Raw genomic sequence first — 140,678 nt, 5'->3', positions numbered from 1 at the left:
GAGGTAGGGGTTCGAGCCCAGACACCACACTTATTCACCTTAAAAAAAAATGTGAATGCATTTAAGTTTACTATTTATCCTTCAAAAAAGAAGTTTATTACCTGTACTAACCTGATTTAAGGATTTTATTTAATTGGATATATTCCGTGCACAACCTACTTCAAATCTATAATAATTTGGAAACTTTTATGGTACATTCATAATTTTGAGTGTACCGGTATTCTTGTTTCACAAAATATATAAATTAAATATCACTTTAATGAAATAAAAAGGTATTTGTCAATATTTATATTTTAGAAAACATTATTTCATAAGAAAAAACCATCATTTCATTGTTTATAAGGATCGTATTACAAAATTTACATTTTGTCATAAAAAATAATCAATATTCATTGTTATGAGTAATAAAAATTCTTAAAAATTAAATTTTATTTCGTCGAAACTTTTAGTATATAAAATTTAATTATCTTAGTTGTCAATGATAGAAAATAATTATTTTTCTTCAAAAAAACAACTCATTTATTATTAATTTTACGACTTAGTGTACCGATACACCCAAATTTATTGGGTGTACCATAGAATTTGCCTAATAATTTAGGGTTCATTTGTTTTTTGAGGAAAAGGGTTCATTTGTTTATAGATTAAAAAATTTATAATTTTTAAAATGATTTTTATGAGAATTTAATTAAAAATATTAAAACTCATTTTCAACTCAATTGAACCATCAATCAATCAATAGTATTAATTCAAAACACTAGGCGTGATTTTCATTCATAGGGGTGAATAAAATTGTTCAATCGAACCGAATTGAACCAAAAAAATAGAATCGTTACTAACAGCTCTGGAACTGAACTGAAGCAGTTTGGTTCAGTTTAGTTTGGTTCGGAACAGATCGATTTAGTTCAAAATAGTTCGGTTTAGTTTTAAAAGTTCTATAATTTGATTTTGGTTGGCTTTTTATATTTATTTCAATGGTACCAATAATAACAATTCGATTCAGTTCGAAACAGTTTAGTTCAGTTTAAAACAGTTTAGTTCGGTTTGAAATGCAGACACTTCGGTTTAGCTATTTTGAATTAAGTAAACAATTCAGTTTGGTTTGGTTTGGTTCAGTTCTCATCCCGAACTGAACCATCCCCACCTCTAATTACTTTAAACAAATATATTCCTATGAAAATGTTGTTATTTGCTTGGAGACTTCTTAACAAAAGGATTCCCATAGAGGATAATTTGTTTCGTCGTGGTGCAGCTCTTCAGACTCATCGTTGTGCTCGGGTGATTGCGGGAAGGATGAATCAATTAATTGTCTTCTCATTGGGTGTGATTTTTATGGTAGCATTTGACATCTTTTTCATCGATGTTGGGGAATTTCAAAGGCAATCTCACTTGATGTTGGTGAGCATGCTCTTTAATTTGGTGGTTCTCACACTTTCAATCAGGATATATCTCTTTGGGGTTTGAGGTGGTTAGCTAATACTCCTTCCATCTTTATATGTAAGTCCCCTTTATATTTTTCACATTTTTTTAAGAAAAGTTGTTAGTGTAATTGATGTGTCTGTTTTGTGTATTAATATTACCAAATTGCCCTTTATTTTATGTGTATTAAATTTGACTTTTCATATTTCAAGACAAGTTAATAATATTAATTAATTAAGGGTATGTTTATTAAAAAATGCATTGAAAAGAGATTTATATTTAAGGACAAAAATAAAATCAAATAGATGCTTAGATATAGGGACGAGGGAGTATATGCATATTGTGGAAGAAGCGCAACGCTCGAATCTTTAGTGATAAAATTTAACTCTAGAGCAATTGTTTGATAGTTTAAAACTTCATTCCGAACGGTAGCTAAAAATGTATAAACTGTTATGTTTTCGGTCTTACGATGATGTAACGTTTTATTTCTCTTGTTATGCTAGTTCACTAACTTTTTCTGTTTTGTATCCAACAATATCCTTTTATTTTAACGGATTTTTAGAAAAATTAATTACTATCTTAATTCGATTTGAACCTATTGAAGAAGGGGGGGGGTTTGGGAATTAGTAGTTGTTTATTTATGCATAGTGACGTGGCACCACGTGGATTATGAATAAAGAAAAAGAAAGAAGGGAAGGCATTGCCTCCGTGGAAGTGGGAACCACCCACCAGTAGATTAATCACGGACTGAACTAAGTTAAGGTGCAAGTATCAAGCAGGATATACCATTAAGATTTGATAATGACGTCCTTGCTGACGTCTTTTATTACGAATAAGTATCTTTTCAGAAAAAGTAGACAAAGCAAAAAGATACAAAATACAGTATTAAAAGTCACTTTAGGGGTGCACGTCTCTATGCTTTGCTATGCTATTGCTACGTATTTGTGTGCATTATTTCCAAATTTCTAAATTCATTGATATTCATTCATATAAACAAAAAGTTAAATCTAATCCACAAAAAATAAAGATTATTTTATTTCATTTTTATATAGATTATACTATAGACTATACCTCCCTCAGTATTGACTTGACACTGCTACATAGTTATTGACTATACTATTGAGTAAGAAGAGTAGAAAGGTCGTAGAAGAAGGAAGGGCCATTATTTGAGAATGAACGGGCAAAGAGGCGAAAGAGCACCTCTTTTGGAGGCTGAGCGCGGTGGTGTAAGTCAATTTCTTTCTTTCTTTCTTTCTTTCTTTCTTTAGATTATGCATGTTTGTACTTGTTTAAGGCTACTCTATTAGTACTAGTATTGTTCTCTGAAACTTTAGTCCCCACCCCCAATTCATTCATGTTTATTGGTTATTATGCATTTATTATTATTATTACAATACAAAAACGTCCAAAATTATTTTGTACCCTGCATTTATCCTTGTACACTTGTTTACTACTCTATTCGTTGTTTTCTTATATTATAGGGAAGGGGTAAGAAACGCGACGATTCCACTGCAGATCAAGTATCAGACCTTGAACATGGTGATGGAGTACCGGTAATCATATCATACCATACCTCCTTATTGGACCATTATTATTATTTATTATCAAGGACAATTGTTAACTTTATTATGTATTCAAATTTCAGGCTGCACATGTGGGATTCTTTAGAGTCTTTTCACTTGTAAGTAACCACCGGCTTAGTTGTTTCATTTATGTATTGCTGCCATTAAGATTGTTAAAGTTAATTCTTTTTTCTGTTTTGTAAAATAATCACAGGCAAAGCCTGAGGCTGGAAAATTGGTCATTGCTACGGTGGCTCTGTTGATTGCAGCCACATCAAGTACCTTAGTTGTATGCATCATTCACTCTTTTTCTCTCCTACACACACACACACACTGCAGTTATGTCAATATAGCTTTTTATCAAGTTAAAGTTGCTTTCTAATGAACATGAAATATATTTGCTTCTGCAGCAAAAATTTGGTGGGAAGATAATTGACATTGTCTCGGGGGATATCAAAACTCCTGAGGAGAAAGACGCAGCATTAGAGGCTGTCAAGAATACCATACTTGAAATCTTTCTCATTGTTGTTATCGGGTAAGTATGATCCTTGCGATCACCTTTACTTTTCAACTCATCTTGTAGTTTTATCTTATAATGATCTCAAATGGTTTACTGAGTAATCTGAGTTTTACAGTTCTGTTTGCTCGGCACTTCGAGCCTGGCTTTTTTATTCTGCCAGTGAAAGGGTTGTTGCACGGCTAAGGAAGAATTTGTTCAGTCACCTTGTAAACCAGGTAATTTGTCTGTTTTTCTTCAATTATGTTACTTTTGATAACTTGGAGAGTAGAAAATTTTAAATTCTGTAGCTTTTAATTAGTAATGACCCTCTTTCCCACGTTAAATGCTTGTTTGTTAATTCACGGATGATGGTTTTTCAGGAAATAGCTTTCTTTGATGTTACTCGGACTGGGGAACTTTTAAGTAGGCTATCTGAAGATACACAGATCATTAAGAATGCTGCAACTACCAACCTCTCAGAGGCCTTGAGAAACTTGTCAACTGCATTTATTGGTCTCAGCTTCATGTTTGCAACATCATGGAAGTTAACATGTGAGTAAAATGTGCAGCACCTACACACCCATTGGCCATCAGGGCATACTAACCATTGGACCAATCAAATTCATGAAAATTAATTATATATTTTTAATAATTAACAGGATATTAAGTAAGATTAGAATCATAAACTCAAAAAATCTAATTAGATGAGATTTCAATTGAGCAAAATGACACAAAACTACATGTCCTACAAGTTAAAAATATTTAATAAGAAATACTAAATAATAACAATCCTTATGTGGACCGTGCATGTGAGATTTTATTCACATTTTTATTCTTGATTGAATAAAAAAATCGATCTGATTTGTCACCGTTGGTTTTTATTGTTTTTAAATTGGTTGAAAAGGTTCTCTTATTGTCAGGTTTTAAACTGGACAAATTGACAAGTTTTTTGAGGGATTTCATCTGGTTTTTTAATCTAAGATTTATCCTAACGTGTGTTCTCTCTCTTGACAATATCTTATAGTATTGGCTTTGGCTGTTGTACCTGTTATTTCTGTCGCTGTTCGTCAATTTGGTCGTTTCCTGCGTGAACTCTCTCATAAAACTCAAGCTGCAGCTGCAGTAGCTTCTTCAATTGCTGAGGTATGTCTCTCCCATTAAACAGATTAGAATAGCTTCAAGTATTTTTCATAGGCGAAGATATGCTAACCGATTTAAATTTTGTCTGCGTTGCTTAGGAATCCTTTGGTGCAATAAGAACGGTTAGATCTTTTGCTCAGGAAGATTATGAAATAGAACGCTACTCTGAGAAAGTTAACGAGACTCGATCACTTGGACTTAAACAAGCTGTGAGTTAGTCATTCATATTTTGATACACATGCTAATGTTCAATTTTATTGCCCTTACAACATTTAATCTTGTCTACTTTGTTATACAGAAAGTTGTTGGACTCTTCTCTGGAGGTCTTAATGCAGCATCTACACTTTCAGTTATTGTAGTTGTTATATATGGAGCTAATTTGACGATCAAGGGTTCCATGACCTCGGGTGATCTTACATCATTCATTCTTTATAGTCTCTCAGGTATTTTCCTTTCTATTTTTTCCTTTTCCAAGCTAAAGAGTCCTTGTCCATAATTGAAAGTATGTTAAGTTGCTAGTTGTTTTTCTTGTTTATTTAATGCAGTTGTGATTTGATCTGTTGTATTCGAATTCGAGCTGCCAGTTTTCTACTTATGTTTACTCAATTACTTTGCCTTGCAGTTGGATCTTCTATATCTGGTTTGTCAGGATTGTATACTGTAGTTATGAAAGCTGCCGGCGCTAGCAGAAGGGTATTTCAACTGTTGGATCGTGCCTCATCGATGCCTAAGGCAGGAGATAAATGTCCTCTGGGGTTAGTTACATAAATTTCCTACAGTATTTTCTTAAGTGAATTTCAGAATTTAAATATACCCCTTTTTAGCTTAAAACATTTTTGATTTAAGAAAGGTGATCTCTTAAAATGATAAGTGATATTAAATGTCTATTATTGTAGTGATCATGATGGGGAAGTGGAACTAAATGATGTATGGTTTTCCTATCCATCACGCCCTAATCATATGGTGCTCAAGGTAGCTCTTTCCTTCTAGTTTTATGTTCTAGTGATATAACTTTAGCGGTAATAATTAAAACGAAGGATAATCTCTGCTCTTTTCTAGGGCATTAATATAAAACTGCAACCTGGCTCAAAGGTTGCTCTTGTTGGTCCAAGCGGTGGCGGAAAGGTTAGTTCATATTTTCTTGTGATCATCTTCTCTTACTTTTTCCTTTGTTCCACTGTTTATTTTGGCAGCTCATCATTCCAAAGGTTATGATAAAAAAATGCTTTAATAGAAGCGTAGAAAAAGAAAAGTATAGTAAAGTGAATGCGAATAACATCATGTGCATTAATTAACTCGGTTCTTGTTCTTGTTTGTGCAGACTACAATCGCAAACTTAATTGAAAGATTTTATGACCCAACTAAGGGAAATATTCTCGTGAATGGTGTTCCTCTGGTAGAGATATCACACAAACATTTACACAGAAAGGTATTTTATTTTTTTTATTTTAATATGTAGTTCTTTAAATAGTTTTGTATTTCTATTTATTGCCAAACACTGCAAGTCTGTAACCATCAATTAATATTTCTATGATATGTGTATGATCTCAATATAAATTTAACCCTCCACAATCTAATTTATTTTTGTGATTTCGATAACTAAAGTGGTTTGCTCCCATATTTGCAGATCAGCATAGTTAGTCAGGAGCCTACACTCTTCAATTGTTCCATAGAGGAGAACATAGCTTATGGATTTGATGGCAAAATTGAGGACGCTGATATTGAAAATGCAGCTGTAATATTTCTTGTCTTCTTTCACTAACGAGACAACATCTCTCTCCCATCTTTCATTTGTTCATGATTGGTATGTAATTGAATGCAGAAAATGGCCAACGCGCACGAATTTATATCAAATTTCCCAGAAAAATACAAGACCTTTGTTGGAGAACGAGGCATAAGGCTTTCCGGAGGACAGAAACAAAGAATAGCAATTGCTAGAGCATTGCTTATGGACCCGAAAATTCTCTTACTTGATGAAGCCACCAGTGCCTTAGATGCTGAAAGCGAATACTTAGTGCAGGTGAGTTAACACATTTGTTTGCATGAGTTTATTTTTCCAGCTTCACGAACATGTGAAATTTTCCTATCACTGTTTTGCGCAATAAGCTAAAAGATGCAATGAACATGGTGCAGGATGCTATGGATTCAATCATGAAGGGAAGGACAGTTCTAGTCATTGCTCATAGGTTATCAACTGTTAAAACTGCTAATACTGTTGCAGTTGTTTCTGATGGTCAAATTGTTGAGAGTGGCACTCATGACGAGCTTCTCGAGAAGAATGGTGTTTATACTGCATTAGTCAAGAGACAACTACAGACAACAAAAACCGAAATCTAATCTATGCCTAGCCAAGAATGGTGTTTATACTGCATTAGTCAGGAGACAACTACAGCAAAAACCAAAATCTAATCTATGCCTCGTGAATTCCGGATAACCGTTGCCAGTTACCACAGTACTTTTGAGAACACTCTAGTTTGCTCGCAGACCACAGAGGGGAGGTGGCACTTTATACTTCGACACAAGTTCTAAGTTAAAATTTTTGCTCCTTATATTGAGCATTATGTTTATCTAAACTTAATTTGAGCAAGTTTGCTTGGGAAATTTAAAGTTAGCTTTGCATGCTAGTCAGATAAATCAAAATGCTGCAAGATAAATGAAGTTGCTTGAATCAAATGTAACTTGGGACCAGTTTGGAGTGAGTTATTTGAGCTCATTTACGGACACAAGTTTGTGAGACTGTTCGGGAGAACTTATGAAAACAACTTATGACAATTTAAAAAAAAAAAAAAAAAGTAGCTTATTTTCATAATTCTCTAATATAGTTTATAATAAGCATTTGTATTATAAGCTGCAAATAAGCAGTTTATCCATACAGACCCTAAATATCTTTGCAACCATCATTTAAGATGTACTTACAAGACTAATCTCACAATGTTTCAATCTAGAGTATACTGAATTTCAAAACTAATCAATATTTTTTGGATTAAAGTTCCTCTCGACTTCTTTAAGAAATAGAGAGCTTATCTCTTTTAAGTGTATGAAGTGTATTTACATGGAGGATATTAGCTGATATATAGTGCTTGTTTGGAAGAAAAAAACCAAGTTTGGGGGATTTGCAAGACAAAATTACCGTGATTTTTAGGAGTCCATCTTTGCTCCATTTAGGTTTGCTCCATTTACCATCATGGATGTGTGACATGTGACAAAATAGAAAATCAAGGGTTGGGATTAAAATGGTTGGGAAAAGCCTTGTTTTATCCAAAAACCAAGGCTACACGTGGGGGTGGACAAAAATAACCAAAAACCAATTCAAACCGGTTAACCAAACCGAACCATATCAAAATTAACCGAACCATTTAACCAATTCTCGAACCGAACCATTATTTTGATAACAATTCACTGACCGAACTGAACCGTTAGTAACCACAATTATCCGAATTTAACCGAACCATTAACCTTTCTATTTAAAACAGTTTATTTTAAAAAACAGCTTATTCAAAACAATTTATTTTAAAACAACTTATTTTATGCAAAACAACGTATTTTAAAAAACAACTTATTTAAAAAAAAAGCTTATTATAAAAACAGCTTATTCAAAACAGCTTATTTATGCAAAACAACTTATTTTAAAAAACAACTTATTTAAAAAAATAGTTTATTCAAAACAACTTATTTTATGCAAAACAGCTTATTTTAAAAAACAACTTATTCAAAACAGCTTATTTAAAAAGAAAAAAAAAACAGCTTATTATAAAAGATTTCTCTGATTCTGATCCATTCATTTTGGGCAATCTTGGTAGAAGAAAACATTACTCTGGCGGTTATAAAAAAATTTAAAAAGAAAAAGTGAATTGCACAAACAATGATGATAATTGATAAGATATCCTGTAGTAGTGAAATTATTCAAGGAACACATTTATTTTTATAAAATAAGTTGTTTTGTATAAAATAAATTGTTTTGAATAAACAGCTAATAAGTTGTTTTGTAAAAATAAGCTGTTTTTTAAAATAAGTTATTTTAAAATTAGCTGTTTTAAAATTAGCTATTTTAAATAAGTTGTTTTGAATAAGTTACTTTGCCTTGGTTTTTGATAAAACAATGCTTTTTCCATCCATTTTAATCTCAACCCTTGATTTTCTATTTTGCCACATGTCACATGATGGTAAATGAGATAAATTGAGCAAATTTAAATGGAGCAAAGATAAGCTCGATTTTTAAAACCTAGCAATTGGAGCTTTTGAGTAAACGTGGGTTGCTGCCGTGCTTTTACAGAAAACGTGGGAAGAAAAACTATGAACCAAATAAGCTAATAGTAGTATTCTCGAATAATTAAGAAACCCAATAAACGTAATCCAAATTTCGTTTGTGTGTTCTTCTTCTTATCTTATTCATTTTTAGATTATACTTTTGTCACTTCTCATATTTCATTTAAGAATGTCAACTTCGAATGTAAACGAAAATTCTCGCAGGAACTTCCGAATTTCAGATCCTATCCACATGGATCTGTTGCGATGTGTGCTATTTGAACAACCATTTATCTCGGGGGCGTTTGTTTTGAGGATACACAAATTATTTCCAGGAATAACATACACGGGAATGAAAATACGAAAATTTGATTCCTGGGTATTTGCTAAAAAAAGTGTTTGCAAATAACTTGACATTCCTGGGAAAATTGGAAGTTACAATTTTTTTTTTTTTTTAATCTATGGAGAATATCATGGAAATGCACATTCTCATCTCTTTATTGGGAATAAATTCATGGGAATAATGGAAGTTATGGGAAGTTACTTCATTTCCGGGAACCTTAATGCTCAGGAATATTTTTTTCTCAACCTTATAACAAACATGGGTATAATGATTCCCTAGCCATGCATTCCGGGAATGTCGTTCTTAACCTTGAAACAAACACTCCCTCATAATTTTTGGGACAACCATGAGTTTACAAACAATAGAGAGTGAAAGTAAAAAATAATGTGAGTATAAAAGATAAAGGGTGTGTTTGGTAAAATTAAGCTATAAGCTAGCTGATGGCTGAAAAGCTAGCTTATAGCTGATGGCTAATAGTTAAAAAGTTAGCTGATTCAAAATTAAATTGTTTGGTAAAATCAACTTTTTAAGTAATTAATAGGAATAAAATGACATAAAAGTACATGTATGTTTAATTTGTATAAGTTATATATATAAACATTTTTTTCACAAAAAAATGTATAAACATTTTTCACTAATATACACACGCGCGCGCATGTGGGTAGTGCAGAATAATACGTGGGTAGTTTACTTTTTTTAGGCTAAAATATGTTTTTAGTCCCTGCAAATATAGCGAGTTTAGGTTTTGTTCCCTGGTAAAAATTTTTTTTGAATTATATCCTTGCAAAAGTTTTTGTTTTTTTAAATGGTCCCTAGACCCACTTTTTTGCTGATTTATCACATTTCTGCCTACGTGGCAGTTGCTGACTGTGTTAAGTTGCCCACCTTCACATGACAATTATATCATTTAACATATTTTAAAATCATTTTAAAAATCAAATAACATATTTTTTGAATTTAAAAAAACCAATTAATTTTAATTAAAAAAAACTGCAGAAAGGGGGCAATTTTAATTTAATTTCAAACAACATTCATCTTTATCAACAAATTCATTCATGTTCATCCCCAAATTTTAATTCAAAGATCTGAATCTACAATCTCAAACACACAGGTTCATCTTCCTCAAAACCACACCCATGAAAATGAATCTCACAAAAACACTCATCTCTTGTATAACTCCAAATCTGCACACCATATCAAACCCAGTACTACTAAAAGCCTTTCTTCTTCATGCTAAACTCAAATCCACAAGCAAAGTTAACAAGCACATGAAAGCAAAGTTAAAATCCCAAACCAACATTTTGTTATTGCAACACAAAGCTAGCACAACAACAGGGAAAATTCATCACCAAGTTCATCCCAAAACCAAAATCTAAAAGGGGGGAAAATTAGGTTTTATATTTTTCCCATTTCTTCCTCTTCTTCGATCCACATCTTCAATCCATCCTCAATCTTCTTCATTCATCTGCCAATCTTCTACATCTTATTTTTTTTTTTCATTCATCCACCATTTTAATTGCATTGTAGTTTATGTTTATGGTGAATGCGAGTTTGACATCCTCGACTTCAACAACAACGACACGAACGACGAGCCCATGTGAGTTGGAGAAGGAGAAACAGGTCGGCAAGGCCATTAATTTAGGGTTTGGGATTCAGTTTCGATAGCCACGAAGATTGCTTTGGTGTTTATCTTAGTGTTGTTGTTTGTTTCTAAGTTGCAAGATGTGCTGTTTTTATGTTAATGGAAGGTGACACATGAAGAAATGGTGTGAGTATAAGTGGATGGATGAGGGTGAAGGAAAAAATGGTGAAGATGTTGAAACATGTAGTTGTTGTGGAAGAAGAAGAAAAGGGTTGGAGAAGAAGAAGAGATGAAGAGAAAGATGCTGATTCTTTAATTTTTAATTTATTTAAACCTTTTTTTAATTTTGAAAACCAAATTTAATTTTAATTAAAATGATTTTTAAATATTTAAAATAAGGCAATTGCCATTTGTATGTCACATGTACATTTTTGCATAGTCAGCAGCTGACACATAAGTAAAAATGTGATAAATCAGCAAAAAAGTGGGTCCAAGGACCGTTTTAAAAAACAAAATTTTTTGCAGGGATGTAATTCAATTTTTTTTTTACCAGGGACCAAAACCCAAACTCGCTATATTTGCAGGGACCAAAAGCATATATTAGCCTACTTGGCTAGTTTTTTGTTTATAAAAAAATAATATTAGAGGTTAAAAATGGAAGAAAATGCAAAAAATTAAAAGCTGTAAGTTCAAAAGTTACTTGAAAGCTTATCAAAAACGCTATAAGCTAATGAAAAAAGTTTTTTGTCAAACACATCGCATTCTATTAAAACAAACTTATAAGCTAGTCTAACAAACCATAAGCTAGCTTATTTATGTTACCAAACACAATCAAAGTTGTCACAAAATAGTTGTACAAATATTATTTCTTCTTTTTTATTCGGATGAACTCAAAAATTAATATAACGCAAATAATTGTACTCCCCGCTAATGTTTTTGAAATGTCTTCTTGTCTTGACCTAACACGACATTTGTTATTCTTAACACAAACACATCTTATCAAGTTATTTTCGTTGGTTAACTTTCATTTATTTTATGAAATTTCTTTGACAAATGATAGTTACGGTCATTTTGTGAACATTTTGGGATGATAGTATTTTGTCTTGAAAAACAAAACCTAACAATTACCAAAAAAAGAATTAGTAAAATTCACTTTTGATATTTTATTTTGGGTTAATAGTGATTTTCACCCATGTAATATATGTCATTTTCGGTTTGATTTGCACCCTCGTAAAAATTTTATTTTCCAGAAAACATCCATAATAGGCCATTTTCAGAATTTTTTCAAGAAATTTTGGTTTTTGAATGGCCTATTAAGGCTGTTTTCCGAAAAATAAAAATTTTACGAGGGTACAAATCAAATCGAAAATTTTATAGGGACGAAAACCGGAAATGACATATATTACAGGGGTGAAAAACACTATTAGCCCTTTTATTTTCACCAAAAATACAATTTTGCATGACATGTCGTCGTAATATTATTATTATTATTATTATTATTTTGGTCTAGTAGCCTAGTGGTTATAACTCACGCAATTAAATGTGGAGGAGTGAGGTGTCCGGGGTTAGAACCCCGGCCCCTGCATATATTATTATTATTTTTAATAAAAAGTTTACGTGAGTTAAACTTCGATCCATGACTGAAGATTGAGATAGACCTCAAAACTTAAAGAAAGCTATAAGTGTACATACATATCATCCATCAACGAAATCATTACCTCAACGGTTGGTTGTGCCACTGAATAACTTGCAATAAATACATCCATAATTGTTATATTGGAATTAGATCATCTAGATTTCAAATTTAATATTTTAGATTTTTTTAGTAAAAATTCTATATTTTAAATTTATAAAATTGATATTCACATGAATAAAGTTAGCAATCTACCAAAAAAAAAAAAGTTAGCAACATATTTTTAACACACATTCAATACAACCATTTAAAATTTATTAATTTTATTTCATATGAATCTACTAAATTTACATGCAATCCATGAGCTTTAACCACCCAAAAAATGTGTTATTAGTTGTCATCTTGATGCTTGAAAATTTGACCACATTACAATCTAAATTCCTAAAAAGCAGTTGAAAATAACCACTTTTTTCTGTTAAAAATAAAAAATCACTTTTTACTTCCTTCCAACACTTCAGCTTATGATCAAACAGTGAACACAAAAATGCAGAGCTTAGTTCGCCGGTTCACGGCGGTAACACGCCATCACAACAACCACCACCACCTTCAACCCAACCTCACCTTCAACCCTCACCGTATCTCCCACACTCGTCCTTCAACTCACATCGCCCAACCTTCCAATCTAAATCACCACATTCCTTCACCTTCCTCCGCCATTCACTCATGGCGTTTCCTTTCCACCAAAATTCGTTCCTCTTTCTCCCAACCAATGATCGTTCGAAGGAACTATCTCTCGAGTGTCAAAAGCATCATTGATCGTAGATTTCCCAGAGTTCATTTTCATCGACAGAACTACATTTCAAATTGGAATAATAATTCGTATCGGAGTGGTTGGTAATTTTCCGTCAGATTCTCTATACCCGTTCATTTGTTTACAATCTGAATTTATTCAATCTCAATTTTGTGATTATAATTTGGACTGAGATTTAGTTTAGGGTTTATGAGGGTTTTGCTTCTATATTTATCTTCATCTGTTATTTATCACCTGGATTTTACCAAATTTGAAATCTTTTTACTTACTAATTCTTATGCTTATCAGTAATCACTATTTATTTACTACAGATAAAACCCTGATTTTTATTAACAGCATCTTTAAACCCAGGGGTGGATCCAGACATTTGGTACATGTGGGGCTAAAATCTGACAAACATTTGCGGGTTGCTACTGACAAAAGCAAAGCTAACCTCAAAAGCTTATGAATCGTAGCAAATATGTCTCACTTGTTTGTTTAATTTCCACAAGTTTTGCACAAGGTTGTTTACTTGTTGTTCTTATTCTTAACATATTGTGTTTTATTTATAAAGGGTAATAATTATTTTGGTCCCTGAATGTGTAAGGAGTGACCATAATAGTCCCTCAATGTTTCGAAATTTTAAATAGTCCTTGATTGTGTGCACTTTGTTAGTCAAAATAGTCTCTAATATTAAAATAATTTGTTAATATTGTCATTTTAGTCCTTCAATATACTTACTTATTGTCACTTCAAAAACTATTTTGACTAATAAAGTGCAAAATCAGAGACTATTTTAAAATTTTAATACATTGAAAGACTGTTGTGACTATTAATTACACATTCAGGACCCAGATAACTGTTATGCCTATTTATAATTAAAAAAATATGGAAGTTCCATGTGGGGCTTTAGCCACATGGACTGTGAATGGATCCGCCCCTGTTTAGACCTATGAATCATTGACACAAACACGGACTCGACACTCACATGTTGAGACCGGTAGTAATTTAAGAAAATGACATAATTGAACGTAATCACATGTGTCATGTCGGACACCAGACATGCCTTCGATCGGAAGTTTATGTGCTATAGAGGTTTAGGCTTTTACGTGTTATATGGGATTTCAATAATATAATTTGTCCTTTTTGCAGGAAATCGTGGCTAAACAGGCTAACACCAAATGACTTGGTTCTGGGGTTGGTTGTAGCTAATGTTGCTGTTTTTTTATTTTGGAAGATAGCGACTCAAGATTTTATGCTAAATAACTTTACAGTGAGTTTCTTGATTTATAAATTTTATTCAACTTACTTGTACTTGTAGATATATTTGCCCGACATTTGCTTTATATGTAACACCCACCTGTTATATGGGTTTATCAAATGTTTCTTAGGAAAGTTGTCGATACAATTGTATAATTTGTATTATTGCAGGTGTATGATCTATTACTATTATCTTTGGAGATGTATAAGTGTTCTTACCTTATTTTTACTGAGGATAGAAAGATAAAATATAGCTCTTTCATGCTATAAACAATTCCGAACAGCCAGCGCATCCTAATATTTTATAGATTAGTGTAGATTACATCAAAGTAGTAATTGTCTCTGGATTGGCACTTTACCAGCTGTTGAAGGATGAAATTGATAAATGTGTTGTTTTGATGTTTTTGCCTGCGTGTATTTAACTTCATCTAGAGTGCTGATTCATTTATTTTCTGTTTACAGATCTCTTTGGACAATATTAAGAATGGACGCTTGCACACTTTGATCACCAATGCATTCAGTCATGTAGATGCCTGGCATTTAATGTCCAACATGCTTGGACTCTACTTCTTTGGATCAAGTGTGCGGATTCTTGTTCTCATTTTTTTATCTTAAGTTCTCTCTCATATGTTCACTTTTTTCTCCTGTACCTTTTCCTTTTCATATTATAACTTCTTGATATCCTTGTTACTAGGTGTTAGATTTAGGAAGAAAACCAGCTTATATGTGGAATTTCAGTTTGTAGTTTAAGCAGTATCTACTAATTGTTGGGACTTTTAATACTACGCAATTTGAAGACTGTGATTTTACCACGTCCACTAGCCATCCCCTCATTTCTCGTATTACTGATATTTGTTCTTTTTCTCAAATTTTGTAGTTAATGTAATGTCTTTTTCATTTATTTGCCTTACTTTTTGGTACACACAGTAATAGATTTAATTATTCGATAGTGACATGTAACTTGACTTGTTAAGAACATCTGTTTGTGTAACCAGTTATTTGTACAATTAGCTTCATTAATACTTAACTCTTTCCAATTGGGCTTTGAGCAGATTGCAAGTAAATTTGGACCTGAATTTCTGCTGAAGCTATATCTTGCTGGCGCAATCGGTGGTTCTGTTTTCTATCTTGGGCATCAATCCTACAAGTCTCTTACATCAAAGGTCTAGTGATGATTAGAAAGGACACTGCCTTTCTGCCAATTCTAAAACTTTCTTTTAAAAAAAATTCTGGGTGAAATAAAGGAACAAAATCTTGATTTTAAGCCTTCACCAGATGCTAGAAAAAATTGTAATTAATATGCTAATTGATTCTTCAGCCTCAAACCTTTGATATATGGATTTCTCGATTTTACTTTCATTTTGCTTTAAAGTTTGAAAGCAATTTTTTTGTTGACAAATGTATGGTTTAGTATAGAATGATAATAAACATTTTGTAGCTAAGGTGCCTAGTGTATATTTTGTTAACATATAAGCAAAAGTTAATATTTATACTCTTGGTTTGAACTTATAATCTTTTGATCGAAATACTTTGAAAGATGTGAAAAATCATCAACATTTTATTTGACTTTTAACATTTCTCTGCATCTTGTTTGCAACAGGGCTATGGAGCTATCAAGGCTTCAAAGGACTTAGCATTGGTGAGCTTATAGTAACTATTCTATTACTGGTTTCCCTTCTTTAGGGAGTATATGAGGCGTTATGTAATTACTGATGTTCTTGGTTTCACTTGTTAATTATGATTTATGAGCAATGTGTTTTGAGGGAATGATTTCTACTTTTATTCTGTATTAATTTCCTTGAAGACCCTTCTATTCAGAAATCAAATTGAATAGGATGTTGCCTCATAAATTTCATTTAAGGTTTAAAATTATGTTTCTAGTACCTCTATGGAACACAATTGTGTAAATAAGTTTCATGGCCTGTGGGTATCAATCAACTATATGCTGACTATTTGTCTCCAACAAGTTCGCCAAGTCGCAGAAATGTCAATATTTGTTAGTCTGCTTTTAAATAAAATACAAAAAATTTCTTCTATGAAATTATAGTTAGGTTATCAAGTTTTTTTTTTTTAGCTCAGACCGTTATTATCAAGTTTTTTTTGTATAGTCATTGAATGATTACTTTCATTTATCACTTATGGCATTAGTTAAACTCATTTTAAATTAACCTGAACTTTCCAATGATTAGGGAGCAAGTGGAGCTGTGAATGCAGTTATGCTGCTGGACATATTCCTCAATCCAAGAGCAACTATATACTTGGACTTTTTTATACCAGTTCCTGCGGCGTTGCTGGTAAGCTGTTATCTACCTTGTGATAAGTCAAAAACTGAAATTTGCAAGTCGAATACTGACATATCCTTTTCTCGTGTGTTATAAAATTATGGCGAATCAAGGGGATCTTTTTGATCGGGAAAGATATGCTGAGGATAATAGAGGTATGATGGACCCTGTCGATCTTATATATATATATTATGAAGTATGTACTCCGAACACGGACACCTGACACGACACTGATATGGACACGTCGACACCGCTAATGTAAAAAATATAGACACCGACACAATTACATATATGTTAATTCATTTAAAGACTGTCTAAAATGAAAATTAAAATACATATATAAACATCCAACTTGAGCAATTTATGTCATTAGAAAATGTTCTACAACAAGATATTATTTGACCTTTATTTATTCATCTACTATCAAAAAAGCTAAAAATGATATAATCAACTATAATGTCTATAAACCCTTATTAATCAACATTTCTCAAAAACATATGTAACTCTTGTATCTATGGTGTGCGGAAGCAAGAGAGAAAAAAAAATTGTTTTAGATATTTGTTTGAGTTGTCCGACACGACTCGTATGAGTGTTATACAGGTGTCGGACATCGATCGTAGGAGTGTCGACGTAAAGAAAAAAACAATTATTTAGGACACCGGTTTGACACGTGTCGTACGGGTGTCATAGGAGTGTAGTGTCGGACACCGACGCATGTTGGGCACCGCGACACGCCTAGTACTAGAGGCGTCCGTGCTTACATTATCATGTTTACCTATTTTGCGTAGCATTTTCCATCTCAAGTAGCTTAGTTGTTCGAGAAGGATCACCAAGCTCGTAGTCATAACTAATGCTATGATATCACCATAATTTCTACAAATTTCTGAGATTTAGTAATACTAAAATCATCAAATTGATGCAATCTAGTAGGTCTGTCCATTGTTATGAAATTTCTGTACAAATCACTAGTCTTTTTCTGATCATCTTGATGCTTTAAGCCCGTAGAAAGATGGTGAAAGTGAAACAGATGACCTTTTTTTTTTAGGCAGAGAATTTATTAGTTTGTTTTTCTTGTCCCTTATTTTTCCTTTTAATAAAAAAAAAAACAGCTACTTACCAGGGAAAAACAACAGCTAGAATACCGTTTTCTTACACAACATGTTCCTTCTCAAAAACCAAGCATTAACATTTGGCTAACATTATAAATAAATGTTGGTTTTCAAATTGTAGGGAGACAGTACGATATCAGGATCCGCGCACTTGGGGGGCATGGCAGTTGCAGCCATAGCATGGTCAAGAGTTCGGAAAGGAAGATTTTAAATCCTTTTTCAGACCTCCGCAAAACAAGTTTTTTACTTTGTTAATTATGATGCTATAATCTATCATTTTTAATTAGCAACTATAAATTAGGTGAAGTTATTGGGTTAGAAGTTATTAAAAAATAGTTATTCTGTCAAAAAGAAGTTATTGTGTTAGATTTGAATTAGCAACGCATCTACTTCATATGAACATACTAGTGCTCACTGTATCAACGTAGTTGGGATTACCCTACTCTATTTCAATTCTTTTGCATGCCATTTTATTTAAAAAAAAATGCACATACTAGTTTAAAAAAGTCAGTTTTTTCTTTTTGGTTTAAATTGTACTATGTGTATCCATAATATTAAACCATATACTAGAGGTCGAAGTTTGTGTCATGAAACTTACACTCACTCACCATAAATATGTTCTGATACATGTTCTGTTCGACATCAAGCTCAATCTTATTGTTTTGTTTAAATTTTAAAGGATATGTTGTGAATGTTTAAGTGCAACTTTTTTTTATTGCAATGTTTAAGTGCAATTTTATGTCAAAACATTTTTTTAATTAAGAAACTCCTTAAAACCAGTCAAATTGCCGATTTAAGATTAGTTGAATTTTTATTTTTATCAAAAGAAAAAAACTAAAAAAAAAAAAATTAAAAAAAAAAAACTACAACAAGAAATTGAGTTTTCATAGCATTAGCTACATAATATCTAGATAAAGGAGACGAATGCAATGGTTCTAAAAGTGAGAATGTGATGAAATAGAATAAATGGATAATTGCAATTGATTATTCATATATGAGAACCAAATTAGAGTTGTGTTCTTGGCACATAAAAGAAGAAAGGAAAAAGATAGAAGAAGAATGAGTCATAAGACTAGCCATTAACTAGCGAGTACCAAAGGGTAAAGAGCAGTGACTTCATCAATATTCTTCATAACCATTATTGATAATCTTTCCCCTATTTATGCACAACCAAACCTTCCTTGATCTTAGAATCACTAGTTACATGTCTATTTGCCTCAACAAATTATATTATGCCAAGTGTAATTACTTCTATGTCCAATTTGAATCATAACAAAAGACAAGTAGGGATGATGTTAAGCTCATGAGCTTACTACTCTATAGGGGATATAATAAACAATCAGGGTCTCTGAAAGATGGATATGTTGCACAATATTCTTCCTAGTGATCTTTTCCATCACTTTGGAGCATTAATGTTTCCCTCTTTGCAAGCATAAGCCACTGGGGGTGTTCAAACTCGAATCAAATTTAAAGTAGAACTGCAAGCGTTAATGTTTGTCATATTTATATTAAATTATAATTACTATTAATATTTTGATTTCTCATAAATATCTCAACAAACTACATACATTACTTTGAACTTATTAACTAAATATTTGGTTTCAATATTGAATAATTTATAATGGACCCGTTTGTTTTGGATTTTTTTGAAAAAAAAAAATATTGTTAACCAAAAACATGGTTTTTATTTTTATTTTTGTAGTGTTTGTTTCAGTTTTTAAAAAAAAAAATCTATTTTTTCCTTAAAAAAAATTTCATTTTAAATTTTAATCTTGAAATTTAACAAGTTTATGTACTCAAGAAAATTCTTGGTGAAGGTTAAATAAATAAGATTAGAATGTCTTATGCAATTATTTTATCAAGGAACATAATGTTCTGGATAATTATATAGTTGGAAAATGATAAAACAATATAATTAAGTGTGGAATGTCTTGGTAATTAAGCAATTGTTTTATCGAGGACCATAATGTTCTGGATAACAATTATATGGTTGATTTAGAAGAAGAATGATAAAACAATGTTGATGATTAATTAAAGACTAGAGTGCTCTATATAAATATTAAACAGTTATATTTAATTAGGTCCAGATTGTTTTGGATAGGTTATTATCAAATATTATGATCGTGATAGTGTGTGAGTAGTGTTTAAAGAAAATAATAAAAGAGTAAGGGTAAGAAGATAACACAAGGGATTTATCAGATACATCCAAAGCACGTGGCTACTTCCAGTCCTCGCACTTCGTATGAGATTATCCACTATGGTATCCAACTATCAGAAACTTTTGAATAGCACTATATGTCCTTGATCACACCAGATCAATCTGTTACACTCAGCACTCTGTATTATCAACATCAGCATGCTTCTATAATTCTTTCTCAGACTATTGTAATGAATAGAGTTAAGAATAAAATAAAATTTGTATGATGAGTGGGTTTTGGATCAAAGATGTTTCTCAACTCATGTTTGAGATTCTGATGAACAAACTCAAATGATTATAATGATCTAAAGATATAGAGCAGTGGTTTGGAGTTTGGAGTTTGATGTTTGTGAAGAGTTTATGTTTAGTGAAGATTTCACTCAATATGAATATTTTTGGTTTTCAAACTCTTGCTTTGATCCTTCAATTCATCTTGTATTTAAAGATGTTGAGATGTTTGGCGACCAAGTGTTAAAAGAGTTGTTGGACAGTGAAATCCAGTTGTCATAAACTCCTCTTGATTTTTCTTTTCTTCTATAAATAAAGAGCATATTGTCCATAATGTTCTTTTACACATCCAGAATATTCTGGATGTAAAGGCACTTGTGTATTCTGGATGTCCTTTGATGATGTCATGTTAATTTTCCACGTGCTCTAAACTTTCATAAAATATGTTCATGAATGGACTTGCTTTCTTTTCCTTAATTAATCGAAAATCCCATTAAAAGCTCGTGACAAATTTTCTTTATTTTGCAAAGTGTCCATGTCTCATTTATGTCATGCTATCCTTTTACGTTCATGATAAAATGTCTTTTGGTGAGACAACATGAATGTCTTGATTTTAATTTTAATGATTCAAAAGTTGAATAATCTTGTAAAACTAAATTTCGCCTATATGCTGATTTGACTTTTGATGTAAATGTTTTATTTGCTTTGTGATACCAGAATGAGGATTACAAGATGAGATAAATTTAAAATGTGTGTAATATTTAAAACATCAAATGAGGATTTTTTTTTTCTTCTACAACAAATGTCCACTAATTTAAAGTGATAAAAATATCAATTTGTTTTATATGCGTGTACTCGCTAAGTTATCCACTTTGTGTCCATTGTGGATTTTATCCGAATATATCATGCATAAAGTTTTTTATCATCCTTAATTGTTGCCACTATTATTGTTTTTCTTCTTAATACAAGCGGATAGACGGACATTAATTTTTTCTTCTATCCGCTTTTCTACTATGACTAATTTTCTATAAAAAGATATTTCAATTTTGACATATATGATGAAATATTTTTTTATGAATAAGATTAAAATAATAGTGTTCAATATTATTTCTATTGTAACGAGGTTGTTCTTATTTCAATGGGACTTTGCTATTTTTTGCAATTAATAATTTAACAGATATTATAAAAAGATAAAGTAGTAAATAAAATAGTTTAGATCAAAGGTAAAGATGAAAGAAATAACCAAGTACAAGATGTAGATTATATTCATTTGATATTATATATATTCATTAAAAAAATCTTTTATTTTAAGGACAAAAAAATGTAGGTGTGTTTCCTTACATACTTTTCGTATGGTTCTTCATATAGAATTAACCTTTTATGGTTATAACAAACTTTGATAAAATTTTGGTAGATTTGAGGAATCATAGGAGTTATAAGTAATTTATTTTATGTGAAAGCCCACACGAAAAGCATTTAAGAAATACACATAAATTTTATCCTTTTTTTTTTTTTTTTAAAGGATCCTTGTTTTAAATCTAGCAAAAAACCTAGGTGCATTTTCTTAGTTGATTTTTGTATGATTCCTAAATAAACTGCTCATGATTTTTTTTATATCCACGTTTTTTTTCAAAGTTTGTTACAACAAAAAAGTATTTTTAGCAAAAAATCATACGAAAAGTACATGAGAAAGTTCGCGTAAATTTTGTCCTTGATTATAATTATTTATTTGTTTCTTGGTTTTCTCCCTCATTAAATTTTATTTTACCTTATAGCGTCCCTTTGCTTGTTTGGGGATTGGTTGATTTGCTCTTTTTGTTTTCCTTTTCTGTTTTGATCGGAACTTTGTTTTGTTTCCTTTGACACTTCTTGTGCTAGGATACAAAAATTTTGTTTATATATCTCATTTTGGCTTGTTCAAAAAAAAAAAATTAACATAGCTTTTGCAAATTTAATAGATAATAGTGACCAAAAAAATTAATAGATAATTCATTCATTTTTTAAATAATATTTTTAAAAATAAATTGATAGAGAAAATTTTAGATTGTTACAATTTGCTCAAAATCATGGGCAAATTTGCCCAATACGATTAAGCACGATACTATTAAGCAAATTTGTCAACAAAAAATACTATTAAGCACACATTGGTTAACCTATAAAACTTACAATTTGCTCAAAATATTGGGCAAATTTGCCCAATACGATTAAGCACAATACTATTAAGCAAATTGTGATTAACGGTGCTTATACAATTTGCCTGTGATTAGCAGTGTTTATATAGCTTGCTTGTGTATAAATATTTTTCTATTATCTTGGCAAGAAAATCTCAATAAAATTGGAGGCTTGATTGCTTCAAATGAAATTCGAATCATAGTGTTGATACGGTTAGTTAGTTTAGCCAAAATTGCTTGGGAAGAATCATCGAAAAACAAAGAGATTCGTCTATCACAAACTAACTAAATTATGAATCACTAAAAAGAAAATATCTAAACCTAGAAAATGACAAAACAGTCAATAACAGAACACTACAAAAATAGAGAAATAGCAAAAAGTTTAATATTTTTTTTTTTATCAATGATGACCGTATGCAGTGTCAATCAACTCTGGTATGAAGGAGGAAGAAGACATCACATTCTTCAACTTCCACACACAATCCATCACCATCACATGGAGGAAGAAGATATGAAACAAAAAGTAACCAGTAGCATTAACAAGAAATAACAAAACGAACCAACTCTCACATAGCACCATTAGAATCGGTGTCATAGTTACAATAATCATCATTAGCAACATCATTAGAGGACAATGTCTCAGTTTTATCACGAACCAACTCTCCGTGGTCAATCCACTCCTCAGCCTCATCAAGAAAATAGTCAGATGTTGTTTTCTTTACTTCTTTCTTGATATTTTTCCTCTTCTTAGTGGTTGACTTCTTCTTAACAACAACATCAGTGTAAAAACTTAGGAAGATATGAGAAATATTTATAAATTCATTGTGTGTTTCAAGTACAAGGCCCAAAACATTCATTAATAACACAATGACAAATAATGTTCTTAAAAAATAACTTGATCTCAAAAAACTGCCTTCTTCAATTGCTTGAATGTATTCTTTACCATACACAAATAAGTCGACAACAAACAAAGCAACCTCTTATAAACGAGTCTTGAGGGAAAACAACAATTTTATTTATATCCTCATAGCAAGTTGGACCTTTGAATATAATGAGTGTCATCCTCAAATAGAAAGGTTCATTTGTACTACGGAGAACCTGAATTAGTCAACCTATAGTAATCCTTATCTTTCTTGGTCTTCAAGTTCTGGTTTTTTTGACATACAAAGACTTAGATACAAACTGACCATAAGTTCAAAATATATTTAGACATTTCTTTTAAACAAATATTTAACAGACATGACTCACTTTTATAACTTTATTTTAAAATTATATCTAGATTCTTTATAATGTTTTAAACATTTCTTCAAAAAAATACTTAAAAAATTTAAAATTTGAAGGATTTCGTTTCAACTGGTAAAACCGTTTGCTTGCAAGAAAAATTTGTAAGAACTAAAAGTTGGAGACCATTTTTTAAAAGAACCAAAAACAAAATATTAAAAAATTTAGAGACTAAATTTTGTCTCTCTATGGATTATAAAAATGAGTTTAATTATGGTGCAGTGCAAAATGACTTTACACAATTAACCAATAACATTCTGCCACATCATTTTATTTTTTAAATCAGCTTAATTTAATTAAAAACCCTAAAATTAATTCTGGTTCGGTAACTGCGCATAGGTTGTGTGCAAAGCCATCGTTCTCACTTCTCATGTTGCCTTGATTCTGGTGGTGGCTGCAGTGCATTAACGGCGACAATCACAGTGGAGTTTTTGGCAATACGATTACATGTTGACGATTGATGGAATCACACTTATGCAACAACAACAATGTTCAATTTTATCTCTAAGATATAGACTCTGGCTCTCCAAATTCAGTTCTCATATGTGTTTATTCACACCCAACCATGAAATACCATCTCAGACAATTTTTAATTTTTAATTTTAAATAAAACAATCATTCTTTGTCTTTGCTGTTGCTTAACAAAAACTGTCTTTAAGGTTAAGGATGCTAAGGCTTGTGGGTTAAAGCGGTAGGGAATGGCGGCCAACAACGTCGTAATAGAAGAGACCGACAATGTTGGAGTTTTACTTCAATTAAACTGTTTTAAAATTAAGTGATAGTGATGTGGCAGAATATTATTGGTCGACTGTAATATAGTTTTATATCGTCGGTGCACCATAATTAAACTCTTTAAAAATATATTTTATAACCAAAAATTTAGCTTCATATTTTACTGAAATAACTTTTTATACATTAAATATATATTTCACACCAAAAAATTCAACTTACAAATTTCTCATGTGGCTAAATGTTATTTGTTGTTGGATACACTACCTACGATTCTTCAAATACAACCGATATCTCACCTTATTACAAACAAAGTTAACTATTTTATGTTATTATTTTTAACATACCTTTCATTCAATACAAAAACATCTAATACAAATAGTTGAGTAAATTTTTTTATAGAGCATAAAATACGACATTTTAGTAAATTTAGCTTATGTTTTATATGATTTCGTGAAAAAATAATAATTCATCTTTAATATAAAATCTAAAAAATTAACTGCACTTAACTAATTTTTTTTCATCGTCCTAATTATTATTTTTGCTTATAATAGCAATAAAAAGGACTAAAGGAGTACTAAAAACAATGATGACATATACTTGTTACAAGAATGAAAGCTTATTACAAACTCTTCCTATCTTCTAACTAGAGTTTTCAAAGCAAAATATTTTCGTATAACGGGTTTTTTTTTAAGGTCAATCTTTGTCTTAATCCAAACTATACATGGAATAGTATCTGGAGTTTCTTGTCAAAACGAGTGTGTGATGCGTAACGCTGAAGTGGAAGACGAGAGGCATATGTAACTTGGTTGTTCATACTCTATTAATTTTTAGAATAAGCTGCACTTGTGGCAACCGATTTCCCATTTTCACATTCACCTAACAAATTTTCTGGTGCCTTTTTCTCTGTTGTCACATGTTTAAATGAAGATGTTAAAGCCATTTTTGTTGCTAGCCCTTGAAGCATATGGTGTAGTTGAAACACTTTACTTTGCAAGCCAAAACCATTATCGGTTTCTTAATCTTGCAGGCTTGTTTCAGAAGTTATTAGGGATTATAATTGGTGTAACATAGCCCTTTCTTCACTTAAAGCGTAATCTTTTACAAAAAAAAAAGAAAGAAAGAATTAAAATAAATAGTTTTTTAGCGGAAAATAAACACTTTTGTTAGGCCCAAATTAGGAAGAAAAAATAGAATATTACGAATCAAATTACAATACAGAAAAAAAATCTTTGAATATTGTATTCACTATGAAGAAATATGATTTTATTATAAATATTTTATTTAAAGAGACAAATTTAAATATATTTTTATTCGATGAATCTATCTTTATCTTATTTTAAATAGAAACGTCTATTCAATAAAATAAATCAAAATTCCTAGATTATACAAAATCTAGAACACCGTGCATCGATCTTGGTAATATAGTTTTTTAGGGAAAAATAAAATCATTACTAAATATATATTAAAATTATACAATTCATACAGAGCCCTAAAAACATCCTTAAAAAAATAGGACCTTAAAAACTTTTTTTTTTTCAAAACAGAGAAGAAGAGACATATTAAAAATTCATAGTTTTTTTACTAAAAAAAAAATTGGTACAAAAAATTCATAGTTATATTTATAATTTTTGATGTCCAGTAGCGTAGTGATTAGATCTTAACATGTTCAAAATTCATAGTTATAATATTTCTAGTAACTGAGTAAAGTTCACGAGAATTTAATATCGTGTGATCAATTTTTATTTTTGGATTATTAATAAGAATTAATTAAATAAGAAAAAAAAAAGAGAAATAAATGAAGAAATCTAAGCAGTAACTGATATGACACGTTTGACACCAATATTTCGTGATCCAACCACCTTGAATTGTCCACGTGTTACACGATGAATCGAAGAATTAACCCTTCTGTGTTTCAGTTTCACTCTCTCGCTCGCTCGCTCGCCGTGATTTGACACTTTAATCTGCTTTGCATGCCCTTTCTTCCTTCCATTCACTCATCTCATTTCTTTCGATTTCACCCTCTACCCCACATACCCATTTTTTTCTTTTCAAATTAAAAAAATAAAAATAAAAAAATACTAAAAAGTTTATATTTTTATTTTCTTGGGGTATTGAGTTTTCTTCTTCATCTCGAAAATGTGGTGGGAAAAAGTTGAGGTGAAAACGTTGAACGGAAAAGAAGATTCTGGTGGAGATGGGCCAGGGAAGAGGTGGGGTCATACTTGTAACTCCATTAATGGTGGTAGACATATCTATGTTTTTGGTGGTTATGGTAAAGATAACTGTCAAACCAACCAAGTTCATATCTTTGATACTGGTTAGTGCGACTCTCTCACTCTTCACTCTTTCTTTTTTTAATTTTTTAATCTTTGTAGTAATTGATTTCCCATTGTTGTTTGCTCTATCTTCTGATTTAAAAAATTTGATTTCCAATTTTTTTTTATACCTTTTATGTGTGTCCTTTTATTTTATTTATAATTTTTTTTATTTTTTATACGCAATTGTTCTAGTTAGATAATGTGAGCATTTTCTATTTGCTTATTTGCAGTGAATCAGACATGGAGCCAACCTGCAATAAAAGGCACCCCACCGACCCCGAGGGACAGTCACACTTGCAGTGTCGTTGGTCATCGACTATTTGTGTTTGGTGGTACTGATGGAACAAATCCACTCAAGGATTTGCACATATTAGACACTTGTGAGTACTTATCATCTAACTCTATTGCTTTAATGTCCATTTGATGATTGCTAGCTAGCAGTACACTATTTGATGCACTCTTTATTATGTCGAAATCTATGTGGAATCTACTAAACTTAAAACATGGGGCCAATCTCTATTTAGCGGGCCTCGTATGAAATTTATTCAACAATGAAGAGAGTGTGTGTTAGTGGTATCTCTAGCCATTTCTATTTCAAAAGGTGAAATGTTTGGTTGACACTTATAACTACTGTCTAAGCTAAAACCTGAAGATCTAGTTACATGCTGTTCATATATTTACAATGTTCTGATGCTAAATTGTTTTTAGCTTTGCAAACTTGGGATTCTCCAATTATAAGAGGAGAAGGGCCAGAGGCTCGTGAGGGTCATAGTGCAGCAGTTGTTGGCAAGCGGCTTTATATCTTTGGAGGTTGTGGAAAATCCGCTGATAATAACAATGAGGTCTACTACAATGATCTTTACATACTGAATACAGGTAACTCTGCCTTATCATGCTGCGATACTGCCAGTCATTCATCAAGCCAGTTCGCTACACAATAAATACCCTTTGCCATTTAAATGAATTATGATAAACTGACTAGGATTTCTTATTTTGTTGATTATCAATGTAAACCAATTAAAACTAGTCACACCCGACTTGCTTTTTTAGGCATATTATAATTTCAATTGTGAATGAAATAAGGGAGTCAGGGGACTCTTGTTTGGTTAGATAGTGAGAACTAAGGGCAATGGGTTTGGATTACTTCAGGCCGAGCTTTTGAACATTTTAGTTGGTTTTTCATTTATCTTCTTACATTTACATTTGTATTTTTCTTTTGATTGAAGTATCAGACGTAGATTATTCTGATAATTCATTTTCGCCGTTTCACTTATAGAGACACTTGTTTGGATGCGTCCTACAACATCAGGCACGCCACCATCTCCTCGTGATAGCCACTCATGCTCGACGTGGAAGAACAGAATTATTGTGATAGGGGGTGAAGACGGGCATGATTATTATTTGTCTGACGTCCATATCTTTGACACTGGTATCAATCTGTTTTATCTTTTTCATTTGTTTACTTCAATGAATTTAATGATTCACAAGTAAGGGACATTTATCAGAATATAATGATATTCGTCTGAACTTCTGTAAATATTAGATACTCTGAACTGGAGGGAGCTGAGTACATCAGGCCAATTGTTGCCACCTCGGGCTGGTCATTCCACAGTTTCTTTTGGCAAGAACTTGTTTGTTTTTGGTGGATTTACAGATGCCCAAAATCTATACAACGACCTTTATACGCTTGATGTTGGTATGTTCAATATAGCTTATGAAATACGCTTTTGTCTTCATTTTTTTTTTTTGTTGTTGTTATATTGTAGTTTATTTGTTTAAGAAAAGCAGTTCCTTACTGTAAGTGCAATTGCTCCAACTTTTTCACTACACTTCTTGTCGATGTGCCAGTAACTGTCTTTTTACAACCTTGTTTTCTTCTGATTTCAGTGGAACAAGTTATTAAAACATTTATTCAGAAGATATTTAATGATTCACATGATCAGAGTTTTACTTTGTCATGTAGCTTTTCCTAAGTAGGGTCACTTGCTCAATATTTTTTTCAAAATTATTTCCCTAGTGACTATTGTGATACTTATGGTATTTTCATTGTTCCGAAAGATATATAGTTAATTTAATTTATCGCTTGTTGTTTTCTGTTCTGAAATTAATAGCATGACATGTTCATTAATATTGATTGAGTTGATTTTCTCTATGATCTTTTACTTCTTATACTATGCAGATACTGGTATTTGGAGAAACAATACAACTACAACCAATTGTCCTTCTGCTAGATTTTCTGTAGCTGGTGACTGTTTAGACCCATCTATGGGTGGTGTTCTTGTGTTTATCGGCGGTTGTAATAAGAGTCTTGAAGCCCTGGATGATATGTATTACTTACATACAGGTTCAACAAAGTGTTTTATATTTGCTAGTATTAAATTTTTAGAAAGCAATCATTTGGTTATGGCATTTCTCTATATCACTGAATGACTAATTTTGATATATTTCTGACTTCTAGGTATTTCTAGGGAAAGTGAACTGAGACCAGAGAAATTATCTATGAAGAAGATACTGAAGCTGAAATGCCAAGAAGACCAAAATCTCATTCCTGGCCAAAATCAAGATATGGGTAGATATGGAGTGGGTAATGATGCCGGTCAGGTCACGACTATGATGAATTATAGCCAGCCAAGTAAGAATTTACCTTTTTATATATAAAGTTTCTGCTTCATAGATATCACAAAGTCAAATTTTAACTATGGTTTTAAGCTTTTAGCCTATATCGACCTTGATATGTTGGATTGAGGAATTTATTCAAAGGTACATGGGGCGTATGCACGAGGGTTTGGGATATTTGGCTAATTGAGTTTAAGCAGTACCGGTGTTGTCAAATATTGCCATGGCGTATTTTTGAAAAACCACCATGGCCAATTTGTGCATGATGGCAGCGCCATATGTCGGATTTTTGGCTATTCGCCATGGTCCACCATTGATGACATTGGGCAGTACCAATTTGTGTTCATAGTTGAACTCTTTGCAATAGTCATTTATTCAAGTCTGTGTTTGCATGGAACAAGTTCCTCCAACTAGTATGCATTAATCTTTGATGTAGAGTATAGTCATGGCAAGTCAGTGTTGAATAAAACTCTGTCGTCAAATAGCGACGCAACATCACTATTGTGCAGCGGAATTTGAACAAATTGCTAGTGTTTCGCGATACACTTACACCATTAAGTACAAAGTTTTGTCAAGTAGCGGCTATAGTGGCGCTTTACCACTGCAGTATAGCAGAATTTTACCAACCCACTATTTTCTATGATCCACGATTGACTACACTGGAATAAAATAAGAAACCACAAGAAGGGCAAAATGAATGGAAACAATGTTTGACTAGTTAAATTTTAATGTACCGATTGAGAAAAGCTAAATATGCGTCATAAATACAGGTAGACCAAATATCCCGGCAAATCAATCACTGCCTCTACATGGAAAGAAAACATTTGAAGCCAAGGTTACTGAAAACATCTCAGAAGGATATACTATTGAAACTGTTATTGATGGAAAGCCTCTTCGTGGAATTCTGTTTTTAAACAAACAAAACTCTCTTCACTCATCTGCTCATGCTTTCAATAGGTATGTCTTCTCAGTTCTTCCCCTCCCTGTATACTTTTGTCACTTTTCATTGTGTTGATAGTATTAAGCATAAATTTTTATGCAAGTTTATTTGAACTTCGAGAAATGCTTAATTATCAAAGCAGGAAAAGGACTGCTGGTGAAATTGATGGTGTCATCTCAAATGGTACACATTCTAACAAATTGAAGACTCATAAAGTGAATCAAATGGAAAATAGACATTCAGAATCTCTTTATCACAGTTCTGAAGCTGTTGTTGCACTTGCAGCAAGGAATCCAATGACTGCCAATGCTTCGGTTAACCACAAGGTCAAGCTGTTTTCTTACTTATGTTGGTCTGAGTTCTAGACGCTGGCCTGCATATCATTTATATCTTTTTCCTTTATCAAATATACACCTATTAGAGACTTCTTTGGGGGGGTTGCCGTGACAGAGTCTCAAACTTGGGATCTCGTAGTCACAAGGTAACTTCTCCAACCGTTGTATCGATGGACTTTCTTGAGTAAATATAAAAATATTGACTGTGATTTAGTTGAGCTTTCTTATTAAAAGGAAATTTGTCATAATGTTATGATTTAATATTGTCAATTTATCATGTTTTCTTGTCCTTAGAATTTCCGGAACTGCTACAAGCGATAATATGCTGTCTTTGGGATTATTGGATTTCCAGAATTTTGTTTTGTAACACACGCTGTACATATGCTCCTTGAACATGTCGCTATTTCCTGTAAATTATTAGCACAATCATAAGATTCATTTCTACAACTTTGCCTAAAGTGTTTCCTCTTTGATTTTTTTCACCCCTATGACCTGTGGCTGTTGTAATTCAAATGACATGTGTCGGGGATATCTGTTCTGTACAATAACAATATCTTTCCTTTATGGTTAAATTATGTTTGGTTCTATACATCTTATGATTTTTCCTTGGTAAGATGACATCGTTGATTCTCAAATGAGGTTGGTATACTTGGATTTTGTAATTATGGGTTGAATATTGTCCTGTATTAGTGTTGCAAATAGCGAATGGTGGCAGGCCTAAAATCTGCCATATAAGCACACCATTGCGACTTATGGTGCCGCCGGCAAGCATCCCTTTACAACTTTCCTACGGGGGTGTCAAAATAAAATCCGCCACACCTTGCCGTCATTCAGTAGTAATGTCCTTTATTGAGAATTTGATGTCAATTTGTGAGTCCTTGTCTGCTTATGGTGTTCACAGATGATAGATGACAAGCTAATGATCTGTATCCATGTGAATTCTGGCTTGGTCTTTTTTAAGGTTTCTTTTATAAATACCTGACTATCTACTATCATGCAGGTTCCTACCAACCCAGGACTAGAAGCTGCTTCTTTGAATCGAAATGCTGAAAAAATTGAAACACCAACCTTGGGGGTAAACTTGAAAAATGATAGAGCAAATGATGTGACAAACTCTAGAGTTGAAGCCCAATCAAATATGCCGATTTCCAACTCAGAAGTTTCAAGACTCGATAAAAATAGTGATCCATCAAACTGCAACACAGAATTTATGAAACCCGCCACAGCTGAGAGTGCTGTGAATTTGTCAAATCAAGGTATAAAACCTTGTGTGTGCACCTTGCGTTATATAGATTTCTGTTTTCTGCATTCAAAGAGCAACCGATATTTTCTATAGCTTAAGTTGTTAAATCTATCTAACACGTCTCCTCACTCAAGTGCCTTCTGGGATTGAAGCATGGGTGGTACATAGAGGCTCACCATGTTAAAACTTAAACTTTTATTTAGTTGAATGGGAAAACAATAAGGATCAAACACTAGATTACATTGTCAGAGGCTATGCAGATTTATCCGATATGCATCGAACAATTATTGATAACATGAGGTATTATGTTCGAGAAAGGAAGTGATTTTTCGGAACTGAAAAAAGTAGTTATGCACTATATAGTTTATAGTTTCAATATATGTCTTGTTTCTAGTCATATAAAGTGAACCTTGGTTTACATACATAAATCAAATTTTCCTATGAACTTGTATTGTAGGTGCACTGGTGGATTCTACAATACCAAGGACAGGAGAATGCAGTGAACCAGCAAAATGAATTTGAGTTGAGGAGAGAATGAAGACCTTGTTTGCTTTGCATTTGTACATACCTTGTCTTCTGAAGGTGATCATAGAGAGGTCAATCAATATAACTGGTGGTATTGGTATAGGCTAACATCGTCAACTGGTCGGATACACTATTGTGCTGACGCCTTTTGATCTGAATTTTTTATTGAACAAAAAACCATGATTACCTTAGGTGTAGGTAGTGATAAAAAGTAGTTCTTAGTTTGAAACCAATAGTTTTCTGTTTATTATTTCCATTCATGCTGCGTTCTATCATTTTTGTAAGAAGCTTGCCTTAATTTGATTATGTTATCAGGTCACATAATGAAACCTTATTTTATTTTTTTAATTATTGTGAATTGGGTCAAACTTTATCTTAATTGGTTTGAGACGTGTTGATTACTGGGTTGCAACTTGGAACAAGTTGTGTTTGTCGATAATATGGACAAGTTTGTTCCAACTGAGTGACATGTGACATAAGTATATATGGTTTCTTTTGTTGCTTGGAAGTGGGAAAATAGAAGAATGTGGCCATAAGAGATGTTTATAACATTCTATTAAATATCTTATAATTGATTTACTTCGTGAAGGATAACACGTTTTAAAATTTTAATTACTTTATGACTTTATTTTTTTGATGAATAATTCATATGGACTGTGTTCAAAACAGTACCGAATAGAGAGCATTTTTAGCATAATCAATATCTATTATTAAAAATAAAAAATCAATGAATAATATTTTAATATAAAATTTCATACTAATAAAATAAATATTTCTCCCTTCATTAAAAAATATATTTGATTGGTCTAAAAATTGGCTTACAATTATTATTTTAGCGAACATCCCAATGCTAATAAAATGAGCAATTCTTTTTTGTTTTCTTAGGGTGCGTTTGTTTCAAGTTATAATTGTTGATTTTCGGGAATAAAATGATAGAAATGTATATGCCTATGTTTGTTACAAGTTTACTAAAATTTATTCCTTGGTATAAAATGTTCCTGGGAATAGAAAAAATTTCCCAAGGAAAAGGGTGGGAATAAAGTTCCCATGGAAATGGGAATAAATTCATAAATAGTTTACCTATTATAATCCCTATTTTTATGGTTCCTAGGAATATTATAAAGCTAACCAAACATATTTTTCCTAAATTCCTTGGAATAAAATTCCCATCTTTATATTCCAAGGAATGTTATTCCTAAGAATAAATTTGGTAAACTTGAAACAAACACACCCTTATATCTTACAATTTTTTAGTGGTTTAGACGTGGACACCACACCATATTTGCTAGTAAAAACGATCAATTCTTTTAACCAACCACCAACCATTTTCCTCAAAGCTCTTCAAGGTTCTTCCATGAAAACAAATTACGTTCAAGTTATGTGTATATGCCAACAATTTGGCAAAAGATAGAGAATCAAAGAGGTAAGAGGATACACATCCCTTATATTCTAAACAAACAAAAGGGTCTAATACTCTTCCTTTACAAAACGAAATTAGAATGATATATTAAAGATGTATTGTTTACCAATTTTATTACCAAATGGAGCTTGGTAAACTTTTATAAGAAAATTGGTAATACTTATAAAGTACAACTTGGTAAACGATGAAATATGAGCTTCGATAAATTGGAGAAATAGATGATATATAAGTTTTGTAACAAAACCTAACAACAAGCCTCCGTAGCATAGTGGTATTGCGTTCGCTTCGTAAGCGAAAGGTCGTGAGTTCGATCCTCGCCGGGGGCTTTATCATTTTATTTTTAACGGTTGGTACTGTTTGTTCTTTTTTGTCAACACCAAATTACACTTTTACATAAATGTATTTAATCACAAATTATTTTTTCTTCAATTGTTTTTTAATCAGAATCCAATTCTCTCAAAATCAATTATTATCACCTTATAATCAAAGAAACACTAAATCATATTCTTTTATTTGTATTGGTCGAAGTTAGGGGTGCATTTGCTTCATGACTTGAAAATTTATTTTCAAGATTTGCTTTCTTAGGACTATTATTGAGAGTATTATTCTTACAAATGTGTTTGATAAAATTAAGTACAAGTTCACTTTATTACCGCAAACATTCGTAACGTCGAGATAGTTTTACATAAACACGAATATGAATTAAACTATTTGACCACACACAATAATAAAGAAAACTAAAAGATAAATAAATTAGTCATGTTATGTGAGTGTGTCTAAATTTTTTAGATTTCAGTTTGTCCCTAAATAAGAAATTCTTCATAACCTCACTTCCCAAGAATGTTTGTGGTAATATTAAAACAAACACACCTTAATTATGATCCATTGTTGCAACTTGCAAATGTGAATGCTTGTTTACATTCTCTTCTGTTCAATTAATTAACGCAAACAAAAAGGAAGAAGAACAAATGTACGACAAAATGGTCCCCTTTATTATTAACTAATGTACAGCTACAGCAATATAGCATAATGGATATGATATAGATATAGATTGAAATTGGACCACAAAGTCCTTAAATTTCGCTTGTAGGCAAAGACATGCTATTGTTCTGCACGCCTAAAAGAGCTTGCAACTTACCCTACAAAAGCACCACGGATTTATTCTTACTTGTTCTTCTATTATTGGTTGTTTGTATTTGTACTAAATCTTTCTTATTTTATCAACGAATGTTTGGTTTAACGAAATGGGATAAACTTCATCAACGTGACAAATTAATGTTTGAATTTTGACTGAAAAAAAATACTCATATTTAGTGTCATATACATCTACGCATCGAATATGATTGAAAAAAATTATGGGAAAAAAGTCTTTCTTATTTTTTATTTATTTATGTTTTTAAGAATATTTTCTTGGAAATCGTCTTGTGGAAAGTGTACTATACGAATCAACTTGCTTAATTACTATGTACACAACAATACAAAGATATATAGCAAATAGATTATGATTTTTAAAAGAGTGTGTTGAATCATTGCATGCATGATAGAAGTTTTTTTCTTTGGCAAAATGAAAGGTTTTGTTAAAGCTTTTAACATGGATCATATGCGATCTAATGGTTGAATTTTGTAATTCAATTACATCTTATCATGCTACAACCACACTAGACGTGCCATCCAGTTAAAAAAATGTTTAGTAAAATAGAGGACTTGCAAGTTGCAACTATTATATTATAAATCAATAACAAATTGTGTAAACCGGTGAAAATTAAATTTCTAGTATGATCAGTTGGTTAGTTAGTTAATTGAAAGTTTGAGAAATTAGTTAGTGGTTAACTAGTTATGATTTAATGTTTGCAAGTGAAAAGTATGCTAGTACATTTAGTGATGTGATTAGCAATAACACACAATATATTCCCTGATAAAATCATCTTTCCAAAACTCTTTTCTTCTTTATCAAGTAATCGTGTGTGTAAGTGAACAAAATGAATTTGTTCCAACATATTGATTTTGTAGAAACCAATCCAAATTTCAAAACAAACTCTTCCTAACTCATTGGACGATTTCAATGGTTGTTCTCAATGTATCTTTGTTCGATAATTAGAGCTAATGGAAATTGAGGTTTTCTTCTATCCAAATTATGTTGGATGCATTTTCGTAAAAATTATTTGGATCAGATTTTGGATTTATTTTTCAAAATCAAATCAAACCGCATACATAATTTTTAGGCTAAAATATGGTTTTAGTCTCTGCAAATATGTCTCGTTTTGGTTTTAGTTCCTGTAAAAAAAAAATTGTTTTTGGTCCCTGCAAAATTTTTTGTTTTTGAAATTAGTCCCTCCAGGGACTATTTTAAAAAACAAAAAATTTTGCAGGGACCTTTTTAAAAAACAAAATATTTTGCAGGGACCAAAAACTACAAAATCGGTTCAGTCATCATGTGCCACGTATGCAAATCATCACAAAATGGGGTCAGGGACTATTTTAAAAAACAAAAATTTTTGCAGGGACCAAAAACTATTTTTTTTTACAGGGACTAAAGCCAAAACGAGGCATATTTGTAGGGACTAAAACTATATTTTAGCCTAATTTTTAATAACTTTTTTATTAGTATATATGATATATTGTATTAATGATAATTATAAGTTCATTTCAAATATATTTGATTAATGTCATTATGTAATATTAATTTTTTTAATAAGTAGTCTAGTGGTTAGAAATTCATCTTTTACGGTAAATAAGTGGGGATCCAAGGTTTGAAGTTCGAGCTTTGAATATATAATGCAATCTCCTGGGTTAAGTTAACGAATGAAATCATAAGATTGAATTCACACACCAACAAATAAGTGGGGAATCCGATATTTGAAGTCCAACCTTTGATGTATAATTCAATCTCCCGAGCAACTGAGTTAAGTTAACAAATAAAATCATAAGATTGAATTCACACATCAACGCAAAACGTCCTCTCAACCAACAAATAATTAATTTGTATCAACGGAAACCAAATAATAAGTTCAAGAATATGTACCTTGTTTGAGTTTAGCTTATCTACTTTTTTTTAAGGAAGTTTAGCTTATCTACTTAACAACTCAATTTTCAACCGTAATATAGTATTCTAAATCAAGTGGATGGTAATGTATGTAACACATCAAACTTCACAACCGCTAAACCAAGCAATTGAGTTAAATGATTAACAAACTTCATCAAAAATGAATAGTTTAAAATAACCTAAATTTGAATGGTGAAACAATTCTTAGGCATTATTTATTTATTTCATGGTAGAACTCTAAATTGTCAAGACCTATTTCTCTAGGGTTAACATAGGAAAAAAAACTCCACTGCTTCTCTAAAAGAAAATAAAACTACAACTATAAATGTAACTGTCTCGTCAATTAATAGTCTTCTTATTATTGAATTTCCTTTATTTTGTAATTTGAATCAAAACCTTAGAATGTGGACCACATGCAAATAAAGCTTTTGCTCATTTTCTTTGATGTCATCTTTAAAGGTTCCCTTAAAATTACCCAACTTGTGTTACTGCAATAAAAACTGGGTCTCTCCTTTAATTTATCTTGGATCTTGTGATATATTATTGTCTACTACTACTACAGGCAACAGAGACTGTTTTCAAATTCAGTCTCTGTTTGTGATTTTATGTTGCTTCCTTTTCAAAGTCAGAAAGAACTGTAGATTCCAAAACATTTTTTCACCTTTTCACTTTGTGTTCCATTAGAGGGATTATACGCTTCCATATTTAGTTCTATGCACTTCTTCATCAATATTTATTTCTTTCTTTTTTTGGCCCCTAGTAGTCATTTTATTGTTGTTTATGCTAATTTGCTATTGCATGCATGACAAAAAAATAATAATTAGGAGAATTCTTTAGTATACCATTAAAAATATGTAGGTAGGTACCACCATGGTGTCTTTTTTTTTTTTGGGTAAGGTAGGATCGTAAATAAGTGGAAAATTTATGGTTCGAACTCCAACCCTACACATTGCCCCTACCACCACCAATATCTATAAGTTAAAATTAATTTAAATTGTAATTTTTTGGGTGCAAATTTACTTAAAAAAATCATCTAATTAACATATAAAAATGTTGCATTAAATGATTGGATGTTGGGTATTAAGCTCAACAAAACTGTCCTGACAAAAAAATAACTCAACAAAAGTGTATAGTATTAGTATCCCCTCCTCAAAAAAAAAAAAAACACTACAATTAGAATTTTTTAATTAGTAATAAACATTTGAGAGTTTGAGTAAAAAAAAATGAAACGTTTGTGACGGGGAGTTGGGTGACATTGGTCAATCACAATGTTTGTGTTTCTCTCTCTTTCACAAGCATTGTGACATTATGATTGACGAATGCCACCCAACTCTATATCACACAAGTGTTATCTCAATAAATTCTTGTGACCTAATTAAACAGGAATTTCGAACCCCTATTTTATGAGTGAAAGTGGAAACTTTTTTTTTTATCATATTCATCAAGTTGGACAATAAACGAAAAAAAGAAGAAGAAAGAAAACCATGCATCAAGAACAAAACAAAACCATTACATATATATGTTCACTTGTCATTCTAGAATGTTTTCATGTATGTATTCCTTTGCTTAGGATACAAAACCCTTATCTGCAGTCTCAGAATTCACTGCTTGTCTATAACAAAAGAAACCAATTTGCATTGTGTTTCTCAATATAATGCAACTTATTAAACCAAATTAATTTGTATTGCGTTTCTCAATATATATATAATGCAACTCATAAAAAACACATGCATGAATTAATACTACTCCCTCCATTCATTTTCTTTTGATGTTTTAGCTCTTGACATAAGTTGTAAGGAGTAATTAAAGTATATAAACATTTGTGTGTTTTTTACTTAAATGTTCTTATTTATCATTAAATTCATATGTGATAAACCAAAGGTCACAACTACTTTAATAGTTTATTGTGTTTTCCAACAAAGGTAAACTTGATAAAACAATAATGAATTCACTAAAACATCAAAAGTTTTAGAATATAGTTGAAGTTCTAAAACATCAAAAGAAAATGAATGGAGGGAGTATATGATATAAATACATATAAGCATTGACATATAACTATTCACATCTATACTATCATGCATGCCACCTATATATGTCAGGCTTAAACAAGCTCAGTCAGATCCTTACTAATTGTAGAAAAGCTTACTCTAGCTCAGTCTAACTGTTCATTAGGACTGTTCATCATGCATGAACAAAACAAATACTGTTCATTTGGACCGGTAAATTAATGCCTATGTAATGTATACTATTGCAAAAACATCTAGGGATTATATTAATTTCCTATGTTATTTTTAATTTAAACAACAAAAAGCAACAAATATAATATACTCTCTCGTCTCTTTTTAAAACTAAAAACCTCATAAACAACATTAAATAATCAATAGAATTAAATGATTATCACACATTTCAAACATTCAGGAATTTCTAATTTTAAACTTCTATCAAGCAACTAACCGTTAAGCTCTCAACTATCAATGGAGACGTAAAATAGAGATAGAAAAAATAGCTGGTCTCTAACTTTGTTCTTGATCATTAACAGTTTGCACAGCTATAAATAGATTTTAAGTATTTTTTTTTTATTATAATTTTCTGTAGTTAAATTATTATTTTTAATAGTAATATTACATGCAATGGCCAACATGATGACAATGAAATTATAACTGTTAATTAGGAGGTTGTAAAAAATATTCATATACCATGCTAAATAAAATGTAAAAAGAACAGTATATTTATTTAGTTTTGCATATGTATAATCAAATGGATACAAGATCATGAGCATATATATGGATTTTAGATTGATTTATTCTACCTCGTACCTGTTATAGTTTTTTGTCAACAAGGTATCTATAGCTGCAGCCACAAAGGGAAATTATAGTATAATTCAACACAAATTATTCTATATGTATAGCATTGCCATACTTACACATATACTAGTTTGAGAAATATAAATTAGAAGCACTGTTTCTCGTCCTATATATGCATAAGGCATAGAATGGAGCATCAAAGAACAACAAAAGTACTACCATAACTACCCATTTCTGGTGTTATATATTATGATCTGAATCAAGAAGCTTGGAACTAAACAGTGTTGGATGGCGTCTAAAAGGCGAATTTATTGGAAGATGAATAGTTGGAATGAAAGAACCATTACTTGAGGAGTTCAAGATCTGAACATGGTTGGATTGTCTTTGAATATCACTACTTTCCATTGATGGAGCATTAAGAGTACTAGTAAAAAGTGATGGCAATGGCATAACAGAAGGACAAAAAAGTAACTGTGAATTACCAGATGAATTAGGTACTGTCAAATTTGAAGATGATGATGAAAATTGCATACCACTGCCACTAGTACTTATTTGATAAGAAGGAAATAAATTACCATGATGGCTTCCAAATTGTGATAAAGATAGAGTGCTTGAAGGATCCAAGTTATATGGAAAAGGAAAACCATTTGATGAATTATTAGTATTATAATAATTACCCTTTTCTGAACTTTCAGCTTCTTTACCTTTGGTTTGATTCATACCATAAAAACCACCTCCAAGAGAAAAACAAGTACTACCTGCTGGTTGCTGAAATAGGGTTTGTTGTTGAGTGAAACTTTGAGGAATATCAAGTGGTGGTAATTTATCAATATCAGATTGAGTTGCTTCAATTAACCATTCAACAACTTTACTAGGTTGACTTAAACCAAGTCTATCTTGAAGATCATATAGCTGAATTGCTGTTGGTACAGACAACCTAATCCTACGGTCTCTTAATCCTCTAATTGTGCAAACTTTGCTGTGTCTGTCTTTTCCTCCTAAAGAACGTGACACTCTCACTATTCTTGGATTTCTTAATGATGTCCATTGTCTTGATGTAGCTATTGCTTTGTTGGAGAATTTCTCTGATTCCATTCTTCCATGTTCACCTTCTTGTTTTGTTGCTTCTTTGTTATAATCTTTTCTTGAACTTTCTATCATCATCAACCTAATTGTTTTCTCCTGCATGCACATCTTACAAACTGTTAGTTCAGAAACTTCAGATTACCAGGATCCATAAATTCATAAAATAGCCAAAAACATGTGCTAGAAAAAACATTATTATTAACTTTTTGTGTTGTTTACAATATAGAAATTGATTTTCCTAATTTTACTGGACAATACAAATTATGCATATATATGTTCCTACAAAATTATGGTAAGAAAATTGTATTCATAGAATTGATAGTTATGATGAAATCAAATCTAAACCAAATAGGGCTTGACAGAAAGTATTTGAAGCATGATATGGATTACGGAGGACAAGACAACTTACTTGAGAGAGAAAAATCTGGATGCTATATATATATGTGTGTGTGTGTGTGCAAGTACTGTTCTATTATAAGCTCTTCACCTCATCACCATAGCCATAAAGAGAAGAAATGGAAGAGAAGCACAGAAGTAGCTAGAAACAGTACGAACAACTCTTTCCAAAATGAACAATTTAATGTTAATTAGGTCAGTAGATGACCTCTGCAACCTTTTTCTGCAAAGGAATAATTTTGCATTAATTAAGGGAAAAAATATAAATAAATAAAAGGTTCCCTAAAAAAAAAATTACTATGACCAGATCATGTGGCATCCTGCATAAGTGGCACGTCAAACAAATTTGCGCTATTTACCTTTGTGATTTCTTAATACATAATCACCAGCTTAATTAATGACTACTAACTAGATTAGATGCTATAGATTTTTTATTTGTAATATTTGTATGAGTATGGTAAGCACATTTTTAAGGATCTCAAATTTAAAAAAGATTTATTGAAAAAGTTAAATAATTTAATTTTCAATGCACACATTAAATATCAAAATCACTATAAAAATTTATTGTTCAAGATTTTTTTTTTAGGGGTATTGTTCAAGATTGTTAAAGAGTGTCCTTTGAACACTAGTTAACATTTCCTTATTTCTATTACAGAATTTTCATCTTGGAGGTTATAGAAAAAATTAAATATATGTTCTCATGTTAGTCATTCAAATGTAACCTAATAAGTTTGTAAAATTAAGATAGGAAAATCAAATGTAAACTAATTCCATAAGTTTTTCAGATTTTGGATTAACGGGCTTGGTGGTTGGTAACATTAGTCATTGACCTGCTGATGTGTGGGTGTGGGATCTTAGGTTGAGGAAATGGTTGCTCATTTGGGAGCAGGACATGTTGGACACAATACATATATGGTCATCATTTTGAATGGGGATCCCTGATTCCCATGTTGAGGATTTCTAATTGTGGAAGCTCGGTGTACTCGATGCTCTTGACATCACCTCAAGTTGGGGGAAATAATCATTCAGATAATGATATTCAAATTTTAGCCAAGGTTTGAAAAGTTGAACCTCTCTAAATTGTCTTATCATGGAAGTTACTTTAGGATAAAGATCCTACATGTCAAAACCTCTTAAGGCGGCAATTTAATTTATTTTACTTTTTGAAAACCTTGTATCTAGTCCAAGGATCGATTAATCCCAGAAACAAATTGCACCATTCACTAGTTGGGGGGCTAAAGCAGTAGCAAAGCGCTATATGGATTAGTCCCGCAAAAATTTACATCAAAAGGATTCGAATATGTGATCTTAAGGTGGCGAGTTATTCTCAATCCCAATAGTACCTTGTGAGTGTTTTGTGGTTGTTTGGTGGAATTTGAGTAGTCATTTGTTTATAAATGTAAGTTCATTCTTTAGGTATGATAGAACTTTAGGTGGTTTGGGTGGGAGGTATTGATGCCTCCAAATTTGTTATGTTTGTTTTCATTTTTTGTTTCCTCTAGGATGGAGTTAGGATTAGATTAACTAGGTTTGACTTTGATATGATATTTAATTGTGTAGTCCATTATGAAGCCCGCCCCCCGTAATGAATCTATTTTCTCTAGAATGATGGCAATTGTGAAGCAGTTTGGGTATTTTCTAATGTATACCATTATATAAAGGCAAATGCAAAGTTAACAATCGATTACTAAATTTTGGTTGGACCTTTTTCTGGATAATGTATATGTATATACATGGACGATTTTACCCCCCAGTTAGCCCGAGTGCTTGTATCGCTACGAGAAATCTACAAGAAATTTGATTTTTAGTGACAGCCAAAATCTGTCACTATAGGGCAAATTTCTGTAGCTAAATATGTCTGTCATTAGATGACTGTCACTGCATGTTTTCCACCTTTACCTACGGAAAAAACCGTAGGTACTTATAAGGAGACCATTTTAAAAACATTATGGACCTCTACATACGGTTGCGACTGTCACTAAAACTTATCGTTGTTTTATTTTGCCCAGACTCCAAAAAAATTCTGGCTCCACCACTGTGTATATAGGTCGGAGTTCGAACACTGAACATCATTTTATTCCTTTTAAAATAGGAATTTCTAACAACTAGATTACTTAACAAACAAAAAAAGTGTATGCCCAAGAGTTAAATATTGGAATTTTTTTTTTTTTAAACGTGCATGTATATGAATTATAACCTTTATAAAATATTATTTAAAGAATTAATAATCATGCTAAAATTACTATAATTTTGAAAAATAATCATTATATGATGTATACATAAAAAAAAAATGTGATCAGTATGAATTTATAAGGAAATCAGATTATATATTATCTAATGATACCCATTAAATATCATTGATAAATAATAAATAGATTTTTTTTTTTCTTTTGGTTCCATACAAATGCACCTAAAAATAATACATTACTTACTTCTTAAATATGGAGCCGTCAAAATCCCCTACAAAAAACAACATGAGATTATCTTATATAGACTTGACTCGACGTTGGACCCTCTTACTTGTTATCAACTTTAATAAATTAAATATTATTTTTGTTATAGGGAAAAAATATTATTTTTGTTATCAATTTTCATTATTATCAAATTTAATTTTTACTAAAAATAGTAAAGATCCATGTTTTAGAGTCCCATTTCAGACACAGGCAAGAACAAAAAATATTTATTTTCATTTTTTCCTTTTTGAATTGTCAAAATTTTAAAATCAAAATAAATTTGTGCATAACGTTTAATTACCTAAAGAAATGAAAATGAAATCTACCTCCACCATAACCTTTCAAAAGTTGGTTTGTTGCATTGGAGTGTGATGAATTGGATCAGATGATAGATATAGCTAGCTGTGTTATAGATGAGGGACCATATAGCATCTTAGGTTCTTAAAGCATCCACTCCACTTATAGCTCTAAAGGGGGACCACGAACAAATAGCAGTGAGATTTGCATGGCACAAATTGGAGTCTGTAATCTGTATGACTTTCACCTTTAAACAATTAGATTCCATTTGATTATCCATTTAATTGTGAATATGCCATGTAACGAATAGTCGAATACTATATGTTTTTACGAATATTTCTTCTGATTAAGCAATAAATTGTTTTTTCAATGGGAAAAATTCAGTAAAAGGTGACACCCCCTTAAGGTTAACTTTATTGAAGCTGTAACACGCTTGGGTTGTGTTTTGATGGTATTGGCATGTGATTTTGGAGTGTGTTATTTTTAATATTTTATCAGATTTGATTCTCTTCGACGTCAATATCGATGGATTAATTTGTCTTTTGAAAAAAAAAATCTATCGAAGTTGTATTGTATGTGTTCTCAAGATATTTGATGTATATGTGTTTGAATATTTTCATCTTAGGAGTTAATTGAGGGTGAAATTCAAACTCATTTGACGTCATAATCATGTTATTACAAAATGATAATGTGGGTGATAGACTAAGATCTAACACTTGAAATGAGTGAATATTGAAGTTGTATTGAAATTTTACATTGACAAGATTTTCATAATATTGGTTGTATATATATCGAATCTTATGAACTAGCTTATGAAAGTAAGATCCAAACTCAACAAACTTTAACATACCCTAATAAACGTCACTTAATATGAGACACGAGAAGTAATTGAGTAGATATATTTTTGTCTAAAATGTTATTGATACATAAAGAGTTTAGAAATACGATTACATGTGTCCTCATTTTTTTTTTTTAGAGAACAAGTGTCCTTTAATTAGTTGTGCGGATATTTTATGTGCTTCATTATTATTTTTAGTAAAAAACTTATGATGATAAAAATTAAAAAATAGCAAATAATTAAAAACAGAATATTTATCTTTCAACCGGATCTATATTAGACATTATAAAAAATAATCACCACCAAAATAATTTTAAGATCATCATGACACTGCAAACTGAAGTTGTGTTCTAGTCAAAAGCTGAACCTACTTTGCAAGCGACATGGGATTCTTAGATCTCCTTCTTAACATTCGGCATCTCAACTCATATCATTGAACTGCAGAATATTAATTAATATTGTGGACGATGAATGACTTGATTATGCACAAAGGTATGAAAAATTAAAAATTCAAATGCAGGTAATCCAAATACTAGTTACTTAATTGAGTTGCCAAGAATTTGACATATCATTATGCACATTTTGGCTTGAACTTTAGAGAAGGATTAGTTCCCGTACTTACGTGTATATATATCTTTCACATTCCTTATTCCAACCCTTTATTTATTTACATATATGACAAATTTTGAGACTCTCAGTGCAGAGTAGTTGATAAAAAAGCTATATCTAGACAAATGGTTGCTTTAAATGTTGCAAAGGAAAAAAGAAACAAGATTTTTGGTTTCATATTTAGTTTCTTTTATCATTCAACTGAAACCGTGTCGTATCAACATCAACGACACTGTCGACTGAGTGGTAGTGAATAAGTCTATATTGAATGAATATATACTATCACCATCAACGATTGTAAGGTATCAGCCATTCTGAAACATGATATGATGCAGTTTTAATAAATGTGTTTTCAGAGATAGAGAGATGCATGAAAGTAAGATAATAATTTGAGTGATAAATTCCCATTTGTCTGTTTGAGAGAGGAATCTATCATTATCAATACATTGTTGTGTATATATAGATATAATATAACTATATGCATTCATGGTTTCATGTGTGTGCAGATGAAGGGAAGTTGCACATATAGAATAATTAAATACAGCTGATGAAGTTATGTATACAGTATATATTATATTGATGAAACGCGTAACAATATGACCTGAGATAAAAAAAATTCTAACTACAAATTTTCCTGTATTATTATGATTTTTCTTGGGGTTATTTTTTTATTAGCTGGTCAAGCAGTTATTTGCACTAAGCCATAAAACGGCTAAGTTAAATAGAACATGGGAATGCGCCTAATAATATGCACCTGTGTGAAATTGGATCAAAATTAGACTAGTTTCTTATTAAAAAAAAAAAAAGGACCTTTTGATTTTCGGTAAAATTTGACTAAGAATCTTGATAGAAATTCATTAATTAACTACTTGAGATCAACCATTTGAGACTATCACTCATTTACTTCATCAATTAACTTTTAATCTTGAAACGCAAAAAAATGTATTGATCAGAGCATACAATACATCAAGGCACAAGATGTATGCAAGATGAAGATGAGATTGCTCTAATATTTCCTAAAAAATCAGAGTAATGTTCAAAATAAACCATTTATGATTTAAGCATTGACCTCAGATATTCTATGAACGGCTATCTTAAAGGTATTTCCGGTTAAGTCCTTTTAAGGGGTCCATATACATATTAAAATAAAATGGGTAGGTAATGTCGGTATATAGGGGCATATAGGGTGAAGTAGGAGTAGGAGCAGGACACCCTCTTCTCTTTACTCTTCAATATTTTCTTAGGCGGTCACCGCGAGCTTTACCAACCTCACTGTTTATGTCCATGTGAATGAAAGTGACTAAGAATGAGGTATAATGGCTTTGGTCATTGGTGGTGCTTTACTGTTGCCCTCTGTTATATACATGTAGGAGACCAATATTTATTGTTATCGAATTTATACAATTGAAGGTCAACTGAAGAGCTCAAATTCTGATGCTGATATTTCTTATGATAATATTTATTTGGAACAAAATAGATAAACAGGTAATGTAAATGTGCTTTCAACAAATCAACTTTCTGATAACAATACTCTTTACGCCGCTCATTATACCCTTTAGTTTCAAACTATTTCAGCTCTAAGTTTTTAATTTGTGTTACATTTCACGTAAACACCATTTAACATTGTCCATTAAGCCATGTCCGTGTTAGCACAAACATAACCTGGTCCGTAGTTAACTATCAAGGATCAACTAACCCGATAAGCTTAAAGAATGTTTATGAATAATTTGAAGTTTAATAGCTAACACCTCTCAACACAAGAGTCCTTAATGATACCCCTGAACATTGAACAGTGCACGATTTCTTTTTGTGCAGCAATTCAACATAAATTTAGAAGAATGAGGCAACATAGAGGTTTCAATACCATCCACAAATAAACTTTCTCAAAGCTTAAACTCTTGTGCGAAGACTCGGGAACATTTCACAGCTTACAAGAAAATTGCCTAAAAATATGAGGATTCATTTCCAAAATGTAAATTGCCTAAAAAAAAATACCGTGAAGAAACTTTGAAATCATACGGAAAAGCTTCACTCATAATCCAAACAAACAGGGAATTTCAAGGTGATTATTCATATTACCACATATCAAGTCAATGAGGCAATTTTTGTTAAAACAGTCAATAATAAGGCAATTTACTTTCTGATCCCATGAACACAAATAAGTACGCAGATAATTAAACTTACTGCACCTAACAACCCTTTATTATTGATACAAAATGCTTACACCCGTTTAAAATAGACAATTACAGGTCTGTGCTAAGACTCTTCAGACCTTCCCATTGACAGAGACAGAAATTTGACTGGGTGATTAATGTAATCCCATGATAGCACAAACCTGGTGACAGCAAAGAAATGAGGATATGAAGCTAAGTAAATGAATAAAATATTACGTAGTCTACAAACAACAATTTTGTGAGCACCAAAACAGGTAAAAGTATATATAAATTGATCTGGAATTGGCAACACAAACACAAACCATGATGAATTCAGATAACAAGCACAATGAGTATGATTCCTTAAAAAAAAATATGCACATGAACATGATGAAGTGCAAAATTTAGCATCCTTTTTTTTTTTTTTGTTTTCCTAAATAACTAACCAGTGAGCAAATATCTATGAAGTGAAATTGTGTCCAAACAAATTGTGTCCAAACAGGATAACACACATGAACATGATGCTAAATACAGACGTATCTACATAACCTCAGCAAATAGCTTCAAACAAAAGTAGGAATGGATAGCCAGTGTATCTTCATATTACTAATAATGCACTAGTTAGATAAGATAAAGTAGCAAAATCCAAATACTCTATGAATGACAACCTTTAATTCTTTTTGATACCAAAATAACATCAAACCATAATAATGAAGTAGAAAAAAGCCAATATTTTAGAATTTAGCTGCCAATCCTGGCTGGATAAATGTGCAGAGCAGCCAACCCCAAAAACACTATAGCAGGATGACTTCTATACTACACATTTATATGTTAAAAAGTTTAAAAATCATCCAAAATTGAAGACATATCATCATTAATAGCCAAAAGCCGTAGTCTAGATAAGAAGGGGAGCTTTGACCCAACGGTTGTGGCTGCTGCCTAATTAGCCTCTTAGAAATGAAAGGTAATGCTACCTACAAATGGGTTCAAACGTTAACTTAACAGCCAAGAACTATCCATGGCGGAAATTTTGTATCACTAGATTGTCCTTTTCATTGCCTAGATGCACAATCATGATCAACCTAAGGCATTCTTAACAAGTAAATAACAACAAAAGGAGACTGAAATTGTTGCTTGGTTGTTCTGTTGGGTGGTTATGACAGAGATGATAATCAACAAAAGGAGACTGAAACTGTTAATTGGTTGTTCTGTTGCTTGCTTGGTTGTTCTGTTGGATGGTACTATGAAGCATGATAATCAACAATGAGAAGAGACAAAACGGAGGTTGTCTGACAGCTAAAAAAACAGATGATTTGGGCCCAAAAGGGTTTACATGTGTCTGTCAGTATGAATTATGAATAGTCTTAAAGAAGGAGCTGCCGAAAAACACGTTGTGATGATTCAACCCAAATTTTTGTCTGTGTTGTTCCTCTAGTCCTATTTGGGTGTGAATATACAATTAACATCAATGTTTCTAGTTCAATGGAAAATTTTAAGCATGTGACCGTATCTCTCTTTTTAACATTAACCACATCATTGATCATCCTCCCAAATATTAATAATAATAATAATTATGGGCCATTGACCTGTGTTTTTGCAAGGTATAGCCGCGTATATGGATCAGGTTGACAATAGGTAGGGTACTAGAGTACCCATCTGGTCCCCATTCTTGCAGTTGGGAAAAAAAAATACTTGTATCTAGATTCTGGACCCATGTTCATGTGGGTAACAACTTCAATACCCGCACTCTTAACCACACTATAACTATGAGAAATCAATAAATCACATATTATCAATGTAGTAACTCAATTAAAACACTATTTAAATTTCTTTAAAATCGAATCATGAAAATTACAAACCAAGGTATTTAATTTATCCAAAACAATAAAACATCAAAGTATCTCAAATGAGTAGTTATTATAATATTTTAATTGTTATTAGCTATTTTTACTATTTTATTTTGTATAATCGCGTATAATTTTTATTTTATATATATGTTTTCTTCCTCTGCTACTACTATAGTTCTTCACTTCTAATATTTTGTATAATTGCATTTAATTTTTATTGTATATGTGTGTGTGTGTGTGTGCGCGCGCGTGTGTGTGTTCTTCCTCCTCTACTGTGACTTTTCTTCACCTACTAATATAATTCTTCACTTCTAAAACTGAAAAAAAAAAAATCCAGATTTCCCTCTTTTTCAGGATTTTAAAAAAACGTCCCTGTTGCGGTGTTGGATCGAGTTCAGACACAAAATGGGCCACTGTTTTGCTCTGGCCATAGTGGCGGCAAACCCATGCTCCGCTATGCATTTCAGCGATGGCAGCGCTCCAGCTACGCTATTAACAACTTAGCTTTGCATGGAATTTACCCTTAAAACCTACTCTTTCGAATGTACATATCAAATTCTCTGATTATAGCTCCACCATTACCAATGTACCAAAGTTTTAAACTCTTCAGTGTTTTAACTCCTTATATTTTCTCCAACCCACTAGGTTTCTTTTTTTGACGGCACAAACAAAGTCCTTCTAATCATGGTGTCAACTACTTCCTATGATTTTTCCTGCATGTTCCAGATTTTCCGATTTTCAAAAGGGATTCCTACTCGTATGGACTAACCTCTTTATCGGTATCCAAGTAAAAAATTGTTAGAACTCTATCTAGCCTATTATGCATTTCATCTGTGCACCAATCTAGCTTCTTTAGCTCGCTTAACATTGCATAAGAGCCATGCAACATGTTACTAGAGGGTAAAACCATAAAAGACAAGCATTAGCACACTAGTATTCTCAATCCAAAACATCAAGATTCGACAAAGTTTTACATGGATTGCAAACTGCCTAACACAACCATCGTATTATTTGGACTTGAGTTTGTTTGGCTACATAAAGTTCAGGAAAAACACATGATATAGTGCTTCAAAAGAATTTTGAAGTAGACTAATCTCGTAATTATAGCTTATATTGTCACAATTCACAACACAGTGGGAAGTGAGAGGAAGATATTAGTTGATGTATCTTTATCCACATACTACTTTGCACCTAGTAAGAGATATTTACTCACTAATTAGCTCTCCTCTTCATACAAACCATCTATCTAATCAGTATGCAATGTATTGTTCTACTTTTGAAATGGATATATATCAGAATAACTCGTGTAATGTGTGGTTCCACTTGAATCAATAAATCTACATATGCCTTTTTGAAAAGCCATAAATGAATTAACCCGAAATGCAATTTCAACTACACACCTATGATATAATCTAATACTCCTAAAAATCATAAATTCATCCAATCTTCAACCCTAGTCAAACTAAAGAGCAATTAAACAAATCCTTAATCAATTAATCATGAGCAAAAGCATGAGAATTAATATGAAGAAAAATGTGACCTAATTTTGATAACCACCACCACGAGCATTCATATCCTCTTCAACAATAATATTGGGATAAATAGGAGGAAAATCTTCGACATTATAAGTAGCTTCTTTCTTGAGTTTCTCGATATCAGCTTTCTTGTAGATGGTGCGAACAATGGGAGGACGGTTACGGCGTTGATCACGAGTGTAGTATTTGATATCGTAAACGGTTTCGGGATCGGAAGTTGGAATAATGGCTTTTTCCTTGGTGGTTGCGGGGCAATAGGGACGGTAATCGAGTGCTCCAGGTAAGGCGGATTTGAATTCGGGGTGGGAAACGGGTCCTGTTATCTCCCATGGCGCTTTGATGAAGCTTTTCAGCTTCTGCAATAGGGAGGATGCAGATTTCGCCATGGTTGTGATTGATTCTCGATGCGAATGGAATGAAATGGAAATGGGGAAATTGAACGGTGTTGGGAGTATGTTAAAATGGGCTGTTTGGATTTAAAGCCCATCACATCCTACTTGTGGTTCTTGGATTAAAAAATGAGATTTTCATTTCCCACACTCCGTCTTTCTTACGCGCCCTCCAAGAGGGGTGTTTGTGGTGCGAATTGGTTCAGTTTTGATAATAAAATACATCCAAACCGAAAGATAAAAAGATAAACGGTTTGATTTGGCTGGCTTTTAAAATATAAACCGAACCAAATCAAACCAATGAGGTTTGGATAGTTCGTTTGTTGCGATTTTTTGTGAGACAAAATAATTTTTTTTCCAACATTAAAATCGAGTTAAAAAAGTTAAGAATAACTTATTTTCAGCAACATTTCAAATTTCACCCAACATTACAATTTAATTTTTAACCAACAATGTTCTCATCAACATAGATCGGATTAAAAACATAAACCAAAAAATACTAGACAAAACAACACAACATAAGGTTGAACAACACATGACAAAGTTTTATGGTATTGAATAATTTTGTCTTAATCAATTTTTTGTGGACAAAATGTCATTTTGGTATTTTAGACAACTTGCACGTGGGACAAAAAGTTGTGTTGTGGTTTAGCGAGGAACAAGAATTTCATTTTTTTTTGTCATGTCTCTTGCCTCCAGTTTGTCATGTCCATAAAACAGCTTTTACAAATCAAACATTATACCGTTGGAGTTGTCATGTCCTTCATTTTTTTTAGTAGATCAATCACATCCTAAGACTTTATCATTCTCTAAAAGTTCTCGTTGGATTTTTATATTTAAGATATATCTATAATAAACAAATATAAAAATTGTGAGTAACATTAATTTAAAGCACATAAATACATTTTTGAAATAAAAAGCAAATTTTATAAACCATGTCACTATATAAAATTTTCCATTAAATTTCTATAAGTATTGGTTTTTATTTAAAGCAAAGATATATCTATGAGTATTGGTTTGCGGTTCGATTCGGTTGGTAAAATAAAAACCATGACCCGAACCAAATCAAACCATGTGGTTGAGTAAAAAAAGGAGCGGAGGGTGAGTGAACACTGGTTCAGAGAGACCATCAGAATCGGTGGTCTTTACTAGGTGACGTGTGTCAACTATAACATAGTTAACCATGGTCTCTCATTGTTGTTTACTAAGAGGTGGCTTGAGAAGATGTCAAGATTTCGTCTTTTGATTGAGGGATATGAGAGTGATAGTGGGAGATGTCTCCTATCTGTTGTATTTGCCAATTAAGGAATATCTCTTAGACCGCGAGAAGAAATTGACTAGAGATAAGGGGCTTCAGTTCATGGTTGATCTGATAGGTGTTGATCGGAGGAGGCTAACTAAGAGGTGGAACTCAGGAACATAGCTCGGTTTAGCTGTCTGGAATTTGATGTGTGAAGATTGTATTGATGCAATTTTGTTCAACACCGTTAGTAGTGCCTTTTATGAAAGCTTGAAAGAGTACTTAACCGTGCCAAAATTAAATGGACAAAAAATACATTAAAGTTTTGATACAAAACCATGCACCCAAGCGATTGCAGAAGAGAGGCTTAAAATAAAAATAAGGAGGTGCCAAAAGAAACTCTATTTACTTTGGTTCATATATACGTTGTTCAACATGATTTCGGTCTAGACGTTCAAGATCGACCCATTAGCCAACCTATACATTTGCTCCATACCACATAGAGATATGGAAGTTTGTCTACCCTTGACAGAGCAACAGTTGTTTGTTGCAGCATCTGAGAAACCCTAATTACACATTGAATTTAAGTTTAATCAATTCAAGCGAGCGAATCAGGTATAAAATCTTAGCACGATTAAATCTTGTTTTCCAATTCCTACATGATTTAATTAAATCTTGATTTTTTTTCCAATAAAAAAAACATGGTAGCATATAACATCATCACCAGACTTATCTCAATTTGGAATATTTGAAAAAAAAATTAAATGGTTTGACGACCATTAAATTGTATGGAGGGAAGTAGTAGAATACCCTAATTTTGTGAGTATTGACAGTTAAAAATAAATAAATAACTTTCATACAACTTTTATATATACAGACGAGAAGAGAAAACCTATTATTTTACAATGATGAAAAACTTATATATACAGTAATTGAAGTTGGCAATTGTTTGTTATATGCTGACGTGGCAACTCAATGCTACATGGCTAGGTCCAATCATCAAGATTCATTCTACGTCAGCCAATTTAATGCGATTAGAATACTCTGAAAACTAAAAGTGATAATTTTTTTTATTTTTTATTTTGAAAGATAAAAGTGAAAAAATCTTAAGTTGTTTGGGAAAATTAAAGTGTATTTTTTATTTATTTCCAAAAGACTAAAACCAAAGTCGTTTTAGATGAGAGGGATTAAATGCAAGAAAGAAAAAAAAAAAAGTACTAAAAAGGAAAATGTTTAGCTAAGTAGGATTCACGTCAGGAATAAAAAAAGCAATAGCGGGAGTCATCGTTTGTTGTTGTGTTGTGATCTCCGAACCAAGATAGAGAGAGAGACAATAATACCAAACCTTCACAACAGAATCTCTGTCTCACTTCCAATCCAACACACTTTCTTTCTGTCGAGATCTCTCTTCTGCTTTCTAAACCAAGCTGGTATGCACGTGTCTTCTTTTCATCAACAACTCTCTGATCTCTCCTTTAACTGTTTTTTTAATTAATATTATCTTTTCTTTAAGGTTCTCTAATTATTCATCAAACTGCTTAATTATTGATCCATTTTATATTTCTAGATTTATTATTCATTTCATTTATGGATCCTGTTCTTCTATATTCTTGACTATAATACTCTCCATATGGCATAATTAAGTTGTTTTGTTATTTATGTTAGCATTTATTATAGTAATAGTGTTCTCACTTCAACTTCTAAGTAGTTAATGCAGTGTTTAAGACATTCTAATCGTTGTATAAGATAATCTACTTATTGATGAAGGAATGAAATGAAACTACATGTGGTGTTACAGTAACAATCACTCAACATTTGTTTCCTGTTTTGATTGTGTCTTTGACAATTGTTAAGTTTCATACTTTCATTATCTGTCTCCAAACAACATTTGTCTTGTTCCTTATATTTATAGGCTTAGATCTGATGTTTTTTACATGTTTTCGCCTTTACTTATGAACATATTGATTATGCGAATTCTTTTTATTAAGATTAAACATTCAATTTCATCACTAAGCCATCATTTTCTATCCTATTTGGTCCCTGAACAATAAAAATTAATAGGAGAGAAGGTGATAGTTTAGAGACCAAAGTGAAAGTTTGCTCTTTTATAAATTAGATATTGGGTTTGGGCAGAGCAGGGTGGAAAACCGATACATTTTTTTGACCTTCCTTGGCCAAACTTTATGCTTCATTAATGATTTCTTCTCCCTTACATTGTTGTGAATTTTTTCGCAGATGGCAGTGCAGGAAGCAAACCCTTCTACTACTCCTAGTCCCCAAGTTGTTGGCAATGCCTTTGTGGAGCAATATTATCACATTCTGCATCAATCCCCTGACTTGGTGCACAGGTTCTATCAGGATTCGAGTCTCTTGAGTAGATCAGACAGCAATGGTGTGATGAAGACTGTCACAACTACACAAGTATGTTTAAATATGCATGTGTAATTCACTTCATTGACATTAAATACTTAGATTGTTCAAATCCAAATGTATATAGAACAATGATTCAAGTCAATAGATTCACGATGGGTTTGAACCTTCTAGTGACGGATCTAGAAATGTTGGTTTGTAGTAGGGTCGGTACTCATTTATATAGTGGGTTAAAAGGTTAATAGAGGCAATATTTATTTTTCAAAATTATAGGTAGGTATTCTTCAATAGGTTGGCACTCCAGATCATAATAATGGGACATTCCCCGATTGTCCACCATGTGGATCCGCCCCTAGATCCCACCAAGGCAAGAACTTTACAGAACTAGGTTTAGGTTTTATAAAACAGCTCTGTCATTTGGTTGGGAGTAGGTTTTCAGTTAGCTTAACAGCTGCTGAGATTGTTTCCCCTGTCATCCTGGTTTCTAAAAGCTTGATATCTCAGGCTATTTGGTATATGTAGAGTAATACTTCTGTGACGTGGTAAAATTCACACTCCCTGCTAAATAATCGTGGGATGTAGCATGTCTAGTTTGTTTAGAATTAACATCCCCTAAGACTCTGCTAATGCATGTTTTGAGTAATCCTGATCTTTTGTATCCTTTATCTATATTTACCTTGGTACTTGTGGTTTATTTTCAACTCATTAACTATAAGGAAATAACTGTTGGATCAGGCAATCAATGAAACAATTGTTTCCCTGAATTATGAAGATTGTACAGCAGAAATAAAAACTGCAGATGCTCAGGAGTCCTATGAGAAAGGTGTGATAGTTTTAGTTACTGGATGCTTAACTGGGAAGGATAATGTGAGAAGGAAGTTCTCACAGACATTCTTCTTGGCTCCACAAGATAAAGGATATTATGTCTTAAATGACGTCTTTCGGTACATTGAGGAGAATGATGCCCCACAGTTAAGTTCTGCCTCAATAAATACTGTCATCAATGAAAATGCTGAGGCTGTGCACATACCAGAATCAGGTTAGTATGGCTTTTCTCCATATGTGTTTATTCAACAGTTATATGTTTGGCTTAAACCTTAATCTGTAATTGCTTCTTCAATGTTTCTAGAGGACATAAACCCTTCCGAACATCTTGTGGAAGATCCTGCAACCTCCGCAGTGGATGAAAACCCTAATAATGGGGATGAAGTTTATTATCCTATGGACAACAAGGAAGAAGGATTGGTTATTGATGAAGAGGTTGCTGCACCGCCTAACGATCCAAGTGAGAATGATATTGTTACAATTCAAGATCCAACTTCTGCAGTCCAGGATGATGCACGAAAGACATCATATGCGTCAATTGTGAGTTTATCATTGTATATGTTCTTGCATTGTGTTACTCTTCTGGTCTTTTACATTAACTTACTAAGAGTTTCACTGATATGAAGGTAATGAAAAGTAACACAGCATCTGGTCGTGTCTATGTTCCCAGCCGAGCTGCAAGAGTGGCGTCTGCTAAATCCAATGAACAACGGCATGCTACCACGAAATCTACTCCTGGGCCTGAGGCATTAGCACCCAGTAGTGACAGTGCACCAAGGACCAGTGACGTTCCTGAAGAAGGTGTATATTGATGCTTTGGTTTATTACTATATTTGTTTAATCTAATATTGATGCTTAATTGAATTCTTGTTTGAAAGTTGATTTACTTACTTTTTGCTACAGCTGAAGGTCATTCCATATACATACGGAACTTGCCATTTAATGCAACAATTGAACTTCTTGAAGAGGTTTTTAAGAAATTTGGTCCTATTAAGCATGGTGGAGTCCAAGTAAGAAGCAGTAAGGTGTGTGAATATTACTCTCTGCACATATAAATAACATGAGCATCATCAGAAGCAAGCTTGTAAGCTAATCTGTATTTTTGGCTTCTTTCAGCATGGTTTCTGTTTTGGCTTTGTTGAATATGAGGAATTGAGTTCTGTGCAAAATGCACTTAAGGTACAGACTGTTCTTTTCAACTGTTGATTATAGTTTGGAAGTGCTGTATGTATATTTGGCCAAGAAAGAACTATTTATTACACATAAGATAAGATTAACTTTAATTTTCAATAAACTGTAAAACTTTTGAATTGATAAGTAGTGGTACGGAACTAGCTTCTATCGATATTCCCTCTGTAGTTCCTGAGTTCCAACTTCTGAAAGCAGCGGTTCTGGGTCTTAAACGTTCAATAGTTGAATGAGCTTTGCAGCCTCTGATTGTAAAACATTGTGTATGCTTTCGAACTGGAATGTCTTGCTAGAAATTCGTTTGAAATGAGATTAAGTTTTTGTATTTACTGTATCGGTACCTTGCTAGATTGTTGGATGAAGATGATTAAGCTATAATGATTGTGTGAAAAAACATAAACTGTTTTCTGGTTTGAAGGAATATGAGATGTCTGTTCATGATTGATGCCCAATCAGATTGTTTTGATTTTATCATGTCAGTGATGCTTCAACAAAATTCTAGATTTGTGTCTTCTCACATGGCATGTTATTCCTGTGATGTAGATACAGGTAGTTGAGTCAATTAGGAATTTGAGACTTGCTTCAAGTTGCTTGGCTTTTTGTTCTGTTTTTGGTCAATATTGTTTCTTTCAAAAGAACAAGCTATCCTCGACTGAATACTCTCCTGTCTTTTTCTTGTAAAACTTATACTTCAAAAGTCTAGTTATTTCCCACTTGTTTCTTGTCATCTTAAAGCTGGAAACATTAATTAACAGTGTCACCGTGAAGCTGAATGAAATGAATTGCTTTTTAGAAAATGGTAATTGGATATGACATAGCAGTGTTGCACTGATGGTAGGACCAGCACTCAGCAGGTAGTTCATGATTATTATGATTCAAGGGTGGAGGAGTAAGATGTTGACAAGTTGATTATGATAGTCAAGACAATAGAATGGTAATGATTGCATCATTGTTCTTTCTATTTATTATCATGTTGGGACCAATGGTAAATATGATGACTAAAATGCCATGCAATTTGTTAGGATATAGAGTATAGGTTAATTAGAGTAGTTAAGACTTAGTAGAAGTTAGTTGGTAAGTTGATAAGTTTGTTAGGTGGTTCTTAAGAGTTGTTATTTTGGTTATTCTTGGGAAGTCTTTAAATAGTCCTCAGTTGGTAAAGTAAAAGATAGCTTTGAATAATTAAATTTCGTGACCAGAGATTGCTCTAATGTGAAAGGAGAGTGCTCCTTTGAGGTAGCCTTAAGTGCAAGGTTATCATATTCATTGTAAACATTCTGTATCTTCTCTTTAAATAATATTATCCCATTCAATTGATGGTAACAGAAAGATATTGAAAAAAAATCTTCTTTTCTCAATTTTGTTGATCAATCTTCATCCTAGTTAGAGTCATTCTATTGTCTATTCATGTCTGCCCTGTTTTGGAAAAAATTTCCATATACCAAAAGAAAGGTTTCTAACAGAAGTGGTCGGAGTTTAGTGAGTGGTGACAAATGCAAAGCAGGTGCTGGTGCCGGGTTGTATTATGGTTGCAGTATGGCCATGACAATCGGTCATAATAATACTATGCAGAAGGGGATTAATAATGCAATGGCTACTCATTTACAGCAATCATATTCAGAAAATCCAGTTGCACCTAGGAAGCAATTAGGTTTATTGGAAAGTAGATACGGCGTTACCTTTGTAATGCCAGTGGGAAGCAGAATGTGTTTGTGTCTGAAGAAAGATATGGGCCTATTTGATTTGAGAAAACGTTATTGGGAAGTAGCTTGGTACTGTGCTATTGCTTTTCAGAATGTACACTAAAGAGGGTAACCAGTGGTTTTTTTGTATGTTTTTTACTTTGTGCTTTCCCTATATCGAGTTTCTGATTTGAATCAGATGCTGAGGGTGGAGGGATAGACACTTACATAAGTATATTATATGTACTCGCATATAGCAACCATGACCACAGGCCATTCAAATTATTCTGAAGTAGATTCATGATATTTTGTACTTATGTGTGATTGCATATCATGACCTGTTGACAGTTTAGTTATTTGTGCAGTAGATCCTACTAAATTTAATTTCATTTTCAGGCTTCACCTATCACTGTTGGTGAGCGGCAAGCTGTTATTGAGGAAAAGATATCGAGCACACGAGGTATGCTGATATTGTCATTTTTTAATCATATTACCAAGGTTTATCAGATATATGTTGATCATGTTCTTTTTTGTATCTTTTAATCTTATTCTAGTAAGTGATGGCGGAAGAGGGAGGCATCCTTCGGGAAGAGGTGGTTTCCGAGGCGAGGGTTTCCGGGGGCGTGGGAGATTTGGTGGTGGACGAGGTTTTGGAAGAAATGAATTCAGAAACCAAGGGGAGTTCTCAGGACGACCTAGGAGTTCTCACAGGACAAGTCAAAATGGAGGTGGGCGTGGTGGGCGCCATGGTGTGGGGAACCATAATGTTACACCATCTACTCCAGTGTGAGAATATTGGTTAATAAAGAAAGAAGAAAACAAAGCAAACGCTGCTGGTTGATAATTTTTTTTATAAACCAAACACAAAAACCTCTTTGTTTTCCCTTGTTTAGGCACAAGTGCAGGTTTCTGAATTTCATCATTGCAATTTGCAATTACTCAAATAGAAGAGGAGTGGATTCACCCGCCCTTGCCGAAGTGTTTTGTATCGGTCATGTAATATTTTTTCAACTTCTCTTGGGTTTCTCATTATGTTAAAGAGACTATTGAGCAAGAGTGTTCCTCCAATTGAGTTGTTAACATAAATTTCCAATGTGGAAAAGTTTACCTTGTAATTTTTTTCTCTGTAATAAGCTCAAAGGAAATGGAAATATTTTGATTGATGAGGTGAGTGTAGGAAGAGTTTTTGTGCATGTTTTCTGCCTTTGCTTCAGTTGAAATTGGTATACTAAATTGGGCTGTAATGACATTGGAAACAAAATATTTTCATACAGGAAGATAGTGTGAAGTCCACTGGCTTCTGCTTTTTATGTAATAGTTCGCTGCATAAATTACTTGCTGGTAGTAGGATGTGGAAATTTGGGAGCAATCAATGATAGCAAAGGTGTTGTTGTCATTTCTTGGAAGGGGATCCTCATATTGTGCTAAGATGCTTTCATTTACAGAGAAGTTGACAAGCTGCTGCCGCACACCAAACTTGTCCCCAGCCACTTTACCTAGATTTTTGTTGCTTTCAGACTTATTAGTAGCTCATCTTGTGCACTGCTTGTACTCAAGTGTAACCTTTTTCTCCTATTAAGTTTTTGCTTTGGATTGTTGAAAAAAAATTACTTAAAGCCAAGTTGGTCTGAAATCATAATAATGCTCGTTTTTGGCGAAGAACCAACACGAGAATAAAATAAGCATAGCGGAGATGAGGATGTGTGGTAAGACTAGACAAAATAGTATTATAAATTACTACAATAGGAGTTGTGGTAGCACCTATCGACTATCGTACAGAAGATGGTGAAAATTCTGCTTAGATGGTTTTGACATGCAGACAAAAGTTTTGTAGTTTCTATAGTAATGAGAGTATACCTGGCGGAGATAGTGTCGAATCACTAGAGGCAGAGGAAGACCTAGAAACATTATAAGAGAAACTATTAAGAAAAATCTAGAGATCAATGAGTTGGATAGAGATATGATAATAGAACATTTATGCTTCGTTTGAACCAAAATGGGATAAGATTTTGCTTGTTGTTGTTGTTTGTTCATTTTCGATTAATGTCATGTTCATTTTCGATTATTCTCATGTACATGTTTATACTTCAAAATTCATTTTTTTAGACAAAATTGCATAATTTATTTTCATGTTTTATTTTAAATTTTCAAATTTAAAGTTCATCTTTGATTTTGAACAGTTTTTTTTTTTTTGTAGGTTAAAACACAGTGGAGAGAGAAACAAAAGAAAAAGGAAGCAAAAACTAGGATCCAAGAACATTATTTAACAAATGGTAAGGCAAGAACTAAAGAGACAGCCAAAAGCTTGTTTTGTAAAAGTTATTGAGCTATGTATACACCGGTGCTGCATGTGTATCTTTAATCTTTTTCTGTATTTTTTAAAATAGATGTTGATGTTCATTTCTAATTGCAATTTATGCTATTAATAACAATGATCATATGCGTCTCATTCTGATTTTCCTTGTTTGTTTTGATAACCTCAATGTAGATTGTAGACCATTTTAAGATTTATTAACATGCAGCTACAATGAAGTTCTGAAAATGTTTGTTGTGTTGATTGTTCCGTAATTCCATATGGTTATAAGTGTTACATCTAGAGTTTTACCGTTTTAGAAGTCTTTTGTACATCATGGGCTGGGAGTTCATTATGTTGTCATTTGTAGCACAAATACAGTTTTTAACATATTGTTATCATTTGTTTTAGTATGAGCAGGTAGGAATTGCTAATTACACTGGTTACAATGAGATTCATGATGTTCATAGCTTAGTAGCATCCAGAGGATTGTCAGGGGATTCATTGAATAAGCTACTGCACCATATGATCTAGAAGGACATGAAGACAGAGGATTGTTAGATACCCTTAATTTAGTTTTAATTAGTTTTTTGTACATTTATAGAGTAATTGCTTGCACCGATACTTGCCACAATTTTTCATTATCCCTATTTGAGTCTTGGAGGATAGTGTTAATTTAATCAATAAGAAATTATTTGAAAAGCAAATGGACCGCTGAGAAGATGCAGTTTTTTTTTCCTCGTGTCTTAATTGGTTAATTAACAGGTCTTAAATTGTCTTAACGGACCAGTTATCTCATATTTAAAGAATATTGGTCATTACAGACACAACGTTTGAATCCTGATGAGGACAATATCAGAGGTTCTATTGCCTGTCTTAGAGCTAGGGATGTTTCAAGGAAGAACATAGAAAAATTGTAGCTGGTTTTCTTTCAACCTCACATAATGTCAAAAAGCAACACAACTGTAAGTTACCAGCTGATAGACAGTAAATCGCTTTGTCTTGAATTAAAGATTGTTCTGATACTCCAAGAGATTATACACAAATATGCATAATGCATTCACAGCAGAAGCATTACATGACTGATTTTCTAGCTAATTTCAGAGAGAAGCAATTGCTGATGCCTGGTGGTGATAGCAAGCCAAGCCATGCCTAATGATTCTGCTTGCCATGAACGTCTGTCAGGTTCAAACACAGTAAAATCAGCAGTAGATTGAGATCTTGCTCGAAACAATTGAGTTGAAAATTTAAACATTATGATACAATAATATTGAAATTAAACCAGATTGGAAGAAAACTCTGCAATTATGATCTTCTAGAGTGCAACCGTTGAATCATAAACTGAAATGTCAAAATTTAATTGAGAAACCTTGATGGTACAAACATGCAAAGCCTGGGTTTAGGGACGTAATTAAGACCAAATCAACCACTGGCAGCACCACACTAAGATTGTGAGTTTTTTTGTTTTAGTTGCTATAAGAACTTTAAAAAATATGCAACTCAATATACTACAATCGGAAATGAATAGAGAAATTAAAATTGACATAATTTGCTTTTCCAATTTATTTTAGCACCAGAATTTACAAAAAAAATAATAAAAAAATACCACCTTGACTTTCATGGACTTAAGGACACCAAATTGGACAGTAAGCTAATTAGTACATACTGTAGAAACGTGTAATAACTAGTGGAATGAAAGTTTAAACTTAAACCAGATGTCTGAATTTTCAAACTTTCTGAACAAGGGTCAAGTGTAATTCACCGAAACAAAATATTTTGGTGAATACATTTGAAAGTAACGCTTTGCATAAAAATTAACAAATAACACACTTTCTATTCTGTTTATAAAGTATAGCTGCCAATATTTTCAGATTATCAGAACACTAAACATGACTTTCTATTGTAATATCTTGAACAAAAAGCGACATCCATAACATCATCATGAATCCAATCACAACCAGCCAACTCTACTGCTTTCACCTAGGCAAGCTTCCTACTGGGGGAATGTTGTGGTCCTATTTTGGGCATCAATTGTATCATTTGTATGTCTTTTGTTTAAAATGTTATAGATAATTGAATTTTAGTCCCGTGATAGGCGCTAGCATCTCAACCTCAGATTCCCCATTTATTAGAGTGAATTTTCGGTCAATATGCTAGTTGATAAAAAAAATTAATTATGTAATCATGTTTGATTCTTTTTTACTACAGTAATTGTGTTTGATTGATGGCATTGTAAGAGTTGTGTAGAAGTTAAGTAGTGAAGGATGCAAATCTTAGAATGAAAGCGGAGAAGCTAATCCTGTTTGAGAATTTAATATGAGGTCTTTTTAAATCCCTTGATAATATTTAAAGAGACGGTTTCAAGACAGTAATTTAAATGACATTTCCCTTGCTGATTATCCGTTTACTTGGGTTAAAGGTCTTGGTAGGCAAAATTTCTAGGAGGAGAGACCGGACCGAGCAGTGGTCACACAAACTTAATATGATATTTTTCCACAATGACAACTTCATGATGTCATTTCACACCGTTCAGATCATTTCCCTATACTTTTGAGAACTCGTGGTTGCTGGAGGAGGAATTAGATGGAATTGTAGTTGGGGGGGTAGGAGAAAAGTCAGGATGGAGGGATTTTGCTCAGGCTGAAGAATTGTACAGAGGATATGAACGAACGGGGAAGAAAGCTCCAAAGTAAGTATCGAGTTTCCATTGATGAATGTCGGGATGAGTTAGAGAGATTTAGGGGCAGCGTGCAAGCTTCCCAAATTGCGCGCTCTAAGGAGGTACATATTTGAATGAGAGGATTATTGGCACAAGCAGAAGCATTTTGGAAACAAATAGCAAAGGTGATTTGGCTTAAGGATGGTGATACCAATGCGCGATTCTTTCAAGCCATGGCGAGTGCAAAGAGATGATGCAATACTTTTACAAACTTGAAGAAAGATGATAGGACTTTGGTTGTGGCGCAACATGAACTTTACGTGGTTGCTAGCTCCTATTTTATGAATTCTGCGTGCAAAGAGATGATGTTCGGTGAATGGATGAGAATGTGGGGTTTGCGAATTCTGTAACAGATCAAAGTTTTTCTTTGAAGTGTGCTTGGAGGTATTCTTCCTACTCTTATGAGACTTCAAAAGAGAGGAGTTCCATGTTCAAATGGATGTCCCCATTGTGAAACAAACTATGAGAACGATTGGATGTAAAGCGGCAAAACAAATATGGTGCGAGGCTGATCTGTGGGATTCAGTTAGCAGAGGCGCAGGTGCTGTCCAGCGTGCACCTGAAGCTTTATATCAGTGGGAAACAGTCCGAAAGAAGCAAACACAAGGCAAACATCAGGGTACAGTACAGTAGAATTCTAGATGGCAGCCACCCAAAGACGGTTATGTAAAATGCAACGTTGACGCGATGTTGTTTGGCAATTAAAATTGCTTCAGTATTGGTACGTGTATTTGGAACTCTCATGGCCATTTTCTTAAAGCACTTACAAAATGGTATGAATGTTCCCCTCCTTCCCTAGAAGCAGAGGCGTTTGGATTAAAAGAGGGTATTTTATGGCTTGGTGAATTGGGTCTATCAAAGGAATGCATTATTGATAGGACTAAGAACGAGTAAGAATTCAGCCATATCATGCTTTAAGGTAACTTTGATACAATTTCTAATGGATTTTTCTCTTTAAAAAACCCCAATAATGTTTAGGATGTATGTAATTTCTGTTTTTAATCTACATGATCTAATCTAATATAATAATTGAAGATCTATATTTCACATGACTTTTTTTTTTTCCTTCAAATAACTTTACTTTTTTAACAGAAAAATATTTTACTTTCAATTAATGTTTTTTACGAACAGTTATTGGTGTGAATGAAACTGGACTCAGATTCCTTAAGTAAAATTGTAGTTTTATGTCAGATAAACACCATTAAATTTTCCGATGAAATGAAAACTACTAATTGGTAAAGTTGATGTATATTTTGTATCGATAATTTATCTAAAATAAAAATGTTTGAGGGGAGAAAAATAAAAAGCGTGGTGAACAAGTTTGTACCAAAAAAATAAATAAAAAGCATTTGGCACGTGTACGTACACAGGTCGCAAAGTTAAAACCCCACGTCCTTACTTGTGGGTGTGCTCAAAACAAGAGAACCCAAAAACCCTAAAACCCTCTTTTGCTTTCTCTCTCTCTCTCGCATCAATGGCCGACTCAATCTTCTCGATTCAGTACCTCAAAAACTTCATCAGTTCTCAAATCCATGACGACGAGAAATGGGACTTCAACGTGGTAAACTTTTCTCTCTTTCGTATTCTCCTATTCGATTCTTTTTTTCCCCGTATTCTGCTTTTTCGATTTCGATTTCGATTTCGATTTTTTAAAACGATTTTGATTTATGTTAGTATGTGATTGATTGAATACTATGTGTATTTTGATTATTTGTTATGTTCTGGGATTGATTAGATAATTATGTGTCTGCCCTATGAGATTCATGAGCTTGAATTTCACAATTTTATATGATGCGGTGGAGTACGGGTGTGTTTGGTACATATTTGAAGAAACTTTGCAAATAAAATTGATTATAACTTGAAGTTATGATTTGTAGATAGTTTATGCTTTCAAACGTAAATCATATTTTAACTTAAATCAATTTTACACAATCAAAATCAGTTTTCACTGCTGTAAGACAAAAATCACACTGGAATTGTGGCGATTTTGTGTCTCAAGACACGAAAACTACAAAATGGAGCTCTCTTTTTCAATATAAGTTGTTTTTACTCGGAAAGAGAGGTAACCTACAAAAGTTTCTCCTGTGTTCAACCCTTTTCTTGCAGAATGGACTCTTAACTATATTCATCACTTATATAGAGTAGCAGAATGGACCCTTAACTATATATCCATCACATGAAAAATATCTCATGTGTTAAACCCATGGTTTTATTGATATTTTTTTATATTGAGTGTGTTGGTTTATTATTATGGATGAGTTTCAATTTTTTATGGACTCGAAAATCCCTTAATTGCTAAACTTGTTTAGCCTTTGTGAGGTTACGGATCCTTGTGGCTTGTCTAACCGCTGATTGTATTCCTACATGTAAGCATTTTTAAGTTTTAACCAAGTAGTGTTAATGATATTATGACTTATGGCTTTGTTTTTTGTCCAAATCAAAAGTAACATTTTTTTGAGTATTTTAGGTCTGTTGTATGAAATAGTAGAGTAATAGTGGAAGATATATGATTCAAGAGGGTTTGTCAAATAGAAGAGTGTGCGTGTTATTTGTGCCAGAATGTTGCATAATGCTCAATGTTGTAGAGATTAGAGTGTTATGGTTGATTAATTGACACACAAGATATTAACATAAATATGTTAGTGTGAAAGTTGGGTTTAACACATCATGTAAAAGATGATAAAATCTCACTTTTTGTTGTTCTGTCTTGTGTAGAGAAAACCTAGATAAGTCCTTGTAAGAAGAAAAGTATATCAATGCGATTAATATTATTAACAATGTAGAATGCGACAGAAAAACCATTAAGAAGGATTTAGAATTTAGTGATTCATCATTATACATATGTTTTGAAATAGGATTTCATGCACTTGCCGCTGTTTGATCTATATAGTTGCTCTTATCTAGTGTCAACAGACTTTTGTTGTGTTTAGAAACTAATTATGTTTCTTGCATCTTTAGCCATGATTGCAATGCCTTTAGTTTCATATTGGAATTCAGGCATTCTCATGTGAAAGTGTGAAACATTATTGGCTGTGACCGGTTTTAATTTTGGAACTTGTGCTTGATTTCTAACTACTGTAGAAGTTACATGATAGTCTGTTGAACACAAATTAATTATCCAAGGAAAGCGAGTAGGCAGAAATAATTTACCCACTTAAAATAACCTATCGAGGAGCTTTTGGTTATGAAGGTTAACTGTGATCTTAATTTAGAGGAATTGCTGTTAATTGCATGAATAATAATGTTGCAACATTAAGCTATTTAGTGCTTCTTACATAATTTAAGTACTGTGTCACCCTGTTAATTCATATTTATATCTTGTAGCTTGACGTAGTTCAGCATGAGTATTGAGATTGCCTTTATTTCCTTGCAGAAATTGCTTCGTGCTGCAGGATTGTTTGCAGGATCAATAGTGCTGATGCGAAATTATGGTGACCTCATGGCAATCTGAGTAGAAGACTATTTGATCTGTAATGAACTGCTATTATCTACTTAAACCATAATGTCTTGGCTGTAGTTTTTTCAATCTAAAATGAGCTGGATTATTTTTAGGCTTTTGAGGAGCGATGTTCATGCTTTTTCAATTTGGTTATGTTGACTTTGTGTCTCACATTTCCTTGTGCTGAGATGACTATCTTTTGATAAGCAATAGACTATTTTAGCATTCTTAAATTGTTAAGAGGCTTAAATGAAGAGCAATGTTAGTAATCTCCTATTGTATATCACAATTATCGAGTCTGACTGTCTAGGTGTTTATCTTTTTTAAGGGAGTAATCTAGTTGCGGTTGTTTTGATAAAGCAAATTAAGAATTGGTAGTATGGCATTTTTATTCTATATTTGATTCTACAATTTAATAAAATAAATTATGAAAATATAAATCAAATTTTCTATAACTGTCAATCAAAATATATAAATTAAATTATATTTGGTGCAAGTGGTTGGATATTTGGCAGTGAGGGCATTTATTCAAAAAATAATAATTGGCAGTGAGGGCATTAATGTCTTCTTCTTTTTTTGTTACAATTAGCTTGTCTTTTTGAATCCACAAAACTAAATTATTTAAATATTTATTTCTGACAAAATATTAGTGTTAAAATTAGACTTATAAATTTGCTTAGTTGATTGTGTGTGATACCGTTGTTTAAGTTTTGTGATTCTACATTTCAGATAAAATTTAGATATGATCTCTCAATTAGAATCTCACTTGTATGATTTGAACCATATTTTTGTGTGTCATTCTTGCTCTTGCTCAAGAGTCATGCTAATATTCTCTATATCATTTCAATTTCATCGGAGCATCCAACAAAATTGGAACATAAATAAATTCAATAATATTTGTGCAACTTTGGTCTTACTCTAGAGCTATTTTACTGCAACTAGTTTTCATTTTCAAGATAAATAATGAAGCAAATAAAGAATTTTCAACGACCGTGTGCCCTGTTTGAATAAATTGGAGGCAAAATTGTCGAAAGTTGAGATGGTTTGTGCACCTGTCTAGCACGATCGTTCGCCCTTTCTAGTTTGCAGAAGATCAACGGTTTTGAATGCAAGCACAATCGTGCGTCCTCTGTAGTCATAAATAGTTGTAACATTGCACTGTTTTCGAAATTTGCTTAGTTAGGCTGTGTTTGGTAACACAAAAAGCTAGCTTATAGCTTGTTGGATTAGCTTATAAGCTCGTTAGATGAAAACGTGGCGTGTTTAATAACAAGCTTTTTTCATGAGCTTATAGCGTTTTTTGAAAAATTATTTCAAGTAACTTTTTAGCTTATAGCTGGTAGCTTTTTATATTTTCTTCCAACTTTAACCCTATTAATTTAAATTAATTATTTTTTTAATTAAACAACTACCCATGTTCATCTTTATAACCGCTCTATTTTGTCCCTTAAAAAAAAATGTCACGTCGTTTTTTTTTAAGGAGCACTTTATATATATATAAGGAAATGCTTTATATTATGCTATAACTAACCTGTCATACATGATACACCACATAAAAAATAACTAGTCTATTGTACGTTGTAAAATTTTATATATTCTAGCTCACATTTTGTTTCCACCTTTCTCTTATTTTTGAGATTCATAAAACAGAGATCAAAACTGTCGGTGAATATTTTTTTAGGATTAAAGGTCGAAGAATTTTTTTATGGAGATTAAGACCAAAAGTTTGAATATTTATAGGGACCAAAAACATATTTAACTATAATTAAAAATATTAAAAAATAAATACATTAAAAAAATGTGTGTCTATATATATATATATATATATTCAGGGGCGTCCTTGAGGGGGTGCAAACAGCTCAAACGAGCTGGGCCTCCCTCAAAGATGGGCCTCAAAAAAAAATTAAAGCCCAGTAAATAAGTAATAAAAACAACTAGCGTGATTATTTTGAAGAGTTTGCTGAAGTGGCGTAGTGGTTTAAAAGCAAGTTGGGATTCCATGGGTCTTGGGTTCAACACTCTTCAATCACCTATGATTTTCCTTTTTTCTTCTTTTCTTTTCCTTTTTGTTTCTTTAATTAATATTTTTACTAATCAAAACATAATATAATTTTTTTTCTTCTTCTTTTGTTAGAACATATCTTGTAATCTTTTGTCCACAATTATTGTATAAGGTAGTTAAACTCTAACAACAAATATTATAAATTTTTCATTTGAAAGAACAAACATAATAATTATTCTCTAAAAAACAGTGTAAACCTTTTATTATCGGCTTTGTACAAACTAAGGAAAAATATAACATAGAAAATCAATATAGATATTCGCTTAAATTGTAGTTTTATATTATTGATTAGAATATTGATCTTTTATGTGTTAGTTACAATAAAGGCTTTTATTTTTTATCTTTGCGGTTCTTGTTTTAAATTTAAATAGATAATTGCTCTTTTAAAAATTTACGTTTTTATTTTATTAAGGGCCTATTTTAACATGAGAGCCGAGCCTCCGAATACTTAAGGACGGCCCTGTATATATTAAAAAAAATGTCCTTTTATGTCATTTTATACTTATCAGCCACTTCAACAACTAATTTTACCAAACACATTATTTTTAATAAGTAAGCTTTTCAACTATCAGTCATCGGCTATCAGCTAGTTTTTCAACTATCAGCTAACTTATAGTTTATTTTTACCAAACAGAACCTTAAATTGAACGGCCAAAATCCAGCTAGGTTAGCCGTTGCTAGAGTTTTCATTTCATCTCATCTTCTCAACAGATGAACATGAATACTATTTCTAAGTGAATTAGAGTTAGGATTACTTGGGATGATGTGTACGCTCATCTTTTTCTTTGTTGGAGTGTAATTTGTTCATACTTTTCTAGATCTATCAATCTAGCTTTTTTATGATTTCATTCATGTCGTAATTCATTGTCGTCTATGTGTTAAGCTCATATTTCAATCTTTTAAATACTGAAGTTTTTTTGGTCAAATTGTCAACAAAATTGAATCCCTATACACTTTTTTTTTTGTTTTTTTTGTAAAATCCATTTACGCGTTTTAATCTTTATTTCATAATTTTAGACAATCACAGCAAAATAATGTGTTGGATTTTTAAGAATTTGTCTAAAGTTGCTTCAAACTCAATCTTTATCTTTTCTTCATAATTTTAGACAACCACAACATCAATTTGTGAGTTTGTTAACAATTTTTCTGAAATGCTCTAACTATCCCTCTCAAATTACCATGTAGTCTCCAAATTCGTGAGATTAAAAGATTAACAGGGCACATATTAAAAATATTGGCGGACATTACCTTTTTTATATTAAGTAATAGTAATAGTAATAGATTTGTTATATGGAATTCGCACTCCTTTTTGTGAGTTTTTTTATTTGTTATCGTTTTTTTTTTTTTTTTGAAGGATCGATTTTTTTGGTTATAATAAGAAATAAGAAATGAGAATTGCTCCATTTTTCTCATTATTAAAACAATTACTTCATTTTCTATGAAACAAAAAAAAAATGTTTCTTTTCTATTATAACCGTTTTTTTATCGACTTTTTTTATCATATCCAATTGCTTCACTTTTTATGAAACAAAAAAATAAATTGTTAATTTTTCAGCTATAACTGTTTTTTAATAATATCAAATTACTCCACTTTTTATGAGAAGAAAAAAAAACAAATTGCTCATTTTTCTAAGTTTGTAATCGATTTTTAAAGATCATGTATCCCAAATGACCATGCAGCACATTAAATTAAGGCTATTAAGAAATTGACCGAGGACACGTCAATACATTTGTTTTTTGACCAACCGTCAATACATTTGATGGACATTGATTTTAATATTATTTTTTAACCAACATACATTGATTTTAATAGAGTAACAGTATGAGTCTCGGAAAATTTATATGGAATCCATATAATTTGGTGGAGTTTATACATTTGAAACAATAAAAGAGAGCGTGTTACAACGTGTATTAGAAAATATGTTGATAAGATAATAAATCAAAAATATATTTAGAATGACATGATCATATGTTTATTACTCCCTACAGTCCTTAATATAGTAAACAATTTTTAAACTCATCAAATAGTGTATTATATAGACCATTTATACATTAGTTATTTCTAATAACAAGGACCTTATCATTTTCACGTTAAATTAGGACACACCAGCTGCACATGCACATAAAATCTGAAAGAATATGAAACCTTATTCTATATTTCGTTCTGCATTGATGTGTTGAGTGAGCTTCGTGAATCTATTAATCAAATTAACGAAGAGGAAGAGGAAGAGGAAGAGGACGAGCACGAGGATGATTACGTTAACGACTACGACGAACGAATCAAACGATTTGAACATCAATCTTTAATTGATGATTTTTTGGAATTGTTTCGGCACTCTCTTAAACCGAACCTTAAGACTATGTTTACAGATTATTTGTATAACAATAGTAAAGTTGTTTGCAATGTTTTTTTACCAAGAGATTTTATTGGAATATTCTGAAGTTGGAAAAATTATTTTGTGGGAGCAATTGATCTCAAGGTTAAATATGTTTTTGGTCCCTATAAAATTGGGAGTTTTTAAGTTTAAACCCTACTTAATTTTAATAGGTTTTTAGTCCATACAAAAAAGAATTACTACTAATTTTAGTGCTTGTTACTACAGCATTTGTTTAATTATCCTTAAACTCTTAAAATTTTTGAACGACGTTGATTGAAAGCACATATTTTATTTTCAGGTTGTCATGATAATTGAAGATATTTCCGCGGTCGTAATTTTATTTTAAGAAAAACACATATGACAACCTTTTTTTTCCAGGTTGTCATGATAATTGAAGATGAAATTGAAAGGTTGGAAACAAAGAAATGCGGGGAATATTCGTTTGTGGACCCTATTTCCGCGGCAAGCAACGACTTTAATTTGTTTCCACAACAATAATTTACCCATTTTCACGCTCCTACGATACGAAGACTTAACAATGACCTGACCTGAGTGAGGAACACAACACATCGAAGCACTTCTTTTCTATCTCAATGTCTTCTTCATTATCGGGTATTGCTTTTTCACTATTAATAAGAATCTATCTTCGTTTATTAGCCTCTGTTTTTACTGTATAAATGGATCATTGGACCAACCAACTTCCTTCAATTTTGTTAGTAATATAATATAGATAGATTAAGTGGCCAAGGGAAACCCAATTTTCATTTCAAAATGCATGCATTCATAATCTTCTCATCTATGTCATTTTCAATTGTGAAAGGAATGTCTTTATGATTTATTAGTCATGATTAAGTTATTCAGGAATCAAAATTAACTTAGTAATGGTGTAACAAATCATACATGTAATGGAACAGGTTTTGCACCTTTTGTTTTTCTATTGCTCGTGATTGGGGGCACGGCTAGGCCTTTGTATCCACTTCCTGGCAAAGGTGACCATGGTACTAAGCAGCCTCTTCAAACTTTTCGCCCATATAACGTTGCACATAGGGGCTCAAATGGAGAACTTCCTGAAGAAACTCGCGAGGCATATCTGGTGAATCTACATTACTCTTCTGGCAAAATTGCATTCCTTTCTCATTACGTCTGCATCGAAATTTGCCAAAATTATATGTGTAAAAATGATGTGTCAATAGTTTGTAAGGTGCCCCTGGTTCACTGTGCTGCATATATCCATTGACCATACACTGATTAGCTCAATATTTTTATTTTTTATCTGTGTTCTAGATTCTATTTTAAATATATTCATTTATCTTGTTGATTCTTATTATCAAATGAAACCATGCTACACTTATGCACAAACTAGTATTTGGTACGATGCAGATAACATAATGGACGTCATTTTCAACTTTGGTTTATTTATACTTGCCTAAAAATGATATTTGTTTTTTGTAGAGAGCTATTGAGGAAGGTGCAGACTTCATTGAAACAGATATATTATCTTCCAAAGATGGTGTTCTTATATGTTTCCACGACGTTACTCTTGATAATACTACTGACATAGCAAAATACAAAGAGTTTACTGATCGTAAAAGAACATATGAAGTCGAAGGGGTCAATATCACTGGATTTTTTGTCGGTACTGATGCTATTCTTTGTTAAGCTTCTTTTCAAATTTCCTTCGTAAATTATATTGGGAGGTTAATCAGATCGAATGTTGTCTATTGCTTGAGTTTGAGACATATGTTCATAAACTCGAAATTTTCATTTCTAGTGATGCGTATTCTGGATAGTCAGCTCATGTTTCAAGTTCTCTACTTGTATTGAACGTCCTCTTGGGCATCTTAACAAATTTGGTTCTTTTTGAAAGAATCTGATGTATTACTTAAATTTTTCTTTCCTTAATTTATTGAGTTACCATTTTGCTTTGTACAGACGTATTTCTTAATTGTAGGGTTCTAAGACGTTTTATTTGTCAATAGGATTTATGTACGTTAGTCTATAATTCTAAATCTAGTTGAACAAAACCAGAAACAATATTCCATTCTTTCATCCAGTTTTTTCATCACTTTCAAGTGAATATAATTTGCTAAAGTAATTGTACTCTTTACATATTTGCAGTTGATTTCACATTAAAGGAATTAAAGTCGCTGAGGGTGAATCAGAGGTACTGCTTTAGGGATCAACAGTTTAACGGTTAGTCCCTTTCTACTCATAGTAGCTTTTCATCATTCTATTCTGTGTAATTTCCTCATTTCTTTGAATTGTTATGCATTAATTGTGAACTATTTTGTGGCCACTTTGTACTTCTAAACTCATTGTAAATAAGATTCTTAGTTCATGACAGATTTTAATAAGAATTGGTATTGATGTTGAGAATAAGATAGAAGTAAAGGTGGAAATATCCTTTACAAGGACACTCTCCTTTTCTTCTCTTATACATGTGTCAAAGCTCCGTCAGATTTTAAAACGGTTCAATGATCATTTTTACTGGAACCGTCTGCTGATTACTTGTTTCTCTCATGTGATTATTACATGAAACTATTATTTACTTTGGCCCGCATTGAAAAGGCTAAGTCTATTACCTTATATTTGGAATCTCTTTCAGGAAAATTTCAAATAATCACTTTTGAAGAGTTCATTACCATAGCATTGGATGCACCCAGAGTAGTTGGAATATATCCTGAGATAAAAAATCCAGTACTTATCAATCAGCATGTGAGTATTTCTCATTAGAATCCGATAAACTTCTTCTGTGGCAGAACAATCGATATATAGTTAACAAAATGATTTATTTTAACCCTCCAATCTTATTGTATGAATGTGATGGTTGGTGCTTGTAATATCTTGAACAATCCATGAATTGATATTGTAACGGAAGAATATATTTAATCCAGCATTTTTATTGTGCATATGCATCTAATGGTTAATGCTGATGATATGTTTTATAATCAAGGAACTAAACTGTCACTTTAGCTTAAGTTTAGGATAATGATTATTGTAAGGGTGAGATTATGTTATATTTTTGGAAGTTTCGAAAGATCTGGATTGTACTAAGAGAGGATTTTTATCACCTGTTGGAATGTTTATTCCAAAGGTCTTAAATTTCATGCTTGATAATTTCAGATTAGTTATTAATATATTTGTAGTCCATTTCCTTAGAGGCTGTCTGCTTTCTTTTCATTAAATTGATATAAATAACAGGTGAAATGGTCGGACGGCAAAAGATTTGAGGACAGGTTTGTTGAAACACTTCGGAAATATGGATACAAGGGTTCATACCTGTCAAAACATTGGTTGAAACAACCTGCATTTATACAGTCATTTGCTCCAACTTCACTTGTGTATATATCAAATCAAACGGACTTGCCTAAGATTTTTTTAATCGATAATGTTGATATTTCAACACAAGACACTAATCAGGTTAGTAATGTATTTTACCTTGTCATATCCCTTGATCTTCCACAAATTGATGTACTGTCTTAAATTTTATTTTATTTTTTGAGAAATAATCCGTTTAATGTTATACAATGTTGTTTTGTGTTTATAAGTTGTCTATTCCAAAGCCTAACAAAATAGTACTGTAATGATTATGTGCAGTCATATTGGGAAATTACATCTGATACATACCTAGACTACATAAAGCAATATGTTGTAGGAATTGGACCTTGGAAGGATACTATAGTACCTGAGGTTAACAACTATGTGATGACTCCTTCGGATCTTGTTGCCAGGGCACATGCTCATAATCTGCAGGTACACGTCTTTGATTGAACCTTGTTTCTCTTCATATGATTACATGAAATTGCCAATCTTAAAAAGATTGCATGGATGTATTCTTTATTTCATTGTCTTGCATGTTTTGTGAGAATTGGCTGATATTTACCCACCTTTAATTTGTTATCTAGAGTGCTGTGTTACCAAATAGAAGCTATCAAGGCATGATATCATAACGGAATTTTAAAAAATAGCTTGCCATTTAGTGTTGCCAAATAGTGGCGCTACAGCACTGTAGCATGGCAGAATTTGAGCAAACCACTATTTTCCGCGGTCCAATATTGACAACACTGCTCAAGTGTCATAACTATACAAATGACAATATGATTGTTGATGATGATGCAAGCGCATCATCATAAATGAATTTATGACAACAGTGCTCAAGTGTCATAAATGAATGTTTTTAGAGCTATACAAATGACAATATGATTGTTGATGATGATGCAGGTGCATCCATACACGTACAGAAATGAGAACAAGTTTTTGCATTTCAACTTTAGTCAAGATCCTTACAAGGAGTATGATTACTGGATCAACAAAATGGGAATTGATGGTCTGTTTACAGATTTCACTGGCAGTCTTCATAATTTTCAGGAATGGACAACCCCTAACCGTCAAGATGACAAGACTGCATCCGAGCTATTGCATAAAATTGCTGTGTTAGCATCCGCTTATGAATAATTTTTGAGGTGTCAGATTGTGTGTAAAAAGCATGTGCTTGGATTAATTTATTGTGTTCAGAAGCTTATATATCAACATGTTCAAGAGAATGTTTGACTGAAAAGCTATTTTGTCTACATACTAAGGAAAAATCGAATTCAAATCTATTTCTTTTTTCAGATAATAAATTCATAAGTTTAAACTAGTGTTGCGGATTCTCGACTGCATTTACATGAAAAATATTGAAGCTAGGATTACCGAGTGGACATCTAATCCCCCCCTCTTTTTATTTCTAAAAAAGTGTGCCTAGGTTCCTTTTCAGGTCACTTTTATATCACTGAGAAATTTCAGTTGATCATTTCTTTCGAGCACTTGACTGTCTAGTAACTTCTAAGTTGTTACTTGGGAGCTTCTAGAAACGGCTTGTCATAAGATGTTCCAATAGTGAGTTTGTTAGAAGTCGTAATGAAAACTGTGATGAAAACAATGGCAAGCAGTTTGTTAGTCTCATGCTCATGCCCCGCTTGTGTGACTATGTCCTCCTAAATGTTCAGGGTCCTGATGTGAGGATTGAAGAATATACCCTTTTGCCCTATTTGCTGTATTTACAATATTATTATTATATTGCATTTGCAAAGGTTCTGTTTCCATGACTTAGCAAACGACTTCCTAATTTCATAGCAACAATTCCAACAGTTATGTGAACACTTGCATTTTGTCATGCCTAGTGTTCTCACGTCGTGAATTCGACCAATTGAATAAAGCTTTTGCTACAAAAAAAAAAAAAAAAAAAAAAATCATTTATATGGCTCTTCGGTTTTTCAATATGAAATGTAAAGAGAAAGTAGGGGGAGAACTGGAGAAGGAAGGAGATGAAGCTCACATGAATGACTATATTTTTCAACCAACGTAATACACTAAACAGTCATGTGTTTTTTTATAAGAACTTAAAAGGAGTAACTGACCAACTGTAGATGTAACAAAACAAAACTTGGAGACATTCTAAAAAGGAAAAAATACGGACCAATTTGATACAGAGGAATAGCTTAAAAAGTCAACATTACCGGAGAGGAGGACTTCATAGGGGAGAAGAAAAAAGGAAAGACAGGTGAAACTCAATTTTTTGGTTTAATATTATGGAAGATAGGTGATGATACTTGACCGTACTTGTGAAAAATTATTCAAAATTCTCTGAAGTACTAGCCCGTTGCATTTAAAGCATTCTTCTATATTTAAGACTTTAATGATGAAGAATTATGATTATGCAATGTCTATTACTCACTCTTCCATTTACTCCTTCCTCAATTCTCAAAGTCTTCTCCCTTTCTCTCCTAATCCTAACTCTCATATAAAACCTTACTCTCCCCATGTAGCAATGTAGTACATCTTAATATTAGATAAAGACAATATTCCCTTTTCAAAGAGATCTACATACTCCATGTAGGTAGTCCATTCACTTCAGCCTATTGTTATTTAATGACAAATATTAGATGTTAATTTTAAGAGGGCTTGAACAAAGCTGCAGTGACAAATGGTAATTTAAACTTATAGATGTAACTAAAACCAAGAAATTTCCATTGATATTTCTGGAATCAGCCAAAATATATACTAAATCGTCTAAGGATTAATATTTACAAGCAGCAACATCTACTTGAAAAAGCAGTGAACCAAAAGATCTAGAAAGATTGAATCAGCATTTCCATCTTATTGAGAGGCTGTCATCTTCGATATATCTTCAAGGAGAAATTTAGATTCGCAGCCAAGTCAACAGGAACAACTGCCACGGCTGTAATCTTTTGCCTCTTCTCGTTGTTGTTCTCATTCTGAGAAACACTGACCCGCAAGAGGTGTGGAATCCATGTAGCTTTCTTCAATTTCATTAGATATGGATTCTCTTCTCCCTCCTGGATTAAAAAAAAAAAACAAGCTTAATAACAAAATTAGCATGTATTATTCAAGCCCAAACACTAAGAAACAGGTATCCAATATCTTACCTGTGATCTAAGGTCGTTTAGCTCATCAGCAGAGCAGCCAATGATCTTCTCAGCTTCCTCATTGAAGATAGATATATAAGCCTCACTGCTTGCATCAGAAACTCTTACAATCATACTATATCTGAAAGGGCAGACTGAAAAGTTCAAACACTGCTATGCTATAATCTACAAAACTTCCAGATTAATTGGAACATCTTCATTACCTTAAATTGTTTCGTCGTCGTTTTCCTGGAAACTTTCACACCAGTACCCATCACCCATGCTTTCAGTAAGTTTCTTGTTGCAAGTCTTACAGGCACAATACCACATCTCCTGATCTGGCCTTATGAAACTGATATATCCTCTGATACTGAAGAATGCAGGCTGCTCAAAGTACAAGAAGAGACTGTAGATTAAACTAGTGTCTAGGATTAAAATTCATTGAAGGTTGATATCAATTATTAACCAGATGAAACTATCTTAGCAGGTAGCAATGCTAGAGAATGAAAAATTAGAATCATAGCGGGATGCATTATTAGACCGGTAAAAACAATATTTTGAAATGAATACCTTCTCAGCCCCCAAGGAGGGGTTAGAGGGTTATGTGAGAAAGTGGAACACAGTTAGAGTACAATGATCTAATTCCGCTGTTAGATGATGGAATTGATCCAGACCTTAAAGCAACCATTGCAGCATCCTTACCTTCAGAATCATACCTGCAGCCCAAATAATAAACATATAAATATGATTAACATAAACATATCATAACAAGGAAACAATAACCTAGGGGACAATGGTATACCAGCTTCTGAGCTTCTGAGCTTCCGAGCCTCGGGTACATCTGGATTGATCATAACTAAACTTCTGTGCATAGCTGACAGAGAAACACCTGAAACAGAAGACATTCAACAGTGAGATAATGAGCCTTGTTTGAATCAGTGCTAGACAATAATCGGCAAAACTTTCACTTTGCAATACCTCCAAAGTCCCAAACCTTGACAGATTTGATTGCAACTACTGGGGATTTATCAGCAATTTCCAGTAACTCATTTCCAATGTTAGTTGCAAGATCACCCCACAAAGTCACAACAACTGTCTTCTTGCTGCAATGTCAAGCATAGTTATTTGGGTTAATACTTAATAGGGTTTTACTCCCTGTCATTTGGGAGTCTTTTGGTTTACCCCCTGTAGAAAAAAAAACTTGGAGATTCCCCCTGTAAAATAAAGATTTTTTGGTTTACCCCCTGCAGCCAACTGTCAACATCTGACTGGATAAATTTGATGACATGGCGTGCTGACACGATATTTCTTTATTTTTTTTAATTTCTACGTGGCATAATTTTAAAAAAAAAAAAACTTTAAAATACTCGTACACAAAGGGTGTGTTTGGTTAAAAAAAAGCTATAAGCTAGCTGATAGCTGAAAAGCTAGCTTATAGCTGATGGCTGATAGCTGATAGATTATAGCTGAAAAGTTAGCTGATTAAAATTAAAAGTGTTTGGTAAAATTAGCTCTTGAAGTGACTATAAATATAAAAAGACATAAAAGGACATGCTTGTTTAATTTTTTTAATATCATATATATAATTTTTATTACTTAACGCATTTATTTTTAAATATTTAAATATATTTTAAATTATTTTCATCTCCAAAATAATAAATGTATTTATGAATTCAATCGAATTTTTTTATTTAACAATTTTTATTTTATTTTTATGAATTTTATTTAACTAAACTTGCTTCACTATTATAAATTTTATATAAAATTATATATTATATAAATTATGAGCAAAGTAAAAAAAAAAAAAAGTGGACAATAAAAATTTAAAAAGCCATACATGGTAAACATGATTAGTTTAAGAAGATAGTGGGTAGTTTTTTTTATTATAATAAAATTAAATTAAATTAAGAAAAGGTTAAAATGGGAAGAAAGTATAAAAAGCTACAAGCTATAAGTTAAAAAGCTATTTGGATTAGCTTCTTAAAAAGCGCTATAAGCTAGTGAGAAAAGCTTTTTACCAAACACATTTCATTTTATCAAAACAAGCTTATAAGCTAGCCCAACAAGCTATAAGCTAGCTTTTTTGTGTTACCAAACACAGCCGAAGTGTTACAAAAGTCGTTGTATTACTCGTATGAGACTTTTTTCCTTTTCTTCATTATTTTATATCTTCTAGTATAATATATTTACATCATTAGTCCAAGTATCAAATGTAACTCACTTCATCTAACGCATTGAATTGTTTGATTTCTGCTCTTTCTCCGGCACATTTCGCTCTCATCCAGCCAAACTGACCAAAATATTCATGCACTAGTTAACTAACATAAATGTAAAATTAACATTACTTAAAATTTCGATTATTTTACACATGCGTGACTTAAATCACGCTGTTAAAAATCATTCAATTTTTCACTTTTTTGCACTATATGCATATGTGTGGGTGGAGTTAAGTCATATTAATAAAATAATATGATGGATGTCATTCACTTTTCTTAAACCATGGTGGGTGTTTCACCTATTTAGCACCACATTAAATAGACACCTCCATTGTAGAGAATAATATATGGGTGTCTATGGAAGCACCCTCTCTTCATTTTTCATGGGTCCCAATTAATAAATCTTAATAAAATAAATAAATGTTGTTAAAATGTAATGATATAAAATTATCTTGGGGACTTATTTAATAATTTATTTTAAGGTGCTGGGTTGGAGAAAAGTGGTGCTTATTAAGTATTACCGTAAAATGAGTGATGTGGACATATAAAATAAATATAAACACCTAATTTAGGGTGATATGTTGTGGATGGTTTTAGTCACTTACAAGGATGCTTGACTTGAATTTAATAAAAGAAGTGATGGATTTGACAAGTCATTTACAACCAACGAGTATAATGAATAAGAAATGATATTTGTACAACCATTTTGTGATAATTTTTTGACAACTTTTTCTTTCATACTCACATGATGTCATTATCCTCTCTCTTCCTTTTTGTCTCTCTATTGTTTTCAACCAATAAAAATAGAAAAAAACAAGGTCGTCACTAAAGTTGTCATTAGATAGATGTACAAATATCATTGCTCTAATCAATATGTGTGAGAGTGGGAGAAAAAGTGTATCATGTGTGACTTGGAGTTGGTTTGTTGTCGTGTGCATAATAGTGCAAAAAAGTGAAAAATTGAATGGTTTTATACCAGCGTGAGGTGTTAATTCCTACGTGAGTTAACTCATGCAACGTGACTTAAGTCACGTTTGTGTTAAATAAACAAAATTTTAAATTATGTTATGCGTTAGTTAACTAGCGCATAGGTATTTTGGTCAGTTTGCTTCGATGAGAGCGAAATATGATGGGAAAAGAGCAAAATCGAATTGTTTTTAGGCAGACTAATAGTGGTAATGAAACAAGACACTGTCGCACAAGCCTCTAAAAGCTAGAAAATAAGAAAGCACGTTATGTGAAGCCTAAGTTACTTAAGCTGAGATTAATCATCAATCAGTTGTCGCTTGAGATTCAAAAACCCTTGTCAACGAATGAATTAGAAGCGCTCCACTTACTTAGCAATGATAAAGACCATCCAAGTGATTTTGTGTTACTACTTTTACTTTTTAAGAAACTATTATTACAAATAAATATACTACAAAAGCTACTTTCAATATTAGAAACTAAGTATCAATATAACTTTTAGGCTTTTATTTAATTAAAAAAGATTGAAGACACAAACAGACTTGATGTTCAAGTTTGAATTCAAGTTCAATTATTTACAAAAGACTCGTTTTAGTTTTCATTGGCCTTGTTCAGAAAAACAAGATTTAGAGAAATTTCAATCTTTAAACGCATTGAGTTTCTTTTTCATTTGAGCTTTTTTTACAAGATTTAGAAAACTTACTCACCCTTCCCTTCACTACTTCACGATCCTAATTTTTCCACTCTCTTTCTCTCTTAATTTCAAAACAAAACCTTAATCGTGCCAAGTGATAAAAGTTGGTGTTTTCTTTTTACAGAAATCTACCTACCCTGTAGATGTAGATTCACATCAGCCTAATCGTAAGAGCTATAAGGTAATACACCCTAACGAAACCATTGTCATGAATTATAATGAATATTAACATCCAAAGTTGCAGTAACAAATAATAATTAACTTTAAATGTAACCAAAGGCAAGAAATTTCCGTTGATGTTTCTTGAGTCAGACAAAATATGTAATAAACCACCCGAGGATTAATAATTACAAGCAGCAACATCTACTTGAAGAGCAGTGAACTAAAAGATCTAGAAAACATCAAACCAGCATTTCCATCTTAATGAGAGGCTACCATCTTTGATATGTCTTCAAGGAGGAATTTAGACTCAGCAGCAAAGTCAATAGGAACAACGGCCCGTGCTGTTATCCTTTGCCTCTTCTCACCATTATACTCATTCTGAGAAACACTGACCCGCAAGAGGTGTGGAATCCATGTAGCTTTCTTCAATTTCATGTCATAAGGATTCTCTTCTCCATCCTGAAAAAAAAAACATAAATGACAATTGGCATGCATGATTCGTTCTCGAACATTAAAATAATGGTATCCAATATGTTACCTGTGATTTAAGGTTGTCTAGCTCCTCAGCAGGGCACCCAATGATCTTCTCAGCTTCCTCATTGAAGGTAGAAACGAAAGCCTCACCACTTGCATCAGAAACTTTTGCAACCATAATATATCTGAGAAGCAATCTGAAAGGTTCAAATACTGCTATGCTAAAATCTACAAAACTACCAGTTAATTGGACCAGTTACATTACCTGAAGTTGCACTCTGCATCATTTTTCTGGCAACTTTCACACCAGTACCCAGCATCCATGTCTTCAGTAACTTTCTTGTTACAAGTCTTACAGGCACGATACCACATTGCCTGGTCTGCCTTTATGAAACTGATATTCCCTCTGATGCTAAAGAATGCAGGCTGCTCAAAGTATGAAAAGATAATATAGATTAAACAAGTGTCTAAGATTGCAATCCATTGTAATTTACAAGAATTAAAAAATGGTTATATTGAACATTAATATCAAATAATAGCCAGTTGAAACTATCTTAGCAACGCCAGAAAATTAAAATTATAAACTAAATATGGGATGCATTGGTAGACCAAAAAAAATGTAGTTAACAATGAATACCTTCTCAGCCCCCAAGGAGAGGTTAGAGGTTATGTAAGAGAGTGGAACACGGTCAGAGTAAACTGATCTACTTCCACTGTTAGATGATGAAATTGAACCAGAGCTTATAGCAGCCATTGCAGCATCCTTACCTTCAGAATCATACCTGCAACCCAAGTAATAAACATATAAATATGATTATCATAGACTTAACTTAAAAAGGGAACAATAACCTAGGAGACATTGGTATACCAGCATCTGAGCTTCTGAGCTTCAGGTACTTCTGGATTGACCAGAACTAAACTTCTGCTTATAGCTGACAAAGAAATACCTGACACAGAAAACATTCAGCAATGAGATATATGAGCCTTTTTTTACATCAGTGTTATACAATAATAAGCAAAGCTTTCACATTGCAATACCTTGAAAATCCCCAACCTTGAGGGATTTGATTGCAACTACTGGAGATTTATCAGCCATGTCAAGTAACTCTTGTCCTATGTTAGTTGCAAGATCACCCCACAAAGACACAACAACTGTCTTCTTGCTGCAATGTCAAGCATAGGGATTGATCAAAAACACATTATAAAATAACACTTGCCTAACACTGTAAAAGAGAATCGAAAACACTAACGTTTCATCGGCAATAGTAATGTCACGCTTTGGAACAGTCTCATTGTTGCTCTTTCTACGGATGCTCATGGTTGAAGACACATTCTTAACAACTCCAACTAAATCTGAAATCCACAACAAATAAACAATAAGATGACAACAATAAGAGCAACACAAACAATGTCTAACAAACACTCACCAACAAGCTCAGACTTATTCACATAAGGACCCAACTGATCAATTGGGACAAAATTGAATTTAGTCTCTGGAACAAAAGCAGCTTCATTGGCAACCTCTTCCACCTCAGAATTCTCATTCAATGTCATTTCATAATCGTTTACCACAGTTTTGAAATTTTTGTTAGCAACTTTCAAAGATCCCTTTGAAATGTAATACACCTTTCCCATAGCAAATTTGTCATAAAACTTCCTTGCAGCATCATTAAACATAGTTGCTTGAATCTGAGTACCCTGAAAATATTTCAAAACAAAAACACAGAACATGTTACCCACTAAACTTAAAAACTAAAACAACATTAAAAAAAAAAAAAAAAAATCAAATATTCTGTTCCTTACATCTTCATCAGTCAGTTCAACATTGAATACACAACCTTCTCCTCTAGCATTCTTATAGGTACGCATAGTTCCTTTGCTTGTGACACTGACCTTAATTGTCCAACCACCCATATAAGGATTCAGTGAAACAAGAGGACGCACTCTACGGGTCATGGCCAATCTCGCAGGAGCAGAACTGAAACGCCATTGAATTAATTAAATAAATAAATAATCACCAAAAATACATTTCAAAACAAACAAAAACTCAAATTCTAAAATTTCTGAAGACAAATACCAACAACAAGTAAATAACAAGGACAAGACCAACAAATAAATAAACAAATGTATACAAAATCAACAAATATAACCGAAACCCTAAAATTTATGAAAACAAAAACGAATTACAGAAAACTACTCACTTTGCATGTTGCTCGTGCAAGATCTGAGCAGCAGATTTTGAAACCATGTCCAGCTTCGGCTTCAAAACAATCCCAGCAGTAGAACCTTCACGCTTGACTACATCATCTTCCTTCGGCTTCAAGGTGATGCCAGATTGTTCACTCTTGATCTCCGTTTCAAGAGCAGGAGAAACTGGTTCACACTTGATCAACATAAGATACCTAATACAAATCGCAAAATAATTTAATTAATTTTAAAAAAATTATAGATCGGAACACTATGAACACAATAGCACAACATCAAAATTAGGGCTTACTTCTCGGATTTGTTGGGAATAACGTTGAGAGTGTAATCAAGGATTCGAATTAAACCAAGGTTCTGAATCTTCCCAGATAGAACTTCTGAGTACTGATTTGAAGGAATAATCCCTTTTAGTTTCTTTTTTCCATCACTGGCAGAAAACCTAATCCAAGATAAAAAAAAATCAATAAACATTCTACTGTTACGGATCTGAAACCAAAAACAAAAACGAGAAAGAAAAGAAGAAGAACAAAATTACGAGTATCTGTTGCCGGAACTTTTGAGATCAAGAACTTGAACAACGATGTCAGGGAGATCTGATGAAGAATCAGGAGATGGATTTGAGAGCAGGGTGGAGATGGCGTTTGGGGAAACGGATTTCGCCATTTGGAGATTGTGAAGTGAGAAATTAGGGTTCGAGAGGGAAAGTGAAAATTAGGTTGAAGAGAAAGAGGCGTGAGAGTGTGTTTTTGTAGAGTGTTGTGGCGGGAATTTGACTTTGAAATGTTTTGGCCCGCGGATTATTCATTCTTTCGGTTTTCAATTCACTTGTTTTGTGGCGCTACTTTTTCACTCTCTGCCCCTAAAAACTAATGGCGCCAAGCCACGTTTTAGTCAATTTTAGGTGTAAAATACTTTACTATCATGTTTGATTAAAAATGCATTTAAAAGTTATTTCGACTCAAATTTTATAGCTTACTTATATTAAAAAAAAGTACATGTAGGATTGTTGTATTTGGTTTAAGTTTCATGCTACTATGGAAAAATGAATTAAGTTTATAGTGATTTGTTTTGAAATTTGAAGGAATGTAGATGAATATATTTTTTAGATTGTGAGGAAAGTTATTTGGATGACGTAAGGTGTTGCAATGTCTATATGGTTCACATTTTTGGTATCATTGGTAAACATCGTGTTAGTTGTGAGTTCAATGGAATCTCTTTGAGACTATATTAAAGTTAATGTAGATGGATCTTCTTATAAGAATTATGATAATGCGGGTTTTGAAGGCTTCTTGAGAAACGATAGACGAATTTGAATTCAAGACTTTTTGAATCTATTGATTCAGCTTATAACTTATTAGTTGAATTTCCAGGCAATTGTAAAGGGCTTTAAGTGGATTGGGGTATTAATTTAGCAGATTATCATCATGTAATCTAACTCTCATACCACTTTTGATCATATTATATATATATCGGTAATAATGATTTTCATCCTCGTGCAACCTTGCTTTCTCTAATCAAAGAGGTATTTTCTCTTCCTTAGGTTGTCTCCTTTAAACGTGTTTTTATTTTGAGAGTAAATAATGAATGTGTTGAGTGGTTGGTTGAGTTTGATGCTACTAATATTGATTTATAGAAATCTCCTCCGTCCTAATTACATATTACCCTACTTGTTAGACCTTGGGGTAGGCAACAAGTGATTTTATTTGTTTTTCTCTTCCTTTACCTTTTCTGCTGTTAAAAGCAAAAATTTACAACTTAAATCCTATGTTTCGCTGGGCTTTTACGATTTAAATCGTTCTACCCACTATTTTTTGCATTTCATGAATCTAACGGCCAAATAATAATAATTCATACAGATAACGAACTCGCCGTAGCATATTGATTATATAAAATAATGGTCTGGATGTCCAATCTTATAGGTATTTAGTTCACTATCACACTTATCGCCCATCAAGGCATCAACACACTACTATGGTTTACTTGCAACGGTAAAAAGTGATGTTGCTGTAAATCATACGTCCATAGCACTTACGACCCTTCATTAGATCTAATGATCATCCGACCATTACGCCTCAAGGGTAAATCCGACATATCCATGTAATAAGGGTCTATGAATAGAGCGTGCCATAAAAAACAAGGTACACATTCTCATAAATTTCCTCATAGCTCATCCAAACCTTACTGACTCAAGCATTGGAGTGTCTTTACAAGCACACCTCTCGCACCGGTAAAGGATCTGCTCCAACCACTGTGAACCGCCACAATGGTTGCTTCACATTACCTCCTACTGACTTTTCTGTTCAGTGGTAAAAACAAACACGTATTAATGTATTTTATCTTGTGATTTTTCATCACCTTGTTTTATATTCCAAAAGTGTTTTGAGAAATAATTGAGAAATTTTTTAAACTAATTTTAAGGGAAAAAAAAACTTATTTGTGACGGAAAATATGAAAGTCACAAAAATGTTGTCTTGCAGTGTAGCGTCGGATAATATAACGACGCTATTCAAATTCCCATATATTTTGCGAGGGGATTGTTATCTCAGTTATTTGCAACGGTTTTTTCCCTCAGTGATTTGTGACGGAAAATTTTAACGTCAGTATTTTGTGACGGAAAACTGGCTTACATATATCCATACTGCGGGAGGTTTAGCGACAGCATTTTGGTGTTTACGACCGTGTCTGTGCCGCCGTAATTAGCGACGGAGTTGATATTCCGTCGGTCAATTTCTCGACCCCCATTATTACGACGGATTTTTGAAGCGTCGCAAAACCTGTCAGAAAGTCGTTTGCTACTGAATTTTAACGTTTTTGCGACGGAAAACAGCCGTCGCTAAATCCATGTTTTCTAGTATTTCATCTTATGTCCTTTTTTGTGATAACAAAATATTATATATAAAATCTTCTCTTCAAAACTTGTCATTGTTTTTTGTGGGCAGCTAAATAAGATACGTTTTAGTTGCTGAAGTGTATTATTTAACTAATAAGTGTGTCTGATAGTCAAGTGCATGCGCTGCATGGAATATATCGATGACTGTTTCTGTCATTCATTTGCTAACATGTTGAAAGTACAATTACTCTAACATTCTATTATAGGATGTTAATTTGAAATCTTGTCTCTTATTTCCCAGCTAGGGTGTACAAAGTGAACAAGATCCCAAAAAAAAATAAAAAATTAAGACTAACTGACTAAATCTACTTTGTAATGCACATGTATATAATACAATAAAAATGGAAGTTGGCTTGGCAAAAGACCCTACTTGATGATCACCCTGCGAGTGCTAGTGACAAAATGTACAACACGAAAAGCAGCTTAGCCATCTATTTGGAGGTGCGTCTGTGTTTGACTTTTGTGTCTGATCAACTTCTTCTGTTTTTTCATTTTGCTCTGATTTCATATTTGGTGTGTTATTCTCTCCAACACCCTTGGATGAGACACTTTTATCTCCATCTTTCGATCTTCAAAATAATGAACACAAAAAAAAAAATTAAATAGTTTGCCCAATGGCAACTCAACTAAGCATATCATGCAATTGTAATACATACAAAAAGGTGGTAAGTGATTGAAGCTTACGTTTTAAAAGCGTAGGATCCTGTGCTACCATGTGACTGATGTCGAGAATTAGATTTTTTATCTTCCTTTTTAACAACATACTTTGTAGTTTGACTACTCTCCATTATGACCTCTCTCATTGTCTCAGCAGCTTTTGCTTCAGTTACCTTCAAACCTTCTTCGTGAAGTTCGGCAGTTCCCTTGCTAATAGCGTTGAATTTATTCACAGGTACTGGAGGTTGATGATTTGGCGAAGCAATATACTGATCGGACATACATACATCACCAGACTTATCTAAATCAGAAGATTTGAAGCAAGCTAGTTCACTTGAGAAACTTGTATTTCCCATATAAATGCTGAAGAGTGATTCGTTAGAGGCAGTGCTCCATTCTACTGGGGCATTTGTATTGTTTCTAGCAAATACATGAGATGGAAAGACATATTGGGCATTAGTCACATTTTCACTTGGACGCTCCATCAATTGTATCGGCGGGTTTTGTATCTCTGGTCCTTTAATTTTGTGGTGTTCTATGTTTTGATTAGACGAAGTTGGCGTGGAGTGTTCTGCTACATCTGAATGTTGATGATTGGGCTCGGATTTAGTTGCAACTTCGTTATTATTGGACTCCCCAACCATACGGGAAGCCAGTCCCAGATCTTGATTTGCATTACTTGTGACATTTATAGAAGCGCACGTTTGTTCTTGGTTTAATGATTCTAAAGTTGGAAAAGATGATGTCCCTGTATGGATAGTATCATCCACTCCCTGTTGTCCTTTCTCAATTTCTTTAAAGGGGTGATGTGATTCAACATTTGTTGATACAATATCACATGGAGATGGCTGGGTTTGCCATGATTTAACTACATCATCGGAGTCACTGTTATTTGTATTTGTTTTCTCATTGAATGAACTTTCTTGCGACAATTCATATGTGGATGTTGGTGAATTGAGATTTGAAATAACATTAGTTGAAGAATGTATTTCGTTCGGAGAATTATAAATATGTGTATTTGAACTACCAATGTTTGTGTCATCCTCAACAGTGTCGTTGGTTGCCTCACTTGGTCCTATGAATGGATTTTGGAACGATGACGACAATGATGTCACGGGGGCTTGGTTGATGTCTGGTATATGAGAATGAGCTTCCAAAGGATTGTTAGATGCTCTCCCAAGCTCTTGTTCTGTTAACGGAGGTGGTGGTTGATAAGCATTTGTGGCATGACCAGTTCGTAAATCAATATTGACTTTGTTGTCACCTTTAACTTCCATCGGCTAACAACGTCAAGTGAACAAGGTTTGAAGATTCCGATGGAAATTATGGTAAGCTGTAAAATCAAATGTTACAACAAGAACCCGTTAAAACACCATACCACAAAAACAAAAAATCATGTCAAAGTTTAAGGAAAAACACATTTTGTTTCGAACTAACAAACTTTCAAACTCATTTGAATTTGAAATGCATGTATTATACTCTGATTCAAGTAGAGATGAAAAATAAAAATTTCAAATGACTTGTAATTTAGATAGCATACACTAACTTTACATAACCATATAAGATAAACAATAAAAAGGTAATCAAGGAAAAGAGGTGCGAAACTCCATCACGACAAGAAAAATACTAAACTTGCATACAAACACACTCAAATATATATGTCAATAACTATAAACAAATTCACACAAGCTTCCAATTCTTTCATGCCCTTTATAACATTGTTGATATCATATACAATCGTAATAGAAAAGACACAAACTGCAGTATTTATATCTTCAATATGTGCATCTCCGCTAAATATTACAACATTAAATGTATGAAATATTCAAATTCAACAAATACTTTTTCAATAAAACGTTTCAAAAAGAAATAAACATAGAAAAAATCCAATTATTTATCTAATCATAACACATAATTATTTAAAGATTAAGTCTCTCAAACAATTCAATAACAAAATTCATCCATGCATACAATGAAATTATAAAACACCATACAAGCCTGCCAAACAATTTATTTAAAAACATGTGGAGAAAATAACAATGTTACATACAAAATCAATGCATCTGAAAAATTGAACGAGACTGCTGACCAGGCCGCTGCTAAAATCAATCATGCCATATACGACCAAGAAATCAGCAGTCCCATTTCTCATAAGAACTAACAAATAGAAATGTTGTCGAAGATATTAGGGTAAAAGTTATATTGAACAACATGACAGATGGAAAGATAGAGAAAAAACAAAGTGATGAATTGGAAATCTAAAAAAGGTGAAATAAAACATACGGTGATACATAAATTTAGGGGTTAAATTTTCTCATATTCATCAAGTATCAAATAATTAACAAACTTCAACTATTATCTTCTAAATAATAAAGTTATATCAATTGTTGACCTCATCATGTGTTGTATCGACGTGATGTGGCCTCCTCTTATTTGATCATTCAAGTTTAAGGACAAACTTAGTTTATACGTGGTTATTTAACTCGGAAAATTTACTATTCAATGTCTTCATTCATATCATATAATACAACTTATTTTTTTTTAGATGATATCATTCAAAGGTGGTAAGACATTACATTAGATGTTAAAATATTCAAATTTATAAGTGTATATTTTTACTATGTACAACCTTCAACATACGATTACCACTTTTTTTCTATCAATAAAGATGACTTAAATTTGTGTTTGGTCCCTGTACTTTCACCTAATTTTGGCATTGATCCCTACATTTTTTTTTATTTGGTATTGGTCCCTGCAGTTTGTAAAACTTTTGATTTTAGGCATTATGTTAAATCGCAGTTAAAAAAAAGAAAAACTAACGGTATGCCATATTGACCAATCATGACACGCCACATGGCGTACTAAAAGACAAAACTTTATAATTGAAATAAATAAATTATTACGTGTCTATATGTTTACAATAACCTATTTTTCTTTAATTCATACATGTTTTTATATTTTAACTTATATATTAATACGGAGACCCATTTTTTTTTAATTTATACACATTTATATTTTTACTCATATTTAATACGGAAATAATTTTTTGTACAGTTTGTACATATGTCTGTATTTTTATTCATATATCAATACATAATTTTTTTTTTTTATATAATTTCTATGCAATTGCGACTTGCTTCCAAAAAAAGAGCGTAATGCGCTAACCTGTTTGTATGCACGGGTATCCTACTAGGGCATTTACATCTCTTGTAACCTATATAGAAGGAGATGTTCTTAGAACAATCAGTAATGATATAATTTTAGTTCATTTTCAACAAATGTAAAATATATTTGTTTTCTTTGAAATTTTGGTTGCTACAACTATTTTTAATATAACTTCTTATTGAATTTAATATTATTTAATTATTTGACAAATTTTTTTTGCCTCGCTAATATTGAAAGTTCAGATCCGCCTCTGTTAGGACCCATTTTTCCTGAGAATCAACGGGTTAAAAAAAAATTAACTGAATTTTTTAATATTTGCAAAGTTGTTTATTTTTACTTATAATCAAAATTGAATGGAGTATTTACATAGCAATTTGTTGGTTCTTTGATTTATAATTTCAATGAAATACAAATCAATTTTTTTTTATTATGTTTGCAATAAATCAAAATGTTTTTTGTTTTTAGCTGAGAATCAAATAGTTTAGCCCAAGTGATTAAATAGTTTCAATCAATGTCAAATCAATTGAAAGCATTTAGATAGATTTTTAGCTTAATTTTGTTAAAAATCTCAAATTACTAGAGATCTTTTAAGAACTACAATTCTTTTTTTTTTTTTAAGGAAAGAACTACAAACTTTTTTTTTTTTGAAGGAGAAAGAACTACAAACTTATAATTGCAAAAGTAACACAGTTGGACCGTCTTTAATTAATTCAATTTTATACTATTAGACAAAAATTAAATATTAAATTTCTATTTGTTCGTAAGGATGTCAATGTTTTTGAACTATAAATTTCTATTTGTTCGTAAGGATCTCAAATTACCATATATTCAATTTTACAAATGATTTTTACTATAATTTTTATTTTATTTGAAGAAATCTCACAAATTGGTCGGCCATTGCACACCTGTAATATATATTCATGTAGTTCACACCTTGTAATTTTTATTTTATATGACATCACAATAATTTTCTCTCCATTTCCGTTGAAAAAAATACAATAGAAAGAGGAAGAAAAAGAGTAAAAATACAACGAAAGTATGAGAAAGTGATCCAAAAATTATCATAAAATAGCTATATAAATATAATTTCACTTTTTAATTTTTTTACAACCTACTACATTTTAAATCACACAAAAATCAAATGATACTATATTTGTTATAAACAGCTTGATGTCAAAATTCATTTATCTTTCTTTCAAAAAAAAAAATCATTTATCTTTTCCCCAGAAAAAAAAAAAAACATTTATCTATTTCTATACGATTCTTTTGTGCATGCAAAATGATTAATTTCTTAATTTGAAAGCACTACCTACCTAAGCAAGAGCATCCGGTTCATGAACTGAAGGACAAAAACAATACCTTTGCCGGGACTTGAAACCGGGTCTTGAGAGCCAAGAATCCTAACCAACTAGACTACAACGGATTTGTATCTTAAGTTATTCATTAGACTAAAATATGATTTTGGTCCATGTAAATGTGACAAGTTTGAGTTTTGATCCTAGTAAAAAAAATAAAATTGAAATTCATTCTTACAAAATTTTTTGTTTTTTAAAATAGTCTTCGAACCTAATTTCTTGCTGATTTGTCTCATTTCCACCTATGTAGCAGATGCTGATTGTGTAAAGTTGACCACATGGCTAATACGTGGAATTTAAAAGGAATTAACTAAATTAATAAATCTGAAAATGTTTTTATTTATTTTTTGTATTAATTTTATATATTTTAAATTTAGGCTAAATTAACCTTTTGGTCCCTTAACTAATTCTTCGTTTTCGTTTTGGTCCCATAAGTCTTAAAATCATCAATCGGGTCCCTCAATTTCTGAAACAGAATTCAAAAACGTCCTTTCCGTCGAATAAGTAACTGTGCCGTTTTTTGATTTGATTTTAACCGTTCGATTGAATATCCATTGTATCTATAGTGAACCGTCAGCATCTAATTTTTTTTATTTTTCATCATCTTCTCTCTTCTTATTCTTCCTCCTCAATCTATATCAAAATTATTGTAATATATATATTAACAATTTTTTTGATAGGGGATATATACATATATATCTATACTAAAACAAAATTAATAAAAAAACAAAGGTTTAGAGCTTCTTGTCTTCTCTCGCATGCAGCTCCTTCTTTTCTCATAAAAATCACCACCGCCGCTCACCCTATTCTCGGCGTCGCTTTGACCACCACGTGCACCGATCGGAAAAAGTAAGACCATTTTCTTTATCCTCTCGACGAGGGCTTTCCATTGGTCCAATTAATTTTACGAAAGGAACAACTTTTTGGTCGACCCTTTTCTTCCTCCGCCGCGGTAAGGGGCTTTTCCGGCCACCATACTTTGTATTTCTTCTTCTGGTTTAGATTTGAAGTGGATGCCTACTTTCAAGAGATGAAGATTTGTATGGTGCAGATCTACACCGCGTTAATTGGAAAGCGTTTTTCGGAGGATTTTGATTTAGAGGGTTTGGCTTTAACTTGACCTTCTACTCTTACTTCCAGTATTTGTTCTTAAATGTCTCATTAATGGATTAATGGTGGTTGAAATTTGTTTCGAGAGTTTTAATTTTTTTTTTTTTATGTTTCTGAATTTTCTGCAAAATGAGGAAGATGGTGATGGTGTTGATTGCCTTTGATGGTTAGAGAAAGAGATGGAAGAAGAAGAAGAGTTTGTAGAAAGGGGTTTGAATTTTCATTGTTGCTGTTGTTGAATTTCATTAACAACAACAGCAACGTCATCCATTCCTTTTATTTCTTCAAAAAAAAAAATCCCGATGAGTATTTGAATTTATGGTGTTTGATTTGGGGGTTTTGGTACATATAAGGATTGATTTGAAGAAGATGAATGATGTTAATATAAAGAAGATGGACATAGTATAAAAGTGAAGATTTTGATTTCGTGAGTTATGGAAAAAAAAAATATGAAGATGATGATGGTGTTGATGAATGTGATGTTGAAGATGATGAAGAAGAGTGAGGATGAAGATGAAAAAGGAGAGAATTAATTAGTTGTTGTTGACTCACTGTAAGATAAAATAGACACGCGTAATCCAATAGTTATCCTTTTAAATAAAAGATCAAACAGTTTAAATTAAAAAATTAATAGGATCTATGGTGGACCAACATTGTTTGTGTTTCACTTTAGACATTTCAAGTTAAAGTTAACGGTCAGGAACTTTTTGAATAACAGAGCAAAAGTTGAGGGACTCGATTGATGATTTTAAGACTTATGGGACCAAAATGAAAACTGAGAATTAGTTGAGGGACTATTTGATTAATTTAGCCTTAAATTTATTAAAATATAAAGGGAGAAGAATTGAAATTAGAGTTCGTGTTACTTTCATCTTCTTCCTCGTACCAGTCAAAAGGAAGCTTCCTAGAAAAGTTGAAAAGTTGATTTTAACTGTTAGATTAGAGAGGAACATTGATTTTATTATGGTCTGCCTACATTATATTTTTTTCCTTTCTCTTTCAGTGTATCATGGCCTGCCACCGTCTCTTCCTCTCCCCATAGCTCCCTCTGATCCCCAAATTAAATCACAAACATCCACACCTCATTTTCTCAATTTATTGTTGTGTTTCAATTCCACACCTCCCCACTAAGAGTTTGAGCATTAAAATTAGACATTTATTGAAACGATTCATAGGAGAAATTCAATGTCAAAAACAATTAGTAGCAATGGAATGTATATTAGAACAGATTTGCAAAGTCTCAGACAAGAGTTTTCATTTGGGTTTCTTGTAAAATCCCTTAAAAACGATGCTCGGAAGTTCAAAGCACCATGATGTGTGCTTGTCCTTCAAAGTTCATCTCTTGCAATTATCCAAATCCTTGATTTTCTAAAAAATGCAGTTTAAATTGAAATAGAATATGAGATTTGTAAATAATGGCTAAATGTAAATCATTTGCATTTGCATTTGCATTATTATTTTTTTTTTTTTTTTTTTTATGTTTGATTGTTTTGAATCTATGAACACAATGGGATTTGTTGTGTAAAACTTGATGCGGTTATGTTATTTTTAACAAAGGTTAAGAATTTAAGTAGAAATGAGAACATGTGAATTATAAGAGAGTTTTGTTTCTGCAGAATGGGGAAAAGTAGAGGTGCAGAGTGTGATAGTGAGGAACTTGGAAGTGGTGTTGGAATGGGGCATGAAGGACAGGATGATGAAAGATAGTGTAAAAATAATACTATGTTTGTCGGAGTATAATAAGAGTGTGTACTTTATTTGATCTAGTCGTTAAATATAACTTTCTTATGGTGGGAAAATCTTCCCCCTACCCACCCTAAATGCCACCCAACAATTAAACTGAAGCATAACAAGGTTTTAATTGCTTCAATTTTCAATAGCCAATTTCAAATTACCCAATTCCATATCTCAAATTTTTCCATTCAACACTATAAAGTTGGATCTGAAACGAAACTATTCATGTTTGCCACAATACACAGTGAAAAAGTTATTTTCAGAGACATGTTAGAGAAGGATCTTGTAACTTTGAAGGTTGGAAGGAGGACGACGACGGACGAAGAGTATGAATTTCTGAGTTTTTTGATTCTAGGGATAAAGAATTGATGAGTTGTTGGATTTGGGTTAAAATTAAATTAGTTTATGAGTTTGGAATGGAGTGTTGGTTTAAAGATGATAAGATGTTTTTGGTTGAAGATTCATGTGAAGAAGATGGAGATATGTGTGTTTTTTCATTTTGCGATGAAGGGCATGATGGTGGTGGTATAGAAGAACGAACACACGACGAAGAAGAAGATAAAACATATTAAATAAAACCATTTTATTTTTATTTTTATGTATTTTGATTTTATTTTAGTAAATGATTTATAAAATACTTAAATGCCATGTGTGTGAGTTGTCAGCATCTGCCACATAGGCATAAACGAGACTAATAAGCAAGAAAGTGGGTTCAGAGACTATTTTAAAAAACAAAAAATTTTGCAGGAATGAATTTCATTTTTTTTTACCAGGGATCAAAACCCAAGCTGCACCTGTATAAGGAGCGAGGTATTGTAATGTAGCTGGAGAATTTGCTGTTTCAGCCACTATAATAGTGTACTCCATTGCCCCTCTTTCTTGTAAAGTAGTTACCACTTGAGCCACATAAGATGTTTTTTGACCAATAGCTACATAAACACATATTACATTTTGTCCCTGTTGATTGAGAATTGTATCTGTTGCTACTGATGTTTTACCTGTCTGTCCCCAATAATTAATTTTCGCTGGCCACGTCCTATAGGGATCATAGAATCAATATCAATAAGTCCCGTTTGAAGAGGCTCATACATGGAACGTCTGGAGATAATACCGGGAGCGGGAGATTCGATTAACCGAGAGTCCGAAGCTGAAATTTCTCCTCTACCATCAATAGGTTTAGCTAGGGCATTTACAACACGACCCAAATAACCCTCTCAACAGGGACCAAAATCATATTTTAGCCTATTCATTATCATATTTAATTACACTTGGCATTCTTTGCATTTGGATTACATATATACATATGAATTCTGCAAGGACGATTCGAGTTTAATATCTGGTAGAACTGAAGGAGTAAAAAAAGAAAAAATGCTTGATGCCACTACTAAAAAAACTAAATTTAGTGAGGGAAATTTAGTGAGGGAAAACGTAAAATCCCTCTCTAATTCCGTCATTAAATTTTGCGATCAAGAAATTTGTGAGGAATTTCATTTTTTCCGTCACTAATTTCCCTCGTTAATTTTGCTTTTTCTAATAGTGTGCAGCATGTTAATATTTCATACATTTTTATTAGAGATGCAATACAACACGAAAACTATGCCACAAATAAAGTAACTAACCATGATTACTGGTCTAAAGGACTACCTCTAGTTTGGAATATGGTTATGTATTCGATTAGAAAAGTGAGACACTATAATATATGTAAGGTTGGGGTTCGAACACTGGATATCCCATTTGTTCAGGAACTAACCATGAATTTCTAGCTACTAACCTATTTGAAAAAATAAAAAAGGTTAGAGGTCTATTTCCCCCCTCTAAAACGGTGTAGTTCTTAGATGTGGTAGAGGCGATGAAAAAATGGTTTTGAAAATGACTTGTAGCAAAAAAAACCAATGGCTCCTTGTCTGTATCTATTACGACTGGATGACTTACCCCGAAACTGTATTCTTAGATAATTTCTCTATTAAGGTGTTTGGTTTATTTTTTGGCGGTACTTGTACTTTATTTTACCTTAGTTAACAACATATTTTCATTGGCCGTTAAAAAAAAAAATTAGATGAAAATGAAAACGAGTTAAAAGTGATCACATAACTTCTAGTTAAAATGAAAATTAGAAGTTATGTGATCATGACGAATGACTTTTTCATTATGATAATTTTGAATGACTTTTTCAATATGATAATTTTTTTAGTGACATCTAACCCTTTTTTATGTTGAAATTTCTCTTCTATCTCTTCCATACATGACTATGAAATGTTTTCTTCCATGTATACCGATTCATTAATTGATATTTAATCATGCCTAAAATACAGTATCTAAGACAATTGTCCTTACTTTTCTTATGATTAAAAATTACAGTTTTTAGTTGTCTTCACTTATGCAAATATTGCATTGGATAGACAAACCCTTTCTTATAAACCACTCCAACCTCAATTCAATGTGAGTTTTTTTTCTCATGTACCATTAATACTTCAATAATAACTCGTAAACCGAGTTAACAAGCAGGAATTATCCTCACAAATAAATCTTCACGAGTTCAGATTGTGTGTCTCATGTCAACCACATGCAAAACGAGACATATTTTCATTCCATCACAGTAGTGAATTTGCGTAGTTTGACACAATGTTTTGAGCAAATATACAACATAATGGAAGGAAAAGGAAATGGGTTGGGGGAAGAGAGAAAAGAACAGTACGATATTAAGAATGTTTCAAGTGTCAAGTGTCAACGTAGAAGAGAGATAGATCGAAGGGAAATGAGAAATCATCTTGTATACTGAGCAATGGGACCAATGAATTCAATATTCTCAGAAAGCATTACAATGATGCAACTAAACTCTATTTATACAAGCAAAGTAGTTATCATGAAGGATAACTAACCAACTACACATGCTAACTGCTCTAACAGATTCCTAAACTGAATTAACTAAAGAGAGGAGTTATCTAACTACTCTAGTTAAAGAAAAGCCATAAGCTGTAATGGAATGTACGAGTCAATGCACAACCAAATATAAGGTAAACGCAGAAGTGCTTCTAATATAAGGATACAACTATACCATAACGTAGTAATCACAAATACTTCCATGCGCTTTTAGAAGGAAAGCAAAATATCACCATTAATTAAAGGAAACAAATTTAAACTCTGGTGGCACCTGAATCCACCACAAAACTCCCTAGTAACTGTAATTGTAAATGTTAACGTTTCCCCTATAAGTCTTCTTTTTGTTGGGTCACAGAGAAATTCCTACATGTTAATCCTTTAACTACACAACTAAATAAAAAATATGCTTTCAGAAAGGAAAATAAAAACAGATTCCAAACTTCATTCAACTTGCTTCTGCTATCTGTCAAGCAATATCCCAAGGCTTTTGAATCAACAAAGAACTAGTTCAGACTAGCAACGGTTATATATCAATATCGTTTACCAAACTATAGCTATTTCAACAAGAAAAAAACATTATTAAGAGTAAAAAGGAGTTTCATAAGAGCAATAGTTATGTTGTGTTACACGAGCAACTGATCAAGCAATGGTATGTATTTGGAGATAAAGCACACACTAAATTGATTTCAATAGCTAAAGCCAATATATTTTGGGTTATTTGTCACTTCTTCTACTTCAAAAATAGTATAGGAGAAATGAATGGAATGTGTGTGGTCACAGATCCTAAATCTGCAGTAAGCTAGATGTTTTCTAGTTAACAATTATTGAGAAGAAAAAGATGCATAACAACCGGTTTAATAAATGCCATCAAAAGCAAACTACTGATCATAGCTCAGAAGGTTTCTCAGAAAAAAGGGGATTGCATTGGTGATTCGGAGTTTGGCCTCAAGGCAAGTTTGACCAATGATAGTTCAAATAAGGGATTGAACTCAAGTACTCTTCATCAATTCAACCTTACCTGAAGCTCAATAACTACTTGAGTCTAACCACTTGGTTTGAAATTTCAATAGTCTGCAACAATGGTTTGAGCAAATATACAACGTTATGGTACCAACTTATGTAAGAGGATGGGGGTTGGCGGCGAGGAGGAGAGAAAACGCAATATAATAGTAGGACGGTTAAGGTGAATTCAGAATTGCATCTAATACATATAGATACGATTATTGTACCAAGTAGTTGTCACAAATACTTCCCTGTAGTAGAATGAAAGAAAAAGCTCACTATTAGTTAAAACAAGCTTAAATATCAGCTAATTGTAACTGTCAATGTTAACGTGTTTCCCATGACCAGCACATCAAAATTCCAACATGTTAATCCTCAAACTAGGCAATTAAACTATAAATCTGCTTTCGGAACCTAATGATTCAAGTTGATGAAACGAAATATAAAAAATATATCACATGCTTTACATTTATAACTCAAAGGCATTCCTACCTCCTCTCTATTTTGCTTCTGCTATCCGAATAGCAAATATCTCCAGTCTTTTAAATCAATAACGAACTAGCTCAGACTAGGTGCAATTATATCCCTATTTTGTAGTAGCATTCTTCTTTTGTAAGTAAAATATTTACCGAGCATTCAAATTATATACCAAACTATAGTTATTTCAAACAAGAAAAAACATGTTTTAAGAGTAAGGAGTTTCAACAAGGCGATATAAATGTTATGTTACAAGATCAGTTGGTCTACCAATGCTATATATTTGGAGATAGAGTACACAATAACACAATAGCTAAAGACAGTATATTCTGGGTTATTCGTCACTGGTACTTTACAAACGGGGATTATAGGAAGGAATGAAATATTTGTGGTCACAGATCCTAAATATGGGTTTTCTAGTTAACAAACAGAAAAGAGTACAAAACAACTAGCAGTTTAAGAAAAGATTACAGGTTTAGAGAGACTTACAACAAAAGGCGAAACTTTAAGCCCAAACCTTTGGCTATAATAATGTAATATGCTTTATAGCCAAAAAACTGAGCCAAAGCAATATAATTTTAGAACATCAAGAGATTCAAGGAACATTGTACCACAAATACTTCAAGTAACAATCTGGTCAAGAAATAAAATAACACACCGAGTGCTACTGACACAGGTAGAGCAGGCAACGCTTTCTGATATAAAGCCAAAAGCATCAAAGTTACGCCAAGACCAGCAATAATTGCAAGATAACATGCATACACTGTCATAAAATCATACATTGCAGCTCTGCCAACCAAAACACTATAGAAGATAAAATCGCCCAGCCCCAACTTGATTGCACCGGACGAAGCCAGCCCAATTCCTTCCAACATCAAATTCTCATTTGACGTGGCATCTTCTCCTCTAGGAACCCGTACGTTCACACCATGATCAATCAAGGGTGTGGCAAGATCTGAATCAATTTCTTGAACCCTCGCTCGCCCCTCTTCGGCTCTAACCAAATTACGTGTGCCATAAGTGCTACTAGAATTCAAATTTGAACCATTTTCAGGAGTCAAATTCTCATTTAAATTTGTACTTAGAACAGTATTCGCGTCTGAATTGGAATGTGATGATTGTTCAACATTAAGTCCACCACTACCCAACACTGAATTTCCACTCTCAGTTATCAGAATTGCACTCTCAATCCTTCTCTCTCTCCATAACCTCCTCCGAGCCTCGATAATCCTAGGATCCATACAATCATTACTCACCGGCCTAGCCTCATAAACCAAAGCCGGAATTTCTTCATCCCTCGACATAGCAAGTTCAACTAAAAGCCTCAAAGGACCAACAGGCAACAAAACCGCAGCAAGATCATACAAAGCCATAGCAACAAGCATAGCCCATGTTGTCCATTCAGGCAACATAGTAAACCAATACGCAACCAATATTCCAATAACCACCAAATACCCTTGTGTAACAAAAATAGCCATTTTAGACATAAAAACAGCACAAACACCAACAACAGCAAAATTACACAAAACAACCAAAAACGTTATACAATCAACCGGAACACTAAAATGTTGAATCAAAAAAATCGAAATTTCACCTCCAAGAAAACCTAATACAACAAAGGAAGAAAAAGCCATGTAGAGTTTTAAGAACGTGATACATCGGAAATAGAAAAGAAGGACTAAGAAGAAAGTGGCGAAAGTTACGACAACAACGAAGGAGAGAGAGTTTAAAAGTGCGCCGAGGAATTTGTCCCAGGAAGAATCTGATGTTGTTTCGTCGTATGCTATGTTGGCTATGGTGGAGATTGTTGGAGAATCGTTTGTGTTGAGAATTGAGACTAGGATTACAACGAGGAACATGCAGATTGAAACAGGAGTGATAATTCTAACGATTTCTTCGCCTAAACTATCGAGAACGGTTGTTGAAGATGATGAAGTTCTTCGGGTTTCTGCCATTGTTGCGAAACGAAGAGTTCAGATCGAAAGCAGAAAGTGTTGTATTACTGTTAATCTGTTATGGATGCTTCTTCCTTGACTCTCCAATAATGGGTCGGGCCGAAACAAGACATATATGGATAGTTACTATTTGCACCTCTCTATGCAAGCTTGCGCAGAGATTTGCAAACAAATATACCACATTTAGTTAGTAAACTGCATCTCCATTCCATAGAATGTAATTTAATTAATTTTTTTAATTTTATTTTTAAAGTTAAGTTCAATGACTAGTATCACACTCTTATCGGATTGAATTTTTTCAGGTTTGACATAAAAAATACATTTTTTTTTCACTCAACCAAAATAGATCCAAATCAACCCGTGAGCGTCCCTACCTAACCACCAAGTAAACCTTATATCCTTTAGTTTATAGGGACAATGCATATAGCTTAAACTCATTTTTTTTGGTGTGAACCAAATATCCTTTCCTCTGTGTGCAACTATAAATATTAATCCAGACAAATCTTGTCCTCAAGAGATTTTACAATGCTGCATTCACAAAGCTGACTTCGAACCCATGACCACTAGTTAAGTCGTAAGAGATCCCTTACCATCTCATTAAAGTGTTCTTTTCGTAGTATGTTTTTCCTTTGTTGTTTTTGGTGAATAAACACTTCTGGTGGGTACAAATAGCAACTCTGCAGTGACGATGGGCCTAGGCCTACCTTTCTTAAAAGAGAAGAAACATGGGTGCATTTTGAAATGCTTTTCTGCATCTACATAAACCCATTTCCTTAACCAGAAAAAAATACAAATATCTTGGTTAGGGTTTAAGACACAGACAAGCTCAAAAGAAAACGCAGGTAATTCTCGAACGCACAATGTTCATCGTGTTTCTCTTTATCCGTTCATGTCTACCGTTGTTTCAATTTTTCTGATTCGTCTCATTTTGGACCAATCGATCCCTTTTTTTTTTTTTTTTTTTTTTTTTTACCATGCTTCGTTCTGCTGTTAATCGAGCTATTAACTGATTTAATCTGTTTAATTTTTGTTTTTCTGTTTAAATTCAATGGTTTAATTTTTCTACTGTTTTAGCTTAATTAAGAGATCATAGAGTAGAAGATTTTAATTCGTTTTGAAATTAGTGTTATGAACTAAATCGAATAACTGTTTCTAGGTTTTTGATTTTCTCTTCACTCTGTTTTTCGATGTTGTAGTAAAAATAGGGTTTTTGTGATTTTTTGGATATTGATTAATTTGTACAGAATATAGCCACTGATGTTTCTGGTTTTCTTCAGGTTACAAGTTACAACAATGGCTTTCTTTGGTAAACTTGGGAATATTCTACGACAAGGGGTAAACCGGAAGATTGTTTTGGAATTGCGTCCGGCCCCATCTGCTCTCCAGGCTATAAGATGCATGTGTTCTGCTCCAACCACAAAGCTGTTTATAGGGGGTGCGTTTGAAAGACCTTATTATGTTTGATTCCTTGTTTCAGATTTTTAAAATATCATTTTTTATGTCTTAGTTATGTTTGTGTTTAAAAACTATTTTTTTTAAAAAGTGATTTTTATGCTGAAAATGAAAAGCTAATTGGATTAGCTTTTGAAGAAAATCATCTTCAACTGGAGGGAGAAATACAAAATCTCTACATATAATTTTAAACAAATTAACAAACACAATATAGCATACTTTGGTTAGAAATCTCTAAAAATATACTCTCTAAATTATTTGTATCAAAATGGTTTTATAAAAAAGCTTACCCACAGACATAACTAAAACATCAAAATGGTTTATATATATATATATATATATATATATATATATATAGGTATTTTACATCTGTCCGTTGCAGGTGTTTCATATTCAACTGATGAAAATAGTTTGAGGGAAGCTTTTTCAAGATATGGTGAAGTTCTTGACGGTAAATATAGTTTGACTCAATGCTTTCTTTTTGTCATGTATAATGAGTTTTTTGTCTAATTATTGCAATTGTTTTTTATTTGGTAATGATCTCTTTAATATCATGCTCTTTGTAGCAAGGATAATTATGGATCGTGAAACTGGTAGATCTAGAGGATTTGGCTTTATCACATTCAATTCAGTTGAGGAAGCATCTAGTGCCATTCAGGCCTTGGATGGTCAGGTAATATAGAGTTGTTATTATAAGAATTATGCTTTCATAGCAATATTGTGCCGGCCATTTCAACTGATCACGTCCGTTTGCTGAAGCTAAATATTTAAGCCGTTTGATTTGTGGGAATATGAGGGCTGTATATGCAGTTTTTCTTTTAACCTGTTGATAGTTTGAATTAACGTTGTTCTTTAGTACTTCGTCCTTAACAAGTAATGTGGACCAATTTATAGAATCCTTTTAAAATTCCTTCGGTTATTTATTATGTGTAGATCATGGTTTCAAATTGCGGACTTCATCATGCAATGCATCTGAATTGCATAATAACACCACAATTGTAGTAGTTTTGCTAATTACTATTAAGTCCCCATCACATTGTTGCCTGCATCTGGCTGCGAGGGGCTTTATAGTGCTCATGAAAATGATTTTCTAATCTTCATATTACATTATGTTGGTGAAGAGCGAGAGGTGAGATATCCGAGGGAAAATATGAGATTTGAGATTTTAAAGATAAGTCACACCACAACAACCGCAATACCTGCAATTGCAGTGGCGGCAACTGCATCCCGATCGCAAGCACAATTTGAAACCATGCTATACATACTTATTAGCCTTATTTTGGCATATCTAGATGCTGGTCGATGTCTGTTTGGACTGTCTCATTGGCTATCACTGTTGTATTCTGGAATCATTTAATTTTACGTTGCTTATAATTTATTTTTTTTATTTTACGTGTCAGAGTACGGGTCTTGATGAAAGTAATAACATTGTAGCTTTACTTAATTTTTTCAAACTAAAGACAGATATTTAGTCGATTGCTAGAAAACCCAAAGAAACTGGCAACCTTTCTCTGAGCTTTCTTAGTTTTCCTTCACATGATAGCAAGTTTTAAGTAGGATAATTCTACTTCTGTTGTACGTGGATACATTTTTAACTTATAGTAGGTGATGTGCGCAAATGTATTTTTTTCTTGGCTTTGTTTATCGTTGTGTAGTTTTATCAATTGATTCATCTATTAACCCTTTTTTGTCATTTTGCAAATTTAATGACTGGCACTATGTTATCCCTCTTAATCTAGTGTTTCTTTATCTGTTTTGAACTTTCAGGATCTTCATGGTCGTCGGGTTAGGGTAAATTACGCTAATGAAAGGCCTCGTGTATATGGCGGCGGCGGCGGTTCTTATGGTAATGCGTCATACGGTGGTGGAGCTGGGTATGCAGGTGCTTATGGTGGCTCTCCATACGGTGGTGCTTCAAGTGGCGGTGGAAATGTAGATGGAGGTTATGGGGGTGGTGGCTATGGTGGAGGTAGCTCTGGACCAGGTGCCAATTATGGGGGTAGTAACTATTCTGCTCCTAATAGTTTCGGAACTAGCAATGCTGGTAAGGGCTATATAAGTGAGGGACCCTTACTCTTGTTTGACTAAGATGTATAAGTGAGGGCTTTGAAAATGTAAAAATAATGAATGCAGGAAATACGGAAAGCTCCAAGTATTTTCATATGATGACTAAGGAGTGCTAGCAACACTCTCTCTAGCACTCGCTCTCTCATTGGATAAAATCCATATGAATCCCACCACTTTATGTGGGATCCACAATAATTTCATCCAAAGAGAGAGTAAGTGTTAAGAGAGTTTTAGAAAGAAAGTGTTAGCATTTCTCTTTTCGTATCCCTAAGAATTATTATGATGCTAACGGTGGTTTTCGTGATTACTTTATTGACTATGCAGGTAGCGGCATTGGCTCTGCTGGTGGATATGATGGAAGTGGGGGGATGGAATATGGCGGCCGTGCCCAATTTGATAGCAAAGACTGTGGTAATGTAAATGAGGACTTGGGAGGTGACGGAGACTCGATCCATGGAAATTTTAGCGATGGTGATGATGTTGAGGACTCGATCAATGGCAATGATGATACTGATGATTTTGCTAAAAGGGCCTGATGGAAGCTTAGCTGGTAGTTTTCTATTATCCATGTACCCCTGCCTCTAGCCTACTCCCTCATAAATTTTGAGGAATCAGCCGGAAACCGATTTCAGGCATGACATTTTGACCAACAAAACATGGCAAAGAATGTTATCAATCTTATGCATCAATTTTCCCTATCTCCGTAAGAGTGGATCATCTTATTTTTATTGCTTAATTTGAGGTGATTTATCGTTTCACTAAATTGAGATACTTAAATAGCATGTAAATCAATGAATTGTTGCAATGTGGAAATTTTACATGAGTAGTTTATTTTGAAGTTATTATTATTACTACGAAAGATTCCGTTTCAAATTGTCATTTTAAGTCCGTTTTGTAGCGGATGTGAAATATGCAAGTATATATATTTTTTTGGTAAATTACCCAAAGTTCGGTTAAGTATAGGTACCTCTTAGACAAACTCATTTAAAATTTGAAAGACAGGATGGATAACCTTCACTCCATTTTTTTTTTGAAAGACAGGAGGATCTTTCATGGTTATTAATCATATATATCTATTTCTACACGTGAAATCTATATACTTTATTTTTATATAATTTTTTTTAGATGAGTTGCTTTTTCTCAATGTTTATATCGAACAAACTAAATTAATCAACTTTATTAACGGATGAATTATTTAAAAGAACTTGAATTCAATTTCTAATTTAAACAATTTATTTAGAGAACCTGAATTTAATTTCTAAAAACAATTATCTGTTACTTATCAATGTTCATATTCACATACATAAACAACAAAACTTTTTAGACCATCACACACCAGTTGTTAGAGCTGTCAAAACGGGCGGCCCGCCCCGTTTAGGCCCGGCCGGGCCAAGGGCTTTTAAGGGCCGGGCTAAAAAGCCCGGTTTGAATATGGATTGCAAAAAATGAGCCCGAGCCCGGCCCTATACGGGCTCCCAGGCTAATGGGCCGGCCCTGGCCCGTATTTTTTTCTTCCCTTTTCCATTCTTTTAAGTACGGAACATACATAAATATGCCGGGCTAACGGGCCAGCCCGGGCCCGTATCAGTCTCTCACACACACAGACCACAAAAAAAAAAAGTTGTATTTTTTGCGGGCTTCCGGGCAGCCCGAAGTCCGGACGGGCTAGCCCTAACGGGCCAAGGGCTTTTACGGGCCGGGCTAAAAAGCTCTCTTCAATTTCGGGCTCCAATTATTCGGCCCAAGCCCTACATTTTATTCGGGCTTTCGGGCCGGCCCTTACGGCCCGACCCATTTTGACAGCTCTACCGGTTGTATGTTACCTTTTCTCGCGTGTCGTATTTGAATTCTAAATTTTGAAGTACTTTAACATGTTTTAGAGGTTTTTATGAGATGTTTATGCTATTCGAATCATATTCTAAAATGTATATGGTGTGTGAGAAATCTAATAGGATGGAAAAATAATGTGTTTACCTTTTTACTCTTTTAATCCAAATATTTCATCTCTTAAAACATCTTAAAAAAAAATATTAAAAATAAGTTGTGAAGAACGTGCATAAAGAAGATAGTATGATATAAGTCAAAGAATGTTGTCATTAATCTATAAATATCCACTTTACAAGCAATTTCGTTGATTTATTTTTTCTTTAAGCAACATTCCTTAAAATAAATAAAACAAGCCAACAAGGTAACGTTACAATGCGGCATCCTTCACAAATACTGTCGAGGCACATGCGGTGGAGAGTTTGGACACTAAGAGTTTCGTACCTTGAAATTGATAGCGGTCGCAGTAGCTATTGTCATAGGAGGCTCTCACATTACAAAGGCAATTTATAAAATTCATATTTTGTCATCATAGGAAAATTTTTGGGCGAAGGGAAAATGTCTCAATCCAAAATAAGAAAATATCTTTTTTTTTTTTGACGTCAAATAAGAAAATATCTTAACTTAATATAACTATGATAAAAATATTTATATTTACCTCATTTCAAAAGTGCCAATGATATATTTTCAGGAAGTCCCTAATATGAACCTTAATTTTAAGGGACCATTGGTGGACCTCATTAATTTGCCCATTATAGCTAGTCAACTATTTTTTGGTGTTTTTTTCTTCTTCCTATATTAACTATTAGAGAAATGATATTTGTACATCCATTTTATGACAACTTTTGTACAACCTTCTCTCTCATACTCATATTATCTTCTTATTCTCTCTCTTTCTTTTTATTTCTCTATTGTTTTTGACCAATAAAAAAAGAAAAAAGGTAGGTTGTCACAAAATTGTCACTAAAAGGTTGTTCAAATATCATTACTCTAACTATTAAGGTATTTTGGGTTTGATGATGAAACATTAACGACATCTCCTTCCCCATTTCTCCAATAATAGCATCTATGGTTGCATCCACTTCCCCAATACTCTTGCACGTTTTTTTCCTGACAGATCTCAATACTCTCTTCTTTTTCGGACAATAAAGTTTAATTTTTTTTGTTGCTTTTAATTTCTGTGATTAATTTATCATTTCTCAAAGAGAAAGAGTAACCAGAGTAAAATAATTGTTTGTCGATTGCATGCCTTCAAGCAAAAAATGGAAGAAAAAAAAGAGAAGAAATTTGATTTTGGGTGGTTGTAGTTTGTGTAGTTGTGATTGAAATTTTGAAACTTTGGGTTGAATGAAAGGAGTTAAAACACAAGTGTGGTGTATGGTGGTTGTAGTTGATGATAAAAGTTACCCAATTGAATGTTAATGCTTCCATAGAAACAGATAAAAATCAAAATATAAACAGTGACACATAAATGAAAGCCTCACGCATGTTAATTACGTAAAGGGTGAGACAAATGAGGAGTCAATCTCATGGAAGGAGAAGAAGAGGGAAGAGACCCACAATGGTTCAATGGTTCACAAAAAATATAATAAAAAACTATCGACATGTTATAGCAGGTAAACTAATGAGGTTCATCAATGGTCCCTTAAAATTAAGGTCCATATTACGGCTTCCATTTTCGTATTGAAAATATATAATAATAGTTTTGTTCATAATCATCGTAGGACATCTTTTAAAGATTCTAAATTTAAAATTTATTGTTTAAAAAAGTCAAATAATTTGATTTCAATTTATTAATTATACTCCATCCGTTTTAAAATGAGTGTCATTTTAACCAAAATAATTTATTTTAAAATGAATGTCACTTTACATTTTCAATACAACTTTAATTTTTTCTTCCAACTTTATCCTTGATAAATACTCAAACTTTTCTCTCATACAATTTTTAATGCAACTTTAAGTTTGTCTTATTCTTATAATGTAAGGGCAGCTTAGTAAAAGTGTTATGTCTAATGATTATTTTATTCCATTTCTTAATCTATGCGTCAAAACTTTAAACGATACTCATTGTGAAACATAGAGTATAAATTTTCATAAAATTTAGTACTATTTAAGATGTTAACAGTGCACCAGAGAATTAGACACCTGTTAGCATATGCATGCATCTTATGTGATGAGTAGGAGTATTTTAGTCAAACATTCAAGCATAAAAGTCTGGAGACATAGGCTCTGTTTGGTAAAAATAGCGGATAACTGATAAGCTAACTGATAGCTTTTAGCTGATAAGCTAATTGAAGTGTTACTAAACAGATTTTTTTTTATTAAACGAGCTTATAAGCTATAAGCTAAGAGCTAAAAACTCTTTTTTGGATGTTACGAAAGAGACCCTAGTGACACACTACTAGTTCGATAAGACAGTTTCTTTCTTAACCAAATAATAGCATTTATGCCGATTTGATCCTTCCAAATTGCATTTAGAAACCCATAGAAAGAATACTTTGACATATTATTATCTCTTTCATTCTTAGTCTTATGTAATACCGTGAGCTGTTCTTGATAGTGGCAGTTACGAAAATGATATGGTAACTTTGTAAAGTATCTTTTTCCCCTAACATATCAACCAACACACAAGAATGCACATACATGATATCATCACAGGCTTTCCATTGCAGTGGATTTGTTAACCTTTCACCTGCCCTTACTTAATTCTCCATATTCACAATCTGACTAATATCCACCAAAAATTCTACTTAATTAGCTTGAATTAACAATATGGCATATTCCACACCCTCTCACCAAACCATTACACATAATACATTATTCTTTTGATTAAACCAATAACATACTTGTATTTTTTCTATTCCCTTATACTCAACCACTCAATTCCAACAAAATAAAATAAAAGTATACACTCATGAAAAGATAGAGTATAAAAGAAATGGAAAGAAAATTGCCTACTTTCTTGTTCTTGAATTAGTAGGCAATTTTAAACAAATCCATTTTGCAAATTCCAGCTAACATCTAACTGCTTCAAGGTCAAACTTGAATGCAATTATTCAATTGACTCTATGCTAGCTCCTTTTAAAAAAAATTCTATTAACTTGATCTTTCCATGGAAGAAACTTTATTACACCATTACACTTCACATTTTATTGAGAAAATGTTGAAAACAAAACTTCACTTTCCATGTTAACTTGTGATCATAAAAACTTCATTCTTCAAAACCCATCAATGGATGAACACATGGTCAAGTCCAAAACTTCTCTCTTAGCTCTCTTTAAATCATCACCATCCTCTTCATCATCATCTTATTCATCTTCCTATTCTTATTCTCATTCTTCTTCTTCTTCTTGCACCGTTGAAAATGACATTGATTCATTTTATCCGGTTCAAACCGGGTCCAAGGGTTTGCATGAAGCTGAAAAATGCGGACACGTGGCAGAAAATGAAGCACTTGAAGTGATGGGATTGAAATTCATCAATGATATTGTTGGTGATCAAGGTGGAATAATGGAGTGGAAGGATGTAGAAAACCGGTTCAACCAAGTAGCTTGGACCGGGAATGGTCCTGAACCTGTCGTGTCATGGTCCCAATTTGGCTTTTGCATTGGTGAGAAAATATGAAATTAATTAAGTTAACATTTAATTTATATGCTAACATTATTATGATACTACCACAATTATAATGCATGATATTGATGTAACGTTGCTGATTGACAAAAACGGTGTCGTTGATAAGTCTATTTCGATGTGTGTCCTTGGTCTGTTCTTTTGTGTTTGCCTTGTGGCACCGTTCAAGTAACATAAGAATCCATAATAATTAATGAATAGAGGAATTTAATTAGCCACCTTAGCCATGTTCTCAGCATACACTAAAATTCCATTATATAAGACAACTTGTATCATTTTAATTATTCATTTTCCTATACTTTATTTTATTTCAATCATGAGTAATGTTGTTAATTAACACTTCTTCATTTTTAATTCTCCTTTACCATTTTTTCTTTTCTTAAATAAATCATATCTATACTCTTAGTTTGGCTATATCATTATTTTAATTATAGGGATAGGGATGCAATCATCACCAGAGTTGGCCAGAGAATTGTTAAGGGCACTACGGGGATGCATGCAATGGAAATCAGATATCACAAAAACTGATTTGCACAATTTTTGGTTACGGATGAATGATGATTCTTTTAACTCAAGAATGCGATTGTTCTTTGACATGTAAAAAAAATCATCTATACTAAAACTTCAATTAATTTTAACAATTCCTAAAATCTATATGTAATTTTTCCTTTGTTTTTGTTTAATTACCATAGGTGTAACAGAAACATGGACGGAAGAATTACCGAGACAGATATAAAGCAGGTCATTATTTAATTTAATAAACATTACTAACATATAGTAGCAATTGACACCATTTCAATTATCATATGTTCATTGGTCATATTCAGCATGTAGATCATTTGGCACTTCCGGAGACAAACTTTAAAATCATTTCAAGTGGGGTGTACACATACAGTTCTTATTCTGAATGTTTTTAAGAGTAATTGAATTGATGATATTATACAGACAATATTATTAACCGCTTCCATAAATAAGCTATCGGTGACACGTGATGAAGCAGAAGACTATGCAGCCTTGATAATGGAATCTGTGGACAACAAAAACAAAGGCTACATTGAGGTACCATATATTATATTATATTATATTATAGTACTACTCCAATTTAGCCGCCTCAACATTAGAATTTACCATATGCTAGCTGTTAATAATGATTAATGAAAAATGTATACTATCAATTATTATGTCCGTGACATATATACATGTGTAGATATCTGAAATGGAGACTCTATTCAAAGAAAGTTTATTAAAAGCATATTCTCCAATGAAATTACAAGGAAGCACAAATCAGGATTGTGAAGAACAAGAACAAGAACCAATGTCAAAAGTGGAAGTGTTGTTTAGGACATACTGGCGACGTAGTTGGGTTGTTGTGTTATGGTTGGTTGGTTGCTTTGGTTTGTTTGGTTGGAAATTTGATCAGTATAGTAAAAGATCAGGATTTGAAGTAATGGGTTATTGTCTTCCAACAGCTAAAGGTGCAGCTGAGACATTGAAACTCAACATGGCTCTTATTCTTCTTCCTGTTTGTAGAAATACAATCACTTGGCTTCGCAATGATCCCCGTCTTAACTATGTCATTCCTTTTAATGACAACATTAACTTTCATAAGGTACATGCTTGATCTAATTTATCCACCATCTCGTGTAAAATAATAATAATTGTCAACAAAATTGATTGCTGTGTATGGGTGGACTAACTACTATTTACCATGTTAGCATTCATGTAAACACATTTAAATGCAGCAAACAATATACTAGTAACATATTTTTGAATAGACTATGTAATTAATTGGCCAATACGATTAAGTTCTATTTTAATATATAATTTTTTTTTTAGCTAAATATACTTTAAAAAAATATTTAGTACGTACTATTTATTAAGAAAAATTGGTCTAGGCCATATACCACTATGAGACAACCTTAAATATTTACACTATAACTGATAATGTACAACTTATGTACTATGTTTATGTATATGTCTGAGTTGACTTGTTTGAATTTATTGACTCACATAAATTTTGTGAAATTGTTTGGAAAAACTTATTTGAAAATAGTTTACGAAAACAATTTATAGTTTCTACGTAAACAATTTAGCTTTATTTTAGTTTTTGTTATAGGAATAACTTATACATAAACATTTATCATGATAAACATTTATGCTATAAGCTGCAAATTAAGATGTTTACCAAATCAAGATCTATATATTAAACATCACTTAATTTTTATTATTAAAAAACTATGTTAACGTCTACATAAAATATTGGTAAGATTTAGTAGTACAACACATTAACTTTCGAGTCTATTTTCGTTTTTAAGTACAACAAAAGAGTTGTGAAAACCTCTCCTGTTATATACAAACAACAATTATTTTTGGTGAGATATGTCGAAACTCAAAACCCATATATTGTGACATTGAAATTGAAATCCATTTGAAAAATAACATAAGTACATGATATTTTGCTTCTGGGATATATATATGCAGCTTATTGCTGGAGGAATAGTGGTGGGTGTGATATTGCATGGAGGGACACACCTTACATGTGATTTCCCAAGAATCAGTGATTCAGACAAATCAATTTTTCGACAAACAATAGCCGCAGGATTTGGCTACCACCAACCTACCTACATGGAAATTTTGGCCACAACAGAAGTTGCAAGTGGGATTGGCATGGTGCTGATAATGGCCATTGCATTTTCACTTGCAACAAAGTGGCCAAGGCGTCGTTCACCTGTGTTGCCCTTGTCCATCAGAAGGGTCACCGGATACAACACCTTTTGGTATTCTCACCACTTGTTTGTCATTGTCTACGTATTGCTCATTGTTCACTCCATGTTCTTGTTCCTAGCCGACAAGTGGATCGAGAAAACGGTAAGCTTCTCTGTCTTTTTTCCATTTTCCATCCTTGCCACTTTGCTTGATCTAAATAAAAATCTAATGTTTGTATTACTAACATTACGTTGAAAGGGAGACTAGACTCTACGAAATACGGTTAGACTCTATGATAGAAATTAGTCATCCACGAAGTAGGTGATAATTTACACCTATAACATGGTTAAAAGAACTGAATTATTCAAGCTTAGTGTTTTATAAGACATCCAATTTAGCAAATGAATATTGAAGTATATGCAACATTTTTCATTTGTTGAATCATGTTTACTAAATTAATTAAAGTTCTCAATTTCTCGTCACTAGTCTACTGCATGATTGTTACTGTCTACCACTTAACATGCCTAAGACAGCAGTAAATGTTACTAAAACTCTTGAAAGTAGCACTAATTTTTGTGTAGATTTTCATTTCCTATATATTTATCTTACTACATGCAGACATGGATGTACATTGCTTTTCCAGTTTTATTGTATGCTGGAGAGAGGATCTTTCGAGCCATTAGATCAGGATCTTATGAAGTTGATGTTATGAAGGTATTTTTATCAACTTTTTTATGTTCAAAATATTCATAAAAGCTGCTGGTTTGAGTTTCTTTTTCATATTAACTAGTATGTTCTTCTCCTTTGATTTTACATGCAGGCAAGTCTCTATCCAGGAAAAGTTCTGTACCTCAAAATGCAAAAACCAGACGGTTTTAAGTACAGAAGTGGCATGTATATATTCATTCAGTGCCCCCAAATTTCACCCTTTCAATGGTATTAGTTCAACCTTTTCATTTAATATTAATCCAATTCATTCTTGCAGTTTGAAACTAGTTAATCAAGATTGATGTTCAATTTTTGAATCTATTTTGCCTAAATTTTCAGGCATCCATTTTCCCTGACATCAGGACCACAAGACGAGTACCTGAGTGTGCACATTAGAACTCTTGGTGACTGGAGCTACCAAATATATGCTCTATTCCAAGAGGTAAGAAATTTACATTTTAAAAAAAATGCAGAATTATAGGTTTCTCAAAATTTTCCAGTCTCAAAATTGTTACTGCAATATTCTGCAGGCAGTGTTGTCCAGGTTGCAAGGGTGTCCAAAACTGTACATAGATGGCCCTTATGGTTCTGCTTCTCAAGACCATGTAAAGTATGACATTCTAGTACTTATTGGTCTTGGCATAGGAGCTACACCTTTCATTAGCATCCTCAAAGATGTTGCTAATGGTGTCCAGACATCACAACAAAGTAATCATGTAAGCTTCTTTTGTTTTGCTAATAATATTTTTTTCTTCTTGTGTGTGATATTTACTGCATTCACTAAAATTCAATTGCTCCACTTCTGTTCCATGAAATAAATGACACATTTGGGCATTTGAAAATAGAGTGGTCTCAGAGAATGCAGCTCAACAAAAGGTTCACCATCAAAAGCATATTTATATTGGGTTACAAGAGAACAAAACTCCTTTGATTGGTTTAGAGATGTAATGAAGGAAATAGCAAATTCAACAAAACAGCAGGTATGTATTCCTGATGCAATTTATCATAAAGATGCATAATTAAAATCTTCAATCATTTTCTGACCATTATAATTTTCTTGAATGTTTAAGTCGGTTGTGGAGATGCATAATTTCCTGACTAGTGTATATCCTGAGGGAGATGTTCGTTCGGCTTTGCTAAGTGTCATTCAAGCTTTACATCATGCTAAGAATGGCACTGACATAGTTTCTAGGACTCCTGTAAGTGCATCTTATCCTTAACTTTGGCCATTATATGTACAGACAAATTATGAAAAAATATAGTGATTTTGTCTCTGAATTTTCAGATTCACACACATTTTGCTCGACCAAACTGGTCCAACATATTTTCCAGATTGGCTCGCAAGCATGTGGAAGCTAAGATTGGTGAGAAAAATATCATTATGTATATTTAAAAAAGTATGCTAAATTATACATGTCATTAACTTAGCATACTTTGTCATCATTCTATATTATTTAAGTTAATGATTGAAATAGACATCATTCTATATTATCTTTTAAGTTCTAACTATGTGGATTTCCTACTACAGGAGTTTTTTATTGTGGACCATCTAACTTAGCAACAGAGTTGAAGAATTTGTGCACCAAATTTTCCACCAAAACCACAACTAGATTTGTTTTCCACAAGGAAAATTACTAAACATTTTTGAAGGATTGCATCAATTCCTCAAATAGGAAAGCGTACCTTCAGAATCTTGAGAAGTTACCTTTCTATTTTGCCAGAGAATCTGTAAATATATATGAGCGGTTTGGCAATTGAAAAATGGAAGAATATACAACTATACATCAATAGAAGTCCTTCACATTGATCATTGTAACTTGTAATTTTGGGTGTATAATGCATGCTACTTCGGTATTTCGCGTACACCTGAGGCAGCAGATCAAACTTTCAAATGTAAAAATGATCAATGAATAAATGTTACAAAGATAATTATCATGATATACAATTAGGACAGGAAAACATTATGAGTATCCTTTGCTAAAAGATATCTTGACATATATAATGTATTCTTTTGTATGCTATAGCTATATAATCATTGAAATAGACATGTTTTACAGACATATGCATCATCCATCTTATGCAACATATATAAGAAATGATATCAGAATCACTTACTTGTCTTTTTAAATCTTTTACACCATTTTATCATAAGTTCTTCAACACTGGCATCCATGCGAGTACCAACACCTCCCCAGACAAGCATGTGAGTTAGATCCCCAACAGATGAGCCAGTTACTTCATACACAGGTTTAAACCCAAGTCTTGTGTAGAACCTAATCAACTGCTTTTCAACAAAAAAAAAAAAAACTATCAAATAACTCTTCTAGGACTAGTCCCATGTACCATCATACTACTCCCTCCGTCTCATATTAAGTGTTCAAATCTACAAGTGTTTGAACACCTGCAAATTATGGTTAACCACATCCATTTTCGTGGTTAGTGAAATTAATGTAACATTAATTAATTATCTACTGAACACAATTAACCATTTATTTAAATTGTGTTAACCATTTTAAAATTATAATAAAAGTTATGCTAAAAAAAAGAATAGATGTTTAACCGAATAATTATTAAATTTGATAGCAAAATAAAAAATAAAATAAAATAAAAAGTGAAGTTAAGGATAAGGTTGGAAAGAAGAGGACCTTAGAATGGTAAAGATCAGAATCATTGATAGCAAGTAATTGAGCTGATTTGCAACCACAATCAAATCCATGTCTAATAGCAACAGCTCCAATATACAAACCAATTCCAAATATTGATTTCTCCATTCCAAGTGTTTCTCTTTGGAGTTTAATAGAATCCAAGTGAAGAATATTACCTCTTCCAAACCACATTCTTACCAATCCCTCAGCTTTTCCAAGCTCATTATCTGTTACCAAACTCCTTGCTGTGATTCTGAAAAAGGGTCCTAGAGTTTGAAGCTGAAGGTTGAGTTTTTGAGCACTTGATGATTCTAGTATTTCGGACATGGTTGGCAATGAAATTGATTCGTTGATAGCTTTTAGAGTAATGCATTTGAATCTGTTCTTTTGAAGGGGAGGTGTGAAGAGATGGGAAGTTGTAATATTTGGTGAAAGAGGGAGGCGATGAATTCTGGTTTGGATTGGTGGGTTGGTTTGTAAATTAAGGTTCTGGCTTAGCTTCATCGTGGAGGAAGCCAATGGAATAACATACTTGCCATTTACAAAATAAATAAATAAATAGTAAGCTTAAGCTAGGTTTATGGAGATAAGTTTGATATTTTATGGGTTTTACTTAGGTTAGGGGTGACATTCAATTTTGGTGAAATTAGACTTTGTCTTTATTTCTTTCTTAACCAATTGTTATTTTTTATGAAAATAATTTATTTTAATCATAGATGTATTATTATATTTTACCAAAGTCACTAAAACCTAACATCACTTAAATATTTTTCATATTTTAAAGTATGAATTTTTTTCCCAGGTACTCCAACCACAAGTACATGATATTACATTTTTGAAGTATTTGTTTGTTATAGGTCATGTGTAAGTCATCACAATTTTTTCTTTTAAAGATGAAATTATGTTAGGTTGAGTGTTATTTATAAACTATCCATAAGTTCAAGCAAAAAATAGGTAAAACCCAAAAAATAAAGGAAGTTAAACGAATACTCTTAAACATGTGAGTCCCAAACATATCAAAAAAAAAAAAAAAACTCTACAACTAAAGGACATGGGAAGCAGTCTTAATCTTACCATGTTTCAATCGCATAATGAGTGGTTAAATTGGACGCGTCAAATCAAAGTCAAAATATCATGTGCATAATAAAAAATTCTTATTTTTAAGATGAATAAGTGAGATGACTGAAGCTTGAACCCATGTTATATATTATGCATGTTGTGCCAAGTGAGATAAGTTTGTGGGACAAAAGTCAATCCATATAAATTTAGAGGAGTGATATTTGTACATCCAATTTTAAACAACTTTTGTGACATCCACTTTTCCTCTTTCTTGCACGGGCTTGTTGGTTAATAATATTTTGCTGATTCAAAAAAAAAAAAAATAGAGAGAGAAAGAAGAAGATAAAGAATAAAATCACATGTAAGTATGAAAGAGATGATTGTTCCAAAAATTGTTAAAAAAGTGGTTCTACAATCATCATTTCTCATAAATTTATATTTATTTATTTTTTTTACGAAAGGAATTTATATATATATATTCTACCGGAAAAAGACAAATAATTTATATAGTACTAATTTTGTAAAATAATAATAGTAATAATTTATACTAATGTTTATTTCATCAAAAAAGAAAAATTTATATATATTAGGGGTAAAAACCCAAAACGGTTTTGTTTTCGACTTCTGTCGTCGTCAACCTCAGGGTAACTTTGAGAAAACGAAAAGCACACGAAATACGAAACCCTAATTGTTCATCGAAGCAACAATGGCATCGACGGCGAAGCGATGCCACTACGAAGTTCTCGGTCTACCTCGCGAATGCTCACCAGAAGAACTCCGATCAGCTTACCGGAAACTCGCCCTCCAACGCCACCCCGACAAGCTCGTCAAATCAGGCCTCTCTCAATCCGAAGCCACCGCTCAATTTCAGGAGCTACAACACGCTTATGAGGTTCTCTCCGATCCAAAGGAACGAGCTTGGTACGATTCCCACCGTTCTCAAATCCTCTTCTCCGATCCAAATTCCAAGTCTAATTCCGTTGTCCCTGACCTGTTTTCGTTTTTCTCGAATACCGTTTATTCTGGGTTTTCGGATTCCGGTAAGGGTTTCTATAAGGTTTATTCTGATGTGTTTGATAAAATTCAGGCGAATGAGATTAATTTTGCTAAGAAATTAGGTTTAGGGATTGATTCTGTTAGACAAGCTCCTCTTATGGGGAACTTGGATAGTCCTTATGCGCAGGTTACGGCCTTTTATAGTTATTGGTTGGGATTTTCGACTGTTATGGATTTTTGTTGGGCGGATGAGTATGATGCTATGGCGGGTCCGAATAGGAAGTCACGGAGGTTGATGGAGGAAGAGAATAATAAGGTGAGGAGGAAGGCGAAGAGGGAGTATAATGATACTGTGAGGAAGTTGGCTGATTTTGTGAAGAAGAGGGATAAGAGAGTGATTGATATGAAGGTGAAGAAGAATTTGGAGATGGAGAAGAAGAAAGAGGAGGAGAAGGAGAGGAAAAGGAAGTTGGAGATGGAGAGGAAGGAGAGGGCTATGGCTTATGAGGAGCCTGATTGGGCTAAGGTTGATGAGGAAGAGGTTGAGGATTTGTACGAGGATGATGAGTCTGAGAAGAAAGATGAGAAGGAGTTTTATTGTGTGTTGTGTGGGAAGAAGTTTAAGAGTGAGAAGCAATGGAAGAATCATGAGCAGAGTAAGAAGCATAAGGAGAAAGTTGCCGAGTTCAAGGATTCACTTGATGATGAAGAGGAGTTAGAAGCTGAGGTGGATGAGGAAGGTGAAAGTGAAAGAGAAGGAGTTGATGAGGAGAGATTGGAAAGTGAGGAGGATGGAGTTAGGGTTGATGATTTGGAGGAGAGGATTCGAGACAGTCTTAATGTTGCAGATGAGGAGAGTGCAAATGGGGTTGAGCTGAATGATGATGGTGACGATGATGAATTTTTTGATGCTGAGCATGCAAAAGATGGGGAGGAGACTGGTGCGTCAGTTGATTTTGTTGTTAATGACGACGATGATGATGAGAATGATGTTCTTGAAACAATGGTATCTGGGCACAAGGGCCGGTTTGATTTTGATGAGAATGATGGCAACGATGACGATGTTGATGATGATGAAATTGGGGTTCTTGAAGCAATGCTGGCTGGACGTAAGAGCAGAAAACCCAGTGCTTCAACACACAAGCCCGAGGTTTCTGAAACTCCGACTCAAATTGAGAGTGAGAATGAGAATGATGGGGTTGGTGCTATGGAATATAACAACCGAAAGCCTGCAAAAAAGAAACGTAGAGCAAAGAAAGAGAAGGGTGGGAAAAATGGGGATGAAACTAATGTGCCTACTAATGGCAAATATGAGAAGAATGTAATCAATATTGGAGATGGTGATTCTTATGCACAAGAGTCTAGTTCTCAATATTTTGAGGAAAATGAGGATAATGCCGGTAAAGAGAATGAGCAGGTGGGTAGAGATAAGAAGAAGATTTCAAATCAACCTGTTGATAAAAAAGGAACTTCAAAGAACACAAAACCCAGATCAAAACTTTCAACCAGAGGAAGAAAACCAAATGTATGTTTTTATGAATATAATATAATAACCTGTTCTGTTCCTGTATTGTGCCATGACTACTGAGATATGTATGTAGCTGTACCTGTTCTGATATACTGTTTTTGTTTTAGCAGTTTTGTTAACTTGAAAACCCTTGTTTTACTTCCAATTTTTTTGCTTTACTAAGTGTGGTTAATTTAGATGAAATTAAAAGGTCTGCTATCTTGATTTGTTCATATTTCCATTTTCTTGTTTATTATTCTGTGCTTTTTTAAATTCACACATTTGAGGTAGCCAGGATAACGTTGGTTATATCTATATTTTGCTATGTTGTGTTCCATGTCTTCCAATTAAACAGAAGCCTTTCTGCTCTATTCTGATTTTTTTTCTTTCTTTCTTGAATTAGAGAAATCTTGGTCATTTTTGCGAGACATGTGAGGAGGAGTTTGAGTCAAGGTAAATTTCCTCTCTCTTGCTCATCAAATTTCAAGTTGTTCTCATCATTGTTTATGTTGTGAGGATAAACTGTTATATAACTTTGTTTGATGTTATTCTCAGGAATAAGTTACATAAACATCTGAGCGACTCTGGGCATGCAGCAATGAAAAGTCGATAAGGAAAATACAGTAAGGATCAATCATTTGAAATGTATCATCAAGTTGTTTTCCAGGTCCAGATATGTGACTACTCCAATTTTGGTCCATTCTTTAATTTTTACTAGTGTTTAGATAAATTGTAGCTCAGCCTTGCGGCAGAAAACATGTTGTTTTATTTATGCCACAGTTCATAAGGGTATGGATACAAGGTATATCCAAATCTCAATAGAAATCATCTTTGTATGTCAGACAACATTTTGATCAATCATATGTCCCAAACAAAACATGTGTTTAAATAGCCAATGTTATGGTTTAGGTGATGTAGTTTTTCTAGAGTGACCAGATGGAGTCCATTCTATTTTCTGGAAACAATAGTGAGATGGGAATCTTAGCAAGCACAAGATTGAATGTCTACGAAAATAGTTTACGGGTGGCAATTGGATCGAGATCTTGCGATTAATGGGGTAAAAATCTGTAATATGGGTATGGGCACTGGTACAGATTGTAACACTAAAAGATGCGGACATCATACAGTTGCTAATACAGAAACCAACCGAAGGGTATTCGAGATAGTATTAGAAAATGTTACATCGATGTTTCACTTTTGAATCAATTTTAAACTAGTATTTTTATTTTTATTTTATCAATTACAATTGTATTTTGATGTTTATTAGTTTATGATAGTTAAAATGCGGACATCATATACGAGTATGGAACGTGATACAAAGTTGTTATCCATACCAATACGAGTCTAGGTACCGGACAAATAATTTTTTGAACTACAGAATGGGGAAGAGTATTATACTCCATACATTATCAAGATCTATGTGAGATTTATGCTTAAATTTGAATTAGGCAGACTTGTCTTTGTTATGAATTTTAATGTATTTGTTAACGTGTATTTATTTTTCAAAACTATCTCTATAACGATTAAATATATGATTCTATTTTTCAAAATTTTATGATTTGATATGGATTGGAATATTTCTAGACATCAATAGATTGACAAATTTTTTTGGGTGTAGCTGCTCATGAAATTCGGAAAGATAGAAATGATAAGTCTTCTCTAATATACACTCGTCTTCCATGGAGTTTTTAGGAATCTTGGCTCTAGCAATGCAATTGGGGAACTCTTCAGTTTTTAGAGGGAAAAGTCTATGGTAATCTGGATTTTATCCAGAGATAAATAAAGTCTTATTTAAAATTGTTTCATCCAGAAATAAGAATGTTTTTCTGTCTAATTGTTTAGTTCTATTTGGCTCAACAAAGAATGTTTTTCTCATCCCTCTTCTCCACGGTGTTGCGTTTCTTCTCTATAATTTTATTTCTCATGTTCATGGCAAAGCAAGTCACTCTTCTCCATTGGTGATAAATGTAGTAGCAATTCAATAATTTAGACAATTATCCAGTCTTCAAATTCAATATTCCAGTCACCGACCAATTGTCAACATTTACACAATAAGCATGCATGCATGCATGCGGCATCAACTTCGTAGCAAATAAAAGCACCCACACACGATGTATTTACGAAACTATGCAAAATATGTAGAGCGTCGAAGGACTAAAATAAGGTCTGGTTATCTACACAAAATATGAACCAGTGAACTGTTTAAAAAGAAAGCCTATGCAAATCATAACGATTTAGCAGCAGCGTCTATGTAAGCAATGGCTTCAGCCTCTGATAGCTGTTCTCCCTCTACCAACCCTCTTATCAAGGTATTGGCGTACGATTTATTAGGCGCACACAATGGTAGCTCCCCAGATTTGAAGAGCTCAATGTCAAGAAGCGGACACCTGGTTAAGTTAATATGAATATCATTACATATATGGACCAATAATAAGTCAACCAAATATGGCATTAGAACCAATAATTTGTTACTCACGTCATAGTAATTATGGGAATGTCTTGCTCCTTTCCTAAGTAGACAGCATTACCATACCAACCATTCTGGACAACATTATCAGAGAGAAGTCATTACCAAGGAGGAAGCAAAATATGTGCAATAATCACTCAGAAAATGAGTAGGGACAAGTAATATATACTTTGAGAACCTCCTGCGAACCGAACTCCTTGTTGGAGATGGCATTCAAAGTAGCCATATCAAATAAAGCAGAGTCTACATCAAGGCTTAGACCATTTTCCAAAAATAAAACATCATTGAACTGCTCTAGCCTGCAACAAACAAGTATCCCGACAATGTCAAGTTCTTTGAAGGAGAAAAAATATATACAAATAAAAGCAAATTTAGCACCAGACAGATTTACTTACGAAATTTTGTACATGCACATGTAGGTCTTGTGCTGAGAATTTTTCTCAGGATTAAGAAACGCAACACCTCCAGGACCCCATGAATGTGAGGATTCACGACCGTAAAATATATGACAAGGGAAAGTCTTCCAAAAGATCTCATCTGGAAGAGTTTTATTCATTGAACCAGAGCACAACTTCTGCATACCTTCCACCTACAAATCATTTATTGGATCTTGATAAAAATATAACAGACAACAGAAGAAACAAAGCTGTAGAAAAAGTAAACATGGAAGCAAGAAGTGAAATATGGCATGTTGCAAAGCCTTTATAATTTGATCAATTAATAAACAATGATCATCCTACAGTTTGAAAGCACAAGATTTAATCCCATCAGATACAACAGGCTCACTCTTTATATTACCAATCACCTACAGCAAATTACAAAATGGTTTTTGCAAATTAAAGAAAGGCTAAAATATGGTTTTAGTCCCTGCAAATATGCCTCGTTTTGGTTTTAGTTCCTGTGAATTTTTTTTTTTTGTTTTTGGTCCCTGCAAATTTTTTTGTTTTTTAAATTAGTCCCTGACCCCATTTTTGTGATGATTTGCATACGTGGCACATGATGACTGAACCCATTTTATAGTTTTTGGTCCCTGCAAAATTTTTTGTTTTTGAAAATAGTCCCTGGAAAACAATTTTTTTTTTCACAGGGACTAAAACCAAAACAAGGCATATTTGCAGGGACTAAAACCATATTTTAGCCTTAAAGAAATTTCAGGGCAAGCCTACCCTTTCTCTAACAGGCAGCAATTTTGACAGCTTTATGAAAAAGACTAACAAATGTAAAAAGATTTTTAAAATTTGACTGCGGTATAATAATAAATAAATGACTTAATTGCATGTTTGATCCCTTATGTTTATTTTAGTTTTCAAGTTGGTCCCTTATGTTTTAAAAGTTTCAAGTTGGTCCCTTACGTTTTAAAAGTTTCAAGTTGGTCCAAAACGTTACTCACATTAGAATAAGTTAGTCTCTTCCACGACATGATATTGAGTTTAATAAAACAAAAAAATTAAAAAAATGTTTTAAAACTGATTTTCTAAATAAATTAAGTTCCATCACCCATATTGTCAACCTGAATCTTTAAACGTTAAGTGATTGAAGGGACTAATTTATTCCAACGTGAGTAGCGTTTTGGACCAACTTGAAACTTTTAAAACGTAAGGAACCAACATGAAACTTTTAAAACATTAGTAACCAACTTAAAAACTAAAATAAACATAAGGGATCAAACATGCAATTAAGCCTAAATAAATTAAATGCTGCTGGAATGAATGAAATATAACTATTGGTTTCATAACTGTATTGTCGTTAAAATATGTAATACAAGATAGGAAAAACAACTTGATTTGAACAGTACATTACCTGTCCACCAGCTATGTAGCAATCAAATCTTGGTCTCCACATATTTGAGCCATAAGAAGCATACCATACGTAAACATTTGACAATTTGGATCGCCAGGAACACGAAGCATCAGGATCTTCATCTGCGTCAAGGATAGAGCTTCTCAAATTATGTATAAGTTTTTGCCTACCATATATAGCTATTGAACTATACAATCACTTGAACCCTAGCGGACATGACCTATACCCCACAAACGGTCCATCAAGCTAATTTATAGGCTAGCCCAGTAGCCCTGATTCCAGTGCAAGCATTAAAAAACCATGTGAATCAACCCCATTGAAGGCAACAGTTGGCAATTTATAACTGTCTCTGTAAATCAAAGGATTCCGTTGAAACTCTTAAACAGACTATTGTGCCAAATGGCACCCGAGGAAAGTCTGTAAATACCATAGACACACAGAAAGTTACACATTATTCTACGACCAGCCTATGGTGGTGGATAATGAACAGATTCTCAAAAAAATAATTGAATTTTCTCGATGAGTGAAGGGCATTATTGTCAGGTGATAGGACCCTAGGGCCTAATTCTGAGATGGGTCCAAACTGTGACCAAGTGCTGGACACCATTTGGAAGGTTTACTCTAGAGGGAAGAAGCAATTTGGAAGGTTTTACTCTGACAAAGGAATTAAACAACGCAACCATAATACCAATAAAAACATTACCCAGGGCGATTGAGGAGTTATCCACACCTCTTTCCTTACCCCACAAGTAAGACCGGAGGTTCCAGCCAACTTGGAAGACAGACCAGCAATGGTCACTCCCAACCACATGACAGCTGAGTGAAAGGAGAAACTACCCATGCAATTCGAAAAGAGGAAGTGAACAAAGTTTATAAATAGGAGACTTGTAGAAGTTCCTAGACACTTCAAATAAACTAACAAACATAGTCTATCCAAAAATAAAAATTAACTATTAAACATAGAGAATTCTTTTAATCTGGCAAGTTGTCTTGGGCTTAGTCCCCCATTATCACTGCAGAAACACCAAATCCATTCTAGTAGAGGACAAACCTAGTCTCACACCCCACTGATGGCCACCAATATAAGGAGTCAAATAGTGTATTTTATTAAAATATATATTTAAACCTCCAAAGTGTGCCTCAAATTTTAAATTTTATATACTATTGGGTGTTAACCTGCATCAACTTTGAGGTTGGAAAGTGGTTTGATGACATCCTCAAGCAGCTCTGCAACATTTTCTAATTTCGGTGGAGCTTTGTCATCCTCAGTCTCAGAGTCGGAGCTTGATAAAAGAGTATGCTGTAAAGGCAAAAAGGTTAAAGTGATATGGAAAACAAATACAGCAAGAAAAAGGGATACAGGCAAGAAAAAGATAAACAAATTAAGCTAAATAGGTAGAAATTTATGTTCCTCTAGCATCATACTCAAATCACATATGCATGACTCACTATCCTATCACCATACTCTAACAAAATCTATAGAAAAACCAAATTTGTCTATAGCTGGAATATATACATGAGAAAAGACAATAACATTATTTTATCAACAAAAAAAGAAGACAATAACGTTATATCATTTCGGCCAAAAATATAAAGAAATGAGTTGAGCATAGTATATCAACTAACTCCCGGGGTCTACTTTAAATTGTGTAAGTCAATGAAGGCATCATATCAATAAAACTTTGCTCGGTATAAATATCATAAATGTATTACTTACAATACTCAATTTTGTTTATAAATTATAATTATTTATAAATTTGATGAAGTTACAAAATTGCAAAAAGAAAAGTAATAAAATACTTCAATAGAATTTGATTAGTATTTATAATTTGCAATTAACAATCTTTAATCTTGCATACAACTTTTAAAGTGATTTACAAAACAATAATATGATATCACATTAAAAGAATTAACTGTGGAAAAAGAATCGTGGACGTCCATTACCGGAGGTGGTGCCACTGGACAAATTATATTTTGTGGTAATTCACAAGCAAGTGTAGGCCAAAAGGGACTTAACTCCTCGCGGACCTGCAAAATATGCATCCCACCTTAGCACTAAAGCAATCAGCTGTATATCAAAAACAAAAATAGGATTCTCATGTACATCTAAGGCTACATAAGCTCCACATAAAACTGGCACAGAAGAAATGGACGCTACTCCGCTCACAATCCCCAGGGAAAAAGAAAATAGTTGCCCGTAAGAGAAGGTAAAAACATATATCAGTGCCACATCTTATTACCGCTTGGATCACACGCCATGTAGACTCAAATGGAAAGGCCTCTGAAGACCCCATAAGAGGCTTGTCTTCAAGCAAAACTTCCACACAAGCATGCATTGATTTTGCAATTGAGTCAAGATTATAGCCACCTTCTAAAACCAGTACAATCCTACCTTCAGCAAAATTCATCAACTGAAACATAAAAAGATTATATCAATACAGTACATCATTGTAACGAAGACACATATATCAAGCATTTCACATATGATTCCAAAAACACAATTGAAAACAAATAATATGTCAATCATGACAAATTATAAAATATCAATAGAACAAAAAGGACAAGCCTAATATCGAATTTAACTTTTTATATTAAATACAATTCGGAATTTTAGTTTTAATAAGAAAATAGCATACTATGATTACAATAAACACGTGAAAGTTGTAAGCAAGAAAGTCGGTTTTAAAAAGCAACCTTTTTCAACAGAAGGGAATAACCAAATGGTGTGATGCAACATCCACCCAAAGGGTCTCCAACAGCTGTTACACAAAAAATAAAAATATTACTTAGCTATACTTAAAAAATCAACAAACCCAAACTCAAGGCAACCAAAAAAAAAGACTAAAAATTAATTATGCAACCATTACCAGCATCAAATCCAGCAGAAACTATAATTATGTCTGGATTAAATTCTTTGGCAACAGGGAGCAAGATGTGGTCCCACGCTGCAAAATAGTCTGTATCACCACATCTCCCATTCTCCCATGGCACGTTTATATTGTATCCAGCACCATCTCCTTCTCCAGTCATGTTATAAAAGCCATCATCACCACATGGATAAAATCTCCCAAATTCATGCCTATATGAATAGGAAAGTTGATAGGATTCAGGTTCAACAATAAAAGTGATAGAAAATCAAACGAATTTCATCTTAAATCCCTAATTTTCCAGTTCAAAAGGAAGAAACAATCTAGCGGTCAACTCGATTGGATTAACTAGTAGAGTTTCACAAACTATTACCAACTAAGTTATAGACACTTATGATTATGAGTACTAAGAAACAAATACAAGATTAACAACCAGTGAAGATAACCAGAAAATACACAACAATAATTGACACACCTGTGAACGGAGAAGAATAACACTCGAGAATCATTCCAAAACACTTTTTGAGTACCGTTTCCATGATGAACGTCCCAGTCAACAATTAAAATTTTCTTTACACCAAGTTCTGGCTGTCATTCACACGTCAAAACCATATAAGAAAATAAAGGGGCAAGAAAGTAACTAACTGATCAAAGGCTCAAAACTCATAGTAAATATAGAATTGATAGTAGATGCTACGTTACTTACACTATCATTTAAGAGATACGATGCAGCAACTGCCACGTTGTTGAACAGACAAAATCCCATAGCTTTATGTTGCTCGCAATGATGACCTGGAGGCCTAACAATAGCAACAGCAGATTGTAATTCCTTGCTAGCCACTCTTTTAACCGCCTGTTTGTAAAATCATCTTCAGTTAGGCTCATGAAATTTAATTTAACTATGAATAAATACAAACTCATTTTAACCATATTAAGTGTGAGATTTAGGGAGGGTTGAATGTATGCAGTGTTGCCAGCATAAAATAAGAGGAAGAGGACACATTTGTTGCATTAACCTTTCCACATCACAAGTCAGCAATTTTAATGTTACATTGAAACTCACCTTACTACGTAGTCAGGAAGGAAACAAAAGATTTTGCTTCCTTTGTTGAATTGTAACAATCCACAGGAGGAATTGTAAAAATATTAACCACATAGAAGAACATTACAAAGCTCAGAATCGCATACCAGTTTCTATTAGTAAACTCCTATTGGTGATCATTTTCATATCTTTATTTCCCATTACCATTAACGAGGAGACTTTCTCTCTTATTTTATAATCCTAAATTAGTCATGAACATGATACAGAAACACAGCCCATTTTACATTTGGTAGGAACCTGATATGTGAATCGCTGGATGGCAAATTCAATGCATGGTCCTTAACGATGGATGTTAAGATAACATTTTAACTATCTACAGATGTTGCTACCCCAACTCCTTACATAAACTAATGTCCATGATAAGGTAAATTAAGGAAAAATATTTAGGAACAGAATTTGATGTCATGACAAAATAATTTAATGTTAGAGAATTGTGAAAGCAATATTCTAGACATGGAAGTTTCTCACTCCAATGATGAGATCAATGCTAATAGGGAAATTAATCTACCAAATTCCAACTAGGTCATCAAAACATGTAATAACAAGCATGCAATTAATAACATATTTGCAATGTTATGTACAGAAAATCAGTAAACAAGACCTCTATAGCACTGCCAGCAGCAAGATAGGCAGATTTTGTTGAACCTTCGTTGAAATATATAGAATTAAGTTTGGCAGCAGCATTAGACCTTGAATTATAACTCTTATAGCTTATATTCTTAATCAAATTAACATGATTTTTAGTATGGACCGCTAGTAAATGTTTGTCGTCAGCTTCTTTAGCGTCCAAAAGTAGACATCTGAAACACGATAAAACAACGGAATAGTTTCAGAATATAGCTGATAAAAAACGGAAAACAAGAAAGGAAAAGAAAAAGCCCTAATGTGATGATTACCGATCAGTAATGCCAGTGGTTTGGAGCTTGTCCCAAATAGCCCTAATGCGATTGGGAGTTTCGGGATGGCGATCGTCGTCTGGATCGTAGTGCTTACACATCCTCTCGTCGTAGAGTAAACCAACGCGACGTTGTTGATTGCTGGTTTTGATTCTGGTCTCGTCGCTTTCTGACTCCATCGTTTCTTTTTTCTCGTGGAAGCTGTTGATAACGAAACAAATCGAAAAGTGATTTTGATTACCTATTCGTTTCCCTCCCTTACGCTCTGAATTTAGGGGAGTGAGTTAGTTCAGTACACTTTTAACTTAAGTCTCCGTCTCGTTTGAACTTTTGTTTCTAACTTCAAAATTTGCTAAAAAAAAGTATAGAAAATACCATTTAACCCCAACTCCACATAACTACACTTCAGTAAATAAAGTTGTGTTTGGCTCAGCTACACTTAAGTTCAGCTTTTGAAAAAGCATCAATTCCATACAATCCATGTCATTCGAAAACCCTCCAAAAATCAAAACTTAAACGTAGTTGGGACGGTTCATATTATATAATTTGAAAATGTTATTAGAAATTCATATTATATAATCTGAACCCTCACAAACTGTGTGGATTGTGCCGTTCTGCCCAAGGTTTGGACGGTTTTGCATTGTAAATATTTTCTCTAATTATAGTTACAATCGAGGATAAGTTTATGGCTATAAAGGGTCCGTGTGATGATCAGGATAGGGAGGCAAGATATGATATATTAATCATATTCTTCTTAAATCACATGTTTGATGCACCAAAATGATAGGATAAAATAAACCATTTCTCTATCCTATCCTGACTTTCCTTTGTAATTTATATCCTGAATATAGGCTGGGTTAGAAACTATCATGATGGGATTAGAAGATCATTCTTTATTTATTATCTTGATATTCTGCCATTTTGAAAATATTGTCATTTTTAAAATAATGATAGCATATGTATTTTCTATTATAATTAATAACATACCATTTTTACAATATTTAATTAATTATGAGAGCAAATTTTTCATTTAATTATAATGATATTGTGTTTGTTATCATGTGTGCATCAAACACATGATATGATTAATGTTTATCATGTCCTTATCATATCCTATCTCAATCCATCTTTATATCATATCCTGCCTCTATCCTATCATGACCATCAAACGGACCCAAATAGTCTTTCATGCTTCAATATATTCATTCATTCTTCATTTCTCATCATTTCTTACTTGTTTTCTTTTTTTAGTTAGAAGTGTTTATGATATCATGGTAATTGTTGATCGCTCATACAGTCCCTCAAATTATTGTGCAATTTATGTGTTGATTGGATGGTCAGCAGAGACCTTTGATATCAACTACGACACGCTTTCTTTTTATTTTGTTACTCGAAAGAACTTGATAATTAGACAATTTACTCATGCTCCATATTTAAAGCGCCACTAACCTAAGCAAGATAAGAGTAAGGATCCACTTATGGCGAAAGTTAAGAACACGAGGATAAGAGAACACAAAAAATGGCGTGAATCTGGAGAACTCCTATTAAAAGTGAGGTACTACGTACTCGTAATAACAGAAGGATTCACACATTACCCGCGTAAATAACCGAGCAAGACTAATTTTTGTAGACCACACAAATTTGATAAGTAGGACTAGTGTTTTCCTATAAATACTAGGCGTGTAATTTTTTTTAACACACATAATCAATCAAACAAATTATTTTACACAATTTTAACCCTTAACTTTTACAAAAATGATAATTTGACACAAAAAATGTGACACATAAATGACACCATACATATATTCTAGTGTATTATATTGTTGCTGAATACATCTTATTTTTTTTTTGTCCTTTTCTTCTCTCTCAGTGGTTGTAACCACCATCCCCTTCCTCTTCAATTGTCTTTCTTTAAAGCTCCACCGTAAAAACACCACTACAACCACCACCTCTCCTTCCTCTCACTCCGGTCCTCTCCCGTCGTCTCAGATTCGACGGTCATTTCTCCCATTGTGTCAGATCCGACCGTCAGTTGTCTCACCGCGAGTCGCTTGAAGGTCTGTAGAGAAGATGAACGGAAGGCAGTGTTGCAGAGAAGGTCTACATCGACGTCGTGGTGGTGATCTGAGCGGTTTTCCGGCGATGTAAGGGAGAAGAGATCTGAACAGATTGATTGCGTGAGGCAGTGGCGTGAGGGAGAGCAGATCTGAACAGATTGATTGCGGTGAGGACGATGGTGGTTGAGGATGGGGGTGCGGTAGTGAGGAGCGGAAGAGGAGAACGGTGGTGGTGTTGATGGTTAGAAGAATGGTGGGTGATTTATGGCAGAAATGTGAGAAGACAGAAAATAGAAGAAGATAGGGTATAGGAATTTTACAAAATTGCCCTTATTTTATGGTTGAAATGTCAAAATTGTCCATGATGTTGTTTTTGTGTCAAATATTTTATGTTCACTTATCATTGCTCTTTTATCTTTTATTTTATGGTTTTTTTAGTTCAGCAGCTCAAACACTCTAATGATACCGTACTTAACACTCTTTAGAATAGCTATGAAACTCAAAATTGAGAAACAAAGTTTCTTCCTCAATTTAACCACGTGAAAGAACGAAAGAAAAAGGGAATCATTATTAAGAACTAAACACCTATACCTTGGCTAACTTTGAATTTCCACAACAAAAGATAACATTCCTCTAAGAATCTTTGTTCAATTTGAAAGCAATAAAGGCACTGCTTGTAAATTCAGTTACCATTCCCAAATCAGCCCTATGGTATCTTAGGCTTGGTCATGCCTCATTTTCAAGAATAAACATTTTAAATAACCTGTGCATAAATTTGTGCCTATAAAGATTGTGTTTGTGACAAAAATGTAGATGGTTTTAGTATATTCGTTGGATAGTTTAACAAAAATGTCATCATGAAGGTGCAATGTAGATTCAAAATTTCATCACTTAGTTAAAATCAATTAATATCATACGAGAATTTTCCTTGCTTCCATTTATGTTGCAAAAGGTATTCAACGTCAAACCAATTGTGTTGCCACACCCAAACAAAATGGAAAAATGGAAGGATGGAGAAAGAATTTTAGAGATATCAAGAGCACTATTAATTGTTGGGTCACTGGGGGAGCTTGGAGGACCGTCCACACAAGCAAGAGAGACACCACACTCTTACCCAAAACCTTAAGACAATGAGTTTATAGGTCCTCTTACTTATAAGGTGTTCAACCTTTACGATTTTATCCGATGTGGGACATACTTTGTCTGTATCGTCGTTGCTGCTTTCTACGCAACTGACCGGCGGCCTCGGTCGCACCCTTCGTCGAACCGGGGCTCTGATACCACTGTTGGGTCAGTAAGGGGAGCTCGAGGGACCGTCTACATCGAGGCTAGAACAACCGCATTAATGAAGTCACAACTACCTCCTAAAATTTGGGGTTATGCTATAAGTCAAGCACTTATCATATTCTAATTTCTACATAATAAACTTGATGACCGGTCTACCTTGAATGTATTTGGAAGTCTATGCTTTGTTTACACTTAGTAAGCATGTAGAGATTATAAACTTAAGCAAAGAGTTGGAAAATGTACGTTTTTCTTGGTTACAAGTGGTAACAATGAGAAACTTGGGGAGATTACTAGAATGAACCAACACAACAAACCCTTGAGAAACCTTCCCAAACCAATCAACCTATACTAGATACACAATATTGAGCATCCCTCAACATTTAACACTGCTAAACCAGAGGCAACATTGCTTGGATTTGTTAGCTGGGACATGTGAATTGGGATGCAAACCATCTAGTATACCAATGGATCCAACAATTCCCCTTCTCTATGTGTCTCTGAGTAAAGAACCTTGGTTGAAAATTTGTTGTACTTGGCAACAAGGCCAAACATTTCTTATCTATTTCAATAATTAAATCAATTTTCCAAGACTGTCCTATCTTGGCACATTACAAGGCTACACATAAGGTTTTGACAAATTTGAAGGGATGTCCTAAAAATTGCTTATTCTTCCCTCATATTCCCACTTCATCTGTTCGGGGTTTCTAGACACAATAAGGTCAATAATTAGCTATTGTTTCTTTCTTGGTACTTCACTAGTTTGCTAGAAATCAAAGTAACAACAAAGCGTGTTCATGTATTCATCAAAGGCAGTATATAGAGAACTTGCAGCAACCACTTGTGAACTACATTGGCTCACATACTTGCTTAGGGACTTAACGAGACATCGAACAAAGTTATAGCTTTGTACAGCGATAGTCAAAGTGCATTATACATTTCTTTCAGTCATGTATTCCATGAGAGAACTATACACTTCTACGTTGATTGCCATGTAGCAAGGAAAAAAGCCGATCAAAAAGTATAATTCAATTGAATTGTGCGATCGGACAGTAGCTTATATATGTGAGGGGGTTTTGCAACAATATGAGGACGGATAGACACTATTTGTGTAATATTTATCCATTAGTCACCCCTTTATCTTCTAAGTTAAAACAAAAACGAAAAAAATGTGGATTAACGTTTACAGTGGTACAAATGTTAGTTTAATGAATAATTGAATCAACGGTGTGATTGAAGTATGACATAGCGATACTAAGGTACAACTCATGAATTAGCAAACCCATGTGGAGATAAACAGAACATGTGGGGAAAAAAACAGAACAAGCCAACAAAACAAACAGAAAAGCTGTAATGTACACACAGCACATAGCCATACATCAGAACAAAACAAGCATATGAAAGATAACAAAACATTGCACAAAATGGAGGGCATTGGGAAGATGAATATCTAATTATTCAAGTAATTATTGATTAACAAATGGCCCGTACTCCATATTATAAAGATGATAAAAGAATCAATCAATAATTTTCAACAAACATACAAAATTTTAAAATATTGTAGCATGTGTTCTCCATTTATGTTGCATGATTAATAATTTTCAACAAAAGAGCAGCTAGACTTCATGCACACGTGTCTTGTTTTACCATTTCCGTAATATTAAAAAATGATTACAGATTAATGATTCTATTTTAAGGACCATACATTGTTTGATAAAAATTTGATTATAATCAAGATAAATCTAAAAAATGTGCTTTTATATCCCACACAATGTCTGTATGCTTCGAATAAGATTAATTCTGACGGAGAGAACTTTGAGAGAGAAAAATGTGCTTCATTGCAAATGTTCATTTAATAGTCAAATGCAAAAACTTAGATGCTGAATTCCTTAAACACCACAATCACAATGCCTCATCATCAAATAGGATTTCAATACCTAACACTATTATACGGTGGTTTACCATTTCCAAGGTCTTTTTTCATACTGACTAGGAGCCTAACAAAATAATTAATTAATCAACAACCCATCTTTTTAAACCCACAAGAACTGGCATAATTAGGTGGAGAAAAATAAAATAACAAAAAACTAACATCTCAATGTTCAATACCCTAGAAAATAAGACGCATTCATACAGTAGTGACATTAGGCTTTTTCCATCATCATATCATAATAATATTACTAAGGCCGCGTTATCTTTTTAACCCCACCAAAACATAATAAAGACAGAAAAGAGAGGGATTGATAAGAAACTAGTGTCCACAAGTCTAAGACCACCATGACTATCATCATTCATTCCTCCAGCACCAGAAGGCCCCATACCACTGCCTATACCTCCTAACACACCACCAGGAGCTGTTGTACTGTATGGAGTATTACCAGTGGCACCCGTGCTGGTGCCAGTTCCCATGCCAGTGCCCGTGCTGGTGCCAGTGCCAGTGCCGGTACTTGTCGATGGGGTGGTTCCCATGCCGGTGCCTGTTCCGGTACCTGTCGATGGGCTTGTTGTGCTAGTGCCTGAACCACTGGTTGGTAAAAAAGGAACCAATTGTTAGACGCACAATAATACTTTATTAGAATGCGTAATTATGAGTTGGTTTGTCAGTCTAATATCGGAGACAGACATAGCTCATCACCCTCGGTTGCAATTTTATTAGAATGTAGTAACGTTATTTACCAGCATTACTTTTAAAACAAGTTTTAATTTCTACATATAGCATAAACTCAATGACACCGCCATGTTTAAAACAGTTCCAACGTGTCACCTAAATTTCACAATTTTAATGCCTACGATAAGGTTTTTAGAGCTACTGCCAATCTACACTTCCATATTCAAACTTTAACTACTTATTAAGGTTGATAATGACTCCATCATAAAACATGTCACCTAATTTTTAGATTTCATGCCATGAGTCTTTCTTTGTTCATTCAGCAACATCCCAAACCAAAGAACATAAATCTACAATAAGATTTGCCCATTAGGTTTAGATGGACAGTGATGACTGTTTGTGCTAGCCTAGTACATACTCTCTACTCAGCTGAAGGCACTGACAAATATCTTGCTTACATGATATACAGTAAAGGCCTATTCACACCAACCAAAACCCAATTCAATTTATTCAGGAGGTTAATAAGAAGAAATCAAGAACCAGCCAAGGTAGTTGTTGATGACACTTTTGGATAATGCTAGGCATATATTAAGGTTTGTCATAGTTTATTCTTAAGAAAATATATGAATTTATCTTTTTTTGTGATATTTACAGAAGAAAAATGTGAAATAAATATTTGATGAAAAAATAATGAATGCACGGTTGGAAAAGAGAGTGAAATTATAGAAAGTGATGTGTGGTAGCACAATTGGTCATGCACGAAAATCAAGGAAATATTGACTATACTAAAGTTAATGGACCAGATATCGAGCCAAGTGTCTGTCGATCAGGCTTTTTGTTTCACCCTTATCATCAATAAATTTAAACTCAGAATTACCCATTAGCGGTGACGTATATTGGCCAATACTCTCTCGATCAGGCTTTTTTTTAATAGTTATCAAATAAAAAAGTATGTAATTTAAAATAATTCATAAAAAAACAAATGTAGAAAAGCTCATGATATATTAAATAAAGAAATAAAAAATTTATTTTAAATACATTTAAAAAATTATTTTGATAATGATCAAATTCACCTTTCCTTCTTCTAGTCTAGGAATAAAGAAAAAGATCATTCTTGGCTGTTTTTTTTTGCTCAAATATTCTTATTCCAGAAAAAGGCAAAGCAAGATCACACTCCAAACACAAGTATTTATATTTATAAGTAGAAAATAATAAAGTTCACTTGGACAAACTTGTCTTTTGACGATGATGTGAACCTTGTTTTAGTAGTAATAGTGGTACGACTACTATATCAAAAAGAAAAGAAATTCAAACTTTACTAAGCATCGGATCTCAATTATTGCTTGCAGCATCTTTCTTTCAATAAGTTAAAAGAATACAGACTCACTGCAACGGCTATAATCACCAATGAATGGGCACTAAATTGGAAACGTCATCACGATAGGTTGAAAATTCAATGAAAAAACGATACATACACACGTTGGATTGGACCACACATATCAAAACAAGTAAATCAAACTCAGAAATACAGTCTGATGATTTAAGAGCGTTAGATTTACCTTTTAAGTTTTCTTGTATAGTTTAGGGTCAAAAAAAATCTAATGAATTGGTTACAACTTACAAGTAATTTTGTACATATTTACACACAAGATAGGGACGTATAAATTCTATTTTCTTCATAACAAAAGCCGGTAGGTCACATTATTGATTATCCTGGCTTTTTTCTTTTTATATATATATAGAGGAGGGACCTCGACTTATATATACATACATTTTTAAATATTTTTTAATATGCTGATATATATGATCACTGTTGAGAGAATTTCAAAACCATGCCTTTAAGTAGGGAAGAAAAAGACCACATCATCTTGTACCCAAAATAATTTAAAACCGCATCATCATGTAAAATAAATTTGGCCCCCATTAATTCTTTTGATGTATTATACGTACGGCAAGTCAAAAAAGTAGTATAAAAGAACATTGCAATCAATGGTCAAATTTTTACTTGATAAAATGCCATGACAAACAGACAAAAAGATGACACAATTAAATTAAATACAAATAGTAAAAAGTAAAAACCACCATGAAAAGTATATTTTTAAAAAATAATTAAAATTGTTTATAACCTAATTGCAAAGCACAAGACACCTTCAATAACCTCTATGCAAAATAACAATGTCATGTGAAAGCTTAAAAAAATCCAACTCCACTATACACTACTATTGCACATTTAAATTATCAAGCCGCGAATATGCCTATTGCAAAGCATGTCCCCACCTAACCCAAGGAAAACCCTTTTTTGTGTGGATATATCTAATCTATGCAATGTAAGTGCTCTTCAGTCCCTATTATGATAAACAAAAGTAAATAAAAGACACCACTATTGTCCATAAGATTCTTCAAAAACACATAGCAATGTTAAACATTGAAACAAAACTAAAAAAGAAAATAATCATGAAACTAAACAATAACATGTGTCCTTAGAGATAAAATTTATACCTGGCACTTGAAGGGTAGGCACAGCCACTAACACCTGCTCATCAAGAACAAATACAAAGAAAGAACCGATAAAAAGAGTTAGCTACAATTATTTTCAAAGAAAAACAAGAAAGAAAAGGTGAAAATAAGTATTTACTTGGATCAGATGTAACAACAGTAGCTGTTCCTGCAAAGTCACAAGCTAGTGCTTGTTGACCCTTCTTCTGGTAATAGCTATTCACAGCATAGCTACAATGAGCTCTAACGGTGTTTGGGTTGTAACAAGGAGCGTTTGTATGAAGAGGGTTACAGTCAGCTCCAGCTCCACAAGCATAGTCCAAGGTCTTTTGCAAGATTGCATCAGCTCCATCCTTGCACACGCACCAATTAGCACCTACATATGTCAAAGTTTGAGACAAACCATGTTAATAATAGTACTATGTTGAAAATGTTGATGTTTTTTTTGTGACATTACTCAAACAAGTTAGATAAGTGTCTCTTGTTTAAAGATTCTGTGAGACAAAAAATAGATCCAGCATTTGAAAAATGAAAAGAAGGAAGATCTGAAGAACTAGTTTGAAGGTAAAGTAGTTACTTGAAGGAATGGCGGTGAAGGGAAAAAGAAGAAGTGCAAGTGCAAGAGTAGCAAAAGCCATGATGTTGTTAGGGTTAGAAGGGAAAGATGAGTTAATGGTGTGTGTTTTAGATAGCAATGAAAAACGTGGAAGAGCTAAAAGGTGAGGTTGAGTTGAGAGAGAGGAGTGGTGCGTGACAGAGAGAGTGAGGTGTGAGAATAACAGGACAAAAATATAACATAGATTAGAGGGTGAGCAGAGGAGAAGGGATTGGTGTGTGTAAGTATGTAGTGTCTAGTAAGTAGTAAAGTTTTTGTAAACGGTGGGATGATTTGTTGGCCCCTTCAGTGTCGGCTTGGTTTGTCACTTGTGTCTACTTTTTGTACTTTTTTCAATTTTCCCATTATTAATCTTGGCCATGTAAAAGTGTCATATGTTATTATGTAATTTATTTATCTCACCGGTTACGCTAACAAGTGTTTTAATATAATCTATATTATATTATGGGTTACGAACAAGGGCCATAATCACATTGTTTAATAAATTTATTATAAAAATTTATATCTTAAAAATGTAAATTAATTATATAACTTTTTATCCGGTAGAACTGTGAATTCAAAAATGTTATTTCTTCCAAACTCAAATATGAATAAAAAATGGAAAATGTTACATGAACACATTTTATTTATACATCCAATTGTACACCTCATGTATTAGGGATACTTTAGTAAATTCATCTCACAACCACACTTTATCTTCTATTTGTACGGGATCCAGGTTGCCACGTGTCAGAATCTTGTGTGGGTGTAAATGATATATTGCCACATAGGGTACTACATGTATCACCGATCATAAAAAATATACTAAAAGTGATATATTTGACCTAATTAACCTTAACTAAATAGTAAATACTACTTCAACTTTATCTTGGTTTTTACTAGTGGTAAGTAAATGTAAACGTGCTAGTAGCCTACTAGTGCTAGTCACGCTCTTCTTTTCTTTACCCTATATCAAGGGAGGAAATAGTTTCATAGGGACTCGTGAAAGTAACGGGAGGGAAGGGAGGTCTTTGATGGTCTCAATGACTGTGTTATCTTTTTGCGGTGTCAATTGTCATCCATGGTCTGGAACGATACACTTTGAAGGGAGTAAATAAAGGAGTTTTTGAATACTTTTTCTAATTTTTGTTCTTGTTTTTTCCTACAATTGTGAGTTATATGTATCACATTGGATAAAAGAGTAAAGATTGAATATCATATAAGTAAGATGATCCTTAAACCTTAAAGTTTAAGGTTTTGGGTAATAGTGTGGTGTCTCTCTCGCTTGCATGGTTGTTCTAGTCTCGATGTGGCCGATCCCCCAAACTCCTCCAGTGACCCAACAATGGTATCAGAGTCCCGTTTGACGAAGGGTACGACCGAGACAACCGGTCCGTTTGTGTAGATAGTAGCAACGGCGGTACAAGAAGTGTCGGTCCGTTTGCGGAGAACCCAGCAATAGCGATACAAGCAAGTAAGAGCTTCCGCTTGAAGAGGAGCATGATGAAAACGATGGACTCACACTTGAGGGGGGAGTGTTGTTGTGTACAAGTGTGAATTATATGTCTCACATCGGATAAAAGAGTAAAGGTTGAACACCATATAAGTAAGAGAACTCTTAAACCTACTGTTTAAGATTTTTGGTAAGAGTGTGATGTCTCTTTTGCTAGTGTGATTGTTCTAGCCTCGATGTGGATGGTCCCTCCAACTCCCCGCGTGACCCAACAATTCTTTGGTTTTTTCAAAGGACCAAAGGCAGACTAGAAATAAATAATGAATTAAGAAAATTAATCAAGAAATATTTATATATAGATTTTAGTTACACACAAACACTGTCCACAGCACACTCTTACACAATTATTTTGGACTTTTATGAAATCTCACATGGATATGTTTCACTCACCATGGTCCCATCTAATTCAATGTAGTTTCTAGTTGTTGTACTTATGAATCGCCAGAAATTATAATGACCAGCAATTTGAGCTCCAAACTATACTCTGCTTACCATCCCTCTTATGTGTGTGTGGGTCAGGGAGCCAATTTAATATCT

The 140,678-nt window shown here is 33.0% G+C and overlaps 16 protein-coding genes, 1 long non-coding RNA gene and 1 other non-coding gene across 27 annotated transcripts; 10 read left to right on the top strand and 8 right to left on the bottom strand.

Moving 5' to 3' along the window:
- Window positions 1-2,486: 2,486 nt before the first annotated feature.
- LOC25493901 (ABC transporter B family member 25) lies at window positions 2,487-7,340 on the top strand. The gene is made up of 17 exons (XM_013602556.3): window positions 2,487-2,642; window positions 2,898-2,969; window positions 3,062-3,097; window positions 3,193-3,267; window positions 3,389-3,513; window positions 3,614-3,713; window positions 3,858-4,029; window positions 4,502-4,620; window positions 4,716-4,826; window positions 4,916-5,060; window positions 5,240-5,372; window positions 5,514-5,589; window positions 5,677-5,742; window positions 5,939-6,046; window positions 6,245-6,352; window positions 6,440-6,637; window positions 6,751-7,340. The coding sequence occupies exons 1-17, from the start codon at window positions 2,589-2,591 to the stop codon at window positions 6,952-6,954; spliced, it is 1,902 nt and encodes a 633-aa protein (XP_013458010.1). The 5' UTR covers window positions 2,487-2,588; the 3' UTR covers window positions 6,955-7,340.
- Window positions 7,341-12,876: 5,536 nt separating this feature from the next.
- LOC25493900 (RHOMBOID-like protein 12, mitochondrial) lies at window positions 12,877-18,346 on the top strand. 2 transcript variants are annotated; one of them, XM_024781121.2, is made up of 9 exons: window positions 13,172-13,314; window positions 13,583-13,733; window positions 14,363-14,483; window positions 14,933-15,052; window positions 15,523-15,633; window positions 16,071-16,109; window positions 16,660-16,764; window positions 16,866-16,907; window positions 17,983-18,346. In XM_024781121.2, exons 3-9 carry the CDS (start codon window positions 14,466-14,468, stop codon window positions 18,070-18,072), a joined length of 525 nt encoding a protein of 174 aa, XP_024636889.1. In that variant the 5' UTR covers window positions 13,172-13,314; window positions 13,583-13,733; window positions 14,363-14,465; the 3' UTR covers window positions 18,073-18,346. The 2 variants fall into 2 exon arrangements, with proteins under 2 accessions (XP_013458009.1, XP_024636889.1); XM_013602555.3 differs by lacking the exon at window positions 13,583-13,733 and having other exon boundaries at window positions 12,877-13,314.
- An 8,035-nt stretch (window positions 18,347-26,381) lies between these two features.
- On the top strand, window positions 26,382-32,795 carry LOC25493899 (kelch domain-containing protein 3). Of its 2 annotated transcripts, none has more exons than XM_024783015.2 (11): window positions 26,382-26,787; window positions 27,019-27,168; window positions 27,497-27,664; window positions 28,065-28,217; window positions 28,332-28,484; window positions 28,968-29,132; window positions 29,247-29,420; window positions 30,175-30,361; window positions 30,484-30,670; window positions 31,680-31,935; window positions 32,380-32,795. In XM_024783015.2, exons 1-11 carry the CDS (start codon window positions 26,607-26,609, stop codon window positions 32,436-32,438), a joined length of 1,833 nt encoding a protein of 610 aa, XP_024638783.1. In that variant the 5' UTR covers window positions 26,382-26,606; the 3' UTR covers window positions 32,439-32,795. The 2 variants fall into 2 exon arrangements, with proteins under 2 accessions (XP_024638783.1, XP_013458008.1); XM_013602554.3 differs by having other exon boundaries at window positions 26,385-26,787; window positions 30,487-30,670.
- Window positions 32,796-34,121: 1,326 nt separating this feature from the next.
- On the top strand, window positions 34,122-34,193 carry TRNAT-CGU (transfer RNA threonine (anticodon CGU)). The gene has a single exon. It is a non-coding gene; the product is annotated as a tRNA-Thr (tRNA).
- Window positions 34,194-39,705: 5,512 nt separating this feature from the next.
- Window positions 39,706-41,464, bottom strand: LOC25493897 (transcription factor TCP17). 2 transcript variants are annotated; one of them, XM_024781847.2, is made up of 2 exons: window positions 41,210-41,464; window positions 39,706-40,908 (listed from the first exon to the last, which is right to left on the bottom strand). In XM_024781847.2, the coding sequence occupies exon 2, from the start codon at window positions 40,906-40,908 to the stop codon at window positions 39,955-39,957; it is 954 nt and encodes a 317-aa protein (XP_024637615.1). In that variant the 5' UTR covers window positions 41,210-41,464; the 3' UTR covers window positions 39,706-39,954. The 2 variants fall into 2 exon arrangements, with proteins under 2 accessions (XP_024637615.1, XP_013458007.2); XM_013602553.3 differs by having other exon boundaries at window positions 39,706-40,896; window positions 41,210-41,461.
- Window positions 41,465-47,399: 5,935 nt separating this feature from the next.
- On the bottom strand, window positions 47,400-51,371 carry LOC25493896 (uncharacterized). The gene is made up of 2 exons (XM_013602552.3): window positions 50,934-51,371; window positions 47,400-47,728 (listed from the first exon to the last, which is right to left on the bottom strand). Exon 1 carries the CDS (start codon window positions 51,312-51,314, stop codon window positions 50,934-50,936), a length of 381 nt encoding a protein of 126 aa, XP_013458006.1. The 5' UTR covers window positions 51,315-51,371; the 3' UTR covers window positions 47,400-47,728.
- A 2,420-nt stretch (window positions 51,372-53,791) lies between these two features.
- On the top strand, window positions 53,792-59,937 carry LOC25493895 (nuclear transport factor 2). Of its 2 annotated transcripts, XR_003011463.2 has the most exons (10): window positions 53,792-53,987; window positions 54,793-54,978; window positions 55,663-55,966; window positions 56,057-56,292; window positions 56,379-56,553; window positions 56,656-56,777; window positions 56,869-56,931; window positions 57,779-57,874; window positions 59,019-59,082; window positions 59,177-59,249. XR_003011463.2 is itself a non-coding variant. In XM_013602551.3 (9 exons), exons 2-9 carry the CDS (start codon window positions 54,793-54,795, stop codon window positions 59,410-59,412), a joined length of 1,386 nt encoding a protein of 461 aa, XP_013458005.1. In that variant the 5' UTR covers window positions 53,792-53,987; the 3' UTR covers window positions 59,413-59,937. The 2 variants fall into 2 exon arrangements, 1 of the variants encoding a protein (XP_013458005.1); XM_013602551.3 differs by lacking the exon at window positions 57,779-57,874 and having other exon boundaries at window positions 59,177-59,937.
- Window positions 59,938-65,005: 5,068 nt separating this feature from the next.
- LOC25493893 (mitochondrial import receptor subunit TOM5 homolog) lies at window positions 65,006-67,382 on the top strand. The gene is made up of 2 exons (XM_013602547.3): window positions 65,006-65,195; window positions 67,008-67,382. The coding sequence occupies exons 1-2, from the start codon at window positions 65,109-65,111 to the stop codon at window positions 67,083-67,085; spliced, it is 165 nt and encodes a 54-aa protein (XP_013458001.1). The 5' UTR covers window positions 65,006-65,108; the 3' UTR covers window positions 67,086-67,382.
- A 4,563-nt stretch (window positions 67,383-71,945) lies between these two features.
- LOC25493892 (glycerophosphodiester phosphodiesterase GDPD6) lies at window positions 71,946-76,152 on the top strand. Of its 2 annotated transcripts, none has more exons than XM_013602546.2 (8): window positions 71,946-72,125; window positions 72,428-72,606; window positions 72,966-73,149; window positions 73,632-73,706; window positions 74,119-74,228; window positions 74,715-74,933; window positions 75,111-75,266; window positions 75,735-76,152. In XM_013602546.2, the coding sequence occupies exons 1-8, from the start codon at window positions 72,107-72,109 to the stop codon at window positions 75,966-75,968; spliced, it is 1,176 nt and encodes a 391-aa protein (XP_013458000.1). In that variant the 5' UTR covers window positions 71,946-72,106; the 3' UTR covers window positions 75,969-76,152. The 2 variants fall into 2 exon arrangements, with proteins under 2 accessions (XP_013458000.1, XP_039689608.1); XM_039833674.1 differs by lacking the exon at window positions 71,946-72,125 and adding an exon at window positions 72,228-72,333.
- A 1,366-nt stretch (window positions 76,153-77,518) lies between these two features.
- LOC25493891 (uncharacterized) lies at window positions 77,519-79,058 on the bottom strand. The gene is made up of 6 exons (XR_003010868.2): window positions 78,899-79,058; window positions 78,723-78,809; window positions 78,491-78,636; window positions 78,145-78,304; window positions 77,942-78,062; window positions 77,519-77,851 (listed from the first exon to the last, which is right to left on the bottom strand). It is a non-coding gene; the product is annotated as an uncharacterized lncRNA (long non-coding RNA).
- Window positions 79,059-82,034: 2,976 nt separating this feature from the next.
- Window positions 82,035-85,505, bottom strand: LOC25493890 (replication protein A 70 kDa DNA-binding subunit B). Its single transcript, XM_013602542.3, has 12 exons — window positions 85,173-85,505; window positions 84,930-85,076; window positions 84,634-84,834; window positions 84,236-84,410; window positions 83,860-84,130; window positions 83,683-83,785; window positions 83,471-83,595; window positions 83,301-83,379; window positions 83,070-83,214; window positions 82,698-82,858; window positions 82,497-82,617; window positions 82,035-82,417 (listed from the first exon to the last, which is right to left on the bottom strand). The coding sequence occupies exons 1-12, from the start codon at window positions 85,298-85,300 to the stop codon at window positions 82,217-82,219; spliced, it is 1,857 nt and encodes a 618-aa protein (XP_013457996.1). The 5' UTR covers window positions 85,301-85,505; the 3' UTR covers window positions 82,035-82,216.
- Window positions 85,506-100,151: 14,646 nt separating this feature from the next.
- Window positions 100,152-102,046, bottom strand: LOC25493887 (presenilin-like protein At2g29900). Its single transcript, XM_013602539.3, has one exon. The coding sequence runs from the start codon at window positions 101,860-101,862 to the stop codon at window positions 100,486-100,488; it is 1,377 nt and encodes a 458-aa protein (XP_013457993.1). The 5' UTR covers window positions 101,863-102,046; the 3' UTR covers window positions 100,152-100,485.
- Window positions 102,047-102,552: 506 nt separating this feature from the next.
- On the top strand, window positions 102,553-106,235 carry LOC25493886 (glycine-rich RNA-binding protein 2, mitochondrial). 2 transcript variants are annotated; one of them, XM_013602537.3, is made up of 6 exons: window positions 102,553-102,704; window positions 103,140-103,297; window positions 103,673-103,765; window positions 103,881-103,987; window positions 105,082-105,358; window positions 105,706-106,235. In XM_013602537.3, the coding sequence occupies exons 2-6, from the start codon at window positions 103,156-103,158 to the stop codon at window positions 105,915-105,917; spliced, it is 831 nt and encodes a 276-aa protein (XP_013457991.1). In that variant the 5' UTR covers window positions 102,553-102,704; window positions 103,140-103,155; the 3' UTR covers window positions 105,918-106,235. The 2 variants fall into 2 exon arrangements, with proteins under 2 accessions (XP_013457991.1, XP_013457992.1); XM_013602538.3 differs by having other exon boundaries at window positions 103,697-103,765; window positions 105,706-106,223.
- Window positions 106,236-110,163: 3,928 nt separating this feature from the next.
- Window positions 110,164-116,265, top strand: LOC25493885 (respiratory burst oxidase homolog protein A). Of its 4 annotated transcripts, none has more exons than XM_013602535.3 (14): window positions 110,169-110,815; window positions 111,270-111,432; window positions 111,528-111,576; window positions 111,781-111,894; window positions 112,043-112,444; window positions 113,317-113,703; window positions 114,160-114,255; window positions 114,362-114,477; window positions 114,589-114,691; window positions 114,780-114,965; window positions 115,095-115,229; window positions 115,320-115,448; window positions 115,535-115,613; window positions 115,778-116,265. In XM_013602535.3, the coding sequence occupies exons 1-14, from the start codon at window positions 110,392-110,394 to the stop codon at window positions 115,885-115,887; spliced, it is 2,493 nt and encodes an 830-aa protein (XP_013457989.2). In that variant the 5' UTR covers window positions 110,169-110,391; the 3' UTR covers window positions 115,888-116,265. The 4 variants fall into 4 exon arrangements, with proteins under 4 accessions (XP_024637013.1, XP_024637012.1, XP_013457989.2 ...); XM_039833345.1 differs by lacking the exon at window positions 110,169-110,815 and adding an exon at window positions 111,000-111,155; XM_024781245.2 differs by lacking the exons at window positions 115,535-115,613; window positions 115,778-116,265 and having other exon boundaries at window positions 110,164-110,815; window positions 115,106-115,229.
- LOC25493884 (uncharacterized) lies at window positions 115,636-117,502 on the bottom strand. The gene is made up of 3 exons (XM_013602534.3): window positions 116,895-117,502; window positions 116,365-116,530; window positions 115,636-116,115 (listed from the first exon to the last, which is right to left on the bottom strand). Exons 1-3 carry the CDS (start codon window positions 117,396-117,398, stop codon window positions 116,093-116,095), a joined length of 693 nt encoding a protein of 230 aa, XP_013457988.1. The 5' UTR covers window positions 117,399-117,502; the 3' UTR covers window positions 115,636-116,092.
- Window positions 117,503-118,556: 1,054 nt separating this feature from the next.
- Window positions 118,557-121,869, top strand: LOC25493883 (DNAJ protein JJJ1 homolog). Its single transcript, XM_013602533.3, has 3 exons — window positions 118,557-120,474; window positions 120,860-120,909; window positions 121,012-121,869. Exons 1-3 carry the CDS (start codon window positions 118,660-118,662, stop codon window positions 121,067-121,069), a joined length of 1,923 nt encoding a protein of 640 aa, XP_013457987.1. The 5' UTR covers window positions 118,557-118,659; the 3' UTR covers window positions 121,070-121,869.
- A 542-nt stretch (window positions 121,870-122,411) lies between these two features.
- On the bottom strand, window positions 122,412-129,940 carry LOC25493882 (histone deacetylase 5). Its single transcript, XM_013602532.2, has 14 exons — window positions 129,589-129,940; window positions 129,294-129,492; window positions 128,297-128,443; window positions 128,066-128,178; window positions 127,591-127,802; window positions 127,418-127,482; window positions 126,964-127,134; window positions 126,668-126,751; window positions 125,900-126,023; window positions 124,724-124,845; window positions 123,319-123,512; window positions 123,093-123,222; window positions 122,933-122,997; window positions 122,412-122,843 (listed from the first exon to the last, which is right to left on the bottom strand). Exons 1-14 carry the CDS (start codon window positions 129,765-129,767, stop codon window positions 122,681-122,683), a joined length of 1,968 nt encoding a protein of 655 aa, XP_013457986.1. The 5' UTR covers window positions 129,768-129,940; the 3' UTR covers window positions 122,412-122,680.
- Window positions 129,941-134,780: 4,840 nt separating this feature from the next.
- Window positions 134,781-138,936, bottom strand: LOC25493881 (PLASMODESMATA CALLOSE-BINDING PROTEIN 3). Its single transcript, XM_013602530.3, has 4 exons — window positions 138,611-138,936; window positions 138,173-138,409; window positions 138,037-138,070; window positions 134,781-135,453 (listed from the first exon to the last, which is right to left on the bottom strand). Exons 1-4 carry the CDS (start codon window positions 138,669-138,671, stop codon window positions 135,129-135,131), a joined length of 657 nt encoding a protein of 218 aa, XP_013457984.1. The 5' UTR covers window positions 138,672-138,936; the 3' UTR covers window positions 134,781-135,128.
- Window positions 138,937-140,678: the final 1,742 nt, after the last annotated feature.

This window comes from Medicago truncatula, chromosome 4 (genome assembly GCF_003473485.1).
Source record: "Medicago truncatula cultivar Jemalong A17 chromosome 4, MtrunA17r5.0-ANR, whole genome shotgun sequence".
Classification (NCBI taxonomy): domain Eukaryota; kingdom Viridiplantae; phylum Streptophyta; class Magnoliopsida; order Fabales; family Fabaceae; genus Medicago; species Medicago truncatula.
The sequence above is the reverse complement of the archived record's forward strand: the minus strand, read 5'-3'. Positions and strand labels throughout refer to the sequence as shown.

Excerpts from the sequence above, each read along its gene's own strand:
- LOC25493899 (XM_024783015.2), top strand. The coding sequence starts at position 26,607 with ATGTGGTGGGAAAAAGTTGAGGTGAAAACGTTGAACGGAAAAGAAGAT. Across the intron at positions 27,169-27,496 it reads TTTGCACATATTAGACACTT|CTTTGCAAACTTGGGATTCT; the intron begins GTGAGTACTTAT and ends AATTGTTTTTAG. Across the intron at positions 29,133-29,246 it reads TATGTATTACTTACATACAG|GTATTTCTAGGGAAAGTGAA; the intron begins GTTCAACAAAGT and ends TCTGACTTCTAG.
- LOC25493896 (XM_013602552.3), bottom strand. The coding sequence starts at position 51,314 with ATGGCGAAATCTGCATCCTCCCTATTGCAGAAGCTGAAAAGCTTCATC.
- LOC25493895 (XM_013602551.3), top strand. The coding sequence starts at position 54,793 with ATGGCAGTGCAGGAAGCAAACCCTTCTACTACTCCTAGTCCCCAAGTT. Across the intron at positions 56,293-56,378 it reads AGACATCATATGCGTCAATT|GTAATGAAAAGTAACACAGC; the intron begins GTGAGTTTATCA and ends ACTGATATGAAG. Across the intron at positions 56,554-56,655 it reads CAGTGACGTTCCTGAAGAAG|CTGAAGGTCATTCCATATAC; the intron begins GTGTATATTGAT and ends TTTTTGCTACAG.
- LOC25493900 (XM_013602555.3), top strand. The coding sequence starts at position 12,965 with ATGCAGAGCTTAGTTCGCCGGTTCACGGCGGTAACACGCCATCACAAC. Across the intron at positions 13,315-14,362 it reads AATTCGTATCGGAGTGGTTG|GAAATCGTGGCTAAACAGGC; the intron begins GTAATTTTCCGT and ends TCCTTTTTGCAG. Across the intron at positions 14,484-14,932 it reads TTATGCTAAATAACTTTACA|ATCTCTTTGGACAATATTAA; the intron begins GTGAGTTTCTTG and ends TTCTGTTTACAG.
- LOC25493883 (XM_013602533.3), top strand. The coding sequence starts at position 118,660 with ATGGCATCGACGGCGAAGCGATGCCACTACGAAGTTCTCGGTCTACCT. Across the intron at positions 120,475-120,859 it reads CCAGAGGAAGAAAACCAAAT|AGAAATCTTGGTCATTTTTG; the intron begins GTATGTTTTTAT and ends TTCTTGAATTAG. Across the intron at positions 120,910-121,011 it reads GAGGAGGAGTTTGAGTCAAG|GAATAAGTTACATAAACATC; the intron begins GTAAATTTCCTC and ends TGTTATTCTCAG.
- LOC25493892 (XM_039833674.1), top strand. The coding sequence starts at position 72,285 with ATGCATGCATTCATAATCTTCTCATCTATGTCATTTTCAATTGTGAAA. Across the intron at positions 73,707-74,118 it reads TAGGGATCAACAGTTTAACG|GAAAATTTCAAATAATCACT; the intron begins GTTAGTCCCTTT and ends AATCTCTTTCAG. Across the intron at positions 74,229-74,714 it reads CAGTACTTATCAATCAGCAT|GTGAAATGGTCGGACGGCAA; the intron begins GTGAGTATTTCT and ends TATAAATAACAG.
- LOC25493884 (XM_013602534.3), bottom strand. The coding sequence starts at position 117,398 with ATGAAGCTAAGCCAGAACCTTAATTTACAAACCAACCCACCAATCCAA. Across the intron at positions 116,531-116,894 it reads CTGATCTTTACCATTCTAAG|TTGATTAGGTTCTACACAAG; the intron begins GTCCTCTTCTTT and ends GTTGAAAAGCAG. Across the intron at positions 116,116-116,364 it reads TAAAAGATTTAAAAAGACAA|GTGTACGCGAAATACCGAAG; the intron begins GTAAGTGATTCT and ends CTGCTGCCTCAG.
- LOC25493885 (XM_013602535.3), top strand. The coding sequence starts at position 110,392 with ATGTTAACTTGTGATCATAAAAACTTCATTCTTCAAAACCCATCAATG. Across the intron at positions 110,816-111,269 it reads CCAATTTGGCTTTTGCATTG|GGATAGGGATGCAATCATCA; the intron begins GTGAGAAAATAT and ends TTTTAATTATAG. Across the intron at positions 113,704-114,159 it reads ACAAGTGGATCGAGAAAACG|ACATGGATGTACATTGCTTT; the intron begins GTAAGCTTCTCT and ends TACTACATGCAG.
- LOC25493897 (XM_024781847.2), bottom strand. The coding sequence starts at position 40,908 with ATGTGCATGCAGGAGAAAACAATTAGGTTGATGATGATAGAAAGTTCA.
- LOC25493887 (XM_013602539.3), bottom strand. The coding sequence starts at position 101,862 with ATGGCAGAAACCCGAAGAACTTCATCATCTTCAACAACCGTTCTCGAT.
- LOC25493882 (XM_013602532.2), bottom strand. The coding sequence starts at position 129,767 with ATGGAGTCAGAAAGCGACGAGACCAGAATCAAAACCAGCAATCAACAA. Across the intron at positions 127,483-127,590 it reads TTCTGCTGGATTTGATGCTG|CTGTTGGAGACCCTTTGGGT; the intron begins GTAATGGTTGCA and ends TTTGTGTAACAG. Across the intron at positions 127,135-127,417 it reads ATTCCCTTCTGTTGAAAAAG|TTGATGAATTTTGCTGAAGG; the intron begins GTTGCTTTTTAA and ends TTTATGTTTCAG.
- LOC25493893 (XM_013602547.3), top strand. The coding sequence starts at position 65,109 with ATGGCCGACTCAATCTTCTCGATTCAGTACCTCAAAAACTTCATCAGT. Across the intron at positions 65,196-67,007 it reads AGAAATGGGACTTCAACGTG|AAATTGCTTCGTGCTGCAGG; the intron begins GTAAACTTTTCT and ends ATTTCCTTGCAG.
- LOC25493890 (XM_013602542.3), bottom strand. The coding sequence starts at position 85,300 with ATGGCGAAATCCGTTTCCCCAAACGCCATCTCCACCCTGCTCTCAAAT. Across the intron at positions 84,131-84,235 it reads TTGAACTGACTGATGAAGAT|GGTACTCAGATTCAAGCAAC; the intron begins GTAAGGAACAGA and ends AAATATTTTCAG. Across the intron at positions 82,618-82,697 it reads GATGCAGAGTGCAACTTCAG|ATATATTATGGTTGCAAAAG; the intron begins GTAATGTAACTG and ends ATTGCTTCTCAG.
- LOC25493901 (XM_013602556.3), top strand. The coding sequence starts at position 2,589 with ATGAACGGGCAAAGAGGCGAAAGAGCACCTCTTTTGGAGGCTGAGCGC. Across the intron at positions 2,970-3,061 it reads AACATGGTGATGGAGTACCG|GCTGCACATGTGGGATTCTT; the intron begins GTAATCATATCA and ends TTCAAATTTCAG. Across the intron at positions 5,373-5,513 it reads GGAGATAAATGTCCTCTGGG|TGATCATGATGGGGAAGTGG; the intron begins GTTAGTTACATA and ends CTATTATTGTAG.
- LOC25493886 (XM_013602537.3), top strand. The coding sequence starts at position 103,156 with ATGGCTTTCTTTGGTAAACTTGGGAATATTCTACGACAAGGGGTAAAC. Across the intron at positions 103,766-103,880 it reads ATATGGTGAAGTTCTTGACG|CAAGGATAATTATGGATCGT; the intron begins GTAAATATAGTT and ends TGCTCTTTGTAG. Across the intron at positions 103,988-105,081 it reads TTCAGGCCTTGGATGGTCAG|GATCTTCATGGTCGTCGGGT; the intron begins GTAATATAGAGT and ends TTGAACTTTCAG.
- LOC25493881 (XM_013602530.3), bottom strand. The coding sequence starts at position 138,671 with ATGGCTTTTGCTACTCTTGCACTTGCACTTCTTCTTTTTCCCTTCACC. Across the intron at positions 138,410-138,610 it reads CTTCACCGCCATTCCTTCAA|GTGCTAATTGGTGCGTGTGC; the intron begins GTAACTACTTTA and ends TGACATATGTAG. Across the intron at positions 138,071-138,172 it reads TGTTGTTACATCTGATCCAA|GTGTTAGTGGCTGTGCCTAC; the intron begins GTAAATACTTAT and ends CTTGATGAGCAG.